Genomic DNA, 144,179 nt, shown 5'->3' with positions numbered 1-144,179 from the left:
CAGTGTCCAGCTGGAATCCATGGCTCTGGCGTCCATCTAGACCAGTGTCCATTCATAGGGGATCCATGGTCTGGGGCCCATCCAGACCACTGGCCATCCAGAGTGGGATGCATGCCTCGGGGTCTGGCAAGACCACTATCAATACAAGGTGGGAGGAATGGCTCTGGTCACCATCCGGACCAGTGTCCATCTGGACCAGTCTCCATCTGGATTCGGATCTATGACTCTGGTTGCTAACTGGAGCAGTATCCATCCAGAGTGGAATCCATGGCCCTTGCATCCATCCAGAACAGGTTCCAATTTGGATCTATGGCTCTTGTGTCCATCCAGAACTGTGTCCATCCAGAGACGGATCCATGGCTCTGGAGTCCATCCAGACCAGTATCCACCAACAGTGGGATCCATGGCTCTGCGTTCCATCTGGAGCAGTATCCATCCAGAGTCCAATCCAAGACTCTGCTGTCCATCTGGAGCAGTATCCATCCAGAGTCCAATCCAAGACTCTGCTCTCCATCCAGAACACAGTCAAGCTGGGATCCAAGGCTCTGATGTCTATCCATACCAGTGTCCATCCAGAGCGGACACCATTACTCTGGTGTGCATCTCTACCTGCGTCCATCCACAGTGGCATCCATTGCTCTGGTGTCCATCCTGACCACTGTCAATCCACTGTGGGATCCATGGCTCTGGGGTCTATTCACAGCAGCGTCCATCCAGATTGGGATCCGTGGCTCTTATGTCCATCCAAACCAGTGTCCATCCACAGTGGCATCCATGGCTCTGGTGTCCATCCACACCAGTGTCCAGCTGGAATCCATGGCTCTGGTGTCCATCCTCACCAGTGTCCAGCTGGAATCCATGGCTCTGGCGTCCATCTGGACCAGTGTCCATTCATAGGGGATCCATGGTCTGGGGCCCATCCAGACCACTGGCCATCCAGAGTGGGATGCATGCCTCGGGGTCTGGCAATACCACTATCAATACAAGGTGGGAGGAATGGCTCTGGTCACCATCCGGACCAGTGTCCATCTGGACCAGTCTCCATCTGGATTCGGATCTATGACTCTGGTTGCTAACTGGAGCAGTATCCATCCAGAGTGGAATCCATGGCCCATGCATCCATCCAGAACAGGTTCCAATTTGGATCTATGGCTCTTGTGTCCATCCAGAACTGTGTCTATCCAGAGACGGATCCATGGCTCTGGAGTCCATCCAGACCAGTATCCACCAAGAGTGGGATCCATGGCTCTGCGTTCCATCTGGAGCAGTATCCATCCAGAGTCCAATCCAAGACTGTGCTGTCCATCTGGAGCAGTATCCATCCAGAGTCCAATCCAAGACTCTGCTCTCCATCCAGAACACAGTCAAGCTGGGATCCAAGGCTCTGATGTCTATCCATACCAGTGTCCATCCACAGTGGGATCCATGGCACTGGTGTCCATCGAGACCACTGTCCAGTTGGGATCCACGGCTCTGGTGTCCATCTGGATGCGTTGCTGTGCTGTCCATTCAAACCAGGCTCCATCCACAGAGGGATGCATGGCTCTTGTGTCCATCACGAGTAGTGTGCATTCAGAGTGGGATTCATGGCTCTGGTGTCCATCCAGACCAGTGTCAAGCTGGGATCCATAGCTCTTTTGTCTATTCAGGCAAGCGTCCATCCAGAGTGGAAGCCAGGGTTCTGCTGTCTATCCAGACCAGTGTCCATCCAGAGCGGACACCATTACTCTGGTGTGCATCTCTACCTGCGTCCATCCACAGTGGCATCCATTGCTCTGGTGTCCATCCTGACCACTGTCAATCCACTGTGGGATCCATGGCTCTGGGGTCTATTCACAGCAGCGTCCATCCAGATTGGGATCCGTGGCTCTTATGTCCATCCAAACCAGTGTCCATCCACAGTGGCATCCATGGCTCTGGTGTCCATCCAGACCAGTGTCCAGCTGGAATCCATGGCTCTGGCGTCCATCTAGACCAGTGTCCATTCATAGGGGATCCATGGTCTGGGGCCCATCCAGACCACTGGCCATCCAGAGTGGGATGCATGCCTCGGGGTCTGGCAAGACCACTATCAATACAAGGTGGGAGGAATGGCTCTGGTCACCATCCGGACCAGTGTCCATCTGGACCAGTCTCCATCTGGATTCGGATCTATGACTCTGGTTGCTAACTGGAGCAGTATCCATCCAGAGTGGAATCCATGGCCCTTGCATCCATCCAGAACAGGTTCCAATTTGGATCTATGGCTCTTGTGTCCATCCAGAACTGTGTCCATCCAGAGACGGATCCATGGCTCTGGAGTCCATCCAGACCAGTATCCACCAAGAGTGGGATCCATGGCTCTGCGTTCCATCTGGAGCAGTATCCATCCAGAGTCCAATCCAAGACTCTGCTGTCCATCTGGAGCAGTATCCATCCAGAGTCCAATCCAAGACTCTGCTCTCCATCCAGAACACAGTCAAGCTGGGATCCAAGGCTCTGATGTCTATCCATACCAGTGTCCATCCAGAGCGGACACCATTACTCTGGTGTGCATCTCTACCTGCGTCCATCCACAGTGGCATCCATTGCTCTGGTGTCCATCCTGACCACTGTCAATCCACTGTGGGATCCATGGCTCTGGGGTCTATTCACAGCAGCGTCCATCCAGATTGGGATCCGTGGCTCTTATGTCCATCCAAACCAGTGTCCATCCACAGTGGCATCCATGGCTCTGGTGTCCATCCACACCAGTGTCCAGCTGGAATCCATGGCTCTGGCGTCCATCTAGACCAGTGTCCATTCATAGGGGATCCATGGTCTGGGGCCCATCCAGACCACTGGCCATCCAGAGTGGGATGCATGCCTCGGGGTCTGGCAAGACCACTATCAATACAAGGTGGGAGGAATGGCTCTGGTCACCATCCGGACCAGTGTCCATCTGGACCAGTCTCCATCTGGATTCGGATCTATGACTCTGGTTGCTAACTGGAGCAGTATCCATCCAGAGTCCAATCCAAGACTCTGCTGTCCATCTGGAGCAGTATCCATCCAGAGTCCAATCCAAGACTCTGCTCTCCATCCAGAACACAGTCAAGCTGGGATCCAAGGCTCTGATGTCTATCCATACCAGTGTCCATCCAGAGCGGACACCATTACTCTGGTGTGCATCTCTACCTGCGTCCATCCACAGTGGCATCCATTGCTCTGGTGTCCATCCTGACCACTGTCAATCCACTGTGGGATCCATGGCTCTGGGGTCTATTCACAGCAGCGTCCATCCAGATTGGGATCCGTGGCTCTTATGTCCATCCAAACCAGTGTCCATCCACAGTGGCATCCATGGCTCTGGTGTCCATCCACACCAGTGTCCAGCTGGAATCCATGGCTCTGGCGTCCATCTAGACCAGTGTCCATTCATAGGGGATCCATGGTCTGGGGCCCATCCAGACCACTGGCCATCCAGAGTGGGATGCATGCCTCGGGGTCTGGCAAGACCACTATCAATACAAGGTGGGAGGAATGGCTCTGGTCACCATCCGGACCAGTGTCCATCTGGACCAGTCTCCATCTGGATTCGGATCTATGACTCTGGTTGCTAACTGGAGCAGTATCCATCCAGAGTGGAATCCATGGCCCTTGCATCCATCCAGAACAGGTTCCAATTTGGATCTATGGCTCTTGTGTCCATCCAGAACTGTGTCCATCCAGAGACGGATCCATGGCTCTGGAGTCCATCCAGACCAGTATCCACCAAGAGTGGGATCCATGGCTCTGCGTTCCATCTGGAGCAGTATCCATCCAGAGTCCAATCCAAGACTCTGCTGTCCATCTGGAGCAGTATCCATCCAGAGTCCAATCCAAGACTCTGCTCTCCATCCAGAACACAGTCAAGCTGGGATCCAAGGCTCTGATGTCTATCCATACCAGTGTCCATCCAGAGCGGACACCATTACTCTGGTGTGCATCTCTACCTGCGTCCATCCACAGTGGCATCCATTGCTCTGGTGTCCATCCTGACCACTGTCAATCCACTGTGGGATCCATGGCTCTGGGGTCTATTCACAGCAGCGTCCATCCAGATTGGGATCCGTGGCTCTTATGTCCATCCAAACCAGTGTCCATCCACAGTGGCATCCATGGCTCTGGTGTCCATCCACACCAGTGTCCAGCTGGAATCCATGGCTCTGGCGTCCATCTAGACCAGTGTCCATTCATAGGGGATCCATGGTCTGGGGCCCATCCAGACCACTGGCCATCCAGAGTGGGATGCATGCCTCGGGGTCTGGCAAGACCACTATCAATACAAGGTGGGAGGAATGGCTCTGGTCACCATCCGGACCAGTGTCCATCTGGACCAGTCTCCATCTGGATTCGGATCTATGACTCTGGTTGCTAACTGGAGCAGTATCCATCCAGAGTGGAATCCATGGCCCATGCATCCATCCAGAAGAGGTTCCAATTTGGATCTATGGCTCTTGTGTCCATCCAGAACTGTGTCCATCCAGAGACGGATCCATGGCTCTGGAGTCCATCCAGACCAGTATCCACCAAGAGTGGGATCCATGGCTCTGCGTTCCATCTGGAGCAGTATCCATCCAGAGTCCAATCCAAGACTCTGCTGTCCATCTGGAGCAGTATCCATCCAGAGTCCAATCCAAGACTCTGCTCTCCATCCAGAACACAGTCAAGCTGGGATCCAAGGCTCTGATGTCCATCCATACCAGTGTCCATCCACAGTGGGATCCATGGCACTGGTGTCCATCGAGACCACTGTCCAGTTGGGATCCACGGCTCTGGTGTCCATCTGGATGCGTGGCTGTGCTGTCCATTCAAACCAGGCTCCATCCACAGAGGGATGCATGGCTCTTGTGTCCATCACGAGTAGTGTGCATTCAGAGTGGGATTCATGGCTCTGGTGTCCATCCAGACCAGTGTCAAGCTGGGATCCATAGCTCTTTTGTCTATTCAGGCAAGCGTCCATCCAGAGTGGAAGCCAGGGTTCTGCTGTCTATCCAGACCAGTGTCCATCCAGAGCGGACACCATTACTCTGGTGTGCATCTCTACCTGCGTCCATCCACAGTGGCATCCATTGCTCTGGTGTCCATCCTGACCACTGTCAATCCACTGTGGGATCCATGGCTCTGGGGTCTATTCACAGCAGCGTCCATCCAGATTGGGATCCGTGGCTCTTATGTCCATCCAAACCAGTGTCCATCCACAGTGGCATCCATGGCTCTGGTGTCCATCCACACCAGTGTCCAGCTGGAATCCATGGCTCTGGCGTCCATCTAGACCAGTGTCCATTCATAGGGGATCCATGGTCTGGGGCCCATCCAGACCACTGGCCATCCAGAGTGGGATGCATGCCTCGGGGTCTGGCAAGACCACTATCAATACAAGGTGGGAGGAATGGCTCTGGTCACCATCCGGACCAGTGTCCATCTGGACCAGTCTCCATCTGGATTCGGATCTATGACTCTGGTTGCTAACTGGAGCAGTATCCATCCAGAGTGGAATCCATGGCCCTTGCATCCATCCAGAACAGGTTCCAATTTGGATCTATGGCTCTTGTGTCCATCCAGAACTGTGTCCATCCAGAGACGGATCCATGGCTCTGGAGTCCATCCAGACCAGTATCCACCAACAGTGGGATCCATGGCTCTGCGTTCCAATCTGGAGCAGTATCCATCCAGAGTCCAATCCAAGACTCTGCTGTCCATCTGGAGCAGTATCCATCCAGAGTCCAATCCAAGACTCTGCTCTCCATCCAGAACACAGTCAAGCTGGGATCCAAGGCTCTGATGTCTATCCATACCAGTGTCCATCCAGAGCGGACACCATTACTCTGGTGTGCATCTCTACCTGCGTCCATCCACAGTGGCATCCATTGCTCTGGTGTCCATCCTGACCACTGTCAATCCACTGTGGGATCCATGTCTCTGGTGTCTATTCACAGCAGCGTCCATCCAGATTGGGATCCGTGGCTCTTATGTCCATCCAAACCAGTGTCCATCCACAGTGGCATCCATGGCTCTGGTGTCCATCCACACCAGTGTCCAGCTGGAATCCATGGCTCTGGCGTCCATCTAGACCAGTGTCCACCAACAGTGGGATCCATGGCTCTGCGTTCCATCTGGAGCAGTATCCATCCAGAGTCCAATCCAAGACTCTGGTGTCCATCTGGAGCAGTATCCATCCAGAGTCCAATCCAAGACTCTGCTCTCCATCCAGAACACAGTCAAGCTGGGATCCAAGGCTCTGATGTCTATCCATACCAGTGTCCATCCACTGTGGGATCCATGGCACTGGTGTCTATTCACAGCAGCGTCCATCTAGATTGGGATCCGTGGCTCTTATGTCCATCCAAACCCGTATCCATCCACAGTGGCATCCATTGCTCTGGTGTCCATCCACACCAGTTTCCAGCTGGAGTCATTGGCTCTGGCATCCATCTAGACCAGTGTCCATTGATAGGGGAGCCATGGTCTGGTGCCCATCCAGACCACTGGCCATTCAGAGTTGGATCCATGCCTCGGGGTCTGGCAAGAGTCAATACAAGGTGGGAGGAATGGCTCTGGTCACCATCTAGACCACTGTCCTTCAGCACCAGTGTCCATCTCGAGTGGAATCCATGCCTCCGGTTGCTATCTCCACAAGTGCCCATCAAGAGTGGAATCCATGGCCCTTGTATCCATCCAGACCAGGCTCCAATTTGGATCCATGGCTCGGGTGTCCATCCAGACCAGCATCCATCCAGAGACGGATCCATGGCTCTGGAGTCTATTTAGAACAGAGTAAAGCTGGGATCCAAGGCTCTGAGGTCTATCCATACCAGTGTCCATCCACAGTGGGATCCATTGCTCTGGTTTCCATCGAGACCACTGTCCACTTGAGATCTACGGCTCTGCTGTCCATCTGGGCAAGTATCCATCTGGATACGTGGCTGTGCTGTCCATTCATACTAGGCTCCATCTACAGACCCATGCATGACTCCTGTGTCCATCAAGAACAGCGTGCATCCAGAGTGGGATCCATGGCTTTGGCGTCCATCCAGATCATTATCCATCTGGAGCAGTGTCCACTTTGCATCCATGGCTATGCTGTCTATCTGTACCAGGGTCCATCCACAGTAGGATCCATGGCTCTGGTGTCCATCCAGACCACTGTGCAGTTGGGATCCACGGCTCTGGTGTCCGTCTGGATGCGTGGCTGTGCTGTCCATTCAAACCAGGCTCCATCCACAGAGGGATGCATGGCTCTTGTGTCCATCACGAGTAGTGTGCATTCAGAGTGGGATCCATGGCTCTGGTGTCCATCCAGACCAGTGTCAAGCTGGGATCCATAGCTGTTTTGTCTATTCAGGCAAGTGTCCATCCAGAGTGGAAGCCAGGGTTCTGGTGTCTATCCTGACCAGTGTCCATCCAGAGCGGACACCATTACTCTGGTGTGCATCTCTACCTGTGTCCATCCACAGTGGCACCCATTGCTCTGGTGTCCATCCTGACCACTGTCAATCCACTGTGGGATCCATGACTCTGGTGTCTATTTACAGCAGCGTCTGTCTAGATTGGGATCCGTGGCTCTTATGTCCATCCAAACCAGTATCCATCCACAGTGGCATCCATTGCTCTGGTGTCCATCCACAGCAGTGTCCAGCTGGAATCCATGGCTCTGGCATCCGTCAAGACCAGTGTCCATTCATAGGGGAGCCATGGTCTGGTGCCCATCCAGACCACTGGCCATCCAGAGTGGGATCCATGCCTCGGGGTCTGGCAAGAGTCAATACAAGGTGGGAGGAATGGCTCTGGTCACCATCTAGACCACTGTCCTTCAGCACCAGTGTCCATCTCGAGTGGAATCCATGCCTCCGGTTGCTATCTCCACAAGTGTCCATCAAGAGTGGAATCCATGGCCCTTGTATCCATCCAGACCAGGCTCCAATTTGGATCCATGGCTCGGGTGTCCATCCAGACCAGCATCCATCCAGAGACGGATCCATGGCTCTGGAGTCTATCCAGACTGGGATCCATCCAAAGTGGGATCCATGGCTCTGGTGTCCATCTGGAGCAGTATCCATCCAGAGTCCAATCCAAGACTCTGCTCTCCATCCAGAACACAGTCAAGCTGGGATCCAAGGCTCTGATGTCTATCCATACCAGTGTCCATCCACAGTGGGATCCATGGCACTGGTGTCCATCGAGACCACTGTCCAGTTGGGATCCACGGCTCTGGTGTCCATCTGGATGCGTGGCTGTGCTGTCCATTCAAACCAGGCTCCATCCACAGAGGGATGCATGGCTCTTGTGTCCATCACGAGTAGTGTGCATTCAGAGTGGGATTCATGGCTCTGGTGTCCATCCAGACGAGTGTCAAGCTGGGATCCATAGCTCTTTTGTCTATTCAGGCAAGCGTCCATCCAGAGTGGAAGCCAGGGTTCTGCTGTCTATCCAGACCAGTGTCCATCCAGAGCGGACACCATTAGTCTGGTGTGCATCTCTACCTGCGTCCATCCACAGTGGCATCCATTGCTCTGGTGTCCATCCTGACCACTGTCAATCCACTGTGGGATCCATGGCTCTGGGGTCTATTCACAGCAGCGTCCATCCAGATTGGGATCCGTGGCTCTTATGTCCATCCAAACCAGTGTCCATCCACAGTGGCATCCATGGCTCTGGTGTCCATCCACACCAGTGTCCAGCTGGAATCCATGGCTCTGGCGTCCATCTAGACCAGTGTCCATTCATAGGGGATCCATGGTCTGGGGCCCATCCAGACCACTGGCCATCCAGAGTGGGATCCATGCCTCGGGGTCTGGCAAGACCACTATCAATACAAGGTGGGAGGAATGGCTCTGGTCACCATCCGGACCAGTGTCCATCTGGACCAGTCTCCATCTGGATTCGGATCTATGACTCTGGTTGCTAACTGGAGCAGTATCCATCCAGAGTGGAATCCATGGCCCATGCATCCATCCAGAAGAGGTTCCAATTTGGATCTATGGCTCTTGTGTCCATCCAGAACTGTGTCCATCCAGAGACGGATCCATGGCTCTGGAGTCCATCCAGACCAGTATCCACCAAGAGTGGGATCCATGGCTCTGCGTTCCATCTGGAGCAGTATCCATCCAGAGTCCAATCCAAGACTCTGCTGTCCATCTGGAGCAGTATCCATCCAGAGTCCAATCCAAGACTCTGCTCTCCATCCAGAACACAGTCAAGCTGGGATCCAAGGCTCTGATGTCTATCCATACCAGTGTCCATCCACAGTGGGATCCATGGCACTGGTGTCCATCGAGACCACTGTCCAGTTGGGATCCATGGCTCTGGTGTCCATCTGGATGCGTGGCTGTGCTGTCCATTCAAACCAGGCTCCATCCACAGAGGGATGCATGGCTCTTGTGTCCATCACGAGTAGTGTGCATTCAGAGTGGGATTCATGGCTCTGGTGTCCATCCAGACCAGTGTCAAGCTGGGATCCATAGCTCTTTTGTCTATTCAGGCAAGCGTCCATCCAGGGTGGAAGCCAGGGTTCTGCTGTCTATCCAGACCAGTGTCCATCCAGAGCGGACACCATTACTCTGGTGTGCATCTCTACCTGCGTCCATCCACAGTGGCATCCATTGCTCTGGTGTCCATCCTGACCACTGTCAATCCACTGTGGGATCCATGGCTCTGGTGTCTATTCACAGCAGCGTCCATCCAGATTGGGATCCGTGGCTCTTATGTCCATCCAAACCAGTGTCCGTCCACAGTGGCATCCATGGCTCTGGTGTCCATCCAGACCAGTGTCCAGCTGGAATCCATGGCTCTGGCGTCCATCTAGACCAGTGTCCATTCATAGGGGATCCATGGTCTGGGGCCCATCCAGACCACTGGCCATCCAGAGTGGGATGCATGCCTCGGGGTCTGGCAAGACCACTATCAATACAAGGTGGGAGGAATGGCTCTGGTCACCATCCGGACCAGTGTCCATCTGGACCAGTCTCCATCTGGATTCGGATCTATGACTCTGGTTGCTAACTGGAGCAGTATCCATCCAGAGTGGAACCCATGGCCCTTGCATCCATCCAGAACAGGTTCCAATTTGGATCTATGGCTCTCGTGTCCATCCAGAACTGTGTCCATCCAGAGTCAGATCCATGGCTCTGGAGTCCATCCAGACCAGTATCCACCAAGAGTGGGATCCATGGCTCTGCGTGCCATCTGGAGCAGTATCCATCCAGAGTCCAATCCAAGACTGTGCTGTCCATCTGGAGCAGTATCCATCCAGAGTCCAATCCAAGACTCTGCTCTCCATCCAGAACACAGTCAAGCTGGGATCCAAGGCTCTGATGTCTATCCATACCAGTGTCCATCCAGAGCGGACACCATTACTCTGGTGTGCATCTCTACCTGCGTCCATCCACAGTGGCATCCATTGCTCTGGTGTCCATCCTGACCACTGTCAATCCACTGTGGGATCCATGGCTCTGGTGTCTATTCACAGCAGCGTCCATCCAGATTGGGATCCGTGGCTCTTATGTCCATCCAAACCAGTGTCCATCCACAGTGGCATCCATGGCTCTGGTGTCCATCCAGACCAGTGTCCAGCTGGAATCCATGGCTCTGGCGTCCATCTAGACCAGTGTCCATTCATAGGGGATCCATGGTCTGGGGCCCATCCAGACCACTGGCCATCCAGAGTGGGATGCATGCCTCGGGGTCTGGCAATACCACTATCAATACAAGGTGGGAGGAATGGCTCTTGTCACCATCCGGACCAGTGTCCATCTGGACCAGTCTCCATCTGGATTCAGATCTATGACTCTGGTTGCTAACTGGAGCAGTATCCATCCAGAGTGGAATCCATGGCCCATGCATCCATCCAGAACAGGTTCCAATTTGGATCTATGGCTCTTGTGTCCATCCAGAACTGTGTCCATCCAGAGACGGATCCATGGCTCTGGAGTCCATCCAGACCAGTATCCACCAAGAGTGGGATCCATGGCTCTGCGTTCCATCTGGAGCAGTATCCATCCAGAGTCCAATCCAAGACTCTGCTGTCCATCTGGAGCAGTATCCATCCAGAGTCCAATCCAAGACTCTGCTCTCCATCCAGAACACAGTCAAGCTGGGATCCAAGGCTCTGATGTCTATCCATACCAGTGTCCATCCACAGTGGGATCCATGGCACTGGTGTCCATCGAGACCACTGTCCAGTTGGGATCCACGGCTCTGGTGTCCATCTGGATGCGTTGCTGTGCTGTCCATTCAAACCAGGCTCCATCCACAGAGGGATGCATGGCTCTTGTGTCCATCACGAGTAGTGTGCATTCAGAGTGGGATTCATGGCTCTGGTGTCCATCCAGACCAGTGTCAAGCTGGGATCCATAGCTCTTTTGTCTATTCAGGCAAGCGTCCATCCAGAGTGGAAGCCAGGGTTCTGCTGTCTATCCAGACCAGTGTCCATCCAGAGCGGACACCATTACTCTGGTGTGCATCTCTACCTGCGTCCATCCACAGTGGCATCCATTGCCCTGGTGTCCATCCTGACCACTGTCAATCCACTGTGGGATCCATGGCTCTGGGGTCTATTCACAGCAGCGTCCATCCAGATTGGGATCCGTGGCTCTTATGTCCATCCAAACCAGTGTCCATCCACAGTGGCATCCATGGCTCTGGTGTCCATCCACACCAGTGTCCAGCTGGAATCCATGGCTCTGGCGTCCATCTAGACCAGTGTCCATTCATAGGGGATCCATGGTCTGGGGCCCATCCAGACCACTGGCCATCCAGAGTGGGATGCATGCCTCGGGGTCTGGCAAGACCACTATCAATACAAGGTGGGAGGAATGGCTCTGGTCACCATCCGGACCAGTGTCCATCTGGACCAGTCTCCATCTGGATTCGGATCTATGACTCTGGTTGCTAACTGGAGCAGTATCCATCCAGAGTGGAATCCATGGCCCTTGCATCCATCCAGAACAGGTTCCAATTTGGATCTATGGCTCTTGTGTCCATCCAGAACTGTGTCCATCCAGAGACGGATCCATGGCTCTGGAGTCCATCCAGACCAGTATCCACCAAGAGTGGGATCCATGGCTCTGCGTTCCATCTGGAGCAGTATCCATCCAGAGTCCAATCCAAGACTCTGCTGTCCATCTGGAGCAGTATCCATCCAGAGTCCAATCCAAGACTCTGCTCTCCATCCAGAACACAGTCAAGCTGGGATCCAAGGCTCTGATGTCTATCCATACCAGTGTCCATCCAGAGCGGACACCATTACTCTGGTGTGCATCTCTACCTGCGTCCATCCACAGTGGCATCCATTGCCCTGGTGTCCATCCTGACCACTGTCAATCCACTGTGGGATCCATGGCTCTGGGGTCTATTCACAGCAGCGTCCATCCAGATTGGGATCCGTGGCTCTTATGTCCATCCAAACCAGTGTCCATCCACAGTGGAATCCATGGCTCTGGTGTCCATCCACACCAGTGTCCAGCTGGAATCCATGGCTCTGGTGTCCATCCTCACCAGTGTCCAGCTGGAATCCATGGCTCTGGCGTCCATCTAGACCAGTGTCCATTCATAGGGGATCCATGGTCTGGGGCCCATCCAGACCACTGGCCATCCAGAGTGGGATGCATGCCTCGGGGTCTGGCAAGACCACTATCAATACAAGGTGGGAGGAATGGCTCTGGTCACCATCCGGACCAGTGTCCATCTGGACCAGTCTCCATCTGGATTCGGATCTATGACTCTGGTTGCTAACTGGAGCAGTATCCATCCAGAGTGGAATCCATGGCCCATGCATCCATCCAGAACAGGTTCCTATTTGGATCTATGGCTCTTGTGTCCATCCAGAACTGTGTCCATCCAGAGACGGATCCATGGATCTGGAGTCCATCCAGACCAGTATCCACCAAGAGTGGGATCCATGGCTCTGCGTTCCATCTGGAGCAGTATCCATCCAGAGTCCAATCCAAGACTCTGCTGTCCATCTGGAGCAGTATCCATCCAGAGTCCAATCCAAGACTCTGCTCTCCATCCAGAACACAGTCAAGCTAGGATCCAAGGCTCTGATGTCTATCCATACCAGTGTCCATCCACAGTGGGATCCATGGCACTGGTGTCCATCGAGACCACTGTCCAGTTTGGATCCACGGCTCTGGTGTCCATCTGGATGCGTTGCTGTGCTGTCCATTCAAACCAGGCTCCATCCACAGAGGGATGCATGGCTCTTGTGTCCATCACGAGTAGTGTGCATTCAGAGTGGGATTCATGGCTCTGGTGTCCATCCAGACCAGTGTCAAGCTGGGATCCATAGCTCTTTTGTCTATTCAGGCAAGCGTCCATCCAGAGTGGAAGCCAGGGTTCTGCTGTCTATCCAGACCAGTGTCCATCCAGAGCGGACACCATTACTCTGGTGTGCATCTCTACCTGCGTCCATCCACAGTGGCATCCATTGCTCTGGTGTCCATCCTGACCACTGTCAATCCACTGTGGGATCCATGGCTCTGGTGTCTATTCACAGCAGCGTCCATCCAGATTGGGATCCGTGGCTCTTATGTCCATCCAAACCAGTGTCCATCCACAGTGGCATCCATGGCTCTGGTGTCCATCCAGACCAGTGTCCAGCTGGAATCCATGGCTCTGGCGTCCATCTAGACCAGTGTCCATTCATAGGGGATCCATGGTCTGGGGCCCATCCAGACCACTGGCCATCCAGAGTGGGATGCATGCCTCGGGATCTGGCAATACCACTATCAATACAAGGTGGGAGGAATGGCTCTTGTCACCATCCGGACCAGTGTCCATCTGGACCAGTCTCCATCTGGATTCAGATCTATGACTCTGGTTGCTAACTGGAGCAGTATCCATCCAGAGTGGAATCCATGGCCCATGCATCCATCCAGAACAGGTTCCAATTTGGATCTATGGCTCTTGTGTCCATCCAGAACTGTGTCCATCCAGAGACGGATCCATGGCTCTGGAGTGCATCCAGACCAGTATCCACCAACAGTGGGATCCATGGCTCTGCGTTCCATCTGGAGCAGTATCCATCCAGAGTCCAATCCAAGACTCTGCTGTCCATCTGGAGCAGTATCCATCCAGAGTCCAATCCAAGACTCTGCTCTCCATCCAGAACACAGTCAAGCTGGGATCCAAGGCTCTGATGTCTATCCATACCAGTGTCCATCCACAGTGGGATCCATGGCACTGGTGTCCATCGAGACCACTGTCCAGTTGGGATCCACGGCTCTGGTGTCCATCTGGATGCGTTGCTGTGCTGTCCATTCAAACCAGGCTCCATCCACAGAGGGATGCATGGCTCTTGTGTCCATCACGAGTAGTGTGCATTCAGAGTGGGATTCATGGCTCTGGTGTCCATCCAGACCAGTGTCAAGCTGGGATCCATAGCTCTTTTGTCTATTCAGGCAAGCGTCCATCCAGAGTGGAAGCCAGGGTTCTGCTGTCTATCCAGACCAGTGTCCATCCAGAGCGGACACCATTACTCTGGTGTGCATCTCTACCTGCGTCCATCCACAGTGGCATCCATTGCCCTGGTGTCCATCCTGACCACTGTCAATCCACTGTGGGATCCATGGCTCTGGGGTCTATTCACAGCAGCGTCCATCCAGATTGGGATCCGTGGCTCTTATGTCCATCCAAACCAGTGTCCATCCACAGTGGCATCCATGGCTCTGGTGTCCATCCACACCAGTGTCCAGCTGGAATCCATGGCTCTGGCGTCCATCTAGACCAGTGTCCATTCATAGGGGATCCATGGTCTGGGGCCCATCCAGACCACTGGCCATCCAGAGTGGGATGCATGCCTCGGGGTCTGGCAAGACCACTATCAATACAAGGTGGGAGGAATGGCTCTGGTCACCATCCGGACCAGTGTCCATCTGGACTAGTCTCCATCTGGATTCGGATCTATGACTCTGGTTGCTAACTGGAGCAGTATCCATCCAGAGTGGAATCCATGGCCCTTGCATCCATCCAGAACAGGTTCCAATTTGGATCTATGGCTCTTGTGTCCATCCAGAACTGTGTCCATCCAGAGACGGATCCATGGCTCTGGAGTCCATCCAGACCAGTATCCACCAAGAGTGGGATCCATGGCTCTGCGTTCCATCTGGAGCAGTATCCATCCAGAGTCCAATCCAAGACTCTGCTGTCCATCTGGAGCAGTATCCATCCAGAGTCCAATCCAAGACTCTGCTCTCCATCCAGAACACAGTCAAGCTGGGATCCAAGGCTCTGATGTCTATCCATACCAGTGTCCATCCAGAGCGGACACCATTACTCTGGTGTGCATCTCTACCTGCGTCCATCCACAGTGGCATCCATTGCCCTAGTGTCCATCCTGACCACTGTCAATCCACTGTGGGATCCATGGCTCTGGTGTCTATTCACAGCAGCGTCCATCCAGATTGGGATCCGTGGCTCTTATGTCCATCCAAACCAGTGTCCATCCACAGTGGAATCCATGGCTCTGGTGTCCATCCACACCAGTGTCCAGCTGGAATCCATGGCTCTGGTGTCCATCCTCACCAGTGTCCAGCTGGAATCCATGGCTCTGGCGTCCATCTAGACCAGTGTCCATTCATAGGGGATCCATGGTCTGGGGCCCATCCAGACCACTGGCCATCCAGAGTGGGATGCATGCCTCGGGGTCTGGCAAGACCACTATCAATACAAGGTGGGAGGAATGGCTCTGGTCACCATCCGGACCAGTGTCCATCTGGACCAGTCTCCATCTGGATTCGGATCTATGACTCTGGTTGCTAACTGGAGCAGTATCCATCCAGAGTGGAATCCATGGCCCATGCATCCATCCAGAACAGGTTCCTATTTGGATCTATGGCTCTTGTGTCCATCCAGAACTGTGTCCATCCAGAGACGGATCCATGGCTCTGGAGTCCATCCAGACCAGTATCCACCAACAGTGGGATCCATGGCTCTGCGTTCCATCTGGAGCAGTATCCATCCAGAGTCCAATCCAAGACTCTGCTGTCCATCTGGAGCAGTATCCATCCAGAGTCCAATCCAAGACTCTGCTCTCCATCCAGAACACAGTCAAGCTAGGATCCAAGGCTCTGATGTCTATCCATACCAGTGTCCATCCACAGTGGGATCCATGGCACTGGTGTCCATCGAGACCACTGTCCAGTTTGGATCCACGGCTCTGGTGTCCATCTGGATGCGTTGCTGTGCTGTCCATTCAAACCAGGCTCCATCCACAGAGGGATGCATGGCTCTTGTGTCCATCACGAGTAGTGTGCATTCAGAGTGGGATTCATGGCTCTGGTGTCCATCCAGACCAGTGTCAAGCTGGGATCCATAGCTCTTTTGTCTATTCAGGCAAGCGTCCATCCAGAGTGGAAGCCAGGGTTCTGCTGTCTATCCAGACCAGTGTCCATCCAGAGCGGACACCATTACTCTGGTGTGCATCTCTACCTGCGTCCATCCACAGTGGCATCCATTGCTCTGGTGTCCATCCTGACCACTGTCAATCCACTGTGGGATCCATGGCTCTGGGGTCTATTCACAGCAGCGTCCATCCAGATTGGGATCCGTGGCTCTTATGTCCATCCAAACCAGTGTCCATCCACAGTGGCATCCATGGCTCTGGTGTCCATCCACACCAGTGTCCAGCTGGAATCCATGGCTCTGGCGTCCATCTAGACCAGTGTCCATTCATAGGGGATCCATGGTCTGGGGCCCATCCAGACCACTGGCCATCCAGAGTGGGATGCATGCCTCGGGGTCTGGCAAGACCACTATCAATACAAGGTGGGAGGAATGGCTCTGGTCACCATCCGGACCAGTGTCCATCTGGACCAGTCTCCATCTGGATTCGGATCTATGACTCTGGTTGCTAACTGGAGCAGTATCCATCCAGAGTGGAATCCATGGCCCTTGCATCCATCCAGAACAGGTTCCAATTTGGATCTATGGCTCTTGTGTCCATCCAGAACTGTGTCCATCCAGAGACGGATCCATGGCTCTGGAGTCCATCCAGACCAGTACCCACCAACAGTGGGATCCATGGCTCTGCGTTCCATCTGGAGCAGTATCCATCCAGAGTCCAATCCAAGACTCTGCTGTCCATCTGGAGCAGTATCCATCCAGAGTCCAATCCAAGACTCTGCTCTCCATCCAGAACACAGTCAAGCTGGGATCCAAGGCTCTGATGTCTATCCATACCAGTGTCCATCCAGAGCGGACACCATTACTCTGGTGTGCATCTCTACCTGCGTCCATCCACAGTGGCATCCATTGCTCTGGTGTCCATCCTGACCACTGTCAATCCACTGTGGGATCCATGGCTCTGGGGTCTATTCACAGCAGCGTCCATCCAGATTGGGATCCGTGGCTCTTATGTCCATCCAAACCAGTGTCCATCCACAGTGGCATCCATGGCTCTGGTGTCCATCCAGACCAGTGTCCAGCTGGAATCCATGGCTCTGGCGTCCATCTAGACCAGTGTCCATTCATAGGGGATCCATGGTCTGGGGCCCATCCAGACCACTGGCCATCCAGAGTGGGATGCATGCCTCGGGGTCTGGCAAGACCACTATCAATACAAGGTGGGAGGAATGGCTCTGGTCACCATCCGGACCAGTGTCCATCTGGACCAGTCTCCATCTGGATTCGGATCTATGACTCTGGTTGCTAACTGGAGCAGTATCCATCCAGAGTGGAATCCATGGCCCTTGCATCCATCCAGAACAGGTTCCAATTTGGATCTATGGCTCTTGTGTCCATCCAGAACTGTGTCCATCCAGAGACGGATCCATGGCTCTGGAGTCCATCCAGACCAGTATCCACCAAGAGTGGGATCCATGGCTCTGCGTTCCATCTGGAGCAGTATCCATCCAGAGTCCAATCCAAGACTCTGCTGTCCATCTGGAGCAGTATCCATCCAGAGTCCAATCCAAGACTCTGCTCTCCATCCAGAACACAGTCAAGCTGGGATCCAAGGCTCTGATGTCTATCCATACCAGTGTCCATCCAGAGCGGACACCATTACTCTGGTGTGCATCTCTACCTGCGTCCATCCACAGTGGCATCCATTGCTCTGGTGTCCATCCTGACCACTGTCAATCCACTGTGGGATCCATGGCTCTGGGGTCTATTCACAGCAGCGTCCATCCAGATTGGGATCCGTGGCTCTTATGTCCATCCAAACCAGTGTCCATCCACAGTGGCATCCATGGCTCTGGTGTCCATCCAGACCAGTGTCCAGCTGGAATCCATGGCTCTGGCGTCCATCTAGACCAGTGTCCATTCATAGGGGATCCATGGTCTGGGGCCCATCCAGACCACTGGCCATCCAGAGTGGGATGCATGCCTCGGGGTCTGGCAAGACCACTATCAATACAAGGTGGGAGGAATGGCTCTGGTCACCATCCGGACCAGTGTCCATCTGGACCAGTCTCCATCTGGATTCGGATCTATGACTCTGGTTGCTAACTGGAGCAGTATCCATCCAGAGTGGAATCCATGGCCCTTGCATCCATCCAGAACAGGTTCCAATTTGGATCTATGGCTCTTGTGTCCATCCAGAACTGTGTCCATCCAGAGACGGATCCATGGCTCTGGAGTCCATCCAGACCAGTATCCACCAAGAGTGGGATCCATGGCTCTGCGTTCCATCTGGAGCAGTATCCATCCAGAGTCCAATCCAAGACTCTGCTGTCCATCTGGAGCAGTATCCATCCAGAGTCCAATCCAAGACTCTGCTCTCCATCCAGAACACAGTCAAGCTGGGATCCAAGGCTCTGATGTCTATCCATACCAGTGTCCATCCACAGTGGGATCCATGGCACTGGTGTCCATCGAGACCACTGTCCAGTTGGGATCCACGGCTCTGGTGTCCATCTGGATGCGTGGCTGTGCTGTCCATTCAAACCAGGCTCCATCCACAGAGGGATGCATGGCTCTTGTGTCCATCACGAGTAGTGTGCATTCAGAGTGGGATTCATGGCTCTGGTGTCCATCCAGACCAGTGTCAAGCTGGGATCCATAGCTCTTTTGTCTATTCAGGCAAGCGTCCATCCAGAGTGGAAGCCAGTGTTCTGCTGTCTATCCTGACCAGTGTCCATCCAGAGCGGACACCATTACTCTGGTGTGCATCTCTACCTGCGTCCATCCACAGTGGCATCCATTGCTCTGGTGTCCATCCTGACCACTGTCAATCCACTGTGGGATCCATGGCTCTGGGGTCTATTCACAGCAGCGTCCATCCAGATTGGGATCCGTGGCTCTTATGTCCATCCAAACCAGTGTCCATCCACAGTGGCATCCATGGCTCTGGTGTCCATCCACACCAGTGTCCAGCTGGAATCCATGGCTCTGGCGTCCATCTAGACCAGTGTCCATTCATAGGGGATCCATGGTCTGGGGCCCATCCAGACCACTGGCCATCCAGAGTGGGATGCATGCCTCGGGGTCTGGCAAGACCACTATCAATACAAGGTGGGAGGAATGGCTCTGGTCACCATCCGGACCAGTTTCCATCTGGACCAGTCTCCATCTGGATTCGGATCTACGACTCTGGTTGCTAACTGGAGCAGTATCCATCCAGAGTGGAATCCATGGCCCTTGCATCCATCCAGAACAGGTTCCAATTTGGATCTATGGCTCTTGTGTCCATCCAGAACTGTGTCCATCCAGAGACGGATCCATGGCTCTGGAGTCCATCCAGACCAGTATCCACCAAGAGTGGGATCCATGGCTCTGCGTTCCATCTGGAGCAGTATCCATCCAGAGTCCAATCCAAGACTCTGCTGTCCATCTGGAGCAGTATCCATCCAGAGTCCAATCCAAGACTCTGCTCTCCATCCAGAACACAGTCAAGCTGGGATCCAAGGCTCTGATGTCTATCCATACCAGTGTCCATCCACAGTGGAATCCATGGCACTGGTGTCCATCGAGACCACTGTCCAGTTGGGATCCACGGCTCTGGTGTCCATCTGGATGCGTGGCTGTGCTGTCCATTCAAACCAGGCTCCATCCACAGAGGGATGCATGGCTCTTGTGTCCATCACGAGTAGTGTGCATTCAGAGTGGGATTCATGGCTCTGGTGTCCATCCAGACCAGTGTCAAGCTGGGATCCATAGCTCTTTTGTCTATTCAGGCAAGCGTCCATCCAGAGTGGAAGCCAGTGTTCTGCTGTCTATCCTGACCAGTGTCCATCCAGAGCGGACACCATTACTCTGGTGTGCATCTCTACCTGCGTCCATCCACAGTGGCATCCATTGCTCTGGTGTCCATCCTGACCACTGTCAATCCACTGTGGGATCCATGGCTCTGGGGTCTATTCACAGCAGCGTCCATCCAGATTGGGATCCGTGGCTCTTATGTCCATCCAAACCAGTGTCCATCCACAGTGGCATCCATGGCTCTGGTGTCCATCCAGACCAGTGTCCAGCTGGAATCCATGGCTCTGGCGTCCATCTAGACCAGTGTCCATTCATAGGGGATCCATGGTCTGGGGCCCATCCAGACCACTGGCCATCCAGAGTGGGATGCATGCCTCGGGGTCTGGCAAGACCACTATCAATACAAGGTGGGAGGAATGGCTCTGGTCACCATCCGGACCAGTTTCCATCTGGACCAGTCTCCATCTGGATTCGGATCTACGACTCTGGTTGCTAACTGGAGCAGTATCCATCCAGAGTGGAATCCATGGCCCTTGCATCCATCCAGAACAGGTTCCAATTTGGATCTATGGCTCTTGTGTCCATCCAGAACTGTGTCCATCCAGAGACGGATCCATGGCTCTGGAGTCCATCCAGACCAGTATCCACCAAGAGTGGGATCCATGGCTCTGCGTTCCATCTGGAGCAGTATCCATCCAGAGTCCAATCCAAGACTCTGCTGTCCATCTGGAGCAGTATCCATCCAGAGTCCAATCCAAGACTCTGCTCTCCATCCAGAACACAGTCAAGCTGGGATCCAAGGCTCTGATGTCTATCCATACCAGTGTCCATCCACAGTGGAATCCATGGCACTGGTGTCCATCGAGACCACTGTCCAGTTGGGATCCACGGCTCTGGTGTCCATCTGGATGCGTGGCTGTGCTGTCCATTCAAACCAGGCTCCATCCACAGAGGGATGCATGGCTCTTGTGTCCATCACGAGTAGTGTGCATTCAGAGTGGGATTCATGGCTCTGGTGTCCATCCAGACCAGTGTCAAGCTGGGATCCATAGCTCTTTTGTCTATTCAGGCAAGCGTCCATCCAGAGTGGAAGCCAGGGTTCTGCTGTCTATCCTGACCAGTGTCCATCCAGAGCGGACACCATTACTCTGGTGTGCATCTCTACCTGCGTCCATCCACAGTGGCATCCATTGCTCTGGTGTCCATCCTGACCACTGTCAATCCACTGTGGGATCCATGGCTCTGGGGTCTATTCACAGCAGCGTCCATCCAGATTGGGATCCGTGGCTCTTATGTCCATCCAAACCAGTGTCCATCCACAGTGGCATCCATGGCTCTGGTGTCCATCCACACCAGTGTCCAGCTGGAATCCATGGCTCTGGCGTCCATCTAGACCAGTGTCCATTCATAGGGGATCCATGGTCTGGGGCCCATCCAGACCACTGGCCATCCAGAGTGGGATGCATGCCTCGGGGTCTGGCAAGACCACTATCAATACAAGGTGGGAGGAATGGCTCTGGTCACCATCCGGACCAGTGTCCATCTGGACCAGTCTCCATCTGGATTCGGATCTCTGACTCTGGTTGCTAACTGGAGCAGTATCCATCCAGAGTGGAATCCATGGCCCTTGCATCCATCCAGAACAGGTTCCAATTTGGATCTATGGCTCTTGTGTCCATCCAGAACTGTGTCCATCCAGAGATGGATCCATGGCTCTGGAGTCCATCCAGACCAGTATCCATCAAGAGTGGGATCCATGGCTCTGCGTTCCATCTGGAGCAGTATCCATCCAGAGTCCAATCCAAGACTCTGCTGTCCATCTGGAGCAGTATCCATCCAGAGTCCAATCCAAGACTCTGCTCTCCATCCAGAACACAGTCAAGCTGGGATCCAAGGCTCTGATGTCTATCCATACCAGTGTCCATCCAGAGCGGACACCATTACTCTGGTGTGCATCTCTACCTGCGTCCATCCACAGTGGCATCCATTGCTCTGGTGTCCATCCTGACCACTGTCAATCCACTGTGGGATCCATGGCTCTGGTGTCTATTCACAGCAGCGTCCATCCAGATTGGGATCCGTGGCTCTTATGTCCATCCAAACCAGTGTCCATCCACAGTGGCATCCATGGCTCTGGTGTCCATCCTCACCAGTGTCCAGCTGGAATCCATGGCTCTGGCGTCCATCTAGACCAGTGTCCATTCATAGGGGATCCATGGTCTGGGGCCCATCCAGACCACTGGCCATCCAGAGTGGGATGCATGCCTCGGGGTCTGGCAAGACCACTATCAATACAAGGTGGGAGGAATGGCTCTGGTCACCATCCGGACCAGTGTCCATCTGGACCAGTCTCCATCTGGATTCGGATCTATGACTCTGGTTGCTAACTGGAGCAGTATCCATCCAGAGTGGAATCCATGGCCCTTGCATCCATCCAGAAGAGGTTCCAATTTGGATCTATGGCTCTTGTGTCCATCCAGAACTGTGTCCATCCAGAGACGGATCCATGGCTCTGGAGTCCATCCAGACCAGTATCCATCAAGAGTGGGATCCATGGCTCTGCGTTCCATCTGGAGCAGTATCCATCCAGAGTCCAATCCAAGACTCTGCTGTCCATCTGGAGCAGTATCCATCCAGAGTCCAATCCAAGACTCTGCTCTCCATCCAGAACACAGTCAAGCTGGGATCCAAGGCTCTGATGTCTATCCATACCAGTGTCCATCCACAGTGGGATCCATGGCACTGGTGTCCATCGAGACCACTGTCCAGTTGGGATCCACGGCTCTGGTGTCCATCTGGATGCGTGGCTGTGCTGTCCATTCAAACCAGGCTCCATCCACAGAGGGATGCATGGCTCTTGTGTCCATCACGAGTAGTGTGCATTCAGAGTGGGATTCATGGCTCTGGTGTCCATCCAGACCAGTGTCAAGCTGGGATCCATAGCTCTTTTGTCTATTCAGGCAAGCGTCCATCCAGAGTGGAAGCCAGGGTTCTGCTGTCTATCCAGACCAGTGTCCATCCAGAGCGGACACCATTAGTCTGGTGTGCATCTCTACCTGCGTCCATCCACAGTGGCATCCATTGCTCTGGTGTCCATCCTGACCACTGTCAATCCACTGTGGGATCCATGGCTCTGGGGTCTATTCACAGCAGCGTCCATCCAGATTGGGATCCGTGGCTCTTATGTCCATCCAAACCAGTGTCCATCCACAGTGGCATCCATGGCTCTGGTGTCCATCCAGACCAGTGTCCAGCTGGAATCCATGGCTCTGGCGTCCATCTAGACCAGTGTCCATTCATAGGGGATCCATGGTCTGGGGCCCATCCAGACCACTGGCCATCCAGAGTGGGATGCATGCCTCGGGGTCTGGCAAGACCACTATCAATACAAGGTGGGAGGAATGGCTCTGGTCACCATCCGGACCAGTGTCCATCTGGACCAGTCTCCATCTGGATTCGGATCTATGACTCTGGTTGCTAACTGGAGCAGTATCCATCCAGAGTGGAATCCATGGCCCTTGCATCCATCCAGAACAGGTTCCAATTTGGATCTATGGCTCTTGTGTCCATCCAGAACTGTGTCCATCCAGAGACGGATCCATGGCTCTGGAGTCCATCCAGACCAGTACCCACCAACAGTGGGATCCATGGCTCTGCGTTCCATCTGGAGCAGTATCCATCCAGAGTCCAATCCAAGACTCTGCTGTCCATCTGGAGCAGTATCCATCCAGAGTCCAATCCAAGACTCTGCTCTCCATCCAGAACACAGTCAAGCTGGGATCCAAGGCTCTGATGTCTATCCATACCAGTGTCCATCCAGAGCGGACACCATTACTCTGGTGTGCATCTCTACCTGCGTCCATCCACAGTGGCATCCATTGCTCTGGTGTCCATCCTGACCACTGTCAATCCACTGTGGGATCCATGGCTCTGGGGTCTATTCACAGCAGCGTCCATCCAGATTGGGATCCGTGGCTCTTATGTCCATCCAAACCAGTGTCCATCCACAGTGGCATCCATGGCTCTGGTGTCCATCCAGACCAGTGTCCAGCTGGAATCCATGGCTCTGGCGTCCATCTAGACCAGTGTCCATTCATAGGGGATCCATGGTCTGGGGCCCATCCAGACCACTGGCCATCCAGAGTGGGATGCATGCCTCGGGGTCTGGCAAGACCACTATCAATACAAGGTGGGAGGAATGGCTCTGGTCACCATCCGGACCAGTGTCCATCTGGACCAGTCTCCATCTGGATTCGGATCTATGACTCTGGTTGCTAACTGGAGCAGTATCCATCCAGAGTGGAATCCATGGCCCTTGCATCCATCCAGAACAGGTTCCAATTTGGATCTATGGCTCTTGTGTCCATCCAGAACTGTGTCCATCCAGAGACGGATCCATGGCTCTGGAGTCCATCCAGACCAGTATCCACCAAGAGTGGGATCCATGGCTCTGCGTTCCATCTGGAGCAGTATCCATCCAGAGTCCAATCCAAGACTCTGCTGTCCATCTGGAGCAGTATCCATCCAGAGTCCAATCCAAGACTCTGCTCTCCATCCAGAACACAGTCAAGCTGGGATCCAAGGCTCTGATGTCTATCCATACCAGTGTCCATCCAGAGCGGACACCATTACTCTGGTGTGCATCTCTACCTGCGTCCATCCACAGTGGCATCCATTGCTCTGGTGTCCATCCTGACCACTGTCAATCCACTGTGGGATCCATGGCTCTGGGGTCTATTCACAGCAGCGTCCATCCAGATTGGGATCCGTGGCTCTTATGTCCATCCAAACCAGTGTCCATCCACAGTGGCATCCATGGCTCTGGTGTCCATCCAGACCAGTGTCCAGCTGGAATCCATGGCTCTGGCGTCCATCTAGACCAGTGTCCATTCATAGGGGATCCATGGTCTGGGGCCCATCCAGACCACTGGCCATCCAGAGTGGGATGCATGCCTCGGGGTCTGGCAAGACCACTATCAATACAAGGTGGGAGGAATGGCTCTGGTCACCATCCGGACCAGTGTCCATCTGGACCAGTCTCCATCTGGATTCGGATCTATGACTCTGGTTGCTAACTGGAGCAGTATCCATCCAGAGTGGAATCCATGGCCCTTGCATCCATCCAGAACAGGTTCCAATTTGGATCTATGGCTCTTGTGTCCATCCAGAACTGTGTCCATCCAGAGACGGATCCATGGCTCTGGAGTCCATCCAGACCAGTATCCACCAAGAGTGGGATCCATGGCTCTGCGTTCCATCTGGAGCAGTATCCATCCAGAGTCCAATCCAAGACTCTGCTGTCCATCTGGAGCAGTATCCATCCAGAGTCCAATCCAAGACTCTGCTCTCCATCCAGAACACAGTCAAGCTGGGATCCAAGGCTCTGATGTCTATCCATACCAGTGTCCATCCACAGTGGGATCCATGGCACTGGTGTCCATCGAGACCACTGTCCAGTTGGGATCCACGGCTCTGGTGTCCATCTGGATGCGTGGCTGTGCTGTCCATTCAAACCAGGCTCCATCCACAGAGGGATGCATGGCTCTTGTGTCCATCACGAGTAGTGTGCATTCAGAGTGGGATTCATGGCTCTGGTGTCCATCCAGACCAGTGTCAAGCTGGGATCCATAGCTCTTTTGTCTATTCAGGCAAGCGTCCATCCAGAGTGGAAGCCAGTGTTCTGCTGTCTATCCTGACCAGTGTCCATCCAGAGCGGACACCATTACTCTGGTGTGCATCTCTACCTGCGTCCATCCACAGTGGCATCCATTGCTCTGGTGTCCATCCTGACCACTGTCAATCCACTGTGGGATCCATGGCTCTGGGGTCTATTCACAGCAGCGTCCATCCAGATTGGGATCCGTGGCTCTTATGTCCATCCAAACCAGTGTCCATCCACAGTGGCATCCATGGCTCTGGTGTCCATCCACACCAGTGTCCAGCTGGAATCCATGGCTCTGGCGTCCATCTAGACCAGTGTCCATTCATAGGGGATCCATGGTCTGGGGCCCATCCAGACCACTGGCCATCCAGAGTGGGATGCATGCCTCGGGGTCTGGCAAGACCACTATCAATACAAGGTGGGAGGAATGGCTCTGGTCACCATCCGGACCAGTTTCCATCTGGACCAGTCTCCATCTGGATTCGGATCTACGACTCTGGTTGCTAACTGGAGCAGTATCCATCCAGAGTGGAATCCATGGCCCTTGCATCCATCCAGAACAGGTTCCAATTTGGATCTATGGCTCTTGTGTCCATCCAGAACTGTGTCCATCCAGAGACGGATCCATGGCTCTGGAGTCCATCCAGACCAGTATCCACCAAGAGTGGGATCCATGGCTCTGCGTTCCATCTGGAGCAGTATCCATCCAGAGTCCAATCCAAGACTCTGCTGTCCATCTGGAGCAGTATCCATCCAGAGTCCAATCCAAGACTCTGCTCTCCATCCAGAACACAGTCAAGCTGGGATCCAAGGCTCTGATGTCTATCCATACCAGTGTCCATCCACAGTGGAATCCATGGCACTGGTGTCCATCGAGACCACTGTCCAGTTGGGATCCACGGCTCTGGTGTCCATCTGGATGCGTGGCTGTGCTGTCCATTCAAACCAGGCTCCATCCACAGAGGGATGCATGGCTCTTGTGTCCATCACGAGTAGTGTGCATTCAGAGTGGGATTCATGGCTCTGGTGTCCATCCAGACCAGTGTCAAGCTGGGATCCATAGCTCTTTTGTCTATTCAGGCAAGCGTCCATCCAGAGTGGAAGCCAGTGTTCTGCTGTCTATCCTGACCAGTGTCCATCCAGAGCGGACACCATTACTCTGGTGTGCATCTCTACCTGCGTCCATCCACAGTGGCATCCATTGCTCTGGTGTCCATCCTGACCACTGTCAATCCACTGTGGGATCCATGGCTCTGGGGTCTATTCACAGCAGCGTCCATCCAGATTGGGATCCGTGGCTCTTATGTCCATCCAAACCAGTGTCCATCCACAGTGGCATCCATGGCTCTGGTGTCCATCCAGACCAGTGTCCAGCTGGAATCCATGGCTCTGGCGTCCATCTAGACCAGTGTCCATTCATAGGGGATCCATGGTCTGGGGCCCATCCAGACCACTGGCCATCCAGAGTGGGATGCATGCCTCGGGGTCTGGCAAGACCACTATCAATACAAGGTGGGAGGAATGGCTCTGGTCACCATCCGGACCAGTTTCCATCTGGACCAGTCTCCATCTGGATTCGGATCTACGACTCTGGTTGCTAACTGGAGCAGTATCCATCCAGAGTGGAATCCATGGCCCTTGCATCCATCCAGAACAGGTTCCAATTTGGATCTATGGCTCTTGTGTCCATCCAGAACTGTGTCCATCCAGAGACGGATCCATGGCTCTGGAGTCCATCCAGACCAGTATCCACCAAGAGTGGGATCCATGGCTCTGCGTTCCATCTGGAGCAGTATCCATCCAGAGTCCAATCCAAGACTCTGCTGTCCATCTGGAGCAGTATCCATCCAGAGTCCAATCCAAGACTCTGCTCTCCATCCAGAACACAGTCAAGCTGGGATCCAAGGCTCTGATGTCTATCCATACCAGTGTCCATCCACAGTGGAATCCATGGCACTGGTGTCCATCGAGACCACTGTCCAGTTGGGATCCACGGCTCTGGTGTCCATCTGGATGCGTGGCTGTGCTGTCCATTCAAACCAGGCTCCATCCACAGAGGGATGCATGGCTCTTGTGTCCATCACGAGTAGTGTGCATTCAGAGTGGGATTCATGGCTCTGGTGTCCATCCAGACCAGTGTCAAGCCGGGATCCATAGCTGTTTTGTCTATTCAGGCAAGTGTCCATCCAGAGTGGAAGCCAGGGTTCTGCTGTCTATCCTGACCAGTGTCCATCCAGAGCGGACACCATTACTCTGGTGTGCATCTCTACCTGCGTCCATCCACAGTGGCATCCATTGCTCTGGTGTCCATCCTGACCACTGTCAATCCACTGTGGGATCCATGGCTCTGGGGTCTATTCACAGCAGCGTCCATCCAGATTGGGATCCGTGGCTCTTATGTCCATCCAAACCAGTGTCCATCCACAGTGGCATCCATGGCTCTGGTGTCCATCCACACCAGTGTCCAGCTGGAATCCATGGCTCTGGCGTCCATCTAGACCAGTGTCCATTCATAGGGGATCCATGGTCTGGGGCCCATCCAGACCACTGGCCATCCAGAGTGGGATGCATGCCTCGGGGTCTGGCAAGACCACTATCAATACAAGGTGGGAGGAATGGCTCTGGTCACCATCCGGACCAGTGTCCATCTGGACCAGTCTCCATCTGGATTCGGATCTCTGACTCTGGTTGCTAACTGGAGCAGTATCCATCCAGAGTGGAATCCATGGCCCTTGCATCCATCCAGAACAGGTTCCAATTTGGATCTATGGCTCTTGTGTCCATCCAGAACTGTGTCCATCCAGAGATGGATCCATGGCTCTGGAGTCCATCCAGACCAGTATCCATCAAGAGTGGGATCCATGGCTCTGCGTTCCATCTGGAGCAGTATCCATCCAGAGTCCAATCCAAGACTCTGCTGTCCATCTGGAGCAGTATCCATCCAGAGTCCAATCCAAGACTCTGCTCTCCATCCAGAACACAGTCAAGCTGGGATCCAAGGCTCTGATGTCTATCCATACCAGTGTCCATCCAGAGCGGACACCATTACTCTGGTGTGCATCTCTACCTGCGTCCATCCACAGTGGCATCCATTGCTCTGGTGTCCATCCTGACCACTGTCAATCCACTGTGGGATCCATGGCTCTGGTGTCTATTCACAGCAGCGTCCATCCAGATTGGGATCCGTGGCTCTTATGTCCATCCAAACCAGTGTCCATCCACAGTGGCATCCATGGCTCTGGTGTCCATCCTCACCAGTGTCCAGCTGGAATCCATGGCTCTGGCGTCCATCTAGACCAGTGTCCATTCATAGGGGATCCATGGTCTGGGGCCCATCCAGACCACTGGCCATCCAGAGTGGGATGCATGCCTCGGGGTCTGGCAAGACCACTATCAATACAAGGTGGGAGGAATGGCTCTGGTCACCATCCGGACCAGTGTCCATCTGGACCAGTCTCCATCTGGATTCGGATCTATGACTCTGGTTGCTAACTGGAGCAGTATCCATCCAGAGTGGAATCCATGGCCCTTGCATCCATCCAGAAGAGGTTCCAATTTGGATCTATGGCTCTTGTGTCCATCCAGAACTGTGTCCATCCAGAGACGGATCCATGGCTCTGGAGTCCATCCAGACCAGTATCCATCAAGAGTGGGATCCATGGCTCTGCGTTCCATCTGGAGCAGTATCCATCCAGAGTCCAATCCAAGACTCTGCTGTCCATCTGGAGCAGTATCCATCCAGAGTCCAATCCAAGACTCTGCTCTCCATCCAGAACACAGTCAAGCTGGGATCCAAGGCTCTGATGTCTATCCATACCAGTGTCCATCCACAGTGGGATCCATGGCACTGGTGTCCATCGAGACCACTGTCCAGTTGGGATCCACGGCTCTGGTGTCCATCTGGATGCGTGGCTGTGCTGTCCATTCAAACCAGGCTCCATCCACAGAGGGATGCATGGCTCTTGTGTCCATCACGAGTAGTGTGCATTCAGAGTGGGATCCATGGCTCTGGTGTCCATCCAGACCAGTGTCAAGCTGGGATCCATAGCTCTTTTGTCTATTCAGGCAAGCGTCCATCCAGAGTGGAAGCCAGGGTTCTGCTGTCTATCCTGACCAGTGTCCATCCAGAGCGGACACCATTAGTCTGGTGTGCATCTCTACCTGCGTCCATCCACAGTGGCATCCATTGCTCTGGTGTCCATCCTGACCACTGTCAATCCACTGTGGGATCCATGGCTCTGGGGTCTATTCACAGCAGCGTCCATCCAGATTGGGATCCGTGGCTCTTATGTCCATCCAAACCAGTGTCCATCCACAGTGGCATCCATGGCTCTGGTGTCCATCCACACCAGTGTCCAGCTGGAATCCATGGCTCTGGCGTCCATCTAGACCAGTGTCCATTCATAGGGGATCCATGGTCTGGGGCCCATCCAGACCACTGGCCATCCAGAGTGGGATGCATGCCTCGGGGTCTGGCAAGACCACTATCAATACAAGGTGGGAGGAATGGCTCTGGTCACCATCCGGACCAGTGTCCATCTGGACCAGTCTCCATCTGGATTCGGATCTATGACTCTGGTTGCTAACTGGAGCAGTATCCATCCAGAGTGGAATCCATGGCCCTTGCATCCATCCAGAACAGGTTCCAATTTGGATCTATGGCTCTTGTGTCCATCCAGAACTGTGTCCATCCAGAGACGGATCCATGGCTCTGGAGTCCATCCAGACCAGTATCCATCAAGAGTGGGATCCATGGCTCTGCGTTCCATCTGGAGCAGTATCCATCCAGAGTCCAATCCAAGACTCTGCTGTCCATCTGGAGCAGTATCCATCCAGAGTCCAATCCAAGACTCTGCTCTCCATCCAGAACACAGTCAAGCTGGGATCCAAGGCTCTGATGTCTATCCATACCAGTGTCCATCCAGAGCGGACACCATTACTCTGGTGTGCATCTCTACCTGCGTCCATCCACAGTGGCATCCATTGCTCTGGTGTCCATCCTGACCACTGTCAATCCACTGTGGGATCCATGGCTCTGGGGTCTATTCACAGCAGCGTCCATCCAGATTGGGATCCGTGGCTCTTATGTCCATCCAAACCAGTGTCCATCCACAGTGGCATCCATGGCTCTGGTGTCCATCCACACCAGTGTCCAGCTGGAATCCATGGCTCTGGCGTCCATCTAGACCAGTGTCCATTCATAGGGGATCCATGGTCTGGGGCCCATCCAGACCACTGGCCATCCAGAGTGGGATCCATGCCTCGGGGTCTGGCAAGACCACTATCAATACAAGGTGGGAGGAATGGCTCTGGTCACCATCCGGACCAGTGTCCATCTGGACCAGTCTCCATCTGGATTCGGATCTATGACTCTGGTTGCTAACTGGAGCAGTATCCATCCAGAGTGGAATCCATGGCCCTTGCATCCATCCAGAACAGGTTCCAATTTGGATCTATGGCTCTTGTGTCCATCCAGAACTGTGTCCATCCAGAGACGGATCCATGGCTCTGGAGTCCATCCAGACCAGTATCCACCAAGAGTGGGATCCATGGCTCTGCGTTCCATCTGGAGCAGTATCCATCCAGAGTCCAATCCAAGACTCTGCTGTCCATCTGGAGCGGTATCCATCCAGAGTCCAATCCAAGACTCTGCTCTCCATCCAGAACACAGTCAAGCTGGGATCCAAGGCTCTGATGTCTATCCATACCAGTGTCCATCCAGAGCGGACACCATTACTCTGGTGTGCATCTCTACCTGCGTCCATCCACAGTGGCATCCATTGCTCTGGTGTCCATCCTGACCACTGTCAATCCACTGTGGGATCCATGGCTCTGGTGTCTATTCACAGCAGCGTCCATCCAGATTGGGATCCGTGGCTCTTATGTCCATCCAAACCAGTGTCCATCCACAGTGGCATCCATGGCTCTGGTGTCCATCCACACCAGTGTCCAGCTGGAATCCATGGCTCTGGCATCCATCTAGACCAGTGTCCATTCATAGGGGATCCATGGTCTGGGGCCCATCCAGACCACTGGCCATCCAGAGTGGGATGCATGCCTCGGGGTCTGGCAAGACCACTATCAATACAAGGTGGGAGGAATGGCTCTGGTCACCATCCGGACCAGTGTCCATCTGGACCAGTCTCCATCTGGATTCGGATCTATGACTCTGGTTGCTAACTGGAGCAGTATCCATCCAGAATGGAATCCATGGCCCTTGCATCCATCCAGAACAGGTTCCAATTTGGATCTATGGCTCTTGTGTCCATCCAGAACTGTGTCCATCCAGAGACGGATCCATGGCTCTGGAGTCCATCCAGACCAGTATCCACCAAGAGTGGGATCCATGGCTCTGCGTTCCATCTGGAGCAGTATCCATCCAGAGTCCAATCCAAGACTCTGCTGTCCATCTGGAGCAGTATCCATCCAGAGTCCAATCCAAGACTCTGCTCTCCATCCAGAACACAGTCAAGCTGGGATCCAAGGCTCTGATGTCTATCCATACCAGTGTCCATCCACAGTGGGATCCATGGCACTGGTGTCCATCGAGACCACTGTCCAGTTGGGATCCACGGCTCTGGTGTCCATCTGGATGCGTGGCTGTGCTGTCCATTCAAACCAGGCTCCATCCACAGAGGGATGCATGGCTCTTGTGTCCATCACGAGTAGTGTGCATTCAGAGTGGGATTCATGGCTCTGGTGTCCATCCAGACCAGTGTCAAGCTGGGATCCATAGCTCTTTTGTCTATTCAGGCAAGCGTCCATCCAGAGTGGAAGCCAGGGTTCTGCTGTCTATCCAGACCAGTGTCCATCCAGAGCGGACACCATTACTCTGGCGTGCATCTCTACCTGCATCCATCCACAGTGGCATCCATTGCTCTGGTGTCCATCCTGACCACTGTCAATCCACTGTGGGATCCATGGCTCTGGGGTCTATTCACAGCAGCGTCCATCCAGATTGGGATCCGTGGCTCTTATGTCCATCCAAACCAGTGTCCATCCACAGTGGCATCCATGGCTCTGGTGTCCATCCACACCAGTGTCCAGCTGGAATCCATGGCTCTGGCGTCCATCTAGACCAGTGTCCATTCATAGGGGATCCATGGTCTGGGGCCCATCCAGACCACTGGCCATCCAGAGTGGGATGCATGCCTCGGGGTCTGGCAAGACCACTATCAATACAAGGTGGGAGGAATGGCTCTGGTCACCATCCGGACCAGTGTCCATCTGGACCAGTCTCCATCTGGATTCGGATCTATGACTCTGGTTGCTAACTGGAGCAGTATCCATCCAGAGTGGAATCCATGGCCCTTGCATCCATCCAGAACAGGTTCCAATTTGGATCTATGGCTCTTGTGTCCATCCAGAACTGTGTCCATCCAGAGACGGATCCATGGCTCTGGAGTCCATCCAGACCAGTATCCACCAACAGTGGGATCCATGGCTCTGCGTTCCATCTGGAGCAGTATCCATCCAGAGTCCAATCCAAGACTCTGCTGTCCATCTGGAGCGGTATCCATCCAGAGTCCAATCCAAGACTCTGCTCTCCATCCAGAACACAGTCAAGCTGGGATCCAAGGCTCTGATGTCTATCCATACCAGTGTCCATCCAGAGCGGACACCATTACTCTGGTGTGCATCTCTACCTGCGTCCATCCACAGTGGCATCCATTGCTCTGGTGTCCATCCTGACCACTGTCAATCCACTGTGGGATCCATGGCTCTGGTGTCTATTCACAGCAGCGTCCATCCAGATTGGGATCCGTGGCTCTTATGTCCATCCAAACCAGTGTCCATCCACAGTGGCATCCATGGCTCTGGTGTCCATCCACACCAGTGTCCAGCTGGAATCCATGGCTCTGGCATCCATCTAGACCAGTGTCCATTCATAGGGGATCCATGGTCTGGGGCCCATCCAGACCACTGGCCATCCAGAGTGGGATGCATGCCTCGGGGTCTGGCAAGACCACTATCAATACAAGGTGGGAGGAATGGCTCTGGTCACCATCCGGACCAGTGTCCATCTGGACCAGTCTCCATCTGGATTCGGATCTATGACTCTGGTTGCTAACTGGAGCAGTATCCATCCAGAGTGGAATCCATGGCCCTTGCATCCATCCAGAAGAGGTTCCAATTTGGATCTATGGCTCTTGTGTCCATCCAGAACTGTGTCCATCCAGAGACGGATCCATGGCTCTGGAGTCCATCCAGACCAGTATCCACCAAGAGTGGGATCCATGGCTCTGCGTTCCATCTGGAGCAGTATCCATCCAGAGTCCAATCCAAGACTCTGCTGTCCATCTGGAGCGGTATCCATCCAGAGTCCAATCCAAGACTCTGCTCTCCATCCAGAACACAGTCAAGCTGGGATCCAAGGCTCTGATGTCTATCCATACCAGTGTCCATCCAGAGCGGACACCATTACTCTGGTGTGCATCTCTACCTGCGTCCATCCACAGTGGCATCCATTGCTCTGGTGTCCATCCTGACCACTGTCAATCCACTGTGGGATCCATGGCTCTGGTGTCTATTCACAGCAGCGTCCATCCAGATTGGGATCCGTGGCTCTTATGTCCATCCAAACCAGTGTCCATCCACAGTGGCGTCCATGGCTCTGGTGTCCATCCTCACCAGTGTCCAGCTGGAATCCATGGCTCTGGCGTCCATCTAGACCAGTGTCCATTCATAGGGGATCCATGGTCTGGGGCCCATCCAGACCACTGGCCATCCAGAGTGGGATGCATGCCTCGGGGTCTGGCAAGACCACTATCAATACAAGGTGGGAGGAATGGCTCTGGTCACCATCCGGACCAGTGTCCATCTGGACCAGTCTCCATCTGGATTCGGATCTATGACTCTGGTTGCTAACTGGAGCAGTATCCATCCAGAGTGGAATCCATGGCCCTTGCATCCATCCAGAACAGGTTCCAATTTGGATCTATGGCTCTTGTGTCCATCCAGAACTGTGTCCATCCAGAGACGGATCCATGGCTCTGGAGTCCATCCAGACCAGTATCCACCAAGAGTGGGATCCATGGCTCTGCGTTCCATCTGGAGCAGTATCCATCCAGAGTCCAATCCAAGACTCTGCTGTCCATCTGGAGCAGTATCCATCCAGAGTCCAATCCAAGACTCTGCTCTCCATCCAGAACACAGTCAAGCTGAGATCCAAGGCTCTGATGTCTATCCATACCAGTGTCCATCCACAGTGGGATCCATGGCACTGGTGTCCATCGAGACCACTGTCCAGTTGGGATCCACGGCTCTGGTGTCCATCTGGATGCGTGGCTGTGCTGTCCATTCAAACCAGGCTCCATCCACAGAGGGATGCATGGCTCTTGTGTCCATCACGAGTAGTGTGCATTCAGAGTGGGATTCATGGCTCTGGTGTCCATCCAGACCAGTGTCAAGCTGGGATCCATAGCTCTTTTGTCTATTCAGGCAAGCGTCCATCCAGAGTGGAAGCCAGGGTTCTGCTGTCTATCCTGACCAGCGTCCATCCAGAGCAGACACCATTACTATGGTGTGCATCTCTACCTGCGTCCATCCACAGTGGCATCCATTGCTCTGGTGTCCATCCTGACCACTGTCAATCCACTGTGGGATCCATGGCTCTGGGGTCTATTCACAGCAGCGTCCATCCAGATTGGGATCCGTGGCTCTTATGTCCATCCAAACCAGTGTCCATCCACAGTGGCATCCATGGCTCTGGTGTCCATCCACACCAGTGTCCAGCTGGAATCCATGGCTCTGGCGTCCATCTAGACCAGTGTCCATTCATAGGGGATCCATGGTCTGGGGCCCATCCAGACCACTGGCCATCCAGAGTGGGATGCATGCCTCGGGGTCTGGCAAGACCACTATCAATACAAGGTGGGAGGAATGGCTCTGGTCACCATCCGGACCAGTGTCCATCTGGACCAGTCTCCATCTGGATTCGGATCTATGACTCTGGTTGCTAACTGGAGCAGTATCCATCCAGAGTGGAATCCATGGCCCTTGCATCCATCCAGAACAGGTTCCAATTTGGATCTATGGCTCTTGTGTCCATCCAGAACTGTGTCCATCCAGAGACGGATCCATGGCTCTGGAGTCCATCCAGACCAGTATCCACCAACAGTGGGATCCATGGCTCTGCGTTCCATCTGGAGCAGTATCCATCCAGAGTCCAATCCAAGACTCTGCTGTCCATCTGGAGCAGTATCCATCCAGAGTCCAATCCAAGACTCTGCTCTCCATCCAGAACACAGTCAAGCTGGGATCCAAGGCTCTGATGTCTATCCATACCAGTGTCCATCCACAGTGGGATCCATGGCACTGGTGTCCATCGAGACCACTGTCCAGTTGGGATCCACGGCTCTGGTGTCCATCTGGATGCGTGGCTGTGCTGTCCATTCAAACCAGGCTCCATCCACAGAGGGATGCATGGCTCTTGTGTCCATCACGAGTAGTGTGCATTCAGAGTGGGATTCATGGCTCTGGTGTCCATCCAGACCAGTGTCAAGCTGGGATCCATAGCTCTTTTGTCTATTCAGGCAAGCGTCCATCCAGAGTGGAAGCCAGGGTTCTGCTGTCTATCCAGACCAGTGTCCATCCAGAGCGGACACCATTAGTCTGGTGTGCATCTCTACCTGCGTCCATCCACAGTGGCATCCATTGCTCTGGTGTCCATCCTGACCACTGTCAATCCACTGTGGGATCCATGGCTCTGGGGTCTATTCACAGCAGCGTCCATCCAGATTGGGATCCGTGGCTCTTATGTCCATCCAAACCAGTGTCCATCCACAGTGGCATCCATGGCTCTGGTGTCCATCCACACCAGTGTCCAGCTGGAATCCATGGCTCTGGCGTCCATCTAGACCAGTGTCCATTCATAGGGGATCCATGGTCTGGGGCCCATCCAGACCACTGGCCATCCAGAGTGGGATGCATGCCTCGGGGTCTGGCAAGACCACTATCAATACAAGGTGGGAGGAATGGCTCTGGTCACCATCCGGACCAGTGTCCATCTGGACCAGTCTCCATCTGGATTCGGATCTATGACTCTGGTTGCTAACTGGAGCAGTATCCATCCAGAGTGGAATCCATGGCCCTTGCATCCATCCAGAACAGGTTCCAATTTGGATCTATGGCTCTTGTGTCCATCCAGAACTGTGTCCATCCAGAGACGGATCCATGGCTCTGGAGTCCATCCAGACCAGTATCCATCAAGAGTGGGATCCATGGCTCTGCGTTCCATCTGGAGCAGTATCCATCCAGAGTCCAATCCAAGACTCTGCTGTCCATCTGGAGCAGTATCCATCCAGAGTCCAATCCAAGACTCTGCTCTCCATCCAGAACACAGTCAAGCTGGGATCCAAGGCTCTGATGTCTATCCATACCAGTGTCCATCCAGAGCGGACACCATTACTCTGGTGTGCATCTCTACCTGCGTCCATCCACAGTGGCATCCATTGCTCTGGTGTCCATCCTGACCACTGTCAATCCACTGTGGGATCCATGGCTCTGGGGTCTATTCACAGCAGCGTCCATCCAGATTGGGATCCGTGGCTCTTATGTCCATCCAAACCAGTGTCCATCCACAGTGGCATCCATGGCTCTGGTGTCCATCCACACCAGTGTCCAGCTGGAATCCATGGCTCTGGCGTCCATCTAGACCAGTGTCCATTCATAGGGGATCCATGGTCTGGGGCCCATCCAGACCACTGGCCATCCAGAGTGGGATGCATGCCTCGGGGTCTGGCAAGACCACTATCAATACAAGGTGGGAGGAATGGCTCTGGTCACCATCCGGACCAGTGTCCATCTGGACCAGTCTCCATCTGGATTCGGATCTATGACTCTGGTTGCTAACTGGAGCAGTATCCATCCAGAGTGGAATCCATGGCCCTTGCATCCATCCAGAACAGGTTCCAATTTGGATCTATGGCTCTTGTGTCCATCCAGAACTGTGTCCATCCAGAGACGGATCCATGGCTCTGGAGTCCATCCAGACCAGTATCCACCAAGAGTGGGATCCATGGCTCTGCGTTCCATCTGGAGCAGTATCCATCCAGAGTCCAATCCAAGACTCTGCTGTCCATCTGGAGCAGTATCCATCCAGAGTCCAATCCAAGACTCTGCTCTCCATCCAGAACACAGTCAAGCTGGGATCCAAGGCTCTGATGTCTATCCATACCAGTGTCCATCCACAGTGGGATCCATGGCACTGGTGTCCATCGAGACCACTGTCCAGTTGGGATCCACGGCTCTGGTGTCCATCTGGATGCGTGGCTGTGCTGTCCATTCAAACCAGGCTCCATCCACAGAGGGATGCATGGCTCTTGTGTCCATCACGAGTAGTGTGCATTCAGAGTGGGATTCATGGCTCTGGTGTCCATCCAGACCAGTGTCAAGCTGGGATCCATAGCTCTTTTGTCTATTCAGGCAAGCGTCCATCCAGAGTGGAAGCCAGGGTTCTGCTGTCTATCCAGACCAGTGTCCATCCAGAGCGGACACCATTAGTCTGGTGTGCATCTCTACCTGCGTCCATCCACAGTGGCATCCATTGCTCTGGTGTCCATCCTGACCACTGTCAATCCACTGTGGGATCCATGGCTCTGGGGTCTATTCACAGCAGCGTCCATCCAGATTGGGATCCGTGGCTCTTATGTCCATCCAAACCAGTGTCCATCCACAGTGGCATCCATGGCTCTGGTGTCCATCCACACCAGTGTCCAGCTGGAATCCATGGCTCTGGCGTCCATCTAGACCAGTGTCCATTCATAGGGGATCCATGGTCTGGGGCCCATCCAGACCACTGGCCATCCAGAGTGGGATGCATGCCTCGGGGTCTGGCAAGACCACTATCAATACAAGGTGGGAGGAATGGCTCTGGTCACCATCCGGACCAGTGTCCATCTGGACCAGTCTCCATCTGGATTCGGATCTATGACTCTGGTTGCTAACTGGAGCAGTATCCATCCAGAGTGGAATCCATGGCCCTTGCATCCATCCAGAACAGGTTCCAATTTGGATCTATGGCTCTTGTGTCCATCCAGAACTGTGTCCATCCAGAGACGGATCCATGGCTCTGGAGTCCATCCAGACCAGTATCCATCAAGAGTGGGATCCATGGCTCTGCGTTCCATCTGGAGCAGTATCCATCCAGAGTCCAATCCAAGACTCTGCTGTCCATCTGGAGCAGTATCCATCCAGAGTCCAATCCAAGACTCTGCTCTCCATCCAGAACACAGTCAAGCTGGGATCCAAGGCTCTGATGTCTATCCATACCAGTGTCCATCCAGAGCGGACACCATTACTCTGGTGTGCATCTCTACCTGCGTCCATCCACAGTGGCATCCATTGCTCTGGTGTCCATCCTGACCACTGTCAATCCACTGTGGGATCCATGGCTCTGGGGTCTATTCACAGCAGCGTCCATCCAGATTGGGATCCGTGGCTCTTATGTCCATCCAAACCAGTGTCCATCCACAGTGGCATCCATGGCTCTGGTGTCCATCCACACCAGTGTCCAGCTGGAATCCATGGCTCTGGCGTCCATCTAGACCAGTGTCCATTCATAGGGGATCCATGGTCTGGGGCCCATCCAGACCACTGGCCATCCAGAGTGGGATGCATGCCTCGGGGTCTGGCAAGACCACTATCAATACAAGGTGGGAGGAATGGCTCTGGTCACCATCCGGACCAGTGTCCATCTGGACCAGTCTCCATCTGGATTCGGATCTATGACTCTGGTTGCTAACTGGAGCAGTATCCATCCAGAGTGGAATCCATGGCCCTTGCATCCATCCAGAACAGGTTCCAATTTGGATCTATGGCTCTTGTGTCCATCCAGAACTGTGTCCATCCAGAGACGGATCCATGGCTCTGGAGTCCATCCAGACCAGTATCCACCAAGAGTGGGATCCATGGCTCTGCGTTCCATCTGGAGCAGTATCCATCCAGAGTCCAATCCAAGACTCTGCTGTCCATCTGGAGCAGTATCCATCCAGAGTCCAATCCAAGACTCTGCTCTCCATCCAGAACACAGTCAAGCTGGGATCCAAGGCTCTGATGTCTATCCATACCAGTGTCCATCCACAGTGGGATCCATGGCACTGGTGTCCATCGAGACCACTGTCCAGTTGGGATCCACGGCTCTGGTGTCCATCTGGATGCGTGGCTGTGCTGTCCATTCAAACCAGGCTCCATCCACAGAGGGATGCATGGCTCATGTGTCCATCACGAGTAGTGTGCATTCAGAGTGGGATTCATGGCTCTGGTGTCCATCCAGACCAGTGTCAAGCTGGGATCCATAGCTCTTTTGTCTATTCAGGCAAGCGTCCATCCAGAGTGGAAGCCAGGGTTCTGCTGTCTATCCATACCAGTGTCCATCCAGAGCGGACACCATTACTCTGGTGTGCATCTCTACCTGCGTCCATCCACAGTGGCATCCATTGCTCTGGTGTCCATCCTGACCACTGTCAATCCACTGTGGGATCCATGGCTCTGGGGTCTATTCACAGCAGCGTCCATCCAGATTGGGATCCGTGGCTCTTATGTCCATCCAAACCAGTGTCCATCCACAGTGGCATCCATGGCTCTGGTGTCCATCCACACCAGTGTCCAGCTGGAATCCATGGCTCTGGCGTCCATCTAGACCAGTGTCCATTCATAGGGGATCCATGGTCTGGGGCCCATCCAGACCACTGGCCATCCAGAGTGGGATGCATGCCTCGGGGTCTGGCAAGACCACTATCAATACAAGGTGGGAGGAATGGCTCTGGTCACCATCCGGACCAGTGTCCATCTGGACCACTCTCCATCTGGATTCGGATCTATGACTCTGGTTGCTAACTGGAGCAGTATCCATCCAGAGTGGAATCCATGGCCCTTGCATCCATCCAGAACAGGTTCCAATTTGGATCTATGGCTCTTGTGTCCATCCAGAACTGTGTCCATCCAGAGACGGATCCATGGCTCTGGAGTCCATCCAGACCAGTATCCACCAAGAGTGGGATCCATGGCTCTGCGTTCCATCTGGAGCAGTATCCATCCAGAGTCCAATCCAAGACTCTGATGTCCATCTGGAGCAGTATCCATCCAGAGTCCAATCCAAGACTCTGCTCTCCATCCAGAACACAGTCAAGCTGGGATCCAAGGCTCTGATGTCTATCCATACCAGTGTCCATCCAGAGCGGACACCATTACTCTGGTGTGCATCTCTACCTGCGTCCATCCACAGTGGCATCCATTGCCCTGGTGTCCATCCTGACCACTGTCAATCCACTGTGGGATCCATGGCTCTGGGGTCTATTCACAGCAGCGTCCATCCAGATTGGGATCCGTGGCTCTTATGTCCATCCAAACCAGTGTCCATCCACAGTGGCATCCATGGCTCTGGTGTCCATCCACACCAGTGTCCAGCTGGAATCCATGGCTCTGGCGTCCATCTAGACCAGTGTCCATTCATAGGGGATCCATGGTCTGGGGCCCATCCAGACCACTGGCCATCCAGAGTGGGATGCATGCCTCGGGGTCTGGCAAGACCACTATCAATACAAGGTGGGAGGAATGGCTCTGGTCACCATCCGGACCAGTGTCCATCTGGACCAGTCTCCATCTGGATTCGGATCTATGACTCTGGTTGCTAACTGGAGCAGTATCCATCCAGAGTGGAATCCATGGCCCTTGCATCCATCCAGAACAGGTTCCAATTTGGATCTATGGCTCTTGTGTCCATCCAGAACTGTGTCCATCCAGAGACGGATCCATGGCTCTGGAGTCCATCCAGACCAGTATCCACCAAGAGTGGGATCCATGGCTCTGCGTTTCATCTGGAGCAGTATCCATCCAGAGTCCAATCCAAGACTCTGCTGTCCATCTGGAGCAGTATCCATCCAGAGTCCAATCCAAGACTCTGCTCTCCATCCAGAACACAGTCAAGCTGGGATCCAAGGCTCTGATGTCTATCCATACCAGTGTCCATCCACAGTGGGATCCATGGCACTGGTGTCCATCGAGACCACTGTCCAGTTGGGATCCACGGCTCTGGTGTCCATCTGGATGCGTGGCTGTGCTGTCCATTCAAACCAGGCTCCATCCACAGAGGGATGCATGGCTCATGTGTCCATCACGAGTAGTGTGCATTCAGAGTGGGATTCATGGCTCTGGTGTCCATCCAGACCAGTGTCAAGCTGGGATCCATAGCTCTTTTGTCTATTCAGGCAAGCGTCCATCCAGAGTGGAAGCCAGGGTTCTGCTGTCTATCCAGACCAGTGTCCATCCAGAGCGGACACCATTACTCTGGTGTGCATCTCTACCTGCGTCCATCCACAGTGGCATCCATTGCTCTGGTGTACATCCTGACCACTGTCAATCCACTGTGGGATCCATGGCTCTGGGGTCTATTCACAGCAGCGTCCATCCAGATTGGGATCCGTGGCTCTTATGTCCATCCAAACCAGTGTCCATCCACAGTGGCATCCATGGCTCTGGTGTCCATCCACACCAGTGTCCAGCTGGAATCCATGGCTCTGGCGTCCATCTAGACCAGTGTCCATTCATAGGGGATCCATGGTCTGGGGCCCATCCAGACCACTGGCCATCCAGAGTGGGATGCATGCCTCGGGGTCTGGCAAGACCACTATCAATACAAGGTGGGAGGAATGGCTCTGGTCACCATCCGGACCAGTGTCCATCTGGACCAGTCTCCATCTGGATTCGGATCTATGACTCTGGTTGCTAACTGGAGCAGTATCCATCCAGAGTGGAATCCATGGCCCTTGCATCCATCCAGAACAGGTTCCAATTTGGATCTATGGCTCTTGTGTCCATCCAGAACTGTGTCCATCCAGAGACGGATCCATGGCTCTGGAGTCCATCCAGACCAGTATCCACCAACAGTGGGATCCATGGCTCTGCGTTCCATCTGGAGCAGTATCCATCCAGAGTCCAATCCAAGACTCTGCTGTCCATCTGGAGCAGTATCCATCCAGAGTCCAATCCAAGACTCTGCTCTCCATCCAGAACACAGTCAAGCTGGGATCCAAGGCTCTGATGTCTATCCATACCAGTGTCCATCCAGAGCGGACACCATTACTCTGGTGTGCATCTCTACCTGCGTCCATCCACAGTGGCATCCATTGCTCTGGTGTCCATCCTGACCACTGTCAATCCACTGTGGGATCCATGGCTCTGGGGTCTATTCACAGCAGCGTCCATCCAGATTGGGATCCGTGGCTCTTATGTCCATCCAAACCAGTGTCCATCCACAGTGGCATCCATGGCTCTGGTGTCCATCCACACCAGTGTCCAGCTGGAATCCATGGCTCTGGCGTCCATCTAGACCAGTGTCCATTCATAGGGGATCCATGGTCTGGGGCCCATCCAGACCACTGGCCATCCAGAGTGGGATGCATGCCTCGGGGTCTGGCAAGACCACTATCAATACAAGGTGGGAGGAATGGCTCTGGTCACCATCCGGACCAGTGTCCATCTGGACCAGTCTCCATCTGGATTCGGATCTATGACTCTGGTTGCTAACTGGAGCAGTATCCATCCAGAGTGGAATCCATGGCCCTTGCATCCATCCAGAACAGGTTCCAATTTGGATCTATGGCTCTTGTGTCCATCCAGAACTGTGTCCATCCAGAGACGGATCCATGGCTCTGGAGTCCATCCAGACCAGTATCCACCAACAGTGGGATCCATGGCTCTGCGTTCCATCTGGAGCAGTATCCATCCAGAGTCCAATCCAAGACTCTGCTGTCCATCTGGAGCAGTATCCATCCAGAGTCCAATCCAAGACTCTGCTCTCCATCCAGAACACAGTCAAGCTGGGATCCAAGGCTCTGATGTCTATCCATACCAGTGTCCATCCACAGTGGGATCCATGGCACTGGTGTCCATCGAGACCACTGTCCAGTTGGGATCCATGGCTCTGGTGTCCATCTGGATGCGTGGCTGTGCTGTCCATTCAAACCAGGCTCCATCCACAGAGGGATGCATGGCTCTTGTGTCCATCACGAGTAGTGTGCATTCAGAGTGGGATTCATGGCTCTGGTGTCCATCCAGACCAGTGTCAAGCTGGGATCCATAGCTCTTTTGTCTATTCAGGCAAGCGTCCATCCAGAGTGGAAGCCAGGGTTCTGCTGTCTATCCAGACCAGTGTCCATCCAGAGCGGACACCATTACTCTGGTGTGCATCTCTACCTGCGTCCATCCACAGTGGCATCCATTGCTCTGGTGTCCATCCTGACCACTGTCAATCCACTGTGGGATCCATGGCTCTGGGGTCTATTCACAGCAGCGTCCATCCAGATTGGGATCCGTGGCTCTTATGTCCATCCAAACCAGTGTCCATCCACAGTGGCATCCATGGCTCTGGTGTCCATCCACACCAGTGTCCAGCTGGAATCCATGGCTCTGGCGTCCATCTAGACCAGTGTCCATTCATAGGGGATCCATGGTCTGGGGCCCATCCAGACCACTGGCCATCCAGAGTGGGATCCATGCCTCGGGGTCTGGCAAGACCACTATCAATACAAGGTGGGAGGAATGGCTCTGGTCACCATCCGGACCAGTGTCCATCTGGACCAGTCTCCATCTGGATTCGGATCTATGACTCTGGTTGCTAACTGGAGCAGTATCCATCCAGAGTGGAATCCATGGCCCTTGCATCCATCCAGAACAGGTTCCAATTTGGATCTATGGCTCTTGTGTCCATCCAGAACTGTGTCCATCCAGAGACGGATCCATGGCTCTGGAGTCCATCCAGACCAGTATCCACCAACAGTGGGATCCATGGCTCTGCGTTCCATCTGGAGCAGTATCCATCCAGAGTCCAATCCAAGACTCTGCTGTCCATCTGGAGCAGTATCCATCCAGAGTCCAATCCAAGACTCTGCTCTCCATCCAGAACACAGTCAAGCTGGGATCCAAGGCTCTGATGTCTATCCATACCAGTGTCCATCCAGAGCGGACACCATTACTCTGGTGTGCATCTCTACCTGCGTCCATCCACAGTGGCATCCATTGCTCTGGTGTCCATCCTGACCACTGTCAATCCACTGTGGGATCCATGGCTCTGGGGTCTATTCACAGCAGCGTCCATCCAGATTGGGATCCGTGGCTCTTATGTCCATCCAAACCAGTGTCCATCCACAGTGGCATCCATGGCTCTGGTGTCCATCCACACCAGTGTCCAGCTGGAATCCATGGCTCTGGCGTCCATCTAGACCAGTGTCCATTCATAGGGGATCCATGGTCTGGGGCCCATCCAGACCACTGGCCATCCAGAGTGGGATGCATGCCTCGGGGTCTGGCAAGACCACTATCAATACAAGGTGGGAGGAATGGCTCTGGTCACCATCCGGACCAGTGTCCATCTGGACCAGTCTCCATCTGGATTCGGATCTATGACTCTGGTTGCTAACTGGAGCAGTATCCATCCAGAGTGGAATCCATGGCCCTTGCATCCATCCAGAACAGGTTCCAATTTGGATCTATGGCTCTTGTGTCCATCCAGAACTGTGTCCATCCAGAGACGGATCCATGGCTCTGGAGTCCATCCAGACCAGTATCCACCAACAGTGGGATCCATGGCTCTGCGTTCCATCTGGAGCAGTATCCATCCAGAGTCCAATCCAAGACTGTGCTGTCCATCTGGAGCAGTATCCATCCAGAGTCCAATCCAAGACTCTGCTCTCCATCCAGAACACAGTCAAGCTGGGATCCAAGGCTCTGATGTCTATCCATACCAGTGTCCATCCACAGTGGGATCCATGGCACTGGTGTCCATCGAGACCACTGTCCAGTTGGGATCCATGGCTCTGGTGTCCATCTGGATGCGTGGCTGTGCTGTCCATTCAAACCAGGCTCCATCCACAGAGGGATGCATGGCTCTTGTGTCCATCACGAGTAGTGTGCATTCAGAGTGGGATTCATGGCTCTGGTGTCCATCCAGACCAGTGTCAAGCTGGGATCCATAGCTCTTTTGTCTATTCAGGCAAGCGTCCATCCAGAGTGGAAGCCAGGGTTCTGCTGTCTATCCAGACCAGTGTCCATCCAGAGCGGACACCATTACTCTGGTGTGCATCTCTACCTGCGTCCATCCACAGTGGCATCCATTGCTTTGGTGTCCATCCTGACCACTGTCAATCCACTGTGGGATCCATGGCTCTGGGGTCTATTCACAGCAGCGTCCATCCAGATTGGGATCCGTGGCTCTTATGTCCATCCAAACCAGTGTCCATCCACAGTGGCATCCATGGCTCTGGTGTCCATCCACACCAGTGTCCAGCTGGAATCCATGGCTCTGGCGTCCATCTAGACCAGTGTCCATTCATAGGGGATCCATGGTCTGGGGCCCATCCAGACCACTGGCCATCCAGAGTGGGATCCATGCCTCGGGGTCTGGCAAGACCACTATCAATACAAGGTGGGAGGAATGGCTCTGGTCACCATCCGGACCAGTGTCCATCTGGACCAGTCTCCATCTGGATTCGGATCTATGACTCTGGTTGCTAACTGGAGCAGTATCCATCCAGAGTGGAATCCATGGCCCTTGCATCCATCCAGAACAGGTTCCAATTTGGATCTATGGCTCTTGTGTCCATCCAGAACTGTGTCCATCCAGAGACGGATCCATGGCTCTGGAGTCCATCCAGACCAGTATCCACCAACAGTGGGATCCATGGCTCTGCGTTCCATCTGGAGCAGTATCCATCCAGAGTCCAATCCAAGACTCTGCTGTCCATCTGGAGCAGTATCCATCCAGAGTCCAATCCAAGACTCTGCTCTCCATCCAGAACACAGTCAAGCTGGGATCCAAGGCTCTGATGTCTATCCATACCAGTGTCCATCCAGAGCGGACACCATTACTCTGGTGTGCATCTCTACCTGCGTCCATCCACAGTGGCATCCATTGCTCTGGTGTCCATCCTGACCACTGTCAATCCACTGTGGGATCCATGGCTCTGGGGTCTATTCACAGCAGCGTCCATCCAGATTGGGATCCGTGGCTCTTATGTCCATCCAAACCAGTGTCCATCCACAGTGGCATCCATGGCTCTGGTGTCCATCCACACCAGTGTCCAGCTGGAATCCATGGCTCTGGCGTCCATCTAGACCAGTGTCCATTCATAGGGGATCCATGGTCTGGGGCCCATCCAGACCACTGGCCATCCAGAGTGGGATGCATGCCTCGGGGCCTGGCAAGACCACTATCAATACAAGGTGGGAGGAATGGCTCTGGTCACCATCCGGACCAGTGTCCATCTGGACCAGTCTCCATCTGGATTCGGATCTATGACTCTGGTTGCTAACTGGAGCAGTATCCATCCAGAGTGGAATCCATGGCCCTTGCATCCATCCAGAACAGGTTCCAATTTGGATCTATGGCTCTTGTGTCCATCCAGAACTGTGTCCATCCAGAGACGGATCCATGGCTCTGGAGTCCATCCAGACCAGTATCCACCAACAGTGGGATCCATGGCTCTGCGTTCCATCTGGAGCAGTATCCATCCAGAGTCCAATCCAAGACTCTGCTCTCCATCCAGAACACAGTCAAGCTGGGATCCAAGGCTCTGATGTCTATCCATACCAGTGTCCATCCACAGTGGGATCCATGGCACTGGTGTCCATCGAGACCACTGTCCAGTTGGGATCCACGGCTCTGGTGTCCATCTGGATGCGTGGCTGTGCTGTCCATTCAAACCAGGCTCCATCCACAGAGGGATGCATGGCTCATGTGTCCATCACGAGTAGTGTGCATTCAGAGTGGGATTCATGGCTCTGGTGTCCATCCAGACGAGTGTCAAGCTGGGATCCATAGCTCTTTTGTCTATTCAGGCAAGCGTCCATCCAGAGTGGAAGCCAGGGTTCTGCTGTCTATCCAGACCAGTGTCCATCCAGAGCGGACACCATTACTCTGGTGTGCATCTCTACCTGCGTCCATCCACAGTGGCATCCATTGCTCTGGTGTACATCCTGACCACTGTCAATCCACTGTGGGATCCATGGCTCTGGGGTCTATTCACAGCAGCGTCCATCCAGATTGGGATCCGTGGCTCTTATGTCCATCCAAACCAGTGTCCATCCACAGTGGCATCCATGGCTCTGGTGTCCATCCACACCAGTGTCCAGCTGGAATCCATGGCTCTGGCGTCCATCTAGACCAGTGTCCATTCATAGGGGATCCATGGTCTGGGGCCCATCCAGACCACTGGCCATCCAGAGTGGGATCCATGCCTCGGGGTCTGGCAAGACCACTATCAATACAAGGTGGGAGGAATGGCTCTGGTCACCATCCGGACCAGTGTCCATCTGGACCAGTCTCCATCTGGATTCGGATCTATGACTCTGGTTGCTAACTGGAGCAGTATCCATCCAGAGTGGAATCCATGGCCCTTGCATCCATCCAGAACAGGTTCCAATTTGGATCTATGGCTCTTGTGTCCATCCAGAACTGTGTCCATCCAGAGACGGATCCATGGCTCTGGAGTCCATCCAGACCAGTATCCACCAACAGTGGGATCCATGGCTCTGCGTTCCATCTGGAGCAGTATCCATCCAGAGTCCAATCCAAGACTCTGCTGTCCATCTGGAGCAGTATCCATCCAGAGTCCAATCCAAGACTCTGCTCTCCATCCAGAACACAGTCAAGCTGGGATCCAAGGCTCTGATGTCTATCCATACCAGTGTCCATCCAGAGCGGACACCATTACTCTGGTGTGCATCTCTACCTGCGTCCATCCACAGTGGCATCCATTGCTCTGGTGTCCATCCTGACCACTGTCAATCCACTGTGGGATCCATGGCTCTGGGGTCTATTCACAGCAGCGTCCATCCAGATTGGGATCCGTGGCTCTTATGTCCATCCAAACCAGTGTCCATCCACAGTGGCATCCATGGCTCTGGTGTCCATCCACACCAGTGTCCAGCTGGAATCCATGGCTCTGGCGTCCATCTAGACCAGTGTCCATTCATAGGGGATCCATGGTCTGGGGCCCATCCAGACCACTGGCCATCCAGAGTGGGATGCATGCCTCGGGGTCTGGCAAGACCACTATCAATACAAGGTGGGAGGAATGGCTCTGGTCACCATCCGGACCAGTGTCCATCTGGACCAGTCTCCATCTGGATTCGGATCTATGACTCTGGTTGCTAACTGGAGCAGTATCCATCCAGAGTGGAATCCATGGCCCTTGCATCCATCCAGAACAGGTTCCAATTTGGATCTATGGCTCTTGTGTCCATCCAGAACTGTGTCCATCCAGAGACGGATCCATGGCTCTGGAGTCCATCCAGACCAGTATCCACCAACAGTGGGATCCATGGCTCTGCGTTCCATCTGGAGCAGTATCCATCCAGAGTCCAATCCAAGACTCTGCTGTCCATCTGGAGCAGTATCCATCCAGAGTCCAATCCAAGACTCTGCTCTCCATCCAGAACACAGTCAAGCTGGGATCCAAGGCTCTGATGTCTATCCATACCAGTGTCCATCCACAGTGGGATCCATGGCACTGGTGTCCATCGAGACCACTGTCCAGTTGGGATCCATGGCTCTGGTGTCCATCTGGATGCGTGGCTGTGCTGTCCATTCAAACCAGGCTCCATCCACAGAGGGATGCATGGCTCTTGTGTCCATCACGAGTAGTGTGCATTCAGAGTGGGATTCATGGCTCTGGTGTCCATCCAGACCAGTGTCAAGCTGGGATCCATAGCTCTTTTGTCTATTCAGGCAAGCGTCCATCCAGAGTGGAAGCCAGGGTTCTGCTGTCTATCCAGACCAGTGTCCATCCAGAGCGGACACCATTACTCTGGTGTGCATCTCTACCTGCGTCCATCCACAGTGGCATCCATTGCTCTGGTGTCCATCCTGACCACTGTCAATCCACTGTGGGATCCATGGCTCTGGGGTCTATTCACAGCAGCGTCCATCCAGATTGGGATCCGTGGCTCTTATGTCCATCCAAACCAGTGTCCATCCACAGTGGCATCCATGGCTCTGGTGTCCATCCACACCAGTGTCCAGCTGGAATCCATGGCTCTGGCGTCCATCTAGACCAGTGTCCATTCATAGGGGATCCATGGTCTGGGGCCCATCCAGACCACTGGCCATCCAGAGTGGGATGCATGCCTCGGGGTCTGGCAAGACCACTATCAATACAAGGTGGGAGGAATGGCTCTGGTCACCATCCGGACCAGTGTCCATCTGGACCAGTCTCCATCTGGATTCGGATCTATGACTCTGGTTGCTAACTGGAGCAGTATCCATCCAGAGTGGAATCCATGGCCCTTGCATCCATCCAGAACAGGTTCCAATTTGGATCTATGGCTCTTGTGTCCATCCAGAACTGTGTCCATCCAGAGATGGATCCATGGCTCTGGAGTCCATCCAGACCAGTATCCACCAACAGTGGGATCCATGGCTCTGCGTTCCATCTGGAGCAGTATCCATCCAGAGTCCAATCCAAGACTCTGCTGTCCATCTGGAGCAGTATCCATCCAGAGTCCAATCCAAGACTCTGCTCTCCATCCAGAACACAGTCAAGCTGGGATCCAAGGCTCTGATGTCTATCCATACCAGTGTCCATCCAGAGCGGACACCATTACTCTGGTGTGCATCTCTACCTGCGTCCATCCACAGTGGCATCCATTGCTCTGGTGTCCATCCTGACCACTGTCAATCCACTGTGGGATCCATGGCTCTGGGGTCTATTCACAGCAGCGTCCATCCAGATTGGGATCCGTGGCTCTTATGTCCATCCAAACCAGTGTCCATCCACAGTGGCATCCATGGCTCTGGTGTCCATCCACACCAGTGTCCAGCTGGAATCCATGGCTCTGGCGTCCATCTAGACCAGTGTCCATTCATAGGGGATCCATGGTCTGGGGCCCATCCAGACCACTGGCCATCCAGAGTGGGATGCATGCCTCGGGGTCTGGCAAGACCACTATCAATACAAGGTGGGAGGAATGGCTCTGGTCACCATCCGGACCAGTGTCCATCTGGACCAGTCTCCATCTGGATTCGGATCTATGACTCTGGTTGCTAACTGGAGCAGTATCCATCCAGAGTGGAATCCATGGCCCTTGCATCCATCCAGAACAGGTTCCAATTTGGATCTATGGCTCTTGTGTCCATCCAGAACTGTGTCCATCCAGAGACGGATCCATGGCTCTGGAGTCCATCCAGACCAGTATCCACCAACAGTGGGATCCATGGCTCTGCGTTCCATCTGGAGCAGTATCCATCCAGAGTCCAATCCAAGACTCTGCTCTCCATCCAGAACACAGTCAAGCTGGGATCCAAGGCTCTGATGTCTATCCATACCAGTGTCCATCCACAGTGGGATCCATGGCACTGGTGTCCATCGAGACCACTGTCCAGTTGGGATCCACGGCTCTGGTGTCCATCTGGATGCGTGGCTGTGCTGTCCATTCAAACCAGGCTCCATCCACAGAGGGATGCATGGCTCATGTGTCCATCACGAGTAGTGTGCATTCAGAGTGGGATTCATGGCTCTGGTGTCCATCCAGACGAGTGTCAAGCTGGGATCCATAGCTCTTTTGTCTATTCAGGCAAGCGTCCATCCAGAGTGGAAGCCAGGGTTCTGCTGTCTATCCAGACCAGTGTCCATCCAGAGCGGACACCATTACTCTGGTGTGCATCTCTACCTGCGTCCATCCACAGTGGCATCCATTGCTCTGGTGTACATCCTGACCACTGTCAATCCACTGTGGGATCCATGGCTCTGGGGTCTATTCACAGCAGCGTCCATCCAGATTGGGATCCGTGGCTCTTATGTCCATCCAAACCAGTGTCCATCCACAGTGGCATCCATGGCTCTGGTGTCCATCCACACCAGTGTCCAGCTGGAATCCATGGCTCTGGCGTCCATCTAGACCAGTGTCCATTCATAGGGGATCCATGGTCTGGGGCCCATCCAGACCACTGGCCATCCAGAGTGGGATCCATGCCTCGGGGTCTGGCAAGACCACTATCAATACAAGGTGGGAGGAATGGCTCTGGTCACCATCCGGACCAGTGTCCATCTGGACCAGTCTCCATCTGGATTCGGATCTATGACTCTGGTTGCTAACTGGAGCAGTATCCATCCAGAGTGGAATCCATGGCCCTTGCATCCATCCAGAACAGGTTCCAATTTGGATCTATGGCTCTTGTGTCCATCCAGAACTGTGTCCATCCAGAGACGGATCCATGGCTCTGGAGTCCATCCAGACCAGTATCCACCAACAGTGGGATCCATGGCTCTGCGTTCCATCTGGAGCAGTATCCATCCAGAGTCCAATCCAAGACTCTGCTGTCCATCTGGAGCAGTATCCATCCAGAGTCCAATCCAAGACTCTGCTCTCCATCCAGAACACAGTCAAGCTGGGATCCAAGGCTCTGATGTCTATCCATACCAGTGTCCATCCAGAGCGGACACCATTACTCTGGTGTGCATCTCTACCTGCGTCCATCCACAGTGGCATCCATTGCTCTGGTGTCCATCCTGACCACTGTCAATCCACTGTGGGATCCATGGCTCTGGGGTCTATTCACAGCAGCGTCCATCCAGATTGGGATCCGTGGCTCTTATGTCCATCCAAACCAGTGTCCATCCACAGTGGCATCCATGGCTCTGGTGTCCATCCACACCAGTGTCCAGCTGGAATCCATGGCTCTGGCGTCCATCTAGACCAGTGTCCATTCATAGGGGATCCATGGTCTGGGGCCCATCCAGACCACTGGCCATCCAGAGTGGGATGCATGCCTCGGGGTCTGGCAAGACCACTATCAATACAAGGTGGGAGGAATGGCTCTGGTCACCATCCGGACCAGTGTCCATCTGGACCAGTCTCCATCTGGATTCGGATCTATGACTCTGGTTGCTAACTGGAGCAGTATCCATCCAGAGTGGAATCCATGGCCCTTGCATCCATCCAGAACAGGTTCCAATTTGGATCTATGGCTCTTGTGTCCATCCAGAACTGTGTCCATCCAGAGACGGATCCATGGCTCTGGAGTCCATCCAGACCAGTATCCACCAACAGTGGGATCCATGGCTCTGCGTTCCATCTGGAGCAGTATCCATCCAGAGTCCAATCCAAGACTCTGCTGTCCATCTGGAGCAGTATCCATCCAGAGTCCAATCCAAGACTCTGCTCTCCATCCAGAACACAGTCAAGCTGGGATCCAAGGCTCTGATGTCTATCCATACCAGTGTCCATCCACAGTGGGATCCATGGCACTGGTGTCCATCGAGACCACTGTCCAGTTGGGATCCATGGCTCTGGTGTCCATCTGGATGCGTGGCTGTGCTGTCCATTCAAACCAGGCTCCATCCACAGAGGGATGCATGGCTCTTGTGTCCATCACGAGTAGTGTGCATTCAGAGTGGGATTCATGGCTCTGGTGTCCATCCAGACCAGTGTCAAGCTGGGATCCATAGCTCTTTTGTCTATTCAGGCAAGCGTCCATCCAGAGTGGAAGCCAGGGTTCTGCTGTCTATCCAGACCAGTGTCCATCCAGAGCGGACACCATTACTCTGGTGTGCATCTCTACCTGCGTCCATCCACAGTGGCATCCATTGCTCTGGTGTCCATCCTGACCACTGTCAATCCACTGTGGGATCCATGGCTCTGGGGTCTATTCACAGCAGCGTCCATCCAGATTGGGATCCGTGGCTCTTATGTCCATCCAAACCAGTGTCCATCCACAGTGGCATCCATGGCTCTGGTGTCCATCCACACCAGTGTCCAGCTGGAATCCATGGCTCTGGCGTCCATCTAGACCAGTGTCCATTCATAGGGGATCCATGGTCTGGGGCCCATCCAGACCACTGGCCATCCAGAGTGGGATGCATGCCTCGGGGTCTGGCAAGACCACTATCAATACAAGGTGGGAGGAATGGCTCTGGTCACCATCCGGACCAGTGTCCATCTGGACCAGTCTCCATCTGGATTCGGATCTATGACTCTGGTTGCTAACTGGAGCAGTATCCATCCAGAGTGGAATCCATGGCCCTTGCATCCATCCAGAACAGGTTCCAATTTGGATCTATGGCTCTTGTGTCCATCCAGAACTGTGTCCATCCAGAGATGGATCCATGGCTCTGGAGTCCATCCAGACCAGTATCCACCAACAGTGGGATCCATGGCTCTGCGTTCCATCTGGAGCAGTATCCATCCAGAGTCCAATCCAAGACTCTGCTGTCCATCTGGAGCAGTATCCATCCAGAGTCCAATCCAAGACTCTGCTCTCCATCCAGAACACAGTCAAGCTGGGATCCAAGGCTCTGATGTCTATCCATACCAGTGTCCATCCACAGTGGGATCCATGGCACTGGTGTCCATCGAGACCACTGTCCAGTTGGGATCCATGGCTCTGGTGTCCATCTGGATGCGTGGCTGTGCTGTCCATTCAAACCAGGCTCCATCCACAGAGGGATGCATGGCTCTTGTGTCCATCACGAGTAGTGTGCATTCAGAGTGGGATTCATGGCTCTGGTGTCCATCCAGACGAGTGTCAAGCTGGGATCCATAGCTCTTTTGTCTATTCAGGCAAGCGTCCGTCCAGAGTGGAAGCCAGGGTTCTGCTGTCTATCCAGACCAGTGTCCATCCAGAGCGGACACCATTACTCTGGTGTGCATCTCTACCTGCGTCCATCCACAGTGGCATCCATTGCTCTGGTGTCCATCCTGACCACTGTCAATCCACTGTGGGATCCATGGCTCTGGGGTCTATTCACAGCAGCGTCCATCCAGATTGGGATCCGTGGCTCTTATGTCCATCCAAACCAGTGTCCATCCACAGTGGCATCCATGGCTCTGGTGTCCATCCACACCAGTGTCCAGCTGGAATCCATGGCTCTGGCGTCCATCTAGACCAGTGTCCATTCATAGGGGATCCATGGTCTGGGGCCCATCCAGACCACTGGCCATCCAGAGTGGGATGCATGCCTCGGGGTCTGGCAAGACCACTATCAATACAAGGTGGGAGGAATGGCTCTGGTCACCATCCGGACCAGTGTCCATCTGGACCAGTCTCCATCTGGATTCGGATCTATGACTCTGGTTGCTAACTGGAGCAGTATCCATCCAGAGTGGAATCCATGGCCCTTGCATCCATCCAGAACAGGTTCCAATTTGGATCTATGGCTCTTGTGTCCATCCAGAACTGTGTCCATCCAGAGACGGATCCATGGCTCTGGAGTCCATCCAGACCAGTATCCACCAAGAGTGGGATCCATGGCTCTGCGTTCCATCTGGAGCAGTATCCATCCAGAGTCCAATCCAAGACTCTGCTGTCCATCTGGAGCAGTATCCATCCAGAGTCCAATCCAAGACTCTGCTCTCCATCCAGAACACAGTCAAGCTGGGATCCAAGGCTCTGATGTCTATCCATACCAGTGTCCATCCACAGTGGGATCCATGGCACTGGTGTCCATCGAGACCACTGTCCAGTTGGGATCCACGGCTCTGGTGTCCATCTGGATGCGTGGCTGTGCTGTCCATTCAAACCAGGCTCCATCCACAGAGGGATGCATGGCTCTTGTGTCCATCACGAGTAGTGTGCATTCAGAGTGGGATTCATGGCTCTGGTGTCCATCCAGACCAGTGTCAAGCTGGGATCCATAGCTCTTTTGTCTATTCAGGCAAGCGTCCATCCAGAGTGGAAGCCAGGGTTCTGCTGTCTATCCAGACCAGTGTCCATCCAGAGCGGACACCATTACTCTGGTGTGCATCTCTACCTGCGTCCATCCACAGTGGCATCCATTGCTCTGGTGTCCATCCTGACCACTGTCAATCCACTGTGGGATCCATGGCTCTGGGGTCTATTCACAGCAGCGTCCATCCAGATTGGGATCCGTGGCTCTTATGTCCATCCAAACCAGTGTCCATCCACAGTGGCATCCATGGCTCTGGTGTCCATCCACACCAGTGTCCAGCTGGAATCCATGGCTCTGGCGTCCATCTAGACCAGTGTCCATTCATAGGGGATCCATGGTCTGGGGCCCATCCAGACCACTGGCCATCCAGAGTGGGATGCATGCCTCGGGGTCTGGCAAGACCACTATCAATACAAGGTGGGAGGAATGGCTCTGGTCACCATCCGGACCAGTGTCCATCTGGACCAGTCTCCATCTGGATTCGGATCTATGACTCTGGTTGCTAACTGGAGCAGTATCCATCCAGAGTGGAATCCATGGCCCTTGCATCCATCCAGAACAGGTTCCAATTTGGATCTATGGCTCTTGTGTCCATCCAGAACTGTGTCCATCCAGAGACGGATCCATGGCTCTGGAGTCCATCCAGACCAGTATCCACCAACAGTGGGATCCATGGCTCTGCGTTCCATCTGGAGCAGTATCCATCCAGAGTCCAATCCAAGACTCTGCTGTCCATCTGGAGCGGTATCCATCCAGAGTCCAATCCAAGACTCTGCTCTCCATCCAGAACACAGTCAAGCTGGGATCCAAGGCTCTGATGTCTATCCATACCAGTGTCCATCCAGAGCGGACACCATTACTCTGGTGTGCATCTCTACCTGCGTCCATCCACAGTGGCATCCATTGCCCTGGTGTCCATCCTGACCACTGTCAATCCACTGTGGGATCCATGGCTCTGGTGTCTATTCACAGCAGCGTCCATCCAGATTGGGATCCGTGGCTCTTATGTCCATCCAAACCAGTGTCCATCCACAGTGGCATCCATGGCTCTGGTGTCCATCCACACCAGTGTCCAGCTGGAATCCATGGCTCTGGCGTCCATCTAGACCAGTGTCCATTCATAGGGGATCCATGGTCTGGGGCCCATCCAGACCACTGGCCATCCAGAGTGGGATGCATGCCTCGGGGTCTGGCAAGACCACTATCAATACAAGGTGGGAGGAATGGCTCTGGTCACCATCCGGACCAGTGTCCATCTGGACCAGTCTCCATCTGGATTCGGATCTATGACTCTGGTTGCTAACTGGAGCAGTATCCATCCAGAGTGGAATCCATGGCCCTTGCATCCATCCAGAACAGGTTCCAATTTGGATCTATGGCTCTTGTGTCCATCCAGAACTGTGTCCATCCAGAGACGGATCCATGGCTCTGGAGTCCATCCAGACCAGTATCCACCAACAGTGGGATCCATGGCTCTGCGTTCCATCTGGAGCAGTATCCATCCAGAGTCCAATCCAAGACTCTGCTGTCCATCTGGAGCGGTATCCATCCAGAGTCCAATCCAAGACTCTGCTCTCCATCCAGAACACAGTCAAGCTGGGATCCAAGGCTCTGATGTCTATCCATACCAGTGTCCATCCAGAGCGGACACCATTACTCTGGTGTGCATCTCTACCTGCGTCCATCCACAGTGGCATCCATTGCCCTGGTGTCCATCCTGACCACTGTCAATCCACTGTGGGATCCATGGCTCTGGTGTCTATTCACAGCAGCGTCCATCCAGATTGGGATCCGTGGCTCTTATATCCATCCAAACCAGTGTCCATCCACAGTGGCATCCATGGCTCTGGTGTCCATCCACACCAGTGTCCAGCTGGAATCCATGGCTCTGGCGTCCATCTAGACCAGTGTCCATTCATAGGGGATCCATGGTCTGGGGCCCATCCAGACCACTGGCCATCCAGAGTGGGATGCATGCCTCGGGGTCTGGCAAGACCACTATCAATACAAGGTGGGAGGAATGGCTCTGGTCACCATCCGGACCAGTGTCCATCTGGACCAGTCTCCATCTGGATTCGGATCTATGACTCTGGTTGCTAACTGGAGCAGTATCCATCCAGAGTGGAATCCATGGCCCTTGCATCCATCCAGAACAGGTTCCAATTTGGATCTATGGCTCTTGTGTCCATCCAGAACTGTGTCCATCCAGAGACGGATCCATGGCTCTGGAGTCCATCCAGACCAGTATCCACCAACAGTGGGATCCATGGCTCTGCGTTCCATCTGGAGCAGTATCCATCCAGAGTCCAATCCAAGACTCTGCTGTCCATCTGGAGCAGTATCCATCCAGAGTCCAATCCAAGACTCTGCTCTCCATCCAGAACACAGTCAAGCTGGGATCCAAGGCTCTGATGTCTATCCATACCAGTGTCCATCCACAGTGGGATCCATGGCACTGGTGTCCATCGAGACCACTGTCCAGTTGGGATCCATGGCTCTGGTGTCCATCTGGATGCGTGGCTGTGCTGTCCATTCAAACCAGGCTCCATCCACAGAGGGATGCATGGCTCTTGTGTCCATCACGAGTAGTGTGCATTCAGAGTGGGATTCATGGCTCTGGTGTCCATCCAGACCAGTGTCAAGCTGGGATCCATAGCTCTTTTGTCTATTCAGGCAAGCGTCCATCCAGAGTGGAAGCCAGGGTTCTGCTGTCTATCCATACCAGTGTCCATCCAGAGCGGACACCATTACTCTGGTGTGCATCTCTACCTGCGTCCATCCACAGTGGCATCCATTGCTCTGGTGTCCATCCTGACCACTGTCAATCCACTGTGGGATCCATGGCTCTGGGGTCTATTCACAGCAGCGTCCATCCAGATTGGGATCCGTGGCTCTTATGTCCATCCAAACCAGTGTCCATCCACAGTGGCATCCATGGCTCTGGTGTCCATCCACACCAGTGTCCAGCTGGAATCCATGGCTCTGGCGTCCATCTAGACCAGTGTCCATTCATAGGGGATCCATGGTCTGGGGCCCATCCAGACCACTGGCCATCCAGAGTGGGATGCATGCCTCGGGGTCTGGCAAGACCACTATCAATACAAGGTGGGAGGAATGGCTCTGGTCACCATCCGGACCAGTGTCCATCTGGACCAGTCTCCATCTGGATTCGGATCTATGACTCTGGTTGCTAACTGGAGCAGTATCCATCCAGAGTGGAATCCATGGCCCTTGCATCCATCCAGAACAGGTTCCAATTTGGATCTATGGCTCTTGTGTCCATCCAGAACTGTGTCCATCCAGAGACGGATCCATGGCTCTGGAGTCCATCCAGACCAGTATCCACCAACAGTGGGATCCATGGCTCTGCGTTCCATCTGGAGCAGTATCCATCCAGAGTCCAATCCAAGACTCTGCTGTCCATCTGGAGCAGTATCCATCCAGAGTCCAATCCAAGACTCTGCTCTCCATCCAGAACACAGTCAAGCTGGGATCCAAGGCTCTGATGTCTATCCATACCAGTGTCCATCCAGAGCGGACACCATTACTCTGGTGTGCATCTCTACCTGCGTCCATCCACAGTGGCATCCATTGCTCTGGTGTCCATCCTGACCACTGTCAATCCACTGTGGGATCCATGGCTCTGGGGTCTATTCACAGCAGCGTCCATCCAGATTGGGATCCGTGGCTCTTATGTCCATCCAAACCAGTGTCCATCCACAGTGGCATCCATGGCTCTGGTGTCCATCCACACCAGTGTCCAGCTGGAATCCATGGCTCTGGCGTCCATCTAGACCAGTGTCCATTCATAGGGGATCCATGGTCTGGGGCCCATCCAGACCACTGGCCATCCAGAGTGGGATGCATGCCTCGGGGTCTGGCAAGACCACTATCAATACAAGGTGGGAGGAATGGCTCTGGTCACCATCCGGACCAGTGTCCATCTGGACCAGTCTCCATCTGGATTCGGATCTATGACTCTGGTTGCTAACTGGAGCAGTATCCATCCAGAGTGGAATCCATGGCCCTTGCATCCATCCAGAACAGGTTCCAATTTGGATCTATGGCTCTTGTGTCCATCCAGAACTGTGTCCATCCAGAGACGGATCCATGGCTCTGGAGTCCATCCAGACCAGTATCCACCAACAGTGGGATCCATGGCTCTGCGTTCCATCTGGAGCAGTATCCATCCAGAGTCCAATCCAAGACTCTGCTGTCCATCTGGAGCAGTATCCATCCAGAGTCCAATCCAAGACTCTGCTCTCCATCCAGAACACAGTCAAGCTGGGATCCAAGGCTCTGATGTCTATCCATACCAGTGTCCATCCACAGTGGGATCCATGGCACTGGTGTCCATCGAGACCACTGTCCAGTTTGGATCCACGGCTCTGGTGTCCATCTGGATGCGTGGCTGTGCTGTCCATTCAAACCAGGCTCCATCCACAGAGGGATGCATGGCTCTTGTGTCCATCACGAGTAGTGTGCATTCAGAGTGGGATTCATGGCTCTGGTGTCCATCCAGACCAGTGTCAAGCTGGGATCCATAGCTCTTTTGTCTATTCAGGCAAGCGTCCATCCAGAGTGGAAGCCAGGGTTCTGCTGTCTATCCAGACCAGTGTCCATCCAGAGCGGACACCATTACTCTGGTGTGCATCTCTACCTGCGTCCATCCACAGTGGCATCCATTGCTCTGGTGTCCATCCTGACCACTGTCAATCCACTGTGGGATCCATGGCTCTGGGGTCTATTCACAGCAGCGTCCATCCAGATTGGGATCCATGGCTCTTATGTCCATCCAAACCAGTGTCCATCCACAGTGGCATCCATGGCTCTGGTGTCCATCCACACCAGTGTCCAGCTGGAATCCATGGCTCTGGCGTCCATCTAGACCAGTGTCCATTCATAGGGGATCCATGGTCTGGGGCCCATCCAGACCACTGGCCATCCAGAGTGGGATGCATGCCTCGGGGTCTGGCAAGACCACTATCAATACAAGGTGGGAGGAATGGCTCTGGTCACCATCCGGACCAGTGTCCATCTGGACCAGTCTCCATCTGGATTCGGATCCATGACTCTGGTTGCTAACTGGAGCAGTATCCATCCAGAGTGGAATCCATGGCCCTTGCATCCATCCAGACCAGGCTCCAATTTGGATCTATGGCTCTGGTGTCCATCCAGAACTGTGTCCATCCAGGGACGGATCCATGGCTCTGGAGTCCATCCAGACCAGTATCCACCAACAGTGGGATCCATGGCTCTGCGTTCCATCTGGAGCAGTATCCATCCAGAGTGCAATCCAAGACTCTGCTGTCCATCTGGAGCAGTATCCATCCAGAGTCCAATCCAAGACTCTGCTCTCCATCCAGAACACAGTCAAGCTGGGATCCAAGGCTCTGATGTCTATCCATACCAGTGTCCATCCAGAGCGGACACCATTACTCTGGTGTGCATCTCTACCTGCGTCCATCCACAGTGGCATCCATTGCCCTGGTGTCCATCCTGACCACTGTCAATCCACTGTGGGATCCATGGCTCTGGGGTCTATTCACAGCAGCGTCCATCCAGATTGGGATCCGTGGCTCTTATGTCCATCCAAACCAGTGTCCATCCACAGTGGCATCCATGGCTCTGGTGTCCATCCACACCAGTGTCCAGCTGGAATCCATGGCTCTGGCGTCCATCTAGACCAGTGTCCATTCATAGGGGATCCATGGTCTGGGGCCCATCCAGACCACTGGCCATCCAGAGTGGGATGCATGCCTCGGGGTCTGGCAAGACCACTATCAATACAAGGTGGGAGGAATGGCTCTGGTCACCATCCGGACCAGTGTCCATCTGGACCAGTCTCCATCTGGATTCGGATCTATGACTCTGGTTGCTAACTGGAGCAGTATCCATCCAGAGTGGAATCCATGGCCCTTGCATCCATCCAGAACAGGTTCCAATTTGGATCTATGGCTCTTGTGTCCATCCAGAACTGTGTCCATCCAGAGACGGATCCATGGCTCTGGAGTCCATCCAGACCAGTATCCACCAACAGTGGGATCCATGGCTCTGCGTTCCATCTGGAGCAGTATCCATCCAGAGTCCAATCCAAGACTCTGCTGTCCATCTGGAGCAGTATCCATCCAGAGTCCAATCCAAGACTCTGCTCTCCATCCAGAACACAGTCAAGCTGGGATCCAAGGCTCTGATGTCTATCCATACCAGTGTCCATCCACAGTGGGATCCATGGCACTGGTGTCCATCGAGACCACTGTCCAGTTGGGATCCATGGCTCTGGTGTCCATCTGGATGCGTGGCTGTGCTGTCCATTCAAACCAGGCTCCATCCACAGAGGGATGCATGGCTCTTGTGTCCATCACGAGTAGTGTGCATTCAGAGTGGGATTCATGGCTCTGGTGTCCATCCAGACCAGTGTCAAGCTGGGATCCATAGCTCTTTTGTCTATTCAGGCAAGCGTCCATCCAGAGTGGAAGCCAGGGTTCTGCTGTCTATCCAGACCAGTGTCCATCCAGAGCGGACACCATTAGTCTGGTGTGCATCTCTACCTGCGTCCATCCACAGTGGCATCCATTGCTCTGGTGTCCATCCTGACCACTGTCAATCCACTGTGGGATCCATGGCTCTGGGGTCTATTCACAGCAGCGTCCATCCAGATTGGGATCCGTGGCTCTTATGTCCATCCAAACCAGTGTCCATCCACAGTGGCATCCATGGCTCTGGTGTCCATCCACACCAGTGTCCAGCTGGAATCCATGGCTCTGGCGTCCATCTAGACCAGTGTCCATTCATAGGGGATCCATGGTCTGGGGCCCATCCAGACCACTGGCCATCCAGAGTGGGATGCATGCCTCGGGGTCTGGCAAGACCACTATCAATACAAGGTGGGAGGAATGGCTCTGGTCACCATCCGGACCAGTGTCCATCTGGACCAGTCTCCATCTGGATTCGGATCTATGACTCTGGTTGCTAACTGGAGCAGTATCCATCCAGAGTGGAATCCATGGCCCTTGCATCCATCCAGAAGAGGTTCCAATTTGGATCTATGGCTCTTGTGTCCATCCAGAACTGTGTCCATCCAGAGACGGATCCATGGCTCTGGAGTCCATCCAGACCAGTATCCACCAACAGTGGGATCCATGGCTCTGCGTTCCATCTGGAGCAGTATCCATCCAGAGTCCAATCCAAGACTGTGCTGTCCATCTGGAGCAGTATCCATCCAGAGTCCAATCCAAGACTCTGCTCTCCATCCAGAACACAGTCAAGCTGGGATCCAAGGCTCTGATGTCTATCCATACCAGTGTCCATCCACAGTGGGATCCATGGCACTGGTGTCCATCGAGACCACTGTCCAGTTGGGATCCATGGCTCTGGTGTCCATCTGGATGCGTGGCTGTGCTGTCCATTCAAACCAGGCTCCATCCACAGAGGGATGCATGGCTCTTGTGTCCATCACGAGTAGTGTGCATTCAGAGTGGGATTCATGGCTCTGGTGTCCATCCAGACCAGTGTCAAGCTGGGATCCATAGCTCTTTTGTCTATTCAGGCAAGCGTCCATCCAGAGTGGAAGCCAGTGTTCTGCTGTCTATCCTGACCAGTGTCCATCCAGAGCGGACACCATTACTCTGGTATGCATCTCTACCTGCGTCCATCCACAGTGGCATCCATTGCTCTGGTGTCCATCCTGACCACTGTCAATCCACTGTGGGATCCATGGCTCTGGGGTCTATTCACAGCAGCGTCCATCCAGATTGGGATCCGTGGCTCTTATGTCCATCCAAACCAGTGTCCATCCACAGTGGCATCCATGGCTCTGGTGTCCATCCACACCAGTGTCCAGCTGGAATCCATGGCTCTGGCGTCCATCTAGACCAGTGTCCATTCATAGGGGATCCATGGTCTGGGGCCCATCCAGACCACTGGCCATCCAGAGTGGGATGCATGCCTCGGGGTCTGGCAAGACCACTATCAATACAAGGTGGGAGGAATGGCTCTGGTCACCATCCGGACCAGTGTCCATCTGGACCAGTCTCCATCTGGATTCGGATCTATGACTCTGGTTGCTAACTGGAGCAGTATCCATCCAGAGTGGAATCCATGGCCCTTGCATCCATCCAGAACAGGTTCCAATTTGGATCTATGGCTCTTGTGTCCATCCAGAACTGTGTCCATCCAGAGACGGATCCATGGCTCTGGAGTCCATCCAGACCAGTATCCACCAACAGTGGGATCCATGGCTCTGCGTTCCATCTGGAGCAGTATCCATCCAGAGTCCAATCCAAGACTCTGCTGTCCATCTGGAGCAGTATCCATCCAGAGTCCAATCCAAGACTCTGCTCTCCATCCAGAACACAGTCAAGCTGGGATCCAAGGCTCTGATGTCTATCCATACCAGTGTCCATCCACAGTGGGATCCATGGCACTGGTGTCCATCGAGACCACTGTCCAGTTGGGATCCATGGCTCTGGTGTCCATCTGGATGCGTGGCTGTGCTGTCCATTCAAACCAGGCTCCATCCACAGAGGGATGCATGGCTCTTGTGTCCATCACGAGTAGTGTGCATTCAGAGTGGGATTCATGGCTCTGGTGTCCATCCAGACCAGTGTCAAGCTGGGATCCATAGCTCTTTTGTCTATTCAGGCAAGCGTCCATCCAGAGTGGAAGCCAGGGTTCTGCTGTCTATCCATACCAGTGTCCATCCAGAGCGGACACCATTACTCTGGTGTGCATCTCTACCTGCGTCCATCCACAGTGGCATCCATTGCTCTGGTGTCCATCCTGACCACTGTCAATCCACTGTGGGATCCATGGCTCTGGTGTCTATTCACAGCAGCGTCCATCCAGATTGGGATCCGTGGCTCTTATGTCCATCCAAACCAGTGTCCATCCACAGTGGCATCCATGGCTCTGGTGTCCATCCACACCAGTGTCCAGCTGGAATCCATGGCTCTGGCGTCCATCTAGACCAGTGTCCATTCATAGGGGATCCATGGTCTGGGGCCCATCCAGACCACTGGCCATCCAGAGTGGGATGCATGCCTCGGGGTCTGGCAAGACCACTATCAATACAAGGTGGGAGGAATGGCTCTGGTCACCATCCGGACCAGTGTCCATCTGGACCAGTCTCCATCTGGATTCGGATCTATGACTCTGGTTGCTAACTGGAGCAGTATCCATCCAGAGTGGAATCCATGGCCCTTGCATCCATCCAGAACAGGTTCCAATTTGGATCTATGGCTCTTGTGTCCATCCAGAACTGTGTCCATCCAGAGACGGATCCATGGCTCTGGAGTCCATCCAGACCAGTATCCACCAACAGTGGGATCCATGGCTCTGCGTTCCATCTGGAGCAGTATCCATCCAGAGTCCAATCCAAGACTCTGCTGTCCATCTGGAGCAGTATCCATCCAGAGTCCAATCCAAGACTCTGCTCTCCATCCAGAACACAGTCAAGCTGGGATCCAAGGCTCTGATGTCTATCCATACCAGTGTCCATCCAGAGAGGACACCATTACTCTGGTGTGCATCTCTACCTGCGTCCATCCACAGTGGCATCCATTGCTCTGGTGTCCATCCTGACCACTGTCAATCCACTGTGGGATCCATGGCTCTGGGGTCTATTCACAGCAGCGTCCATCCAGATTGGGATCCGTGGCTCTTATGTCCATCCAAACCAGTGTCCATCCACAGTGGCATCCATGGCTCTGGTGTCCATCCACACCAGTGTCCAGCTGGAATCCATGGCTCTGGCGTCCATCTAGACCAGTGTCCATTCATAGGGGATCCATGGTCTGGGGCCCATCCAGACCACTGGCCATCCAGAGTGGGATGCATGCCTCGGGGTCTGGCAAGACCACTATCAATACAAGGTGGGAGGAATGGCTCTGGTCACCATCCGGACCAGTGTCCATCTGGACCAGTCTCCATCTGGATTCGGATCTATGACTCTGGTTGCTAACTGGAGCAGTATCCATCCAGAGTGGAATCCATGGCCCTTGCATCCATCCAGAACAGGTTCCAATTTGGATCTATGGCTCTTGTGTCCATCCAGAACTGTGTCCATCCAGAGACGGATCCATGGCTCTGGAGTCCATCCAGACCAGTATCCACCAACAGTGGGATCCATGGCTCTGCGTTCCATCTGGAGCAGTATCCATCCAGAGTCCAATCCAAGACTCTGCTCTCCATCCAGAACACAGTCAAGCTGGGATCCAAGGCTCTGATGTCTATCCATACCAGTGTCCATCCACAGTGGGATCCATGGCACTGGTGTCCATCGAGACCACTGTCCAGTTGGGATCCACGGCTCTGGTGTCCATCTGGATGCGTGGCTGTGCTGTCCATTCAAACCAGGCTCCATCCACAGAGGGATGCATGGCTCATGTGTCCATCACGAGTAGTGTGCATTCAGAGTGGGATTCATGGCTCTGGTGTCCATCCAGACGAGTGTCAAGCTGGGATCCATAGCTCTTTTGTCTATTCAGGCAAGCGTCCATCCAGAGTGGAAGCCAGGGTTCTGCTGTCTATCCAGACCAGTGTCCATCCAGAGCGGACACCATTACTCTGGTGTGCATCTCTACCTGCGTCCATCCACAGTGGCATCCATTGCTCTGGTGTACATCCTGACCACTGTCAATCCACTGTGGGATCCATGGCTCTGGGGTCTATTCACAGCAGCGTCCATCCAGATTGGGATCCGTGGCTCTTATGTCCATCCAAACCAGTGTCCATCCACAGTGGCATCCATGGCTCTGGTGTCCATCCACACCAGTGTCCAGCTGGAATCCATGGCTCTGGCGTCCATCTAGACCAGTGTCCATTCATAGGGGATCCATGGTCTGGGGCCCATCCAGACCACTGGCCATCCAGAGTGGGATCCATGCCTCGGGGTCTGGCAAGACCACTATCAATACAAGGTGGGAGGAATGGCTCTGGTCACCATCCGGACCAGTGTCCATCTGGACCAGTCTCCATCTGGATTCGGATCTATGACTCTGGTTGCTAACTGGAGCAGTATCCATCCAGAGTGGAATCCATGGCCCTTGCATCCATCCAGAACAGGTTCCAATTTGGATCTATGGCTCTTGTGTCCATCCAGAACTGTGTCCATCCAGAGACGGATCCATGGCTCTGGAGTCCATCCAGACCAGTATCCACCAACAGTGGGATCCATGGCTCTGCGTTCCATCTGGAGCAGTATCCATCCAGAGTCCAATCCAAGACTCTGCTGTCCATCTGGAGCAGTATCCATCCAGAGTCCAATCCAAGACTCTGCTCTCCATCCAGAACACAGTCAAGCTGGGATCCAAGGCTCTGATGTCTATCCATACCAGTGTCCATCCAGAGCGGACACCATTACTCTGGTGTGCATCTCTACCTGCGTCCATCCACAGTGGCATCCATTGCTCTGGTGTCCATCCTGACCACTGTCAATCCACTGTGGGATCCATGGCTCTGGGGTCTATTCACAGCAGCGTCCATCCAGATTGGGATCCGTGGCTCTTATGTCCATCCAAACCAGTGTCCATCCACAGTGGCATCCATGGCTCTGGTGTCCATCCACACCAGTGTCCAGCTGGAATCCATGGCTCTGGCGTCCATCTAGACCAGTGTCCATTCATAGGGGATCCATGGTCTGGGGCCCATCCAGACCACTGGCCATCCAGAGTGGGATGCATGCCTCGGGGTCTGGCAAGACCACTATCAATACAAGGTGGGAGGAATGGCTCTGGTCACCATCCGGACCAGTGTCCATCTGGACCAGTCTCCATCTGGATTCGGATCTATGACTCTGGTTGCTAACTGGAGCAGTATCCATCCAGAGTGGAATCCATGGCCCTTGCATCCATCCAGAACAGGTTCCAATTTGGATCTATGGCTCTTGTGTCCATCCAGAACTGTGTCCATCCAGAGACGGATCCATGGCTCTGGAGTCCATCCAGACCAGTATCCACCAACAGTGGGATCCATGGCTCTGCGTTCCATCTGGAGCAGTATCCATCCAGAGTCCAATCCAAGACTCTGCTGTCCATCTGGAGCAGTATCCATCCAGAGTCCAATCCAAGACTCTGCTCTCCATCCAGAACACAGTCAAGCTGGGATCCAAGGCTCTGATGTCTATCCATACCAGTGTCCATCCACAGTGGGATCCATGGCACTGGTGTCCATCGAGACCACTGTCCAGTTGGGATCCATGGCTCTGGTGTCCATCTGGATGCGTGGCTGTGCTGTCCATTCAAACCAGGCTCCATCCACAGAGGGATGCATGGCTCTTGTGTCCATCACGAGTAGTGTGCATTCAGAGTGGGATTCATGGCTCTGGTGTCCATCCAGACCAGTGTCAAGCTGGGATCCATAGCTCTTTTGTCTATTCAGGCAAGCGTCCATCCAGAGTGGAAGCCAGGGTTCTGCTGTCTATCCAGACCAGTGTCCATCCAGAGCGGACACCATTACTCTGGTGTGCATCTCTACCTGCGTCCATCCACAGTGGCATCCATTGCTCTGGTGTCCATCCTGACCACTGTCAATCCACTGTGGGATCCATGGCTCTGGGGTCTATTCACAGCAGCGTCCATCCAGATTGGGATCCGTGGCTCTTATGTCCATCCAAACCAGTGTCCATCCACAGTGGCATCCATGGCTCTGGTGTCCATCCACACCAGTGTCCAGCTGGAATCCATGGCTCTGGCGTCCATCTAGACCAGTGTCCATTCATAGGGGATCCATGGTCTGGGGCCCATCCAGACCACTGGCCATCCAGAGTGGGATGCATGCCTCGGGGTCTGGCAAGACCACTATCAATACAAGGTGGGAGGAATGGCTCTGGTCACCATCCGGACCAGTGTCCATCTGGACCAGTCTCCATCTGGATTCGGATCTATGACTCTGGTTGCTAACTGGAGCAGTATCCATCCAGAGTGGAATCCATGGCCCTTGCATCCATCCAGAACAGGTTCCAATTTGGATCTATGGCTCTTGTGTCCATCCAGAACTGTGTCCATCCAGAGACGGATCCATGGCTCTGGAGTCCATCCAGACCAGTATCCACCAACAGTGGGATCCATGGCTCTGCGTTCCATCTGGAGCAGTATCCATCCAGAGTCCAATCCAAGACTCTGCTGTCCATCTGGAGCAGTATCCATCCAGAGTCCAATCCAAGACTCTGCTCTCCATCCAGAACACAGTCAAGCTGGGATCCAAGGCTCTGATGTCTATCCATACCAGTGTCCATCCACAGTGGGATCCATGGCACTGGTGTCCATCGAGACCACTGTCCAGTTTGGATCCACGGCTCTGGTGTCCATCTGGATGCGTGGCTGTGCTGTCCATTCAAACCAGGCTCCATCCACAGAGGGATGCATGGCTCTTGTGTCCATCACGAGTAGTGTGCATTCAGAGTGGGATTCATGGCTCTGGTGTCCATCCAGACCAGTGTCAAGCTGGGATCCATAGCTCTTTTGTCTATTCAGGCAAGCGTCCATCCAGAGTGGAAGCCAGGGTTCTGCTGTCTATCCAGACCAGTGTCCATCCAGAGCGGACACCATTACTCTGGTGTGCATCTCTACCTGCGTCCATCCACAGTGGCATCCATTGCTCTGGTGTCCATCCTGACCACTGTCAATCCACTGTGGGATCCATGGCTCTGGGGTCTATTCACAGCAGCGTCCATCCAGATTGGGATCCGTGGCTCTTATGTCCATCCAAACCAGTGTCCATCCACAGTGGCATCCATGGCTCTGGTGTCCATCCACACCAGTGTCCAGCTGGAATCCATGGCTCTGGCGTCCATCTAGACCAGTGTCCATTCATAGGGGATCCATGGTCTGGGGCCCATCCAGAGCACTGGCCATCCAGAGTGGGATGCATGCCTCGGGGTCTGGCAAGACCACTATCAATACAAGGTGGGAGGAATGGCTCTGGTCACCATCCGGACCAGTGTCCATCTGGACCAGTCTCCATCTGGATTCGGATCTATGACTCTGGTTGCTAACTGGAGCAGTATCCATCCAGAGTGGAATCCATGGCCCTTGCATCCATCCAGAACAGGTTCCAATTTGGATCTATGGCTCTTGTGTCCATCCAGAACTGTGTCCATCCAGAGACGGATCCATGGCTCTGGAGTCCATCCAGACCAGTATCCACCAACAGTGGGATCCATGGCTCTGCGTTCCATCTGGAGCAGTATCCATCCAGAGTCCAATCCAAGACTCTGCTGTCCATCTGGAGCAGTATCCATCCAGAGTCCAATCCAAGACTCTGCTCTCCATCCAGAACACAGTCAAGCTGGGATCCAAGGCTCTGATGTCTATCCATACCAGTGTCCATCCAGAGCGGACACCATTACTCTGGTGTGCATCTCTACCTGCGTCCATCCACAGTGGCATCCATTGCCCTGGTGTCCATCCTGACCACTGTCAATCCACTGTGGGATCCATGGCTCTGGTGTCTATTCACAGCAGCGTCCATCCAGATTGGGATCCGTGGCTCTTATGTCCATCCAAACCAGTGTCCATCCACAGTGGCATCCATGGCTCTGGTGTCCATCCACACCAGTGTCCAGCTGGAATCCATGGCTCTGGCGTCCATCTAGACCAGTGTCCATTCATAGGGGATCCATGGTCTGGGGCCCATCCAGACCACTGGCCATCCAGAGTGGGATGCATGCCTCGGGGTCTGGCAAGACCACTATCAATACAAGGTGGGAGGAATGGCTCTGGTCACCATCCGGACCAGTGTCCATCTGGACCAGTCTCCATCTGGATTCGGATCTATGACTCTGGTTGCTAACTGGAGCAGTATCCATCCAGAGTGGAATCCATGGCCCTTGCATCCATCCAGAACAGGTTCCAATTTGGATCTATGGCTCTTGTGTCCATCCAGAACTGTGTCCATCCAGAGACGGATCCATGGCTCTGGAGTCCATCCAGACCAGTATCCACCAACAGTGGGATCCATGGCTCTGCGTTCCATCTGGAGCAGTATCCATCCAGAGTCCAATCCAAGACTCTGCTGTCCATCTGGAGCAGTATCCATCCAGAGTCCAATCCAAGACTCTGCTCTCCATCCAGAACACAGTCAAGCTGGGATCCAAGGCTCTGATGTCTATCCATACCAGTGTCCATCCACAGTGGGATCCATGGCACTGGTGTCCATCGAGACCACTGTCCAGTTGGGATCCATGGCTCTGGTGTCCATCTGGATGCGTGGCTGTGCTGTCCATTCAAACCAGGCTCCATCCACAGAGGGATGCATGGCTCTTGTGTCCATCATGAGTAGTGTGCATTCAGAGTGGGATTCATGGCTCTGGTGTCCATCCAGACCAGTGTCAAGCTGGGATCCATAGCTCTTTTGTCTATTCAGGCAAGCGTCCATCCAGAGTGGAAGCCAGGGTTCTGCTGTCTATCCATACCAGTGTCCATCCAGAGCGGACACCATTACTCTGGTGTGCATCTCTACCTGCGTCCATCCACAGTGGCATCCATTGCTTTGGTGTCCATCCTGACCACTGTCAATCCACTGTGGGATCCATGGCTCTGGGGTCTATTCACAGCAGCGTCCATCCAGATTGGGATCCGTGGCTCTTATGTCCATCCAAACCAGTGTCCATCCACAGTGGCATCCATGGCTCTGGTGTCCATCCACACCAGTGTCCAGCTGGAATCCATGGCTCTGGCGTCCATCTAGACCAGTGTCCATTCATAGGGGATCCATGGTCTGGGGCCCATCCAGACCACTGGCCATCCAGAGTGGGATGCATGCCTCGGGGTCTGGCAAGACCACTATCAATACAAGGTGGGAGGAATGGCTCTGGTCACCATCCGGACCAGTGTCCATCTGGACCAGTCTCCATCTGGATTCGGATCTATGACTCTGGTTGCTAACTGGAGCAGTATCCATCCAGAGTGGAATCCATGGCCCTTGCATCCATCCAGAACAGGTTCCAATTTGGATCTATGGCTCTTGTGTCCATCCAGAACTGTGTCCATCCAGAGACGGATCCATGGCTCTGGAGTCCATCCAGACCAGTATCCACCAAGAGTGGGATCCATGGCTCTGCGTTCCATCTGGAGCAGTATCCATCCAGAGTCCAATCCAAGACTCTGCTGTCCATCTGGAGCAGTATCCATCCAGAGTCCAATCCAAGACTCTGCTCTCCATCCAGAACACAGTCAAGCTGGGATCCAAGGCTCTGATGTCTATCCATACCAGTGTCCATCCACAGTGGGATCCATGGCACTGGTGTCCATCGAGACCACTGTCCAGTTGGGATCCACGGCTCTGGTGTCCATCTGGATGCGTGGCTGTGCTGTCCATTCAAACCAGGCTCCATCCACAGAGGGATGCATGGCTCTTGTGTCCATCACGAGTAGTGTGCATTCAGAGTGGGATTCATGGCTCTGGTGTCCATCCAGACCAGTGTCAAGCTGGGATCCATAGCTCTTTTGTCTATTCAGGCAAGCGTCCATCCAGAGTGGAAGCCAGGGTTCTGCTGTCTATCCATACCAGTGTCCATCCAGAGCGGACACCATTACTCTGGTGTGCATCTCTACCTGCGTCCATCCACAGTGGCATCCATTGCTCTGGTGTCCATCCTGACCACTGTCAATCCACTGTGGGATCCATGGCTCTGGGGTCTATTCACAGCAGCGTCCATCCAGATTGGGATCCGTGGCTCTTATGTCCATCCAAACCAGTGTCCATCCACAGTGGCATCCATGGCTCTGGTGTCCATCCACACCAGTGTCCAGCTGGAATCCATGGCTCTGGCGTCCATCTAGACCAGTGTCCATTCATAGGGGATCCATGGTCTGGGGCCCATCCAGACCACTGGCCATCCAGAGTGGGATGCATGCCTCGGGGTCTGGCAAGACCACTATCAATACAAGGTGGGAGGAATGGCTCTGGTCACCATCCGGACCAGTGTCCATCTGGACCAGTCTCCATCTGGATTCGGATCTATGACTCTGGTTGCTAACTGGAGCAGTATCCATCCAGAGTGGAATCCATGGCCCTTGCATCCATCCAGAACAGGTTCCAATTTGGATCTATGGCTCTTGTGTCCATCCAGAACTGTGTCCATCCAGAGACGGATCCATGGCTCTGGAGTCCATCCAGACCAGTATCCACCAACAGTGGGATCCATGGCTCTGCGTTCCATCTGGAGCAGTATCCATCCAGAGTCCAATCCAAGACTCTGCTGTCCATCTGGAGCGGTATCCATCCAGAGTCCAATCCAAGACTCTGCTCTCCATCCAGAACACAGTCAAGCTGGGATCCAAGGCTCTGATGTCTATCCATACCAGTGTCCATCCAGAGCGGACACCATTACTCTGGTGTGCATCTCTACCTGCGTCCATCCACAGTGGCATCCATTGCCCTGGTGTCCATCCTGACCACTGTCAATCCACTGTGGGATCCATGGCTCTGGTGTCTATTCACAGCAGCGTCCATCCAGATTGGGATCCGTGGCTCTTATGTCCATCCAAACCAGTGTCCATCCACAGTGGCATCCATGGCTCTGGTGTCCATCCACACCAGTGTCCAGCTGGAATCCATGGCTCTGGCGTCCATCTAGACCAGTGTCCATTCATAGGGGATCCATGGTCTGGGGCCCATCCAGACCACTGGCCATCCAGAGTGGGATGCATGCCTCGGGGTCTGGCAAGACCACTATCAATACAAGGTGGGAGGAATGGCTCTGGTCACCATCCGGACCAGTGTCCATCTGGACCAGTCTCCATCTGGATTCGGATCTATGACTCTGGTTGCTAACTGGAGCAGTATCCATCCAGAGTGGAATCCATGGCCCTTGCATCCATCCAGAACAGGTTCCAATTTGGATCTATGGCTCTTGTGTCCATCCAGAACTGTGTCCATCCAGAGACGGATCCATGGCTCTGGAGTCCATCCAGACCAGTATCCACCAACAGTGGGATCCATGGCTCTGCGTTCCATCTGGAGCAGTATCCATCCAGAGTCCAATCCAAGACTCTGCTGTCCATCTGGAGCGGTATCCATCCAGAGTCCAATCCAAGACTCTGCTCTCCATCCAGAACACAGTCAAGCTGGGATCCAAGGCTCTGATGTCTATCCATACCAGTGTCCATCCAGAGCGGACACCATTACTCTGGTGTGCATCTCTACCTGCGTCCATCCACAGTGGCATCCATTGCCCTGGTGTCCATCCTGACCACTGTCAATCCACTGTGGGATCCATGGCTCTGGTGTCTATTCACAGCAGCGTCCATCCAGATTGGGATCCGTGGCTCTTATATCCATCCAAACCAGTGTCCATCCACAGTGGCATCCATGGCTCTGGTGTCCATCCACACCAGTGTCCAGCTGGAATCCATGGCTCTGGCGTCCATCTAGACCAGTGTCCATTCATAGGGGATCCATGGTCTGGGGCCCATCCAGACCACTGGCCATCCAGAGTGGGATGCATGCCTCGGGGTCTGGCAAGACCACTATCAATACAAGGTGGGAGGAATGGCTCTGGTCACCATCCGGACCAGTGTCCATCTGGACCAGTCTCCATCTGGATTCGGATCTATGACTCTGGTTGCTAACTGGAGCAGTATCCATCCAGAGTGGAATCCATGGCCCTTGCATCCATCCAGAACAGGTTCCAATTTGGATCTATGGCTCTTGTGTCCATCCAGAACTGTGTCCATCCAGAGACGGATCCATGGCTCTGGAGTCCATCCAGACCAGTATCCACCAAGAGTGGGATCCATGGCTCTGCGTTCCATCTGGAGCAGTATCCATCCAGAGTCCAATCCAAGACTCTGCTGTCCATCTGGAGCAGTATCCATCCAGAGTCCAATCCAAGACTCTGCTCTCCATCCAGAACACAGTCAAGCTGGGATCCAAGGCTCTGATGTCTATCCATACCAGTGTCCATCCACAGTGGGATCCATGGCACTGGTGTCCATCGAGACCACTGTCCAGTTGGGATCCATGGCTCTGGTGTCCATCTGGATGCGTGGCTGTGCTGTCCATTCAAACCAGGCTCCATCCACAGAGGGATGCATGGCTCTTGTGTCCATCACGAGTAGTGTGCATTCAGAGTGGGATTCATGGCTCTGGTGTCCATCCAGACCAGTGTCAAGCTGGGATCCATAGCTCTTTTGTCTATTCAGGCAAGCGTCCATCCAGAGTGGAAGCCAGGGTTCTGCTGTCTATCCAGACCAGTGTCCATCCAGAGCGGACACCATTACTCTGGTGTGCATCTCTACCTGCGTCCATCCACAGTGGCATCCATTGCTCTGGTGTCCATCCTGACCACTGTCAATCCACTGTGGGATCCATGGCTCTGGGGTCTATTCACAGCAGCGTCCATCCAGATTGGGATCCGTGGCTCTTATGTCCATCCAAACCAGTGTCCATCCACAGTGGCATCCATGGCTCTGGTGTCCATCCACACCAGTGTCCAGCTGGAATCCATGGCTCTGGCGTCCATCTAGACCAGTGTCCATTCATAGGGGATCCATGGTCTGGGGCCCATCCAGACCACTGGCCATCCAGAGTGGGATGCATGCCTCGGGGTCTGGCAAGACCACTATCAATACAAGGTGGGAGGAATGGCTCTGGTCACCATCCGGACCAGTGTCCATCTGGACCAGTCTCCATCTGGATTCAGATCTATGACTCTGGTTGCTAACTGGAGCAGTATCCATCCAGAGTGGAATCCATGGCCCTTGCATCCATCCAGAACAGGTTCCAATTTGGATCTATGGCTCTTGTGTCCATCCAGAACTGTGTCCATCCAGAGACGGATCCATGGCTCTGGAGTCCATCCAGACCAGTATCCACCAACAGTGGGATCCATGGCTCTGCGTTCCATCTGGAGCAGTATCCATCCAGAGTCCAATCCAAGACTCTGCTGTCCATCTGGAGCAGTATCCATCCAGAGTCCAATCCAAGACTCTGCTCTCCATCCAGAACACAGTCAAGCTGGGATCCAAGGCTCTGATGTCTATCCATACCAGTGTCCATCCACAGTGGGATCCATGGCACTGGTGTCCATCGAGACCACTGTCCAGTTTGGATCCACGGCTCTGGTGTCCATCTGGATGCGTGGCTGTGCTGTCCATTCAAACCAGGCTCCATCCACAGAGGGATGCATGGCTCTTGTGTCCATCACGAGTAGTGTGCATTCAGAGTGGGATTCATGGCTCTGGTGTCCATCCAGACCAGTGTCAAGCTGGGATCCATAGCTCTTTTGTCTATTCAGGCAAGCGTCCATCCAGAGTGGAAGCCAGGGTTCTGCTGTCTATCCATACCAGTGTCCATCCAGAGCGGACACCATTACTCTGGTGTGCATCTCTACCTGCGTCCATCCACAGTGGCATCCATTGCTCTGGTGTCCATCCTGACCACTGTCAATCCACTGTGGGATCCATGGCTCTGGGGTCTATTCACAGCAGCGTCCATCCAGATTGGGATCCATGGCTCTTATGTCCATCCAAACCAGTGTCCATCCACAGTGGCATCCATGGCTCTGGTGTCCATCCACACCAGTGTCCAGCTGGAATCCATGGCTCTGGCGTCCATCTAGACCAGTGTCCATTCATAGGGGATCCATGGTCTGGGGCCCATCCAGACCACTGGCCATCCAGAGTGGGATGCATGCCTCGGGGTCTGGCAAGACCACTATCAATACAAGGTGGGAGGAATGGCTCTGGTCACCATCCGGACCAGTGTCCATCTGGACCAGTCTCCATCTGGATTCGGATCCATGACTCTGGTTGCTAACTGGAGCAGTATCCATCCAGAGTGGAATCCATGGCCCTTGCATCCATCCAGACCAGGCTCCAATTTGGATCTATGGCTCTGGTGTCCATCCAGAACTGTGTCCATCCAGGGACGGATCCATGGCTCTGGAGTCCATCCAGACCAGTATCCACCAACAGTGGGATCCATGGCTCTGCGTTCCATCTGGAGCAGTATCCATCCAGAGTGCAATCCAAGACTCTGCTGTCCATCTGGAGCAGTATCCATCCAGAGTCCAATCCAAGACTCTGCTCTCCATCCAGAACACAGTCAAGCTGGGATCCAAGGCTCTGATGTCTATCCATACCAGTGTCCATTCACAGTGGGATCCATGGCACTGGTGTCCATCGAGACCACTGTCCAGTTGGGATCCACGGCTCTGGTGTCCATCTGGATGCGTGGCTGTGCTGTCCATTCAAACCAGGCTCCATCCACAGAGGGATGCATGGCTCTTGTGTCCATCACGAGTAGTGTGCATTCAGAGTGGGATTCATGGCTCTGGTGTCCATCCAGACCAGTGTCAAGCTGGGATCCATAGCTCTTTTGTCTATTCAGGCAAGCGTCCATCCAGAGTGGAAGCCAGGGTTCTGCTGTCTATCCATACCAGTGTCCATCCAGAGCGGACACCATTAGTCTGGTGTGCATCTCTACCTGCGTCCATCCACAGTGGCATCCATTGCTCTGGTGTCCATCCTGACCACTGTCAATCCACTGTGGGATCCATGGCTCTGGGGTCCATTCACAGCAGCGTCCATCCAGATTGGGATCCGTGGCTCTTATGTCCATCCAAACCAGTGTCCATCCACAGTGGCATCCATGGCTCTGGTGTCCATCCACACCCGTGTCCAGCTGGAATCCATGGCTCTGGCGTCCATCTAGACCAGTGTCCATTCATAGGGGATCCATGGTCTGGGGCCCATCCAGACCACTGGCCATCCAGAGTGGGATGCATGCCTCGGGGTCTGGCAAGACCACTATCAATACAAGGTGGGAGGAATGGCTCTGGTCACCATCCGGACCAGTGTCCATCTGGACCAGTCTCCATCTGGATTCGGATCTATGACTCTGGTTGCTAACTGGAGCAGTATCCATCCAGAGTGGAATCCATGGCCCTTGCATCCATCCAGAACAGGTTCCAATTTGGATCTATGGCTCTTGTGTCCATCCAGAACTGTGTCCATCCAGAGACGGATCCATGGCTCTGGAGTCCATCCAGACCAGTATCCACCAACAGTGGGATCCATGGCTCTGCGTTCCATCTGGAGCAGTATCCATCCAGAGTCCAATCCAAGACTCTGCTGTCCATCTGGAGCAGTATCCATCCAGAGTCCAATCCAAGACTCTGCTCTCCATCCAGAACACAGTCAAGCTGGGATCCAAGGCTCTGATGTCTATCCATACCAGTGTCCATCCACAGTGGGATCCATGGCACTGGTGTCCATCGAGACCACTGTCCAGTTGGGATCCACGGCTCTGGTGTCCATCTGGATGCGTGGCTGTGCTGTCCATTCAAACCAGGCTCCATCCACAGAGGGATGCATGGCTCTTGTGTCCATCACGAGTAGTGTGCATTCAGAGTGGGATTCATGGCTCTGGTGTCCATCCAGACCAGTGTCAAGCTGGGATCCATAGCTCTTTTGTCTATTCAGGCAAGCGTCCATCCAGAGTGGAAGCCAGGGTTCTGCTGTCTATCCAGACCAGTGTCCATCCAGAGCGGACACCATTACTCTGGTGTGCATCTCTACCTGCGTCCATCCACAGTGGCATCCATTGCTCTGGTGTCCATCCTGACCACTGTCAATCCACTGTGGGATCCATGGCTCTGGGGTCTATTCACAGCAGCGTCCATCCAGATTGGGATCCGTGGCTCTTATGTCCATCCAAACCAGTGTCCATCCACAGTGGCATCCATGGCTCTGGTGTCCATCCACACCAGTGTCCAGCTGGAATCCATGGCTCTGGCGTCCATCTAGACCAGTGTCCATTCATAGGGGATCCATGGTCTGGGGCCCATCCAGACCACTGGCCATCCAGAGTGGGATGCATGCCTCGGGGTCTGGCAAGACCACTATCAATACAAGGTGGGAGGAATGGCTCTGGTCACCATCCGGACCAGTGTCCATCTGGACCAGTCTCCATCTGGATTCGGATCTATGACTCTGGTTGCTAACTGGAGCAGTATCCATCCAGAGTGGAATCCATGGCCCTTGCATCCATCCAGAACAGGTTCCAATTTGGATCTATGGCTCTTGTGTCCATCCAGAACTGTGTCCATCCAGAGACGGATCCATGGCTCTGGAGTCCATCCAGACCAGTATCCACCAACAGTGGGATCCATGGCTCTGCGTTCCATCTGGAGCAGTATCCATCCAGAGTCCAATCCAAGACTCTGCTGTCCATCTGGAGCAGTATCCATCCAGAGTCCAATCCAAGACTCTGCTCTCCATCCAGAACACAGTCAAGCTGGGATCCAAGGCTCTGATGTCTATCCATACCAGTGTCCATCCAGAGCGGACACCATTACTCTGGTGTGCATCTCTACCTGCGTCCATCCACAGTGGCATCCATTGCCCTGGTGTCCATCCTGACCACTGTCAATCCACTGTGGGATCCATGGCTCTGGGGTCTATTCACAGCAGCGTCCATCCAGATTGGGATCCGTGGCTCTTATGTCCATCCAAACCAGTGTCCATCCACAGTGGCATCCATGGCTCTGGTGTCCATCCACACCAGTGTCCAGCTGGAATCCATGGCTCTGGCGTCCATCTAGACCAGTGTCCATTCATAGGGGATCCATGGTCTGGGGCCCATCCAGACCACTGGCCATCCAGAGTGGGATGCATGCCTCGGGGTCTGGCAAGACCACTATCAATACAAGGTGGGAGGAATGGCTCTGGTCACCATCCGGACCAGTGTCCATCTGGACCAGTCTCCATCTGGATTCGGATCTATGACTCTGGTTGCTAACTGGAGCAGTATCCATCCAGAGTGGAATCCATGGCCCTTGCATCCATCCAGAACAGGTTCCAATTTGGATCTATGGCTCTTGTGTCCATCCAGAACTGTGTCCATCCAGAGACGGATCCATGGCTCTGGAGTCCATCCAGACCAGTATCCACCAACAGTGGGATCCATGGCTCTGCGTTCCATCTGGAGCAGTATCCATCCAGAGTCCAATCCAAGACTCTGCTGTCCATCTGGAGCAGTATCCATCCAGAGTCCAATCCAAGACTCTGCTCTCCATCCAGAACACAGTCAAGCTGGGATCCAAGGCTCTGATGTCTATCCATACCAGTGTCCATCCACAGTGGGATCCATGGCACTGGTGTCCATCGAGACCACTGTCCAGTTGGGATCCATGGCTCTGGTGTCCATCTGGATGCGTGGCTGTGCTGTCCATTCAAACCAGGCTCCATCCACAGAGGGATGCATGGCTCTTGTGTCCATCACGAGTAGTGTGCATTCAGAGTGGGATTCATGGCTCTGGTGTCCATCCAGACCAGTGTCAAGCTGGGATCCATAGCTCTTTTGTCTATTCAGGCAAGCGTCCATCCAGAGTGGAAGCCAGGGTTCTGCTGTCTATCCAGACCAGTGTCCATCCAGAGCGGACACCATTACTCTGGTGTGCATCTCTACCTGCGTCCATCCACAGTGGCATCCATTGCTCTGGTGTCCATCCTGACCACTGTCAATCCACTGTGGGATCCATGGCTCTGGGGTCTATTCACAGCAGCGTCCATCCAGATTGGGATCTGTGGCTCTTATGTCCATCCAAACCAGTGTCCATCCACAGTGGCATCCATGGCTCTGGTGTCCATCCACACCAGTGTCCAGCTGGAATCCATGGCTCTGGCGTCCATCTAGACCAGTGTCCATTCATAGGGGATCCATGGTCTGGGGCCCATCCAGACCACTGGCCATCCAGAGTGGGATGCATGCCTCGGGGTCTGGCAAGACCACTATCAATACAAGGTGGGAGGAATGGCTCTGGTCACCATCCGGACCAGTGTCCATCTGGACCAGTCTCCATCTGGATTCGGATCTATGACTCTGGTTGCTAACTGGAGCAGTATCCATCCAGAGTGGAATCCATGGCCCTTGCATCCATCCAGAACAGGTTCCAATTTGGATCTATGGCTCTTGTGTCCATCCAGAACTGTGTCCATCCAGAGACGGATCCATGGCTCTGGAGTCCATCCAGACCAGTATCCACCAACAGTGGGATCCATGGCTCTGCGTTCCATCTGGAGCAGTATCCATCCAGAGTCCAATCCAAGACTGTGCTGTCCATCTGGAGCAGTATCCATCCAGAGTCCAATCCAAGACTCTGCTCTCCATCCAGAACACAGTCAAGCTGGGATCCAAGGCTCTGATGTCTATCCATACCAGTGTCCATCCACAGTGGGATCCATGGCACTGGTGTCCATCGAGACCACTGTCCAGTTGGGATCCATGGCTCTGGTGTCCATCTGGATGCGTGGCTGTGCTGTCCATTCAAACCAGGCTCCATCCACAGAGGGATGCATGGCTCTTGTGTCCATCACGAGTAGTGTGCATTCAGAGTGGGATTCATGGCTCTGGTGTCCATCCAGACCAGTGTCAAGCTGGGATCCATAGCTCTTTTGTCTATTCAGGCAAGCGTCCATCCAGAGTGGAAGCCAGTGTTCTGCTGTCTATCCTGACCAGTGTCCATCCAGAGCGGACACCATTACTCTGGTATGCATCTCTACCTGCGTCCATCCACAGTGGCATCCATTGCTCTGGTGTCCATCCTGACCACTGTCAATCCACTGTGGGATCCATGGCTCTGGGGTCTATTCACAGCAGCGTCCATCCAGATTGGGATCCGTGGCTCTTATGTCCATCCAAACCAGTGTCCATCCACAGTGGCATCCATGGCTCTGGTGTCCATCCACACCAGTGTCCAGCTGGAATCCATGGCTCTGGCGTCCATCTAGACCAGTGTCCATTCATAGGGGATCCATGGTCTGGGGCCCATCCAGACCACTGGCCATCCAGAGTGGGATGCATGCCTCGGGGTCTGGCAAGACCACTATCAATACAAGGTGGGAGGAATGGCTCTGGTCACCATCCGGACCAGTGTCCATCTGGACCAGTCTCCATCTGGATTCGGATCTATGACTCTGGTTGCTAACTGGAGCAGTATCCATCCAGAGTGGAATCCATGGCCCTTGCATCCATCCAGAACAGGTTCCAATTTGGATCTATGGCTCTTGTGTCCATCCAGAACTGTGTCCATCCAGAGACGGATCCATGGCTCTGGAGTCCATCCAGACCAGTATCCACCAACAGTGGGATCCATGGCTCTGCGTTCCATCTGGAGCAGTATCCATCCAGAGTCCAATCCAAGACTCTGCTGTCCATCTGGAGCAGTATCCATCCAGAGTCCAATCCAAGACTCTGCTCTCCATCCAGAACACAGTCAAGCTGGGATCCAAGGCTCTGATGTCTATCCATACCAGTGTCCATCCACAGTGGGATCCATGGCACTGGTGTCCATCGAGACCACTGTCCAGTTGGGATCCATGGCTCTGGTGTCCATCTGGATGCGTGGCTGTGCTGTCCATTCAAACCAGGCTCCATCCACAGAGGGATGCATGGCTCTTGTGTCCATCACGAGTAGTGTGCATTCAGAGTGGGATTCATGGCTCTGGTGTCCATCCAGACCAGTGTCAAGCTGGGATCCATAGCTCTTTTGTCTATTCAGGCAAGCGTCCATCCAGAGTGGAAGCCAGGGTTCTGCTGTCTATCCATACCAGTGTCCATCCAGAGCGGACACCATTACTCTGGTGTGCATCTCTACCTGCGTCCATCCACAGTGGCATCCATTGCTCTGGTGTCCATCCTGACCACTGTCAATCCACTGTGGGATCCATGGCTCTGGTGTCTATTCACAGCAGCGTCCATCCAGATTGGGATCCGTGGCTCTTATGTCCATCCAAACCAGTGTCCATCCACAGTGGCATCCATGGCTCTGGTGTCCATCCACACCAGTGTCCAGCTGGAATCCATGGCTCTGGCGTCCATCTAGACCAGTGTCCATTCATAGGGGATCCATGGTCTGGGGCCCATCCAGACCACTGGCCATCCAGAGTGGGATGCATGCCTCGGGGTCTGGCAAGACCACTATCAATACAAGGTGGGAGGAATGGCTCTGGTCACCATCCGGACCAGTGTCCATCTGGACCAGTCTCCATCTGGATTCGGATCTATGACTCTGGTTGCTAACTGGAGCAGTATCCATCCAGAGTGGAATCCATGGCCCTTGCATCCATCCAGAACAGGTTCCAATTTGGATCTATGGCTCTTGTGTCCATCCAGAACTGTGTCCATCCAGAGACGGATCCATGGCTCTGGAGTCCATCCAGACCAGTATCCACCAACAGTGGGATCCATGGCTCTGCGTTCCATCTGGAGCAGTATCCATCCAGAGTCCAATCCAAGACTCTGCTGTCCATCTGGAGCAGTATCCATCCAGAGTCCAATCCAAGACTCTGCTCTCCATCCAGAACACAGTCAAGCTGGGATCCAAGGCTCTGATGTCTATCCATACCAGTGTCCATCCACAGTGGGATCCATGGCACTGGTGTCCATCGAGACCACTGTCCAGTTGGGATCCATGGCTCTGGTGTCCATCTGGATGCGTGGCTGTGCTGTCCATTCAAACCAGGCTCCATCCACAGAGGGATGCATGGCTCTTGTGTCCATCACGAGTAGTGTGCATTCAGAGTGGGATTCATGGCTCTGGTGTCCATCCAGACCAGTGTCAAGCTGGGATCCATAGCTCTTTTGTCTATTCAGGCAAGCGTCCATCCAGAGTGGAAGCCAGGGTTCTGCTGTCTATCCAGACCAGTGTCCATCCAGAGCGGACACCATTACTCTGGTGTGCATCTCTACCTGCGTCCATCCACAGTGGCATCCATTGCTCTGGTGTCCATCCTGACCACTGTCAATCCACTGTGGGATCCATGGCTCTGGGGTCTATTCACAGCAGCGTCCATCCAGATTGGGATCCGTGGCTCTTATGTCCATCCAAACCAGTGTCCATCCACAGTGGCATCCATGGCTCTGGTGTCCATCCACACCAGTGTCCAGCTGGAATCCATGGCTCTGGCGTCCATCTAGACCAGTGTCCATTCATAGGGGATCCATGGTCTGGGGCCCATCCAGACCACTGGCCATCCAGAGTGGGATGCATGCCTCGGGGTCTGGCAAGACCACTATCAATACAAGGTGGGAGGAATGGCTCTGGTCACCATCCGGACCAGTGTCCATCTGGACCAGTCTCCATCTGGATTCGGATCTATGACTCTGGTTGCTAACTGGAGCAGTATCCATCCAGAGTGGAATCCATGGCCCTTGCATCCATCCAGAACAGGTTCCAATTTGGATCTATGGCTCTTGTGTCCATCCAGAACTGTGTCCATCCAGAGACGGATCCATGGCTCTGGAGTCCATCCAGACCAGTATCCACCAACAGTGGGATCCATGGCTCTGCGTTCCATCTGGAGCAGTATCCATCCAGAGTCCAATCCAAGACTCTGCTGTCCATCTGGAGCAGTATCCATCCAGAGTCCAATCCAAGACTCTGCTCTCCATCCAGAACACAGTCAAGCTGGGATCCAAGGCTCTGATGTCTATCCATACCAGTGTCCATCCAGAGCGGACACCATTACTCTGGTGTGCATCTCTACCTGCGTCCATCCACAGTGGCATCCATTGCCCTGGTGTCCATCCTGACCACTGTCAATCCACTGTGGGATCCATGGCTCTGGTGTCTATTCACAGCAGCGTCCATCCAGATTGGGATCCGTGGCTCTTATGTCCATCCAAACCAGTGTCCATCCACAGTGGCATCCATGGCTCTGGTGTCCATCCACACCAGTGTCCAGCTGGAATCCATGGCTCTGGCGTCCATCTAGACCAGTGTCCATTCATAGGGGATCCATGGTCTGGGGCCCATCCAGACCACTGGCCATCCAGAGTGGGATGCATGCCTCGGGGTCTGGCAAGACCACTATCAATACAAGGTGGGAGGAATGGCTCTGGTCACCATCCGGACCAGTGTCCATCTGGACCAGTCTCCATCTGGATTCGGATCTATGACTCTGGTTGCTAACTGGAGCAGTATCCATCCAGAGTGGAATCCATGGCCCTTGCATCCATCCAGAACAGGTTCCAATTTGGATCTATGGCTCTTGTGTCCATCCAGAACTGTGTCCATCCAGAGACGGATCCATGGCTCTGGAGTCCATCCAGACCAGTATCCACCAAGAGTGGGATCCATGGCTCTGCGTTCCATCTGGAGCAGTATCCATCCAGAGTCCAATCCAAGACTCTGCTCTCCATCCAGAACACAGTCAAGCTGGGATCCAAGGCTCTGATGTCTATCCATACCAGTGTCCATCCACAGTGGGATCCATGGCACTGGTGTCCATCGAGACCACTGTCCAGTTGGGATCCATGGCTCTGGTGTCCATCTGGATGCGTGGCTGTGCTGTCCATTCAAACCAGGCTCCATCCACAGAGGGATGCATGGCTCTTGTGTCCATCACGAGTAGTGTGCATTCAGAGTGGGATTCATGGCTCTGGTGTCCATCCAGACCAGTGTCAAGCTGGGATCCATAGCTCTTTTGTCTATTCAGGCAAGCGTCCATCCAGAGTGGAAGCCAGTGTTCTGCTGTCTATCCTGACCAGTGTCCATCCAGAGCGGACACCATTACTCTGGTATGCATCTCTACCTGCGTCCATCCACAGTGGCATCCATTGCTCTGGTGTCCATCCTGACCACTGTCAATCCACTGTGGGATCCATGGCTCTGGGGTCTATTCACAGCAGCGTCCATCCAGATTGGGATCCGTGGCTCTTATGTCCATCCAAACCAGTGTCCATCCACAGTGGCATCCATGGCTCTGGTGTCCATCCACACCAGTGTCCAGCTGGAATCCATGGCTCTGGCGTCCATCTAGACCAGTGTCCATTCATAGGGGATCCATGGTCTGGGGCCCATCCAGACCACTGGCCATCCAGAGTGGGATGCATGCCTCGGGGTCTGGCAAGACCACTATCAATACAAGGTGGGAGGAATGGCTCTGGTCACCATCCGGACCAGTGTCCATCTGGACCAGTCTCCATCTGGATTCGGATCTATGACTCTGGTTGCTAACTGGAGCAGTATCCATCCAGAGTGGAATCCATGGCCCTTGCATCCATCCAGAACAGGTTCCAATTTGGATCTATGGCTCTTGTGTCCATCCAGAACTGTGTCCATCCAGAGACGGATCCATGGCTCTGGAGTCCATCCAGACCAGTATCCACCAACAGTGGGATCCATGGCTCTGCGTTCCATCTGGAGCAGTATCCATCCAGAGTCCAATCCAAGACTCTGCTGTCCATCTGGAGCAGTATCCATCCAGAGTCCAATCCAAGACTCTGCTCTCCATCCAGAACACAGTCAAGCTGGGATCCAAGGCTCTGATGTCTATCCATACCAGTGTCCATCCAGAGCGGACACCATTACTCTGGTGTGCATCTCTACCTGCGTCCATCCACAGTGGCATCCATTGCCCTGGTGTCCATCCTGACCACTGTCAATCCACTGTGGGATCCATGGCTCTGGTGTCTATTCACAGCAGCGTCCATCCAGATTGGGATCCGTGGCTCTTATGTCCATCCAAACCAGTGTCCATCCACAGTGGCATCCATGGCTCTGGTGTCCATCCACACCAGTGTCCAGCTGGAATCCATGGCTCTGGCGTCCATCTAGACCAGTGTCCATTCATAGGGGATCCATGGTCTGGGGCCCATCCAGACCACTGGCCATCCAGAGTGGGATGCATGCCTCGGGGTCTGGCAAGACCACTATCAATACAAGGTGGGAGGAATGGCTCTGGTCACCATCCGGACCAGTGTCCATCTGGACCAGTCTCCATCTGGATTCGGATCTATGACTCTGGTTGCTAACTGGAGCAGTATCCATCCAGAGTGGAATCCATGGCCCTTGCATCCATCCAGAACAGGTTCCAATTTGGATCTATGGCTCTTGTGTCCATCCAGAACTGTGTCCATCCAGAGACGGATCCATGGCTCTGGAGTCCATCCAGACCAGTATCCACCAAGAGTGGGATCCATGGCTCTGCGTTCCATCTGGAGCAGTATCCATCCAGAGTCCAATCCAAGACTCTGCTCTCCATCCAGAACACAGTCAAGCTGGGATCCAAGGCTCTGATGTCTATCCATACCAGTGTCCATCCACAGTGGGATCCATGGCACTGGTGTCCATCGAGACCACTGTCCAGTTGGGATCCATGGCTCTGGTGTCCATCTGGATGCGTGGCTGTGCTGTCCATTCAAACCAGGCTCCATCCACAGAGGGATGCATGGCTCTTGTGTCCATCACGAGTAGTGTGCATTCAGAGTGGGATTCATGGCTCTGGTGTCCATCCAGACCAGTGTCAAGCTGGGATCCATAGCTCTTTTGTCTATTCAGGCAAGCGTCCATCCAGAGTGGAAGCCAGGGTTCTGCTGTCTATCCAGACCAGTGTCCATCCAGAGCGGACACCATTACTCTGGTGTGCATCTCTACCTGCGTCCATCCACAGTGGCATCCATTGCTCTGGTGTCCATCCTGACCAGTGTCAATCCACTGTGGGATCCATGGCTCTGGTGTCTATTCACAGCAGCGTCCATCCAGATTGGGATCCGTGGCTCTTATGTCCATCCAAACCAGTGTCCATCCACAGTGGCATCCATGGCTCTGGTGTCCATCCACACCAGTGTCCAGCTGGAATCCATGGCTCTGGCGTCCATCTAGACCAGTGTCCATTCATAGGGGATCCATGGTCTGGGGCCCATCCAGACCACTGGCCATCCAGAGTGGGATGCATGCCTCGGGGTCTGGCAAGACCACTATCAATACAAGGTGGGAGGAATGGCTCTGGTCACCATCCGGACCAGTGTCCATCTGGACCAGTCTCCATCTGGATTCGGATCTATGACTCTGGTTGCTAACTGGAGCAGTATCCATCCAGAGTGGAATCCATGGCCCTTGCATCCATCCAGAACAGGTTCCAATTTGGATCTATGGCTCTTGTGTCCATCCAGAACTGTGTCCATCCAGAGACGGATCCATGGCTCTGGAGTCCATCCAGACCAGTATCCACCAACAGTGGGATCCATGGCTCTGCGTTCCATCTGGAGCAGTATCCATCCAGAGTCCAATCCAAGACTCTGGTGTCCATCTGGAGCAGTATCCATCCAGAGTCCAATCCAAGACTCTGCTCTCCATCCAGAACACAGTCAAGCTGGGATCCAAGGCTCTGATGTCTATCCATACCAGTGTCCATCCACAGTGGGATCCATGGCACTGGTGTCCATCGAGACCACTGTCCAGTTGGGATCCATGGCTCTGGTGTCCATCTGGATGCGTGGCTGTGCTGTCCATTCAAACCAGGCTCCATCCACAGAGGGATGCATGGCTCTTGTGTCCATCACGAGTAGTGTGCATTCAGAGTGGGATTCATGGCTCTGGTGTCCATCCAGACCAGTGTCAAGCTGGGATCCATAGCTCTTTTGTCTATTCAGGCAAGCGTCCATCCAGAGTGGAAGCCAGGGTTCTGCTGTCTATCCAGACCAGTGTCCATCCAGAGCGGACACCATTACTCTGGTGTGCATCTCTACCTGCGTCCATCCACAGTGGCATCCATTGCTCTGGTGTCCATCCTGACCACTGTCAATCCACTGTGGGATCCATGGCTCTGGGGTCTATTCACAGCAGCGTCCATCCAGATTGGGATCCGTGGCTCTTATGTCCATCCAAACCAGTGTCCATCCACAGTGGCATCCATGGCTCTGGTGTCCATCCACACCAGTGTCCAGCTGGAATCCATGGCTCTGGCGTCCATCTAGACCAGTGTCCATTCATAGGGGATCCATGGTCTGGGGCCCATCCAGACCACTGGCCATCCAGAGTGGGATCCATGCCTCGGGGTCTGGCAAGACCACTATCAATACAAGGTGGGAGGAATGGCTCTGGTCACCATCCGGACCAGTGTCCATCTGGACCAGTCTCCATCTGGATTCGGATCTATGACTCTGGTTGCTAACTGGAGCAGTATCCATCCAGAGTGGAATCCATGGCCCTTGCATCCATCCAGAACAGGTTCCAATTTGGATCTATGGCTCTTGTGTCCATCCAGAACTGTGTCCATCCAGAGACGGATCCATGGCTCTGGAGTCCATCCAGACCAGTATCCACCAACAGTGGGATCCATGGCTCTGCGTTCCATCTGGAGCAGTATCCATCCAGAGTCCAATCCAAGACTCTGCTGTCCATCTGGAGCAGTATCCATCCGGAGTCCAATCCAAGACTCTGCTCTCCATCCAGAACACAGTCAAGCTGGGATCCAAGGCTCTGATGTCTATCCATACCAGTGTCCATCCACAGTGTGATCCATGGCACTGGTGTCCATCGAGACCACTGTCCAGTTGGGATCCACGGCTCTGGTGTCCATCTGGATGCGTGGCTGTGCTGTCCATTCAAACCAGGCTCCATCCACAGAGGGATGCATGGCTCTTGTGTCCATCACGAGTAGTGTGCATTCAGAGTGGGATTCATGGCTCTGGTGTCCATCCAGACCAGTGTCAAGCTGGGATCCATAGCTCTTTTGTCTATTCAGGCAAGCGTCCATCCAGAGTGGAAGCCAGGGTTCTGCTGTCTATCCATACCAGTGTCCATGCAGAGCGGACACCATTACTCTGGTGTGCATCTCTACCTGCGTCCATCCACAGTGGCATCCATTGCTCTGGTGTCCATCCTGACCACTGTCAATCCACTGTGGGATCCATGGCTCTGGGGTCTATTCACAGCAGCGTCCATCCAGATTGGGATCCGTGGCTCTTATGTCCATCCAAACCAGTGTCCATCCACAGTGGCATCCATGGCTCTGGTGTCCATCCACACCAGTGTCCAGCTGGAATCCATGGCTCTGGCGTCCATCTAGACCAGTGTCCATTCATAGGGGATCCATGGTCTGGGGCCCATCCAGACCACTGGCCATCCAGAGTGGGATGCATGCCTCGGGGTCTGGCAAGACCACTATCAATACAAGGTGGGAGGAATGGCTCTGGTCACCATCCGGACCAGTGTCCATCTGGACCAGTCTCCATCTGGATTCGGATCTATGACTCTGGTTGCTAACTGGAGCAGTATCCATCCAGAGTGGAATCCATGGCCCTTGCATCCATCCAGAACAGGTTCCAATTTGGATCTATGGCTCTTGTGTCCATCCAGAACTGTGTCCATCCAGAGACGGATCCATGGCTCTGGAGTCCATCCAGACCAGTATCCACCAACAGTGGGATCCATGGCTCTGCGTTCCATCTGGAGCAGTATCCATCCAGAGTCCAATCCAAGACTGTGCTGTCCATCTGGAGCAGTATCCATCCAGAGTCCAATCCAAGACTCTGCTCTCCATCCAGAACACAGTCAAGCTGGGATCCAAGGCTCTGATGTCTATCCATACCAGTGTCCATCCAGAGCGGACACCATTACTCTGGTGTGCATCTCTACCTGCGTCCATCCACAGTGGCATCCATTGCCCTGGTGTCCATCCTGACCACTGTCAATCCACTGTGGGATCCATGGCTCTGGTGTCTATTCACAGCAGCGTCCATCCAGATTGGGATCCGTGGCTCTTATGTCCATCCAAACCAGTGTCCATCCACAGTGGCATCCATGGCTCTGGTGTCCATCCACACCAGTGTCCAGCTGGAATCCATGGCTCTGGCGTCCATCTAGACCAGTGTCCATTCATAGGGGATCCATGGTCTGGGGCCCATCCAGACCACTGGCCATCCAGAGTGGGATGCATGCCTCGGGGTCTGGCAAGACCACTATCAATACAAGGTGGGAGGAATGGCTCTGGTCACCATCCGGACCAGTGTCCATCTGGACCAGTCTCCATCTGGATTCGGATCTATGACTCTGGTTGCTAACTGGAGCAGTATCCATCCAGAGTGGAATCCATGGCCCTTGCATCCATCCAGAACAGGTTCCAATTTGGATCTATGGCTCTTGTGTCCATCCAGAACTGTGTCCATCCAGAGATGGATCCATGGCTCTGGAGTCCATCCAGACCAGTATCCACCAACAGTGGGATCCATGGCTCTGCGTTCCATCTGGAGCAGTATCCATCCAGAGTCCAATCCAAGACTCTGCTGTCCATCTGGAGCAGTATCCATCCAGAGTCCAATCCAAGACTCTGCTCTCCATCCAGAACACAGTCAAGCTGGGATCCAAGGCTCTGATGTCTATCCATACCAGTGTCCATCCAGAGCGGACACCATTACTCTGGTGTGCATCTCTACCTGCGTCCATCCACAGTGGCATCCATTGCTCTGGGTTCCATCCTGACCACTGTCAATCCACTGTGGGATCCATGGCTCTGGGGTCTATTCACAGCAGCGTCCATCCAGATTGGGATCCGTGGCTCTTATGTCCATCCAAACCAGTGTCCATCCACAGTGGCATCCATGGCTCTGGTGTCCATCCACACCAGTGTCCAGCTGGAATCCATGGCTCTGGCGTCCATCTAGACCAGTGTCCATTCATAGGGGATCCATGGTCTGGGGCCCATCCAGACCACTGGCCATCCAGAGTGGGATGCATGCCTCGGGGTCTGGCAAGACCACTATCAATACAAGGTGGGAGGAATGGCTCTGGTCACCATCCGGACCAGTGTCCATCTGGACCAGTCTCCATCTGGATTCGGATCTATGACTCTGGTTGCTAACTGGAGCAGTATCCATCCAGAGTGGAATCCATGGCCCTTGCATCCATCCAGAACAGGTTCCAATTTGGATCTATGGCTCTTGTGTCCATCCAGAACTGTGTCCATCCAGAGACGGATCCATGGCTCTGGAGTCCATCCAGACCAGTATCCACCAACAGTGGGATCCATGGCTCTGCGTTCCATCTGGAGCAGTATCCATCCAGAGTCCAATCCAAGACTCTGCTGTCCATCTGGAGCAGTATCCATCCGGAGTCCAATCCAAGACTCTGCTCTCCATCCAGAACACAGTCAAGCTGGGATCCAAGGCTCTGATGTCTATCCATACCAGTGTCCATCCACAGTGTGATCCATGGCACTGGTGTCCATCGAGACCACTGTCCAGTTGGGATCCACGGCTCTGGTGTCCATCTGGATGCGTGGCTGTGCTGTCCATTCAAACCAGGCTCCATCCACAGAGGGATGCATGGCTCTTGTGTCCATCACGAGTAGTGTGCATTCAGAGTGGGATTCATGGCTCTGGTGTCCATCCAGACCAGTGTCAAGCTGGGATCCATAGCTCTTTTGTCTATTCAGGCAAGCGTCCATCCAGAGTGGAAGCCAGGGTTCTGCTGTCTATCCATACCAGTGTCCATCCAGAGCGGACACCATTACTCTGGTGTGCATCTCTACCTGCGTCCATCCACAGTGGCATCCATTGCTCTGGTGTCCATCCTGACCACTGTCAATCCACTGTGGGATCCATGGCTCTGGGGTCTATTCACAGCAGCGTCCATCCAGATTGGGATCCGTGGCTCTTATGTCCATCCAAACCAGTGTCCATCCACAGTGGCATCCATGGCTCTGGTGTCCATCCACACCAGTGTCCAGCTGGAATCCATGGCTCTGGCGTCCATCTAGACCAGTGTCCATTCATAGGGGATCCATGGTCTGGGGCCCATCCAGACCACTGGCCATCCAGAGTGGGATGCATGCCTCGGGGTCTGGCAAGACCACTATCAATACAAGGTGGGAGGAATGGCTCTGGTCACCATCCGGACCAGTGTCCATCTGGACCAGTCTCCATCTGGATTCGGATCTATGACTCTGGTTGCTAACTGGAGCAGTATCCATCCAGAGTGGAATCCATGGCCCTTGCATCCATCCAGAACAGGTTCCAATTTGGATCTATGGCTCTTGTGTCCATCCAGAACTGTGTCCATCCAGAGACGGATCCATGGCTCTGGAGTCCATCCAGACCAGTATCCACCAACAGTGGGATCCATGGCTCTGCGTTCCATCTGGAGCAGTATCCATCCAGAGTCCAATCCAAGACTCTGCTGTCCATCTGGAGCAGTATCCATCCAGAGTCCAATCCAAGACTCTGCTCTCCATCCAGAACACAGTCAAGCTGGGATCCAAGGCTCTGATGTCTATCCATACCAGTGTCCATCCACAGTGGGATCCATGGCACTGGTGTCCATCGAGACCACTGTCCAGTTGGGATCCATGGCTCTGGTGTCCATCTGGATGCGTGGCTGTGCTGTCCATTCAAACCAGGCTCCATCCACAGAGGGATGCATGGCTCTTGTGTCCATCACGAGTAGTGTGCATTCAGAGTGGGATTCATGGCTCTGGTGTCCATCCAGACCAGTGTCAAGCTGGGATCCATAGCTCTTTTGTCTATTCAGGCAAGCGTCCATCCAGAGTGGAAGCCAGGGTTCTGCTGTCTATCCAGACCAGTGTCCATCCAGAGCGGACACCATTACTCTGGTGTGCATCTCTACCTGCGTCCATCCACAGTGGCATCCATTGCTCTGGTGTCCATCCTGACCACTGTCAATCCACTGTGGGATCCATGGCTCTGGGGTCTATTCACAGCAGCGTCCATCCAGATTGGGATCCGTGGCTCTTATGTCCATCCAAACCAGTGTCCATCCACAGTGGCATCCATGGCTCTGGTGTCCATCCACACCAGTGTCCAGCTGGAATCCATGGCTCTGGCGTCCATCTAGACCAGTGTCCATTCATAGGGGATCCATGGTCTGGGGCCCATCCAGACCACTGGCCATCCAGAGTGGGATGCATGCCTCGGGGTCTGGCAAGACCACTATCAATACAAGGTGGGAGGAATGGCTCTGGTCACCATCCGGACCAGTGTCCATCTGGACCAGTCTCCATCTGGATTCGGATCTATGACTCTGGTTGCTAACTGGAGCAGTATCCATCCAGAGTGGAATCCATGGCCCTTGCATCCATCCAGAACAGGTTCCAATTTGGATCTATGGCTCTTGTGTCCATCCAGAACTGTGTCCATCCAGAGACGGATCCATGGCTCTGGAGTCCATCCAGACCAGTATCCACCAACAGTGGGATCCATGGCTCTGCGTTCCATCTGGAGCAGTATCCATCCAGAGTCCAATCCAAGACTCTGCTGTCCATCTGGAGCAGTATCCATCCGGAGTCCAATCCAAGACTCTGCTCTCCATCCAGAACACAGTCAAGCTGGGATCCAAGGCTCTGATGTCTATCCATACCAGTGTCCATCCAGAGCGGACACCATTACTCTGGTGTGCATCTCTACCTGCGTCCATCCACAGTGGCATCCATTGCCCTGGTGTCCATCCTGACCACTGTCAATCCACTGTGGGATCCATGGCTCTGGTGTCTATTCACAGCAGCGTCCATCCAGATTGGGATCCGTGGCTCTTATGTCCATCCAAACCAGTGTCCATCCACAGTGGCATCCATGGCTCTGGTGTCCATCCACACCAGTGTCCAGCTGGAATCCATGGCTCTGGCGTCCATCTAGACCAGTGTCCATTCATAGGGGATCCATGGTCTGGGGCCCATCCAGACCACTGGCCATCCAGAGTGGGATGCATGCCTCGGGGTCTGGCAAGACCACTATCAATACAAGGTGGGAGGAATGGCTCTGGTCACCATCCGGACCAGTGTCCATCTGGACCAGTCTCCATCTGGATTCGGATCTATGACTCTGGTTGCTAACTGGAGCAGTATCCATCCAGAGTGGAATCCATGGCCCTTGCATCCATCCAGAACAGGTTCCAATTTGGATCTATGGCTCTTGTGTCCATCCAGAACTGTGTCCATCCAGAGACGGATCCATGGCTCTGGAGTCCATCCAGACCAGTATCCACCAACAGTGGGATCCATGGCTCTGCGTTCCATCTGGAGCAGTATCCATCCAGAGTCCAATCCAAGACTCTGCTGTCCATCTGGAGCAGTATCCATCCAGAGTCCAATCCAAGACTCTGCTCTCCATCCAGAACACAGTCAAGCTGGGATCCAAGGCTCTGATGTCTATCCATACCAGTGTCCATCCACAGTGGGATCCATGGCACTGGTGTCCATCGAGACCACTGTCCAGTTGGGATCCATGGCTCTGGTGTCCATCTGGATGCGTGGCTGTGCTGTCCATTCAAACCAGGCTCCATCCACAGAGGGATGCATGGCTCTTGTGTCCATCACGAGTAGTGTGCATTCAGAGTGGGATTCATGGCTCTGGTGTCCATCCAGACCAGTGTCAAGCTGGGATCCATAGCTCTTTTGTCTATTCAGGCAAGCGTCCATCCAGAGTGGAAGCCAGGGTTCTGCTGTCTATCCAGACCAGTGTCCATCCAGAGCGGACACCATTACTCTGGTGTGCATCTCTACCTGCGTCCATCCACAGTGGCATCCATTGCTCTGGTGTCCATCCTGACCACTGTCAATCCACTGTGGGATCCATGGCTCTGGGGTCTATTCACAGCAGCGTCCATCCAGATTGGGATCCGTGGCTCTTATGTCCATCCAAACCAGTGTCCATCCACAGTGGCATCCATGGCTCTGGTGTCCATCCACACCCGTGTCCAGCTGGAATCCATGGCTCTGGCGTCCATCTAGACCAGTGTCCATTCATAGGGGATCCATGGTCTGGGGCCCATCCAGACCACTGGCCATCCAGAGTGGGATGCATGCCTCGGGGTCTGGCAAGACCACTATCAATACAAGGTGGGAGGAATGGCTCTGGTCACCATCCGGACCAGTGTCCATCTGGACCAGTCTCCATCTGGATTCGGATCTATGACTCTGGTTGCTAACTGGAGCAGTATCCATCCAGAGTGGAATCCATGGCCCTTGCATCCATCCAGAACAGGTTCCAATTTGGATCTATGGCTCTTGTGTCCATCCAGAACTGTGTCCATCCAGAGACGGATCCATGGCTCTGGAGTCCATCCAGACCAGTATCCACCAACAGTGGGATCCATGGCTCTGCGTTCCATCTGGAGCAGTATCCATCCAGAGTCCAATCCAAGACTGTGCTGTCCATCTGGAGCAGTATCCATCCAGAGTCCAATCCAAGACTCTGCTCTCCATCCAGAACACAGTCAAGCTGGGATCCAAGGCTCTGATGTCTATCCATACCAGTGTCCATCCACAGTGGGATCCATGGCACTGGTGTCCATCGAGACCACTGTCCAGTTGGGATCCATGGCTCTGGTGTCCATCTGGATGCGTGGCTGTGCTGTCCATTCAAACCAGGCTCCATCCACAGAGGGATGCATGGCTCTTGTGTCCATCACGAGTAGTGTGCATTCAGAGTGGGATTCATGGCTCTGGTGTCCATCCAGACCAGTGTCAAGCTGGGATCCATAGCTCTTTTGTCTATTCAGGCAAGCGTCCATCCAGAGTGGAAGCCAGTGTTCTGCTGTCTATCCTGACCAGTGTCCATCCAGAGCGGACACCATTACTCTGGTATGCATCTCTACCTGCGTCCATCCACAGTGGCATCCATTGCTCTGGTGTCCATCCTGACCACTGTCAATCCACTGTGGGATCCATGGCTCTGGTGTCTATTCACAGCAGCGTCCATCCAGATTGGGATCCGTGGCTCTTATGTCCATCCAAACCAGTGTCCATCCACAGTGGCATCCATGGCTCTGGTGTCCATCCACACCAGTGTCCAGCTGGAATCCATGGCTCTGGCGTCCATCTAGACCAGTGTCCATTCATAGGGGATCCATGGTCTGGGGCCCATCCAGACCACTGGCCATCCAGAGTGGGATGCATGCCTCGGGGTCTTGCAAGACCACTATCAATACAAGGTGGGAGGAATGGCTCTGGTCACCATCCGGACCAGTGTCCATCTGGACCAGTCTCCATCTGGATTCGGATCTATGACTCTGGTTGCTAACTGGAGCAGTATCCATCCAGAGTGGAATCCATGGCCCTTGCATCCATCCAGAACAGGTTCCAATTTGGATCTATGGCTCTTGTGTCCATCCAGAACTGTGTCCATCCAGAGACGGATCCATGGCTCTGGAGTCCATCCAGACCAGTATCCACCAACAGTGGGATCCATGGCTCTGCGTTCCATCTGGAGCAGTATCCATCCAGAGTCCAATCCAAGACTCTGCTGTCCATCTGGAGCAGTATCCGTCCAGAGTCCAATCCAAGACTCTGCTCTCCATCCAGAACACAGTCAAGCTGGGATCCAAGGCTCTGATGTCTATCCATACCAGTGTCCATCCACAGTGGGATCCATGGCACTGGTGTCCATCGAGACCACTGTCCAGTTGGGATCCATGGCTCTGGTGTCCATCTGGATGCGTGGCTGTGCTGTCCATTCAAACCAGGCTCCATCCACAGAGGGATGCATGGCTCTTGTGTCCATCACGAGTAGTGTGCATTCAGAGTGGGATTCATGGCTCTGGTGTCCATCCAGACCAGTGTCAAGCTGGGATCCATAGCTCTTTTGTCTATTCAGGCAAGCGTCCATCCAGAGTGGAAGCCAGGGTTCTGCTGTCTATCCAGACCAGTGTCCATCCAGAGCGGACACCATTACTCTGGTGTGCATCTCTACCTGCGTCCATCCACAGTGGCATCCATTGCTCTGGTGTCCATCCTGACCACTGTCAATCCACTGTGGGATCCATGGCTCTGGGGTCTATTCACAGCAGCGTCCATCCAGATTGGGATCCGTGGCTCTTATGTCCATCCAAACCAGTGTCCATCCACAGTGGCATCCATGGCTCTGGTGTCCATCCACACCAGTGTCCAGCTGGAATCCATGGCTCTGGCGTCCATCTAGACCAGTGTCCATTCATAGGGGATCCATGGTCTGGGGCCCATCCAGACCACTGGCCATCCAGAGTGGGATGCATGCCTCGGGGTCTGGCAAGACCACTATCAATACAAGGTGGGAGGAATGGCTCTGGTCACCATCCGGACCAGTGTCCATCTGGACCAGTCTCCATCTGGATTCGGATCCATGACTCTGGTTGCTAACTGGAGCAGTATCCATCCAGAGTGGAATCCATGGCCCTTGCATCCATCCAGACCAGGCTCCAATTTGGATCTATGGCTCTGGTGTCCATCCAGAACTGTGTCCATCCAGGGACGGATCCATGGCTCTGGAGTCCATCCAGACCAGTATCCACCAACAGTGGGATCCATGGCTCTGCGTTCCATCTGGAGCAGTATCCATCCAGAGTGCAATCCAAGACTCTGCTGTCCATCTGGAGCAGTATCCATCCAGAGTCCAATCCAAGACTCTGCTCTCCATCCAGAACACAGTCAAGCTGGGATCCAAGGCTCTGATGTCTATCCATACCAGTGTCCATTCACAGTGGGATCCATGGCACTGGTGTCCATCGAGACCACTGTCCAGTTGGGATCCACGGCTCTGGTGTCCATCTGGATGCGTGGCTGTGCTGTCCATTCAAACCAGGCTCCATCCACAGAGGGATGCATGGCTCTTGTGTCCATCACGAGTAGTGTGCATTCAGAGTGGGATTCATGGCTCTGGTGTCCATCCAGACCAGTGTCAAGCTGGGATCCATAGCTCTTTTGTCTATTCAGGCAAGCGTCCATCCAGAGTGGAAGCCAGGGTTCTGCTGTCTATCCATACCAGTGTCCATCCAGAGCGGACACCATTACTCTGGTGTGCATCTCTACCTGCGTCCATCCACAGTGGCATCCATTGCTCTGGTGTCCATCCTGACCACTGTCAATCCACTGTGGGATCCATGGCTCTGGGGTCTATTCACAGCAGCGTCCATCCAGATTGGGATCCGTGGCTCTTATGTCCATCCAAACCAGTGTCCATCCACAGTGGCATCCATGGCTCTGGTGTCCATCCACACCCGTGTCCAGCTGGAATCCATGGCTCTGGCGTCCATCTAGACCAGTGTCCATTCATAGGGGATCCATGGTCTGGGGCCCATCCAGACCACTGGCCATCCAGAGTGGGATGCATGCCTCGGGGTCTGGCAAGACCACTATCAATACAAGGTGGGAGGAATGGCTCTGGTCACCATCCGGACCAGTGTCCATCTGGACCAGTCTCCATCTGGATTCGGATCTATGACTCTGGTTGCTAACTGGAGCAGTATCCATCCAGAGTGGAATCCATGGCCCTTGCATCCATCCAGAACAGGTTCCAATTTGGATCTATGGCTCTTGTGTCCATCCAGAACTGTGTCCATCCAGAGACGGATCCATGGCTCTGGAGTCCATCCAGACCAGTATCCACCAACAGTGGGATCCATGGCTCTGCGTTCCATCTGGAGCAGTATCCATCCAGAGTCCAATCCAAGACTCTGCTGTCCATCTGGAGCAGTATCCATCCGGAGTCCAATCCAAGACTCTGCTCTCCATCCAGAACACAGTCAAGCTGGGATCCAAGGCTCTGATGTCTATCCATACCAGTGTCCATCCAGAGCGGACACCATTACTCTGGTGTGCATCTCTACCTGCGTCCATCCACAGTGGCATCCATTGCCCTGGTGTCCATCCTGACCACTGTCAATCCACTGTGGGATCCATGGCTCTGGTGTCTATTCACAGCAGCGTCCATCCAGATTGGGATCCGTGGCTCTTATGTCCATCCAAACCAGTGTCCATCCACAGTGGCATCCATGGCTCTGGTGTCCATCCACACCAGTGTCCAGCTGGAATCCATGGCTCTGGCGTCCATCTAGACCAGTGTCCATTCATAGGGGATCCATGGTCTGGGGCCCATCCAGACCACTGGCCATCCAGAGTGGGATCCATGCCTCGGGGTCTGGCAAGACCACTATCAATACAAGGTGGGAGGAATGGCTCTGGTCACCATCCGGACCAGTGTCCATCTGGACCAGTCTCCATCTGGATTCGGATCTATGACTCTGGTTGCTAACTGGAGCAGTATCCATCCAGAGTGGAATCCATGGCCCTTGCATCCATCCAGAACAGGTTCCAATTTGGATCTATGGCTCTTGTGTCCATCCAGAACTGTGTCCATCCAGAGACGGATCCATGGCTCTGGAGTCCATCCAGACCAGTATCCACCAACAGTGGGATCCATGGCTCTGCGTTCCATCTGGAGCAGTATCCATCCAGAGTCCAATCCAAGACTCTGCTGTCCATCTGGAGCAGTATCCATCCAGAGTCCAATCCAAGACTCTGCTCTCCATCCAGAACACAGTCAAGCTGGGATCCAAGGCTCTGATGTCTATCCATACCAGTGTCCATCCACAGTGGGATCCATGGCACTGGTGTCCATCGAGACCACTGTCCAGTTGGGATCCATGGCTCTGGTGTCCATCTGGATGCGTGGCTGTGCTGTCCATTCAAACCAGGCTCCATCCACAGAGGGATGCATGGCTCTTGTGTCCATCACGAGTAGTGTGCATTCAGAGTGGGATTCATGGCTCTGGTGTCCATCCAGACCAGTGTCAAGCTGGGATCCATAGCTCTTTTGTCTATTCAGGCAAGCGTCCATCCAGAGTGGAAGCCAGGGTTCTGCTGTCTATCCAGACCAGTGTCCATCCAGAGCGGACACCATTACTCTGGTGTGCATCTCTACCTGCGTCCATCCACAGTGGCATCCATTGCTCTGGTGTCCATCCTGACCACTGTCAATCCACTGTGGGATCCATGGCTCTGGGGTCTATTCACAGCAGCGTCCATCCAGATTGGGATCCGTGGCTCTTATGTCCATCCAAACCAGTGTCCATCCACAGTGGCATCCATGGCTCTGGTGTCCATCCACACCAGTGTCCAGCTGGAATCCATGGCTCTGGCGTCCATCTAGACCAGTGTCCATTCATAGGGGATCCATGGTCTGGGGCCCATCCAGACCACTGGCCATCCAGAGTGGGATGCATGCCTCGGGGTCTGGCAAGACCACTATCAATACAAGGTGGGAGGAATGGCTCTGGTCACCATCCGGACCAGTGTCCATCTGGACCAGTCTCCATCTGGATTCGGATCTATGACTCTGGTTGCTAACTGGAGCAGTATCCATCCAGAGTGGAATCCATGGCCCTTGCATCCATCCAGAACAGGTTCCAATTTGGATCTATGGCTCTTGTGTCCATCCAGAACTGTGTCCATCCAGAGACGGATCCATGGCTCTGGAGTCCATCCAGACCAGTATCCACCAACAGTGGGATCCATGGCTCTGCGTTCCATCTGGAGCAGTATCCATCCAGAGTCCAATCCAAGACTGTGCTGTCCATCTGGAGCAGTATCCATCCAGAGTCCAATCCAAGACTCTGCTCTCCATCCAGAACACAGTCAAGCTGGGATCCAAGGCTCTGATGTCTATCCATACCAGTGTCCATCCACAGTGGGATCCATGGCACTGGTGTCCATCGAGACCACTGTCCAGTTGGGATCCATGGCTCTGGTGTCCATCTGGATGCGTGGCTGTGCTGTCCATTCAAACCAGGCTCCATCCACAGAGGGATGCATGGCTCTTGTGTCCATCACGAGTAGTGTGCATTCAGAGTGGGATTCATGGCTCTGGTGTCCATCCAGACCAGTGTCAAGCTGGGATCCATAGCTCTTTTGTCTATTCAGGCAAGCGTCCATCCAGAGTGGAAGCCAGTGTTCTGCTGTCTATCCTGACCAGTGTCCATCCAGAGCGGACACCATTACTCTGGTATGCATCTCTACCTGCGTCCATCCACAGTGGCATCCATTGCTCTGGTGTCCATCCTGACCACTGTCAATCCACTGTGGGATCCATGGCTCTGGGGTCTATTCACAGCAGCGTCCATCCAGATTGGGATCCGTGGCTCTTATGTCCATCCAAACCAGTGTCCATCCACAGTGGCATCCATGGCTCTGGTGTCCATCCACACCAGTGTCCAGCTGGAATCCATGGCTCTGGCGTCCATCTAGACCAGTGTCCATTCATAGGGGATCCATGGTCTGGGGCCCATCCAGACCACTGGCCATCCAGAGTGGGATGCATGCCTCGGGGTCTGGCAAGACCACTATCAATACAAGGTGGGAGGAATGGCTCTGGTCACCATCCGGACCAGTGTCCATCTGGACCAGTCTCCATCTGGATTCGGATCCATGACTCTGGTTGCTAACTGGAGCAGTATCCATCCAGAGTGGAATCCATGGCCCTTGCATCCATCCAGACCAGGCTCCAATTTGGATCTATGGCTCTGGTGTCCATCCAGAACTGTGTCCATCCAGGGACGGATCCATGGCTCTGGAGTCCATCCAGACCAGTATCCACCAACAGTGGGATCCATGGCTCTGCGTTCCATCTGGAGCAGTATCCATCCAGAGTCCAATCCAAGACTCTGCTGTCCATCTGGAGCAGTATCCATCCAGAGTCCAATCCAAGACTCTGCTCTCCATCCAGAACACAGTCAAGCTGGGATCCAAGGCTCTGATGTCTATCCATACCAGTGTCCATTCACAGTGGGATCCATGGCACTGGTGTCCATCGAGACCACTGTCCAGTTGGGATCCACGGCTCTGGTGTCCATCTGGATGCGTGGCTGTGCTGTCCATTCAAACCAGGCTCCATCCACAGAGGGATGCATGGCTCTTGTGTCCATCACGAGTAGTGTGCATTCAGAGTGGGATTCATGGCTCTGGTGTCCATCCAGACCAGTGTCAAGCTGGGATCCATAGCTCTTTTGTCTATTCAGGCAAGCGTCCATCCAGAGTGGAAGCCAGGGTTCTGCTGTCTATCCATACCAGTGTCCATCCAGAGCGGACACCATTACTCTGGTGTGCATCTCTACCTGCGTCCATCCACAGTGGCATCCATTGCTCTGGTGTCCATCCTGACCACTGTCAATCCACTGTGGGATCCATGGCTCTGGGGTCCATTCACAGCAGCGTCCATCCAGATTGGGATCCGTGGCTCTTATGTCCATCCAAACCAGTGTCCATCCACAGTGGCATCCATGGCTCTGGTGTCCATCCACACCCGTGTCCAGCTGGAATCCATGGCTCTGGCGTCCATCTAGACCAGTGTCCATTCATAGGGGATCCATGGTCTGGGGCCCATCCAGACCACTGGCCATCCAGAGTGGGATGCATGCCTCGGGGTCTGGCAAGACCACTATCAATACAAGGTGGGAGGAATGGCTCTGGTCACCATCCGGACCAGTGTCCATCTGGACCAGTCTCCATCTGGATTCGGATCTATGACTCTGGTTGCTAACTGGAGCAGTATCCATCCAGAGTGGAATCCATGGCCCTTGCATCCATCCAGAACAGGTTCCAATTTGGATCTATGGCTCTTGTGTCCATCCAGAACTGTGTCCATCCAGAGACGGATCCATGGCTCTGGAGTCCATCCAGACCAGTATCCACCAACAGTGGGATCCATGGCTCTGCGTTCCATCTGGAGCAGTATCCATCCAGAGTCCAATCCAAGACTCTGCTGTCCATCTGGAGCAGTATCCATCCGGAGTCCAATCCAAGACTCTGCTCTCCATCCAGAACACAGTCAAGCTGGGATCCAAGGCTCTGATGTCTATCCATACCAGTGTCCATCCAGAGCGGACACCATTACTCTGGTGTGCATCTCTACCTGCGTCCATCCACAGTGGCATCCATTGCCCTGGTGTCCATCCTGACCACTGTCAATCCACTGTGGGATCCATGGCTCTGGTGTCTATTCACAGCAGCGTCCATCCAGATTGGGATCCGTGGCTCTTATGTCCATCCAAACCAGTGTCCATCCACAGTGGCATCCATGGCTCTGGTGTCCATCCACACCAGTGTCCAGCTGGAATCCATGGCTCTGGCGTCCATCTAGACCAGTGTCCATTCATAGGGGATCCATGGTCTGGGGCCCATCCAGACCACTGGCCATCCAGAGTGGGATGCATGCCTCGGGGTCTGGCAAGACCACTATCAATACAAGGTGGGAGGAATGGCTCTGGTCACCATCCGGACCAGTGTCCATCTGGACCAGTCTCCATCTGGATTCGGATCTATGACTCTGGTTGCTAACTGGAGCAGTATCCATCCAGAGTGGAATCCATGGCCCTTGCATCCATCCAGAACAGGTTCCAATTTGGATCTATGGCTCTTGTGTCCATCCAGAACTGTGTCCATCCAGAGACGGATCCATGGCTCTGGAGTCCATCCAGACCAGTATCCACCAACAGTGGGATCCATGGCTCTGCGTTCCATCTGGAGCAGTATCCATCCAGAGTCCAATCCAAGACTCTGCTGTCCATCTGGAGCAGTATCCATCCAGAGTCCAATCCAAGACTCTGCTCTCCATCCAGAACACAGTCAAGCTGGGATCCAAGGCTCTGATGTCTATCCATACCAGTGTCCATCCACAGTGGGATCCATGGCACTGGTGTCCATCGAGACCACTGTCCAGTTGGGATCCATGGCTCTGGTGTCCATCTGGATGCGTGGCTGTGCTGTCCATTCAAACCAGGCTCCATCCACAGAGGGATGCATGGCTCTTGTGTCCATCACGAGTAGTGTGCATTCAGAGTGGGATTCATGGCTCTGGTGTCCATCCAGACCAGTGTCAAGCTGGGATCCATAGCTCTTTTGTCTATTCAGGCAAGCGTCCATCCAGAGTGGAAGCCAGGGTTCTGCTGTCTATCCAGACCAGTGTCCATCCAGAGCGGACACCATTACTCTGGTGTGCATCTCTACCTGCGTCCATCCACAGTGGCATCCATTGCTCTGGTGTCCATCCTGACCACTGTCAATCCACTGTGGGATCCATGGCTCTGGGGTCTATTCACAGCAGCGTCCATCCAGATTGGGATCCGTGGCTCTTATGTCCATCCAAACCAGTGTCCATCCACAGTGGCATCCATGGCTCTGGTGTCCATCCACACCAGTGTCCAGCTGGAATCCATGGCTCTGGCGTCCATCTAGACCAGTGTCCATTCATAGGGGATCCATGGTCTGGGGCCCATCCAGACCACTGGCCATCCAGAGTGGGATCCATGCCTCGGGGTCTGGCAAGACCACTATCAATACAAGGTGGGAGGAATGGCTCTGGTCACCATCCGGACCAGTGTCCATCTGGACCAGTCTCCATCTGGATTCGGATCTATGACTCTGGTTGCTAACTGGAGCAGTATCCATCCAGAGTGGAATCCATGGCCCTTGCATCCATCCAGAACAGGTTCCAATTTGGATCTATGGCTCTTGTGTCCATCCAGAACTGTGTCCATCCAGAGACGGATCCATGGCTCTGGAGTCCATCCAGACCAGTATCCACCAACAGTGGGATCCATGGCTCTGCGTTCCATCTGGAGCAGTATCCATCCAGAGTCCAATCCAAGACTGTGCTGTCCATCTGGAGCAGTATCCATCCAGAGTCCAATCCAAGACTCTGCTCTCCATCCAGAACACAGTCAAGCTGGGATCCAAGGCTCTGATGTCTATCCATACCAGTGTCCATCCACAGTGGGATCCATGGCACTGGTGTCCATCGAGACCACTGTCCAGTTGGGATCCATGGCTCTGGTGTCCATCTGGATGCGTGGCTGTGCTGTCCATTCAAACCAGGCTCCATCCACAGAGGGATGCATGGCTCTTGTGTCCATCACGAGTAGTGTGCATTCAGAGTGGGATTCATGGCTCTGGTGTCCATCCAGACCAGTGTCAAGCTGGGATCCATAGCTCTTTTGTCTATTCAGGCAAGCGTCCATCCAGAGTGGAAGCCAGTGTTCTGCTGTCTATCCTGACCAGTGTCCATCCAGAGCGGACACCATTACTCTGGTATGCATCTCTACCTGCGTCCATCCACAGTGGCATCCATTGCTCTGGTGTCCATCCTGACCACTGTCAATCCACTGTGGGATCCATGGCTCTGGTGTCTATTCACAGCAGCGTCCATCCAGATTGGGATCCGTGGCTCTTATGTCCATCCAAACCAGTGTCCATCCACAGTGGCATCCATGGCTCTGGTGTCCATCCACACCAGTGTCCAGCTGGAATCCATGGCTCTGGCGTCCATCTAGACCAGTGTCCATTCATAGGGGATCCATGGTCTGGGGCCCATCCAGACCACTGGCCATCCAGAGTGGGATGCATGCCTCGGGGTCTGGCAAGACCACTATCAATACAAGGTGGGAGGAATGGCTCTGGTCACCATCCGGACCAGTGTCCATCTGGACCAGTCTCCATCTGGATTCGGATCTATGACTCTGGTTGCTAACTGGAGCAGTATCCATCCAGAGTGGAATCCATGGCCCTTGCATCCATCCAGAACAGGTTCCAATTTGGATCTATGGCTCTTGTGTCCATCCAGAACTGTGTCCATCCAGAGACGGATCCATGGCTCTGGAGTCCATCCAGACCAGTATCCACCAACAGTGGGATCCATGGCTCTGCGTTCCATCTGGAGCAGTATCCATCCAGAGTCCAATCCAAGACTCTGCTGTCCATCTGGAGCAGTATCCATCCAGAGTCCAATCCAAGACTCTGCTCTCCATCCAGAACACAGTCAAGCTGGGATCCAAGGCTCTGATGTCTATCCATACCAGTGTCCATCCAGAGCGGACACCATTACTCTGGTGTGCATCTCTACCTGCGTCCATCCACAGTGGCATCCATTGCCCTGGTGTCCATCCTGACCACTGTCAATCCACTGTGGGATCCATGGCTCTGGTGTCTATTCACAGCAGCGTCCATCCAGATTGGGATCCGTGGCTCTTATGTCCATCCAAACCAGTGTCCATCCACAGTGGCATCCATGGCTCTGGTGTCCATCCACACCAGTGTCCAGCTGGAATCCATGGCTCTGGCGTCCATCTAGACCAGTGTCCATTCATAGGGGATCCATGGTCTGGGGCCCATCCAGACCACTGGCCATCCAGAGTGGGATGCATGCCTCGGGGTCTGGCAAGACCACTATCAATACAAGGTGGGAGGAATGGCTCTGGTCACCATCCGGACCAGTGTCCATCTGGACCAGTCTCCATCTGGATTCGGATCTATGACTCTGGTTGCTAACTGGAGCAGTATCCATCCAGAGTGGAATCCATGGCCCTTGCATCCATCCAGAACAGGTTCCAATTTGGATCTATGGCTCTTGTGTCCATCCAGAACTGTGTCCATCCAGAGACGGATCCATGGCTCTGGAGTCCATCCAGACCAGTATCCACCAACAGTGGGATCCATGGCTCTGCGTTCCATCTGGAGCAGTATCCATCCAGAGTCCAATCCAAGACTCTGCTGTCCATCTGGAGCAGTATCCATCCAGAGTCCAATCCAAGACTCTGCTCTCCATCCAGAACACAGTCAAGCTGGGATCCAAGGCTCTGATGTCTATCCATACCAGTGTCCATCCACAGTGGGATCCATGGCACTGGTGTCCATCGAGACCACTGTCCAGTTGGGATCCATGGCTCTGGTGTCCATCTGGATGCGTGGCTGTGCTGTCCATTCAAACCAGGCTCCATCCACAGAGGGATGCATGGCTCTTGTGTCCATCACGAGTAGTGTGCATTCAGAGTGGGATTCATGGCTCTGGTGTCCATCCAGACCAGTGTCAAGCTGGGATCCATAGCTCTTTTGTCTATTCAGGCAAGCGTCCATCCAGAGTGGAAGCCAGGCTTCTGCTGTCTATCCAGACCAGTGTCCATCCAGAGCGGACACCATTACTCTGGTGTGCATCTCTACCTGCGTCCATCCACAGTGGCATCCATTGCTCTGGTGTCCATCCTGACCACTGTCAATCCACTGTGGGATCCATGGCTCTGGGGTCTATTCACAGCAGCGTCCATCCAGATTGGGATCCGTGGCTCTTATGTCCATCCAAACCAGTGTCCATCCACAGTGGCATCCATGGCTCTGGTGTCCATCCACACCAGTGTCCAGCTGGAATCCATGGCTCTGGCGTCCATCTAGACCAGTGTCCATTCATAGGGGATCCATGGTCTGGGGCCCATCCAGACCACTGGCCATCCAGAGTGGGATGCATGCCTCGGGGTCTGGCAAGACCACTATCAATACAAGGTGGGAGGAATGGCTCTGGTCACCATCCGGACCAGTGTCCATCTGGACCAGTCTCCATCTGGATTCGGATCTATGACTCTGGTTGCTAACTGGAGCAGTATCCATCCAGAGTGGAATCCATGGCCCTTGCATCCATCCAGAACAGGTTCCAATTTGGATCTATGGCTCTTGTGTCCATCCAGAACTGTGTCCATCCAGAGACGGATCCATGGCTCTGGAGTCCATCCAGACCAGTATCCACCAACAGTGGGATCCATGGCTCTGCGTTCCATCTGGAGCAGTATCCATCCAGAGTCCAATCCAAGACTCTGCTGTCCATCTGGAGCAGTATCCATCCAGAGTCCAATCCAAGACTCTGCTCTCCATCCAGAACACAGTCAAGCTGGGATCCAAGGCTCTGATGTCTATCCATACCAGTGTCCATCCACAGTGGGATCCATGGCACTGGTGTCCATCGAGACCACTGTCCAGTTGGGATCCATGGCTCTGGTGTCCATCTGGATGCGTGGCTGTGCTGTCCATTCAAACCAGGCTCCATCCACAGAGGGATGCATGGCTCTTGTGTCCATCACGAGTAGTGTGCATTCAGAGTGGGATTCATGGCTCTGGTGTCCATCCAGACCAGTGTCAAGCTGGGATCCATAGCTCTTTTGTCTATTCAGGCAAGCGTCCATCCAGAGTGGAAGCCAGGGTTCTGCTGTCTATCCAGACCAGTGTCCATCCAGAGCGGACACCATTACTCTGGTGTGCATCTCTACCTGCGTCCATCCACAGTGGCATCCATTGCTCTGGTGTCCATCCTGACCACTGTCAATCCACTGTGGGATCCATGGCTCTGGGGTCTATTCACAGCAGCGTCCATCCAGATTGGGATCCGTGGCTCTTATGTCCATCCAAACCAGTGTCCATCCACAGTGGCATCCATGGCTCTGGTGTCCATCCACACCAGTGTCCAGCTGGAATCCATGGCTCTGGCGTCCATCTAGACCAGTGTCCATTCATAGGGGATCCATGGTCTGGGGCCCATCCAGACCACTGGCCATCCAGAGTGGGATGCATGCCTCGGGGTCTGGCAAGACCACTATCAATACAAGGTGGGAGGAATGGCTCTGGTCACCATCCGGACCAGTGTCCATCTGGACCAGTCTCCATCTGGATTCGGATCTATGACTCTGGTTGCTAACTGGAGCAGTATCCATCCAGAGTGGAATCCATGGCCCTTGCATCCATCCAGAACAGGTTCCAATTTGGATCTATGGCTCTTGTGTCCATCCAGAACTGTGTCCATCCAGAGACGGATCCATGGCTCTGGAGTCCATCCAGACCAGTATCCACCAACAGTGGGATCCATGGCTCTGCGTTCCATCTGGAGCAGTATCCATCCAGAGTCCAATCCAAGACTGTGCTGTCCATCTGGAGCAGTATCCATCCAGAGTCCAATCCAAGACTCTGCTCTCCATCCAGAACACAGTCAAGCTGGGATCCAAGGCTCTGATGTCTATCCATACCAGTGTCCATCCACAGTGGGATCCATGGCACTGGTGTCCATCGAGACCACTGTCCAGTTGGGATCCATGGCTCTGGTGTCCATCTGGATGCGTGGCTGTGCTGTCCATTCAAACCAGGCTCCATCCACAGAGGGATGCATGGCTCTTGTGTCCATCACGAGTAGTGTGCATTCAGAGTGGGATTCATGGCTCTGGTGTCCATCCAGACCAGTGTCAAGCTGGGATCCATAGCTCTTTTGTCTATTCAGGCAAGCGTCCATCCAGAGTGGAAGCCAGGGTTCTGCTGTCTATCCAGACCAGTGTCCATCCAGAGCGGACACCATTACTCTGGTGTGCATCTCTACCTGCGTCCATCCACAGTGGCATCCATTGCTCTGGTGTCCATCCTGACCACTGTCAATCCACTGTGGGATCCATGGCTCTGGGGTCTATTCACAGCAGCGTCCATCCAGATTGGGATCCGTGGCTCTTATGTCCATCCAAACCAGTGTCCATCCACAGTGGCATCCATGGCTCTGGTGTCCATCCACACCAGTGTCCAGCTGGAATCCATGGCTCTGGCGTCCATCTAGACCAGTGTCCATTCATAGGGGATCCATGGTCTGGGGCCCATCCAGACCACTGGCCATCCAGAGTGGGATGCATGCCTCGGGGTCTGGCAAGACCACTATCAATACAAGGTGGGAGGAATGGCTCTGGTCACCATCCGGACCAGTGTCCATCTGGACCAGTCTCCATCTGGATTCGGATCTATGACTCTGGTTGCTAACTGGAGCAGTATCCATCCAGAGTGGAATCCATGGCCCTTGCATCCATCCAGAACAGGTTCCAATTTGGATCTATGGCTCTTGTGTCCATCCAGAACTGTGTCCATCCAGAGACGGATCCATGGCTCTGGAGTCCATCCAGACCAGTATCCACCAACAGTGGGATCCATGGCTCTGCGTTCCATCTGGAGCAGTATCCATCCAGAGTCCAATCCAAGACTGTGCTGTCCATCTGGAGCAGTATCCATCCAGAGTCCAATCCAAGACTCTGCTCTCCATCCAGAACACAGTCAAGCTGGGATCCAAGGCTCTGATGTCTATCCATACCAGTGTCCATCCACAGTGGGATCCATGGCACTGGTGTCCATCGAGACCACTGTCCAGTTGGGATCCATGGCTCTGGTGTCCATCTGGATGCGTGGCTGTGCTGTCCATTCAAACCAGGCTCCATCCACAGAGGGATGCATGGCTCTTGTGTCCATCACGAGTAGTGTGCATTCAGAGTGGGATTCATGGCTCTGGTGTCCATCCAGACCAGTGTCAAGCTGGGATCCATAGCTCTTTTGTCTATTCAGGCAAGCGTCCATCCAGAGTGGAAGCCAGGGTTCTGCTGTCTATCCTGACCAGTGTCCATCCAGAGCGGACACCATTACTCTGGTATGCATCTCTACCTGCGTCCATCCACAGTGGCATCCATTGCTCTGGTGTCCATCCTGACCACTGTCAATCCACTGTGGGATCCATGGCTCTGGTGTCTATTCACAGCAGCGTCCATCCAGATTGGGATCTGTGGCTCTTATGTCCATCCAAACCAGTGTCCATCCACAGTGGCATCCATGGCTCTGGTGTCCATCCACACCAGTGTCCAGCTGGAATCCATGGCTCTGGTGTCCATCTAGACCAGTGTCCATTCATAGGGGATCCATGGTCTGGGGCCCATCCAGACCACTGGCCATCCAGAGTGGGATGCATGCCTCGGGGTCTGGCAAGACCACTATCAATACAAGGTGGGAGGAATGGCTCTGGTCACCATCCGGACCAGTGTCCATCTGGACCAGTCTCCATCTGGATTCGGATCTATGACTCTGGTTGCTAACTGGAGCAGTATCCATCCAGAGTGGAATCCATGGCCCTTGCATCCATCCAGAACAGGTTCCAATTTGGATCTATGGCTCTTGTGTCCATCCAGAACTGTGTCCATCCAGAGACGGATCCATGGCTCTGGAGTCCATCCAGACCAGTATCCACCAACAGTGGGATCCATGGCTCTGCGTTCCATCTGGAGCAGTATCCATCCAGAGTCCAATCCAAGACTCTGCTGTCCATCTGGAGCAGTATCCATCCGGAGTCCAATCCAAGACTCTGCTCTCCATCCAGAACACAGTCAAGCTGGGATCCAAGGCTCTGATGTCTATCCATACCAGTGTCCATCCAGAGCGGACACCATTACTCTGGTGTGCATCTCTACCTGCGTCCATCCACAGTGGCATCCATTGCCCTGGTGTCCATCCTGACCACTGTCAATCCACTGTGGGATCCATGGCTCTGGGGTCTATTCACAGCAGCGTCCATCCAGATTGGGATCCGTGGCTCTTATGTCCATCCAAACCAGTGTCCATCCACAGTGGCATCCATGGCTCTGGTGTCCATCCACACCAGTGTCCAGCTGGAATCCATGGCTCTGGCGTCCATCTAGACCAGTGTCCATTCATAGGGGATCCATGGTCTGGGGCCCATCCAGACCACTGGCCATCCAGAGTGGGATGCATGCCTCGGGGTCTGGCAAGACCACTATCAATACAAGGTGGGAGGAATGGCTCTGGTCACCATCCGGACCAGTGTCCATCTGGACCAGTCTCCATCTGGATTCGGATCTATGACTCTGGTTGCTAACTGGAGCAGTATCCATCCAGAGTGGAATCCATGGCCCTTGCATCCATCCAGAACAGGTTCCAATTTGGATCTATGGCTCTTGTGTCCATCCAGAACTGTGTCCATCCAGAGACGGATCCATGGCTCTGGAGTCCATCCAGACCAGTATCCACCAACAGTGGGATCCATGGCTCTGCGTTCCATCTGGAGCAGTATCCATCCAGAGTCCAATCCAAGACTCTGCTGTCCATCTGGAGCAGTATCCATCCAGAGTCCAATCCAAGACTCTGCTCTCCATCCAGAACACAGTCAAGCTGGGATCCAAGGCTCTGATGTCTATCCATACCAGTGTCCATCCACAGTGGGATCCATGGCACTGGTGTCCATCGAGACCACTGTCCAGTTGGGATCCATGGCTCTGGTGTCCATCTGGATGCGTGGCTGTGCTGTCCATTCAAACCAGGCTCCATCCACAGAGGGATGCATGGCTCTTGTGTCCATCACGAGTAGTGTGCATTCAGAGTGGGATTCATGGCTCTGGTGTCCATCCAGACCAGTGTCAAGCTGGGATCCATAGCTCTTTTGTCTATTCAGGCAAGCGTCCATCCAGAGTGGAAGCCAGGGTTCTGCTGTCTATCCAGACCAGTGTCCATCCAGAGCGGACACCATTACTCTGGTGTGCATCTCTACCTGCGTCCATCCACAGTGGCATCCATTGCTCTGGTGTCCATCCTGACCACTGTCAATCCACTGTGGGATCCATGGCTCTGGGGTCTATTCACAGCAGCGTCCATCCAGATTGGGATCCGTGGCTCTTATGTCCATCCAAACCAGTGTCCATCCACAGTGGCATCCATGGCTCTGGTGTCCATCCACACCAGTGTCCAGCTGGAATCCATGGCTCTGGCGTCCATCTAGACCAGTGTCCATTCATAGGGGATCCATGGTCTGGGGCCCATCCAGACCACTGGCCATCCAGAGTGGGATCCATGCCTCGGGGTCTGGCAAGACCACTATCAATACAAGGTGGGAGGAATGGCTCTGGTCACCATCCGGACCAGTGTCCATCTGGACCAGTCTCCATCTGGATTCGGATCTATGACTCTGGTTGCTAACTGGAGCAGTATCCATCCAGAGTGGAATCCATGGCCCTTGCATCCATCCAGAACAGGTTCCAATTTGGATCTATGGCTCTTGTGTCCATCCAGAACTGTGTCCATCCAGAGACGGATCCATGGCTCTGGAGTCCATCCAGACCAGTATCCACCAACAGTGGGATCCATGGCTCTGCGTTCCATCTGGAGCAGTATCCATCCAGAGTCCAATCCAAGACTCTGCTGTCCATCTGGAGCAGTATCCATCCAGAGTCCAATCCAAGACTCTGCTCTCCATCCAGAACACAGTCAAGCTGGGATCCAAGGCTCTGATGTCTATCCATACCAGTGTCCATCCACAGTGGGATCCATGGCACTGGTGTCCATCGAGACCACTGTCCAGTTGGGATCCATGGCTCTGGTGTCCATCTGGATGCGTGGCTGTGCTGTCCATTCAAACCAGGCTCCATCCACAGAGGGATGCATGGCTCTTGTGTCCATCACGAGTAGTGTGCATTCAGAGTGGGATTCATGGCTCTGGTGTCCATCCAGACCAGTGTCAAGCTGGGATCCATAGCTCTTTTGTCTATTCAGGCAAGCGTCCATCCAGAGTGGAAGCCAGGGTTCTGCTGTCTATCCAGACCAGTGTCCATCCAGAGCGGACACCATTACTCTGGTGTGCATCTCTACCTGCGTCCATCCACAGTGGCATCCATTGCTCTGGTGTCCATCCTGACCACTGTCAATCCACTGTGGGATCCATGGCTCTGGTGTCTATTCACAGCAGCGTCCATCCAGATTGGGATCCGTGGCTCTTATGTCCATCCAAACCAGTGTCCATCCACAGTGGCATCCATGGCTCTGGTGTCCATCCACACCAGTGTCCAGCTGGAATCCATGGCTCTGGCGTCCATCTAGACCAGTGTCCATTCATAGGGGATCCATGGTCTGGGGCCCATCCAGACCACTGGCCATCCAGAGTGGGATGCATGCCTCGGGGTCTGGCAAGACCACTATCAATACAAGGTGGGAGGAATGGCTCTGGTCACCATCCGGACCAGTGTCCATCTGGACCAGTCTCCATCTGGATTCGGATCCATGACTCTGGTTGCTAACTGGAGCAGTATCCATCCAGAGTGGAATCCATGGCCCTTGCATCCATCCAGACCAGGCTCCAATTTGGATCTATGGCTCTGGTGTCCATCCAGAACTGTGTCCATCCAGGGACGGATCCATGGCTCTGGAGTCCATCCAGACCAGTATCCACCAACAGTGGGATCCATGGCTCTGCGTTCCATCTGGAGCAGTATCCATCCAGAGTCCAATCCAAGACTCTGCTGTCCATCTGGAGCAGTATCCATCCAGAGTCCAATCCAAGACTCTGCTCTCCATCCAGAACACAGTCAAGCTGGGATCCAAGGCTCTGATGTCTATCCATACCAGTGTCCATTCACAGTGGGATCCATGGCACTGGTGTCCATCGAGACCACTGTCCAGTTGGGATCCACGGCTCTGGTGTCCATCTGGATGCGTGGCTGTGCTGTCCATTCAAACCAGGCTCCATCCACAGAGGGATGCATGGCTCTTGTGTCCATCACGAGTAGTGTGCATTCAGAGTGGGATTCATGGCTCTGGTGTCCATCCAGACCAGTGTCAAGCTGGGATCCATAGCTCTTTTGTCTATTCAGGCAAGCGTCCATCCAGAGTGGAAGCCAGGGTTCTGCTGTCTATCCATACCAGTGTCCATCCAGAGCGGACACCATTACTCTGGTGTGCATCTCTACCTGCGTCCATCCACAGTGGCATCCATTGCTCTGGTGTCCATCCTGACCACTGTCAATCCACTGTGGGATCCATGGCTCTGGGGTCCATTCACAGCAGCGTCCATCCAGATTGGGATCCGTGGCTCTTATGTCCATCCAAACCAGTGTCCATCCACAGTGGCATCCATGGCTCTGGTGTCCATCCACACCCGTGTCCAGCTGGAATCCATGGCTCTGGCGTCCATCTAGACCAGTGTCCATTCATAGGGGATCCATGGTCTGGGGCCCATCCAGACCACTGGCCATCCAGAGTGGGATGCATGCCTCGGGGTCTGGCAAGACCACTATCAATACAAGGTGGGAGGAATGGCTCTGGTCACCATCCGGACCAGTGTCCATCTGGACCAGTCTCCATCTGGATTCGGATCTATGACTCTGGTTGCTAACTGGAGCAGTATCCATCCAGAGTGGAATCCATGGCCCTTGCATCCATCCAGAACAGGTTCCAATTTGGATCTATGGCTCTTGTGTCCATCCAGAACTGTGTCCATCCAGAGACGGATCCATGGCTCTGGAGTCCATCCAGACCAGTATCCACCAACAGTGGGATCCATGGCTCTGCGTTCCATCTGGAGCAGTATCCATCCAGAGTCCAATCCAAGACTCTGCTGTCCATCTGGAGCAGTATCCATCCAGAGTCCAATCCAAGACTCTGCTCTCCATCCAGAACACAGTCAAGCTGGGATCCAAGGCTCTGATGTCTATCCATACCAGTGTCCATCCAGAGCGGACACCATTACTCTGGTGTGCATCTCTACCTGCGTCCATCCACAGTGGCATCCATTGCCCTGGTGTCCATCCTGACCACTGTCAATCCACTGTGGGATCCATGGCTCTGGTGTCTATTCACAGCAGCGTCCATCCAGATTGGGATCCGTGGCTCTTATGTCCATCCAAACCAGTGTCCATCCACAGTGGCATCCATGGCTCTGGTGTCCATCCACACCAGTGTCCAGCTGGAATCCATGGCTCTGGCGTCCATCTAGACCAGTGTCCATTCATAGGGGATCCATGGTCTGGGGCCCATCCAGACCACTGGCCATCCAGAGTGGGATGCATGCCTCGGGGTCTGGCAAGATCACTATCAATACAAGGTGGGAGGAATGGCTCTGGTCACCATCCGGACCAGTGTCCATCTGGACCAGTCTCCATCTGGATTCGGATCTATGACTCCGGTTGCTAACTGGAGCAGTATCCATCCAGAGTGGAATCCATGGCCCTTGCATCCATCCAGAACAGGTTCCAATTTGGATCTATGGCTCTTGTGTCCATCCAGAACTGTGTCCATCCAGAGACGGATCCATGGCTCTGGAGTCCATCCAGACCAGTATCCACCAACAGTGGGATCCATGGCTCTGCGTTCCATCTGGAGCAGTATCCATCCAGAGTCCAATCCAAGACTCTGCTGTCCATCTGGAGCAGTATCCATCCAGAGTCCAATCCAAGACTCTGCTCTCCATCCAGAACACAGTCAAGCTGGGATCCAAGGCTCTGATGTCTATCCATACCAGTGTCCATCCACAGTGGGATCCATGGCACTGGTGTCCATCGAGACCACTGTCCAGTTGGGATCCATGGCTCTGGTGTCCATCTGGATGCGTGGCTGTGCTGTCCATTCAAACCAGGCTCCATCCACAGAGGGATGCATGGCTCTTGTGTCCATCACGAGTAGTGTGCATTCAGAGTGGGATTCATGGCTCTGGTGTCCATCCAGACCAGTGTCAAGCTGGGATCCATAGCTCTTTTGTCTATTCAGGCAAGCGTCCATCCAGAGTGGAAGCCAGGGTTCTGCTGTCTATCCAGACCAGTGTCCATCCAGAGCGGACACCATTACTCTGGTGTGCATCTCTACCTGCGTCCATCCACAGTGGCATCCATTGCCCTGGTGTCCATCCTGACCACTGTCAATCCACTGTGGGATCCATGGCTCTGGTGTCTATTCACAGCAGCGTCCATCCAGATTGGGATCCGTGGCTCTTATGTCCATCCAAACCAGTGTCCATCCACAGTGGCATCCATGGCTCTGGTGTCCATCCACACCAGTGTCCAGCTGGAATCCATGGCTCTGGCGTCCATCTAGACCAGTGTCCATTCATAGGGGATCCATGGTCTGGGGCCCATCCAGACCACTGGCCATCCAGAGTGGGATGCATGCCTCGGGGTCTGGCAAGATCACTATCAATACAAGGTGGGAGGAATGGCTCTGGTCACCATCCGGACCAGTGTCCATCTGGACCAGTCTCCATCTGGATTCGGATCTATGACTCCGGTTGCTAACTGGAGCAGTATCCATCCAGAGTGGAATCCATGGCCCTTGCATCCATCCAGAACAGGTTCCAATTTGGATCTATGGCTCTTGTGTCCATCCAGAACTGTGTCCATCCAGAGACGGATCCATGGCTCTGGAGTCCATCCAGACCAGTATCCACCAACAGTGGGATCCATGGCTCTGCGTTCCATCTGGAGCAGTATCCATCCAGAGTCCAATCCAAGACTCTGCTGTCCATCTGGAGCAGTATCCATCCAGAGTCCAATCCAAGACTCTGCTCTCCATCCAGAACACAGTCAAGCTGGGATCCAAGGCTCTGATGTCTATCCATACCAGTGTCCATCCACAGTGGGATCCATGGCACTGGTGTCCATCGAGACCACTGTCCAGTTGGGATCCATGGCTCTGGTGTCCATCTGGATGCGTGGCTGTGCTGTCCATTCAAACCAGGCTCCATCCACAGAGGGATGCATGGCTCTTGTGTCCATCACGAGTAGTGTGCATTCAGAGTGGGATTCATGGCTCTGGTGTCCATCCAGACCAGTGTCAAGCTGGGATCCATAGCTCTTTTGTCTATTCAGGCAAGCGTCCATCCAGAGTGGAAGCCAGGGTTCTGCTGTCTATCCAGACCAGTGTCCATCCAGAGCGGACACCATTACTCTGGTGTGCATCTCTACCTGCGTCCATCCACAGTGGCATCCATTGCTCTGGTGTCCATCCTGACCACTGTCAATCCACTGTGGGATCCATGGCTCTGGGGTCTATTCACAGCAGCGTCCATCCAGATTGGGATCCGTGGCTCTTATGTCCATCCAAACCAGTGTCCATCCACAGTGGCATCCATGGCTCTGGTGTCCATCCACACCAGTGTCCAGCTGGAATCCATGGCTCTGGCGTCCATCTAGACCAGTGTCCATTCATAGGGGATCCATGGTCTGGGGCCCATCCAGACCACTGGCCATCCAGAGTGGGATGCATGCCTCGGGGTCTGGCAAGACCACTATCAATACAAGGTGGGAGGAATGGCTCTGGTCACCATCCGGACCAGTGTCCATCTGGACCAGTCTCCATCTGGATTCGGATCTATGACTCTGGTTGCTAACTGGAGCAGTATCCATCCAGAGTGGAATCCATGGCCCTTGCATCCATCCAGAACAGGTTCCAATTTGGATCTATGGCTCTTGTGTCCATCCAGAACTGTGTCCATCCAGAGACGGATCCATGGCTCTGGAGTCCATCCAGACCAGTATCCACCAACAGTGGGATCCATGGCTCTGCGTTCCATCTGGAGCAGTATCCATCCAGAGTCCAATCCAAGACTCTGCTGTCCATCTGGAGCAGTATCCATCCAGAGTCCAATCCAAGACTCTGCTCTCCATCCAGAACACAGTCAAGCTGGGATCCAAGGCTCTGATGTCTATCCATACCAGTGTCCATCCACAGTGGGATCCATGGCACTGGTGTCCATCGAGACCACTGTCCAGTTGGGATCCATGGCTCTGGTGTCCATCTGGATGCGTGGCTGTGCTGTCCATTCAAACCAGGCTCCATCCACAGAGGGATGCATGGCTCTTGTGTCCATCACGAGTAGTGTGCATTCAGAGTGGGATTCATGGCTCTGGTGTCCATCCAGACCAGTGTCAAGCTGGGATCCATAGCTCTTTTGTCTATTCAGGCAAGCGTCCATCCAGAGTGGAAGCCAGGGTTCTGCTGTCTATCCAGACCAGTGTCCATCCAGAGCGGACACCATTACTCTGGTGTGCATCTCTACCTGCGTCCATCCACAGTGGCATCCATTGCTCTGGTGTCCATCCTGACCACTGTCAATCCACTGTGGGATCCATGGCTCTGGGGTCTATTCACAGCAGCGTCCATCCAGATTGGGATCCGTGGCTCTTATGTCCATCCAAACCAGTGTCCATCCACAGTGGCATCCATGGCTCTGGTGTCCATCCACACCAGTGTCCAGCTGGAATCCATGGCTCTGGCGTCCATCTAGACCAGTGTCCATTCATAGGGGATCCATGGTCTGGGGCCCATCCAGACCACTGGCCATCCAGAGTGGGATGCATGCCTCGGGGTCTGGCAAGACCACTATCAATACAAGGTGGGAGGAATGGCTCTGGTCACCATCCGGACCAGTGTCCATCTGGACCAGTCTCCATCTGGATTCGGATCTATGACTCTGGTTGCTAACTGGAGCAGTATCCATCCAGAGTGGAATCCATGGCCCTTGCATCCATCCAGAACAGGTTCCAATTTGGATCTATGGCTCTTGTGTCCATCCAGAACTGTGTCCATCCAGAGACGGATCCATGGCTCTGGAGTCCATCCAGACCAGTATCCACCAACAGTGGGATCCATGGCTCTGCGTTCCATCTGGAGCAGTATCCATCCAGAGTCCAATCCAAGACTCTGCTGTCCATCTGGAGCAGTATCCATCCAGAGTCCAATCCAAGACTCTGCTCTCCATCCAGAACACAGTCAAGCTGGGATCCAAGGCTCTGATGTCTATCCATACCAGTGTCCATCCACAGTGGGATCCATGGCACTGGTGTCCATCGAGACCACTGTCCAGTTGGGATCCATGGCTCTGGTGTCCATCTGGATGCGTGGCTGTGCTGTCCATTCAAACCAGGCTCCATCCACAGAGGGATGCATGGCTCTTGTGTCCATCACGAGTAGTGTGCATTCAGAGTGGGATTCATGGCTCTGGTGTCCATCCAGACCAGTGTCAAGCTGGGATCCATAGCTCTTTTGTCTATTCAGGCAAGCGTCCATCCAGAGTGGAAGCCAGGGTTCTGCTGTCTATCCAGACCAGTGTCCATCCAGAGCGGACACCATTACTCTGGTGTGCATCTCTACCTGCGTCCATCCACAGTGGCATCCATTGCTCTGGTGTCCATCCTGACCACTGTCAATCCACTGTGGGATCCATGGCTCTGGTGTCTATTCACAGCAGCGTCCATCCAGATTGGGATCCGTGGCTCTTATGTCCATCCAAACCAGTGTCCATCCACAGTGGCATCCATGGCTCTGGTGTCCATCCACACCAGTGTCCAGCTGGAATCCATGGCTCTGGCGTCCATCTAGACCAGTGTCCATTCATAGGGGATCCATGGTCTGGGGCCCATCCAGACCACTGGCCATCCAGAGTGGGATGCATGCCTCGGGGTCTGGCAAGACCACTATCAATACAAGGTGGGAGGAATGGCTCTGGTCACCATCCGGACCAGTGTCCATCTGGACCAGTCTCCATCTGGATTCGGATCTATGACTCTGGTTGCTAACTGGAGCAGTATCCATCCAGAGTGGAATCCATGGCCCTTGCATCCATCCAGAACAGGTTCCAATTTGGATCTATGGCTCTTGTGTCCATCCAGAACTGTGTCCATCCAGAGACGGATCCATGGCTCTGGAGTCCATCCAGACCAGTATCCACCAACAGTGGGATCCATGGCTCTGCGTTCCATCTGGAGCAGTATCCATCCAGAGTCCAATCCAAGACTGTGCTGTCCATCTGGAGCAGTATCCATCCAGAGTCCAATCCAAGACTCTGCTCTCCATCCAGAACACAGTCAAGCTGGGATCCAAGGCTCTGATGTCTATCCATACCAGTGTCCATCCACAGTGGGATCCATGGCACTGGTGTCCATCGAGACCACTGTCCAGTTGGGATCCATGGCTCTGGTGTCCATCTGGATGCGTGGCTGTGCTGTCCATTCAAACCAGGCTCCATCCACAGAGGGATGCATGGCTCTTGTGTCCATCACGAGTAGTGTGCATTCAGAGTGGGATTCATGGCTCTGGTGTCCATCCAGACCAGTGTCAAGCTGGGATCCATAGCTCTTTTGTCTATTCAGGCAAGCGTCCATCCAGAGTGGAAGCCAGGGTTCTGCTGTCTATCCTGACCAGTGTCCATCCAGAGCGGACACCATTACTCTGGTATGCATCTCTACCTGCGTCCATCCACAGTGGCATCCATTGCTCTGGTGTCCATCCTGACCACTGTCAATCCACTGTGGGATCCATGGCTCTGGTGTCTATTCACAGCAGCGTCCATCCAGATTGGGATCTGTGGCTCTTATGTCCATCCAAACCAGTGTCCATCCACAGTGGCATCCATGGCTCTGGTGTCCATCCACACCAGTGTCCAGCTGGAATCCATGGCTCTGGCGTCCATCTAGACCAGTGTCCATTCATAGGGGATCCATGGTCTGGGGCCCATCCAGACCACTGGCCATCCAGAGTGGGATGCATGCCTCGGGGTCTGGCAAGACCACTATCAATACAAGGTGGGAGGAATGGCTCTGGTCACCATCCGGACCAGTGTCCATCTGGACCAGTCTCCATCTGGATTCGGATCTATGACTCTGGTTGCTAACTGGAGCAGTATCCATCCAGAGTGGAATCCATGGCCCTTGCATCCATCCAGAACAGGTTCCAATTTGGATCTATGGCTCTTGTGTCCATCCAGAACTGTGTCCATCCAGAGACGGATCCATGGCTCTGGAGTCCATCCAGACCAGTATCCACCAACAGTGGGATCCATGGCTCTGCGTTCCATCTGGAGCAGTATCCATCCAGAGTCCAATCCAAGACTCTGCTGTCCATCTGGAGCAGTATCCATCCGGAGTCCAATCCAAGACTCTGCTCTCCATCCAGAACACAGTCAAGCTGGGATCCAAGGCTCTGATGTCTATCCATACCAGTGTCCATCCAGAGCGGACACCATTACTCTGGTGTGCATCTCTACCTGCGTCCATCCACAGTGGCATCCATTGCCCTGGTGTCCATCCTGACCACTGTCAATCCACTGTGGGATCCATGGCTCTGGTGTCTATTCACAGCAGCGTCCATCCAGATTGGGATCCGTGGCTCTTATGTCCATCCAAACCAGTGTCCATCCACAGTGGCATCCATGGCTCTGGTGTCCATCCACACCAGTGTCCAGCTGGAATCCATGGCTCTGGCGTCCATCTAGACCAGTGTCCATTCATAGGGGATCCATGGTCTGGGGCCCATCCAGACCACTGGCCATCCAGAGTGGGATGCATGCCTCGGGGTCTGGCAAGACCACTATCAATACAAGGTGGGAGGAATGGCTCTGGTCACCATCCGGACCAGTGTCCATCTGGACCAGTCTCCATCTGGATTCGGATCTATGACTCTGGTTGCTAACTGGAGCAGTATCCATCCAGAGTGGAATCCATGGCCCTTGCATCCATCCAGAACAGGTTCCAATTTGGATCTATGGCTCTTGTGTCCATCCAGAACTGTGTCCATCCAGAGACGGATCCATGGCTCTGGAGTCCATCCAGACCAGTATCCACCAACAGTGGGATCCATGGCTCTGCGTTCCATCTGGAGCAGTATCCATCCAGAGTCCAATCCAAGACTCTGCTGTCCATCTGGAGCAGTATCCATCCAGAGTCCAATCCAAGACTCTGCTCTCCATCCAGAACACAGTCAAGCTGGGATCCAAGGCTCTGATGTCTATCCATACCAGTGTCCATCCACAGTGGGATCCATGGCACTGGTGTCCATCGAGACCACTGTCCAGTTGGGATCCATGGCTCTGGTGTCCATCTGGATGCGTGGCTGTGCTGTCCATTCAAACCAGGCTCCATCCACAGAGGGATGCATGGCTCTTGTGTCCATCACGAGTAGTGTGCATTCAGAGTGGGATTCATGGCTCTGGTGTCCATCCAGACCAGTGTCAAGCTGGGATCCATAGCTCTTTTGTCTATTCAGGCAAGCGTCCATCCAGAGTGGAAGCCAGGGTTCTGCTGTCTATCCAGACCAGTGTCCATCCAGAGCGGACACCATTACTCTGGTGTGCATCTCTACCTGCGTCCATCCACAGTGGCATCCATTGCTCTGGTGTCCATCCTGACCACTGTCAATCCACTGTGGGATCCATGGCTCTGGGGTCTATTCACAGCAGCGTCCATCCAGATTGGGATCCGTGGCTCTTATGTCCATCCAAACCAGTGTCCATCCACAGTGGCATCCATGGCTCTGGTGTCCATCCACACCAGTGTCCAGCTGGAATCCATGGCTCTGGCGTCCATCTAGACCAGTGTCCATTCATAGGGGATCCATGGTCTGGGGCCCATCCAGACCACTGGCCATCCAGAGTGGGATGCATGCCTCGGGGTCTGGCAAGACCACTATCAATACAAGGTGGGAGGAATGGCTCTGGTCACCATCCGGACCAGTGTCCATCTGGACCAGTCTCCATCTGGATTCGGATCTATGACTCTGGTTGCTAACTGGAGCAGTATCCATCCAGAGTGGAATCCATGGCCCTTGCATCCATCCAGAACAGGTTCCAATTTGGATCTATGGCTCTTGTGTCCATCCAGAACTGTGTCCATCCAGAGACGGATCCATGGCTCTGGAGTCCATCCAGACCAGTATCCACCAACAGTGGGATCCATGGCTCTGCGTTCCATCTGGAGCAGTATCCATCCAGAGTCCAATCCAAGACTCTGCTGTCCATCTGGAGCAGTATCCATCCAGAGTCCAATCCAAGACTCTGCTCTCCATCCAGAACACAGTCAAGCTGGGATCCAAGGCTCTGATGTCTATCCATACCAGTGTCCATCCACAGTGGGATCCATGGCACTGGTGTCCATCGAGACCACTGTCCAGTTGGGATCCATGGCTCTGGTGTCCATCTGGATGCGTGGCTGTGCTGTCCATTCAAACCAGGCTCCATCCACAGAGGGATGCATGGCTCTTGTGTCCATCACGAGTAGTGTGCATTCAGAGTGGGATTCATGGCTCTGGTGTCCATCCAGACCAGTGTCAAGCTGGGATCCATAGCTCTTTTGTCTATTCAGGCAAGCGTCCATCCAGAGTGGAAGCCAGGGTTCTGCTGTCTATCCAGACCAGTGTCCATCCAGAGCGGACACCATTACTCTGGTGTGCATCTCTACCTGCGTCCATCCACAGTGGCATCCATTGCTCTGGTGTCCATCCTGACCACTGTCAATCCACTGTGGGATCCATGGCTCTGGGGTCTATTCACAGCAGCGTCCATCCAGATTGGGATCCGTGGCTCTTATGTCCATCCAAACCAGTGTCCATCCACAGTGGCATCCATGGCTCTGGTGTCCATCCACACCAGTGTCCAGCTGGAATCCATGGCTCTGGCGTCCATCTAGACCAGTGTCCATTCATAGGGGATCCATGGTCTGGGGCCCATCCAGACCACTGGCCATCCAGAGTGGGATGCATGCCTCGGGGTCTGGCAAGACCACTATCAATACAAGGTGGGAGGAATGGCTCTGGTCACCATCCGGACCAGTGTCCATCTGGACCAGTCTCCATCTGGATTCGGATCTATGACTCTGGTTGCTAACTGGAGCAGTATCCATCCAGAGTGGAATCCATGGCCCTTGCATCCATCCAGAACAGGTTCCAATTTGGATCTATGGCTCTTGTGTCCATCCAGAACTGTGTCCATCCAGAGACGGATCCATGGCTCTGGAGTCCATCCAGACCAGTATCCACCAACAGTGGGATCCATGGCTCTGCGTTCCATCTGGAGCAGTATCCATCCAGAGTCCAATCCAAGACTCTGCTGTCCATCTGGAGCAGTATCCATCCAGAGTCCAATCCAAGACTCTGCTCTCCATCCAGAACACAGTCAAGCTGGGATCCAAGTCTCTGATGTCTATCCATACCAGTGTCCATCCACAGTGGGATCCATGGCACTGGTGTCCATCGAGACCACTGTCCAGTTGGGATCCATGGCTCTGGTGTCCATCTGGATGCGTGGCTGTGCTGTCCATTCAAACCAGGCTCCATCCACAGAGGGATGCATGGCTCTTGTGTCCATCACGAGTAGTGTGCATTCAGAGTGGGATTCATGGCTCTGGTGTCCATCCAGACCAGTGTCAAGCTGGGATCCATAGCTCTTTTGTCTATTCAGGCAAGCGTCCATCCAGAGTGGAAGCCAGGGTTCTGCTGTCTATCCAGACCAGTGTCCATCCAGAGCGGACACCATTACTCTGGTGTGCATCTCTACCTGCGTCCATCCACAGTGGCATCCATTGCTCTGGTGTCCATCCTGACCACTGTCAATCCACTGTGGGATCCATGGCTCTGGGGTCTATTCACAGCAGCGTCCATCCAGATTGGGATCCGTGGCTCTTATGTCCATCCAAACCAGTGTCCATCCACAGTGGCATCCATGGCTCTGGTGTCCATCCACACCAGTGTCCAGCTGGAATCCATGGCTCTGGCGTCCATCTAGACCAGTGTCCATTCATAGGGGATCCATGGTCTGGGGCCCATCCAGACCACTGGCCATCCAGAGTGGGATGCATGCCTCGGGGTCTGGCAAGACCACTATCAATACAAGGTGGGAGGAATGGCTCTGGTCACCATCCGGACCAGTGTCCATCTGGACCAGTCTCCATCTGGATTCGGATCTATGACTCTGGTTGCTAACTGGAGCAGTATCCATCCAGAGTGGAATCCATGGCCCTTGCATCCATCCAGAACAGGTTCCAATTTGGATCTATGGCTCTTGTGTCCATCCAGAACTGTGTCCATCCAGAGACGGATCCATGGCTCTGGAGTCCATCCAGACCAGTATCCACCAACAGTGGGATCCATGGCTCTGCGTTCCATCTGGAGCAGTATCCATCCAGAGTCCAATCCAAGACTCTGCTGTCCATCTGGAGCAGTATCCATCCAGAGTCCAATCCAAGACTCTGCTCTCCATCCAGAACACAGTCAAGCTGGGATCCAAGGCTCTGATGTCTATCCATACCAGTGTCCATCCAGAGCGGACACCATTACTCTGGTGTGCATCTCTACCTGCGTCCATCCACAGTGGCATCCATTGCCCTGGTGTCCATCCTGACCACTGTCAATCCACTGTGGGATCCATGGCTCTGGTGTCTATTCACAGCAGCGTCCATCCAGATTGGGATCCGTGGCTCTTATGTCCATCCAAACCAGTGTCCATCCACAGTGGCATCCATGGCTCTGGTGTCCATCCACACCAGTGTCCAGCTGGAATCCATGGCTCTGGCGTCCATCTAGACCAGTGTCCATTCATAGGGGATCCATGGTCTGGGGCCCATCCAGACCACTGGCCATCCAGAGTGGGATGCATGCCTCGGGGTCTGGCAAGATCACTATCAATACAAGGTGGGAGGAATGGCTCTGGTCACCATCCGGACCAGTGTCCATCTGGACCAGTCTCCATCTGGATTCGGATCTATGACTCCGGTTGCTAACTGGAGCAGTATCCATCCAGAGTGGAATCCATGGCCCTTGCATCCATCCAGAACAGGTTCCAATTTGGATCTATGGCTCTTGTGTCCATCCAGAACTGTGTCCATCCAGAGACGGATCCATGGCTCTGGAGTCCATCCAGACCAGTATCCACCAACAGTGGGATCCATGGCTCTGCGTTCCATCTGGAGCAGTATCCATCCAGAGTCCAATCCAAGACTCTGCTGTCCATCTGGAGCAGTATCCATCCAGAGTCCAATCCAAGACTCTGCTCTCCATCCAGAACACAGTCAAGCTGGGATCCAAGGCTCTGATGTCTATCCATACCAGTGTCCATCCACAGTGGGATCCATGGCACTGGTGTCCATCGAGACCACTGTCCAGTTGGGATCCATGGCTCTGGTGTCCATCTGGATGCGTGGCTGTGCTGTCCATTCAAACCAGGCTCCATCCACAGAGGGATGCATGGCTCTTGTGTCCATCACGAGTAGTGTGCATTCAGAGTGGGATTCATGGCTCTGGTGTCCATCCAGACCAGTGTCAAGCTGGGATCCATAGCTCTTTTGTCTATTCAGGCAAGCGTCCATCCAGAGTGGAAGCCAGGGTTCTGCTGTCTATCCAGACCAGTGTCCATCCAGAGCGGACACCATTACTCTGGTGTGCATCTCTACCTGCGTCCATCCACAGTGGCATCCATTGCCCTGGTGTCCATCCTGACCACTGTCAATCCACTGTGGGATCCATGGCTCTGGTGTCTATTCACAGCAGCGTCCATCCAGATTGGGATCCGTGGCTCTTATGTCCATCCAAACCAGTGTCCATCCACAGTGGCATCCATGGCTCTGGTGTCCATCCACACCAGTGTCCAGCTGGAATCCATGGCTCTGGCGTCCATCTAGACCAGTGTCCATTCATAGGGGATCCATGGTCTGGGGCCCATCCAGACCACTGGCCATCCAGAGTGGGATGCATGCCTCGGGGTCTGGCAAGATCACTATCAATACAAGGTGGGAGGAATGGCTCTGGTCACCATCCGGACCAGTGTCCATCTGGACCAGTCTCCATCTGGATTCGGATCTATGACTCCGGTTGCTAACTGGAGCAGTATCCATCCAGAGTGGAATCCATGGCCCTTGCATCCATCCAGAACAGGTTCCAATTTGGATCTATGGCTCTTGTGTCCATCCAGAACTGTGTCCATCCAGAGACGGATCCATGGCTCTGGAGTCCATCCAGACCAGTATCCACCAACAGTGGGATCCATGGCTCTGCGTTCCATCTGGAGCAGTATCCATCCAGAGTCCAATCCAAGACTCTGCTGTCCATCTGGAGCAGTATCCATCCAGAGTCCAATCCAAGACTCTGCTCTCCATCCAGAACACAGTCAAGCTGGGATCCAAGGCTCTGATGTCTATCCATACCAGTGTCCATCCACAGTGGGATCCATGGCACTGGTGTCCATCGAGACCACTGTCCAGTTGGGATCCATGGCTCTGGTGTCCATCTGGATGCGTGGCTGTGCTGTCCATTCAAACCAGGCTCCATCCACAGAGGGATGCATGGCTCTTGTGTCCATCACGAGTAGTGTGCATTCAGAGTGGGATTCATGGCTCTGGTGTCCATCCAGACCAGTGTCAAGCTGGGATCCATAGCTCTTTTGTCTATTCAGGCAAGCGTCCATCCAGAGTGGAAGCCAGGGTTCTGCTGTCTATCCAGACCAGTGTCCATCCAGAGCGGACACCATTACTCTGGTGTGCATCTCTACCTGCGTCCATCCACAGTGGCATCCATTGCTCTGGTGTCCATCCTGACCACTGTCAATCCACTGTGGGATCCATGGCTCTGGGGTCTATTCACAGCAGCGTCCATCCAGATTGGGATCCGTGGCTCTTATGTCCATCCAAACCAGTGTCCATCCACAGTGGCATCCATGGCTCTGGTGTCCATCCACACCAGTGTCCAGCTGGAATCCATGGCTCTGGCGTCCATCTAGACCAGTGTCCATTCATAGGGGATCCATGGTCTGGGGCCCATCCAGACCACTGGCCATCCAGAGTGGGATGCATGCCTCGGGGTCTGGCAAGACCACTATCAATACAAGGTGGGAGGAATGGCTCTGGTCACCATCCGGACCAGTGTCCATCTGGACCAGTCTCCATCTGGATTCGGATCTATGACTCTGGTTGCTAACTGGAGCAGTATCCATCCAGAGTGGAATCCATGGCCCTTGCATCCATCCAGAACAGGTTCCAATTTGGATCTATGGCTCTTGTGTCCATCCAGAACTGTGTCCATCCAGAGACGGATCCATGGCTCTGGAGTCCATCCAGACCAGTATCCACCAACAGTGGGATCCATGGCTCTGCGTTCCATCTGGAGCAGTATCCATCCAGAGTCCAATCCAAGACTCTGCTGTCCATCTGGAGCAGTATCCATCCAGAGTCCAATCCAAGACTCTGCTCTCCATCCAGAACACAGTCAAGCTGGGATCCAAGGCTCTGATGTCTATCCATACCAGTGTCCATCCACAGTGGGATCCATGGCACTGGTGTCCATCGAGACCACTGTCCAGTTGGGATCCATGGCTCTGGTGTCCATCTGGATGCGTGGCTGTGCTGTCCATTCAAACCAGGCTCCATCCACAGAGGGATGCATGGCTCTTGTGTCCATCACGAGTAGTGTGCATTCAGAGTGGGATTCATGGCTCTGGTGTCCATCCAGACCAGTGTCAAGCTGGGATCCATAGCTCTTTTGTCTATTCAGGCAAGCGTCCATCCAGAGTGGAAGCCAGGGTTCTGCTGTCTATCCAGACCAGTGTCCATCCAGAGCGGACACCATTACTCTGGTGTGCATCTCTACCTGCGTCCATCCACAGTGGCATCCATTGCTCTGGTGTCCATCCTGACCACTGTCAATCCACTGTGGGATCCATGGCTCTGGGGTCTATTCACAGCAGCGTCCATCCAGATTGGGATCCGTGGCTCTTATGTCCATCCAAACCAGTGTCCATCCACAGTGGCATCCATGGCTCTGGTGTCCATCCACACCAGTGTCCAGCTGGAATCCATGGCTCTGGCGTCCATCTAGACCAGTGTCCATTCATAGGGGATCCATGGTCTGGGGCCCATCCAGACCACTGGCCATCCAGAGTGGGATGCATGCCTCGGGGTCTGGCAAGACCACTATCAATACAAGGTGGGAGGAATGGCTCTGGTCACCATCCGGACCAGTGTCCATCTGGACCAGTCTCCATCTGGATTCGGATCTATGACTCTGGTTGCTAACTGGAGCAGTATCCATCCAGAGTGGAATCCATGGCCCTTGCATCCATCCAGAACAGGTTCCAATTTGGATCTATGGCTCTTGTGTCCATCCAGAACTGTGTCCATCCAGAGACGGATCCATGGCTCTGGAGTCCATCCAGACCAGTATCCACCAACAGTGGGATCCATGGCTCTGCGTTCCATCTGGAGCAGTATCCATCCAGAGTCCAATCCAAGACTCTGCTGTCCATCTGGAGCAGTATCCATCCAGAGTCCAATCCAAGACTCTGCTCTCCATCCAGAACACAGTCAAGCTGGGATCCAAGGCTCTGATGTCTATCCATACCAGTGTCCATCCACAGTGGGATCCATGGCACTGGTGTCCATCGAGACCACTGTCCAGTTGGGATCCATGGCTCTGGTGTCCATCTGGATGCGTGGCTGTGCTGTCCATTCAAACCAGGCTCCATCCACAGAGGGATGCATGGCTCTTGTGTCCATCACGAGTAGTGTGCATTCAGAGTGGGATTCATGGCTCTGGTGTCCATCCAGACCAGTGTCAAGCTGGGATCCATAGCTCTTTTGTCTATTCAGGCAAGCGTCCATCCAGAGTGGAAGCCAGGGTTCTGCTGTCTATCCAGACCAGTGTCCATCCAGAGCGGACACCATTACTCTGGTGTGCATCTCTACCTGCGTCCATCCACAGTGGCATCCATTGCTCTGGTGTCCATCCTGACCACTGTCAATCCACTGTGGGATCCATGGCTCTGGGGTCTATTCACAGCAGCGTCCATCCAGATTGGGATCCGTGGCTCTTATGTCCATCCAAACCAGTGTCCATCCACAGTGGCATCCATGGCTCTGGTGTCCATCCACACCAGTGTCCAGCTGGAATCCATGGCTCTGGCGTCCATCTAGACCAGTGTCCATTCATAGGGGATCCATGGTCTGGGGCCCATCCAGACCACTGGCCATCCAGAGTGGGATGCATGCCTCGGGGTCTGGCAAGACCACTATCAATACAAGGTGGGAGGAATGGCTCTGGTCACCATCCGGACCAGTGTCCATCTGGACCAGTCTCCATCTGGATTCGGATCTATGACTCTGGTTGCTAACTGGAGCAGTATCCATCCAGAGTGGAATCCATGGCCCTTGCATCCATCCAGAACAGGTTCCAATTTGGATCTATGGCTCTTGTGTCCATCCAGAACTGTGTCCATCCAGAGACGGATCCATGGCTCTGGAGTCCATCCAGACCAGTATCCACCAACAGTGGGATCCATGGCTCTGCGTTCCATCTGGAGCAGTATCCATCCAGAGTCCAATCCAAGACTGTGCTGTCCATCTGGAGCAGTATCCATCCAGAGTCCAATCCAAGACTCTGCTCTCCATCCAGAACACAGTCAAGCTGGGATCCAAGGCTCTGATGTCTATCCATACCAGTGTCCATCCACAGTGGGATCCATGGCACTGGTGTCCATCGAGACCACTGTCCAGTTGGGATCCATGGCTCTGGTGTCCATCTGGATGCGTGGCTGTGCTGTCCATTCAAACCAGGCTCCATCCACAGAGGGATGCATGGCTCTTGTGTCCATCACGAGTAGTGTGCATTCAGAGTGGGATTCATGGCTCTGGTGTCCATCCAGACCAGTGTCAAGCTGGGATCCATAGCTCTTTTGTCTATTCAGGCAAGCGTCCATCCAGAGTGGAAGCCAGGGTTCTGCTGTCTATCCTGACCAGTGTCCATCCAGAGCGGACACCATTACTCTGGTATGCATCTCTACCTGCGTCCATCCACAGTGGCATCCATTGCTCTGGTGTCCATCCTGACCACTGTCAATCCACTGTGGGATCCATGGCTCTGGTGTCTATTCACAGCAGCGTCCATCCAGATTGGGATCTGTGGCTCTTATGTCCATCCAAACCAGTGTCCATCCACAGTGGCATCCATGGCTCTGGTGTCCATCCACACCAGTGTCCAGCTGGAATCCATGGCTCTGGCGTCCATCTAGACCAGTGTCCATTCATAGGGGATCCATGGTCTGGGGCCCATCCAGACCACTGGCCATCCAGAGTGGGATGCATGCCTCGGGGTCTGGCAAGACCACTATCAATACAAGGTGGGAGGAATGGCTCTGGTCACCATCCGGACCAGTGTCCATCTGGACCAGTCTCCATCTGGATTCGGATCTATGACTCTGGTTGCTAACTGGAGCAGTATCCATCCAGAGTGGAATCCATGGCCCTTGCATCCATCCAGAACAGGTTCCAATTTGGATCTATGGCTCTTGTGTCCATCCAGAACTGTGTCCATCCAGAGACGGATCCATGGCTCTGGAGTCCATCCAGACCAGTATCCACCAACAGTGGGATCCATGGCTCTGCGTTCCATCTGGAGCAGTATCCATCCAGAGTCCAATCCAAGACTCTGCTGTCCATCTGGAGCAGTATCCATCCGGAGTCCAATCCAAGACTCTGCTCTCCATCCAGAACACAGTCAAGCTGGGATCCAAGGCTCTGATGTCTATCCATACCAGTGTCCATCCAGAGCGGACACCATTACTCTGGTGTGCATCTCTACCTGCGTCCATCCACAGTGGCATCCATTGCCCTGGTGTCCATCCTGACCACTGTCAATCCACTGTGGGATCCATGGCTCTGGTGTCTATTCACAGCAGCGTCCATCCAGATTGGGATCCGTGGCTCTTATGTCCATCCAAACCAGTGTCCATCCACAGTGGCATCCATGGCTCTGGTGTCCATCCACACCAGTGTCCAGCTGGAATCCATGGCTCTGGCGTCCATCTAGACCAGTGTCCATTCATAGGGGATCCATGGTCTGGGGCCCATCCAGACCACTGGCCATCCAGAGTGGGATGCATGCCTCGGGGTCTGGCAAGACCACTATCAATACAAGGTGGGAGGAATGGCTCTGGTCACCATCCGGACCAGTGTCCATCTGGACCAGTCTCCATCTGGATTCGGATCTATGACTCTGGTTGCTAACTGGAGCAGTATCCATCCAGAGTGGAATCCATGGCCCTTGCATCCATCCAGAACAGGTTCCAATTTGGATCTATGGCTCTTGTGTCCATCCAGAACTGTGTCCATCCAGAGACGGATCCATGGCTCTGGAGTCCATCCAGACCAGTATCCACCAACAGTGGGATCCATGGCTCTGCGTTCCATCTGGAGCAGTATCCATCCAGAGTCCAATCCAAGACTCTGCTGTCCATCTGGAGCAGTATCCATCCAGAGTCCAATCCAAGACTCTGCTCTCCATCCAGAACACAGTCAAGCTGGGATCCAAGGCTCTGATGTCTATCCATACCAGTGTCCATCCACAGTGGGATCCATGGCACTGGTGTCCATCGAGACCACTGTCCAGTTGGGATCCATGGCTCTGGTGTCCATCTGGATGCGTGGCTGTGCTGTCCATTCAAACCAGGCTCCATCCACAGAGGGATGCATGGCTCTTGTGTCCATCACGAGTAGTGTGCATTCAGAGTGGGATTCATGGCTCTGGTGTCCATCCAGACCAGTGTCAAGCTGGGATCCATAGCTCTTTTGTCTATTCAGGCAAGCGTCCATCCAGAGTGGAAGCCAGGGTTCTGCTGTCTATCCAGACCAGTGTCCATCCAGAGCGGACACCATTACTCTGGTGTGCATCTCTACCTGCGTCCATCCACAGTGGCATCCATTGCTCTGGTGTCCATCCTGACCACTGTCAATCCACTGTGGGATCCATGGCTCTGGGGTCTATTCACAGCAGCGTCCATCCAGATTGGGATCCGTGGCTCTTATGTCCATCCAAACCAGTGTCCATCCACAGTGGCATCCATGGCTCTGGTGTCCATCCACACCAGTGTCCAGCTGGAATCCATGGCTCTGGCGTCCATCTAGACCAGTGTCCATTCATAGGGGATCCATGGTCTGGGGCCCATCCAGACCACTGGCCATCCAGAGTGGGATGCATGCCTCGGGGTCTGGCAAGACCACTATCAATACAAGGTGGGAGGAATGGCTCTGGTCACCATCCGGACCAGTGTCCATCTGGACCAGTCTCCATCTGGATTCGGATCTATGACTCTGGTTGCTAACTGGAGCAGTATCCATCCAGAGTGGAATCCATGGCCCTTGCATCCATCCAGAACAGGTTCCAATTTGGATCTATGGCTCTTGTGTCCATCCAGAACTGTGTCCATCCAGAGACGGATCCATGGCTCTGGAGTCCATCCAGACCAGTATCCACCAACAGTGGGATCCATGGCTCTGCGTTCCATCTGGAGCAGTATCCATCCAGAGTCCAATCCAAGACTCTGCTGTCCATCTGGAGCAGTATCCATCCAGAGTCCAATCCAAGACTCTGCTCTCCATCCAGAACACAGTCAAGCTGGGATCCAAGGCTCTGATGTCTATCCATACCAGTGTCCATCCACAGTGGGATCCATGGCACTGGTGTCCATCGAGACCACTGTCCAGTTGGGATCCATGGCTCTGGTGTCCATCTGGATGCGTGGCTGTGCTGTCCATTCAAACCAGGCTCCATCCACAGAGGGATGCATGGCTCTTGTGTCCATCACGAGTAGTGTGCATTCAGAGTGGGATTCATGGCTCTGGTGTCCATCCAGACCAGTGTCAAGCTGGGATCCATAGCTCTTTTGTCTATTCAGGCAAGCGTCCATCCAGAGTGGAAGCCAGGGTTCTGCTGTCTATCCAGACCAGTGTCCATCCAGAGCGGACACCATTACTCTGGTGTGCATCTCTACCTGCGTCCATCCACAGTGGCATCCATTGCTCTGGTGTCCATCCTGACCACTGTCAATCCACTGTGGGATCCATGGCTCTGGGGTCTATTCACAGCAGCGTCCATCCAGATTGGGATCCGTGGCTCTTATGTCCATCCAAACCAGTGTCCATCCACAGTGGCATCCATGGCTCTGGTGTCCATCCACACCAGTGTCCAGCTGGAATCCATGGCTCTGGCGTCCATCTAGACCAGTGTCCATTCATAGGGGATCCATGGTCTGGGGCCCATCCAGACCACTGGCCATCCAGAGTGGGATGCATGCCTCGGGGTCTGGCAAGACCACTATCAATACAAGGTGGGAGGAATGGCTCTGGTCACCATCCGGACCAGTGTCCATCTGGACCAGTCTCCATCTGGATTCGGATCTATGACTCTGGTTGCTAACTGGAGCAGTATCCATCCAGAGTGGAATCCATGGCCCTTGCATCCATCCAGAACAGGTTCCAATTTGGATCTATGGCTCTTGTGTCCATCCAGAACTGTGTCCATCCAGAGACGGATCCATGGCTCTGGAGTCCATCCAGACCAGTATCCACCAACAGTGGGATCCATGGCTCTGCGTTCCATCTGGAGCAGTATCCATCCAGAGTCCAATCCAAGACTCTGCTGTCCATCTGGAGCAGTATCCATCCAGAGTCCAATCCAAGACTCTGCTCTCCATCCAGAACACAGTCAAGCTGGGATCCAAGTCTCTGATGTCTATCCATACCAGTGTCCATCCACAGTGGGATCCATGGCACTGGTGTCCATCGAGACCACTGTCCAGTTGGGATCCATGGCTCTGGTGTCCATCTGGATGCGTGGCTGTGCTGTCCATTCAAACCAGGCTCCATCCACAGAGGGATGCATGGCTCTTGTGTCCATCACGAGTAGTGTGCATTCAGAGTGGGATTCATGGCTCTGGTGTCCATCCAGACCAGTGTCAAGCTGGGATCCATAGCTCTTTTGTCTATTCAGGCAAGCGTCCATCCAGAGTGGAAGCCAGGGTTCTGCTGTCTATCCAGACCAGTGTCCATCCAGAGCGGACACCATTACTCTGGTGTGCATCTCTACCTGCGTCCATCCACAGTGGCATCCATTGCTCTGGTGTCCATCCTGACCACTGTCAATCCACTGTGGGATCCATGGCTCTGGGGTCTATTCACAGCAGCGTCCATCCAGATTGGGATCCGTGGCTCTTATGTCCATCCAAACCAGTGTCCATCCACAGTGGCATCCATGGCTCTGGTGTCCATCCACACCAGTGTCCAGCTGGAATCCATGGCTCTGGCGTCCATCTAGACCAGTGTCCATTCATAGGGGATCCATGGTCTGGGGCCCATCCAGACCACTGGCCATCCAGAGTGGGATGCATGCCTCGGGGTCTGGCAAGACCACTATCAATACAAGGTGGGAGGAATGGCTCTGGTCACCATCCGGACCAGTGTCCATCTGGACCAGTCTCCATCTGGATTCGGATCCATGACTCTGGTTGCTAACTGGAGCAGTATCCATCCAGAGTGGAATCCATGGCCCTTGCATCCATCCAGACCAGGCTCCAATTTGGATCTATGGCTCTGGTGTCCATCCAGAACTGTGTCCATCCAGGGACGGATCCATGGCTCTGGAGTCCATCCAGACCAGTATCCACCAACAGTGGGATCCATGGCTCTGCGTTCCATCTGGAGCAGTATCCATCCAGAGTCCAATCCAAGACTCTGCTGTCCATCTGGAGCAGTATCCATCCAGAGTCCAATCCAAGACTCTGCTCTCCATCCAGAACACAGTCAAGCTGGGATCCAAGGCTCTGATGTCTATCCATACCAGTGTCCATTCACAGTGGGATCCATGGCACTGGTGTCCATCGAGACCACTGTCCAGTTGGGATCCACGGCTCTGGTGTCCATCTGGATGCGTGGCTGTGCTGTCCATTCAAACCAGGCTCCATCCACAGAGGGATGCATGGCTCTTGTGTCCATCACGAGTAGTGTGCATTCAGAGTGGGATTCATGGCTCTGGTGTCCATCCAGACCAGTGTCAAGCTGGGATCCATAGCTCTTTTGTCTATTCAGGCAAGCGTCCATCCAGAGTGGAAGCCAGGGTTCTGCTGTCTATCCAGACCAGTGTCCATCCAGAGCGGACACCATTACTCTGGTGTGCATCTCTACCTGCGTCCATCCACAGTGGCATCCATTGCTCTGGTGTCCATCCTGACCACTGTCAATCCACTGTGGGATCCATGGCTCTGGGGTCCATTCACAGCAGCGTCCATCCAGATTGGGATCCGTGGCTCTTATGTCCATCCAAACCAGTGTCCATCCACAGTGGCATCCATGGCTCTGGTGTCCATCCACACCCGTGTCCAGCTGGAATCCATGGCTCTGGCGTCCATCTAGACCAGTGTCCATTCATAGGGGATCCATGGTCTGGGGCCCATCCAGACCACTGGCCATCCAGAGTGGGATGCATGCCTCGGGGTCTGGCAAGACCACTATCAATACAAGGTGGGAGGAATGGCTCTGGTCACCATCCGGACCAGTGTCCATCTGGACCAGTCTCCATCTGGATTCGGATCTATGACTCTGGTTGCTAACTGGAGCAGTATCCATCCAGAGTGGAATCCATGGCCCTTGCATCCATCCAGAACAGGTTCCAATTTGGATCTATGGCTCTTGTGTCCATCCAGAACTGTGTCCATCCAGAGACGGATCCATGGCTCTGGAGTCCATCCAGACCAGTATCCACCAACAGTGGGATCCATGGCTCTGCGTTCCATCTGGAGCAGTATCCATCCAGAGTCCAATCCAAGACTCTGCTGTCCATCTGGAGCAGTATCCATCCAGAGTCCAATCCAAGACTCTGCTCTCCATCCAGAACACAGTCAAGCTGGGATCCAAGTCTCTGATGTCTATCCATACCAGTGTCCATCCACAGTGGGATCCATGGCACTGGTGTCCATCGAGACCACTGTCCAGTTGGGATCCATGGCTCTGGTGTCCATCTGGATGCGTGGCTGTGCTGTCCATTCAAACCAGGCTCCATCCACAGAGGGATGCATGGCTCTTGTGTCCATCACGAGTAGTGTGCATTCAGAGTGGGATTCATGGCTCTGGTGTCCATCCAGACCAGTGTCAAGCTGGGATCCATAGCTCTTTTGTCTATTCAGGCAAGCGTCCATCCAGAGTGGAAGCCAGGGTTCTGCTGTCTATCCAGACCAGTGTCCATCCAGAGCGGACACCATTACTCTGGTGTGCATCTCTACCTGCGTCCATCCACAGTGGCATCCATTGCTCTGGTGTCCATCCTGACCACTGTCAATCCACTGTGGGATCCATGGCTCTGGGGTCTATTCACAGCAGCGTCCATCCAGATTGGGATCCGTGGCTCTTATGTCCATCCAAACCAGTGTCCATCCACAGTGGCATCCATGGCTCTGGTGTCCATCCACACCAGTGTCCAGCTGGAATCCATGGCTCTGGCGTCCATCTAGACCAGTGTCCATTCATAGGGGATCCATGGTCTGGGGCCCATCCAGACCACTGGCCATCCAGAGTGGGATGCATGCCTCGGGGTCTGGCAAGACCACTATCAATACAAGGTGGGAGGAATGGCTCTGGTCACCATCCGGACCAGTGTCCATCTGGACCAGTCTCCATCTGGATTCGGATCCATGACTCTGGTTGCTAACTGGAGCAGTATCCATCCAGAGTGGAATCCATGGCCCTTGCATCCATCCAGACCAGGCTCCAATTTGGATCTATGGCTCTGGTGTCCATCCAGAACTGTGTCCATCCAGGGACGGATCCATGGCTCTGGAGTCCATCCAGACCAGTATCCACCAACAGTGGGATCCATGGCTCTGCGTTCCATCTGGAGCAGTATCCATCCAGAGTGCAATCCAAGACTCTGCTGTCCATCTGGAGCAGTATCCATCCAGAGTCCAATCCAAGACTCTGCTCTCCATCCAGAACACAGTCAAGCTGGGATCCAAGGCTCTGATGTCTATCCATACCAGTGTCCATTCACAGTGGGATCCATGGCACTGGTGTCCATCGAGACCACTGTCCAGTTGGGATCCACGGCTCTGGTGTCCATCTGGATGCGTGGCTGTGCTGTCCATTCAAACCAGGCTCCATCCACAGAGGGATGCATGGCTCTTGTGTCCATCACGAGTAGTGTGCATTCAGAGTGGGATTCATGGCTCTGGTGTCCATCCAGACCAGTGTCAAGCTGGGATCCATAGCTCTTTTGTCTATTCAGGCAAGCGTCCATCCAGAGTGGAAGCCAGGGTTCTGCTGTCTATCCATACCAGTGTCCATCCAGAGCGGACACCATTACTCTGGTGTGCATCTCTACCTGCGTCCATCCACAGTGGCATCCATTGCTCTGGTGTCCATCCTGACCACTGTCAATCCACTGTGGGATCCATGGCTCTGGGGTCCATTCACAGCAGCGTCCATCCAGATTGGGATCCGTGGCTCTTATGTCCATCCAAACCAGTGTCCATCCACAGTGGCATCCATGGCTCTGGTGTCCATCCACACCCGTGTCCAGCTGGAATCCATGGCTCTGGCGTCCATCTAGACCAGTGTCCATTCATAGGGGATCCATGGTCTGGGGCCCATCCAGACCACTGGCCATCCAGAGTGGGATGCATGCCTCGGGGTCTGGCAAGACCACTATCAATACAAGGTGGGAGGAATGGCTCTGGTCACCATCCGGACCAGTGTCCATCTGGACCAGTCTCCATCTGGATTCGGATCTATGACTCTGGTTGCTAACTGGAGCAGTATCCATCCAGAGTGGAATCCATGGCCCTTGCATCCATCCAGAACAGGTTCCAATTTGGATCTATGGCTCTTGTGTCCATCCAGAACTGTGTCCATCCAGAGACGGATCCATGGCTCTGGAGTCCATCCAGACCAGTATCCACCAACAGTGGGATCCATGGCTCTGCGTTCCATCTGGAGCAGTATCCATCCAGAGTCCAATCCAAGACTCTGCTGTCCATCTGGAGCAGTATCCATCCGGAGTCCAATCCAAGACTCTGCTCTCCATCCAGAACACAGTCAAGCTGGGATCCAAGGCTCTGATGTCTATCCATACCAGTGTCCATCCAGAGCGGACACCATTACTCTGGTGTGCATCTCTACCTGCGTCCATCCACAGTGGCATCCATTGCCCTGGTGTCCATCCTGACCACTGTCAATCCACTGTGGGATCCATGGCTCTGGTGTCTATTCACAGCAGCGTCCATCCAGATTGGGATCCGTGGCTCTTATGTCCATCCAAACCAGTGTCCATCCACAGTGGCATCCATGGCTCTGGTGTCCATCCACACCAGTGTCCAGCTGGAATCCATGGCTCTGGCGTCCATCTAGACCAGTGTCCATTCATAGGGGATCCATGGTCTGGGGCCCATCCAGACCACTGGCCATCCAGAGTGGGATGCATGCCTCGGGGTCTGGCAAGACCACTATCAATACAAGGTGGGAGGAATGGCTCTGGTCACCATCCGGACCAGTGTCCATCTGGACCAGTCTCCATCTGGATTCGGATCTATGACTCTGGTTGCTAACTGGAGCAGTATCCATCCAGAGTGGAATCCATGGCCCTTGCATCCATCCAGAACAGGTTCCAATTTGGATCTATGGCTCTTGTGTCCATCCAGAACTGTGTCCATCCAGAGACGGATCCATGGCTCTGGAGTCCATCCAGACCAGTATCCACCAACAGTGGGATCCATGGCTCTGCGTTCCATCTGGAGCAGTATCCATCCAGAGTCCAATCCAAGACTCTGCTGTCCATCTGGAGCAGTATCCATCCAGAGTCCAATCCAAGACTCTGCTCTCCATCCAGAACACAGTCAAGCTGGGATCCAAGGCTCTGATGTCTATCCATACCAGTGTCCATCCACAGTGGGATCCATGGCACTGGTGTCCATCGAGACCACTGTCCAGTTGGGATCCATGGCTCTGGTGTCCATCTGGATGCGTGGCTGTGCTGTCCATTCAAACCAGGCTCCATCCACAGAGGGATGCATGGCTCTTGTGTCCATCACGAGTAGTGTGCATTCAGAGTGGGATTCATGGCTCTGGTGTCCATCCAGACCAGTGTCAAGCTGGGATCCATAGCTCTTTTGTCTATTCAGGCAAGCGTCCATCCAGAGTGGAAGCCAGGGTTCTGCTGTCTATCCAGACCAGTGTCCATCCAGAGCGGACACCATTACTCTGGTGTGCATCTCTACCTGCGTCCATCCACAGTGGCATCCATTGCTCTGGTGTCCATCCTGACCACTGTCAATCCACTGTGGGATCCATGGCTCTGGGGTCTATTCACAGCAGCGTCCATCCAGATTGGGATCCGTGGCTCTTATGTCCATCCAAACCAGTGTCCATCCACAGTGGCATCCATGGCTCTGGTGTCCATCCACACCAGTGTCCAGCTGGAATCCATGGCTCTGGCGTCCATCTAGACCAGTGTCCATTCATAGGGGATCCATGGTCTGGGGCCCATCCAGACCACTGGCCATCCAGAGTGGGATGCATGCCTCGGGGTCTGGCAAGACCACTATCAATACAAGGTGGGAGGAATGGCTCTGGTCACCATCCGGACCAGTGTCCATCTGGACCAGTCTCCATCTGGATTCGGATCTATGACTCTGGTTGCTAACTGGAGCAGTATCCATCCAGAGTGGAATCCATGGCCCTTGCATCCATCCAGAACAGGTTCCAATTTGGATCTATGGCTCTTGTGTCCATCCAGAACTGTGTCCATCCAGAGACGGATCCATGGCTCTGGAGTCCATCCAGACCAGTATCCACCAACAGTGGGATCCATGGCTCTGCGTTCCATCTGGAGCAGTATCCATCCAGAGTCCAATCCAAGACTCTGCTGTCCATCTGGAGCAGTATCCATCCAGAGTCCAATCCAAGACTCTGCTCTCCATCCAGAACACAGTCAAGCTGGGATCCAAGGCTCTGATGTCTATCCATACCAGTGTCCATCCACAGTGGGATCCATGGCACTGGTGTCCATCGAGACCACTGTCCAGTTGGGATCCATGGCTCTGGTGTCCATCTGGATGCGTGGCTGTGCTGTCCATTCAAACCAGGCTCCATCCACAGAGGGATGCATGGCTCTTGTGTCCATCACGAGTAGTGTGCATTCAGAGTGGGATTCATGGCTCTGGTGTCCATCCAGACCAGTGTCAAGCTGGGATCCATAGCTCTTTTGTCTATTCAGGCAAGCGTCCATCCAGAGTGGAAGCCAGGGTTCTGCTGTCTATCCAGACCAGTGTCCATCCAGAGCGGACACCATTACTCTGGTGTGCATCTCTACCTGCGTCCATCCACAGTGGCATCCATTGCTCTGGTGTCCATCCTGACCACTGTCAATCCACTGTGGGATCCATGGCTCTGGGGTCTATTCACAGCAGCGTCCATCCAGATTGGGATCCGTGGCTCTTATGTCCATCCAAACCAGTGTCCATCCACAGTGGCATCCATGGCTCTGGTGTCCATCCACACCAGTGTCCAGCTGGAATCCATGGCTCTGGCGTCCATCTAGACCAGTGTCCATTCATAGGGGATCCATGGTCTGGGGCCCATCCAGACCACTGGCCATCCAGAGTGGGATGCATGCCTCGGGGTCTGGCAAGACCACTATCAATACAAGGTGGGAGGAATGGCTCTGGTCACCATCCGGACCAGTGTCCATCTGGACCAGTCTCCATCTGGATTCGGATCTATGACTCTGGTTGCTAACTGGAGCAGTATCCATCCAGAGTGGAATCCATGGCCCTTGCATCCATCCAGAACAGGTTCCAATTTGGATCTATGGCTCTTGTGTCCATCCAGAACTGTGTCCATCCAGAGACGGATCCATGGCTCTGGAGTCCATCCAGACCAGTATCCACCAACAGTGGGATCCATGGCTCTGCGTTCCATCTGGAGCAGTATCCATCCAGAGTCCAATCCAAGACTCTGCTGTCCATCTGGAGCAGTATCCATCCAGAGTCCAATCCAAGACTCTGCTCTCCATCCAGAACACAGTCAAGCTGGGATCCAAGTCTCTGATGTCTATCCATACCAGTGTCCATCCACAGTGGGATCCATGGCACTGGTGTCCATCGAGACCACTGTCCAGTTGGGATCCATGGCTCTGGTGTCCATCTGGATGCGTGGCTGTGCTGTCCATTCAAACCAGGCTCCATCCACAGAGGGATGCATGGCTCTTGTGTCCATCACGAGTAGTGTGCATTCAGAGTGGGATTCATGGCTCTGGTGTCCATCCAGACCAGTGTCAAGCTGGGATCCATAGCTCTTTTGTCTATTCAGGCAAGCGTCCATCCAGAGTGGAAGCCAGGGTTCTGCTGTCTATCCAGACCAGTGTCCATCCAGAGCGGACACCATTACTCTGGTGTGCATCTCTACCTGCGTCCATCCACAGTGGCATCCATTGCTCTGGTGTCCATCCTGACCACTGTCAATCCACTGTGGGATCCATGGCTCTGGGGTCTATTCACAGCAGCGTCCATCCAGATTGGGATCCGTGGCTCTTATGTCCATCCAAACCAGTGTCCATCCACAGTGGCATCCATGGCTCTGGTGTCCATCCACACCAGTGTCCAGCTGGAATCCATGGCTCTGGCGTCCATCTAGACCAGTGTCCATTCATAGGGGATCCATGGTCTGGGGCCCATCCAGACCACTGGCCATCCAGAGTGGGATGCATGCCTCGGGGTCTGGCAAGACCACTATCAATACAAGGTGGGAGGAATGGCTCTGGTCACCATCCGGACCAGTGTCCATCTGGACCAGTCTCCATCTGGATTCGGATCCATGACTCTGGTTGCTAACTGGAGCAGTATCCATCCAGAGTGGAATCCATGGCCCTTGCATCCATCCAGACCAGGCTCCAATTTGGATCTATGGCTCTGGTGTCCATCCAGAACTGTGTCCATCCAGGGACGGATCCATGGCTCTGGAGTCCATCCAGACCAGTATCCACCAACAGTGGGATCCATGGCTCTGCGTTCCATCTGGAGCAGTATCCATCCAGAGTGCAATCCAAGACTCTGCTGTCCATCTGGAGCAGTATCCATCCAGAGTCCAATCCAAGACTCTGCTCTCCATCCAGAACACAGTCAAGCTGGGATCCAAGGCTCTGATGTCTATCCATACCAGTGTCCATTCACAGTGGGATCCATGGCACTGGTGTCCATCGAGACCACTGTCCAGTTGGGATCCACGGCTCTGGTGTCCATCTGGATGCGTGGCTGTGCTGTCCATTCAAACCAGGCTCCATCCACAGAGGGATGCATGGCTCTTGTGTCCATCACGAGTAGTGTGCATTCAGAGTGGGATTCATGGCTCTGGTGTCCATCCAGACCAGTGTCAAGCTGGGATCCATAGCTCTTTTGTCTATTCAGGCAAGCGTCCATCCAGAGTGGAAGCCAGGGTTCTGCTGTCTATCCAGACCAGTGTCCATCCAGAGCGGACACCATTACTCTGGTGTGCATCTCTACCTGCGTCCATCCACAGTGGCATCCATTGCTCTGGTGTCCATCCTGACCACTGTCAATCCACTGTGGGATCCATGGCTCTGGGGTCCATTCACAGCAGCGTCCATCCAGATTGGGATCCGTGGCTCTTATGTCCATCCAAACCAGTGTCCATCCACAGTGGCATCCATGGCTCTGGTGTCCATCCACACCCGTGTCCAGCTGGAATCCATGGCTCTGGCGTCCATCTAGACCAGTGTCCATTCATAGGGGATCCATGGTCTGGGGCCCATCCAGACCACTGGCCATCCAGAGTGGGATGCATGCCTCGGGGTCTGGCAAGACCACTATCAATACAAGGTGGGAGGAATGGCTCTGGTCACCATCCGGACCAGTGTCCATCTGGACCAGTCTCCATCTGGATTCGGATCTATGACTCTGGTTGCTAACTGGAGCAGTATCCATCCAGAGTGGAATCCATGGCCCTTGCATCCATCCAGAACAGGTTCCAATTTGGATCTATGGCTCTTGTGTCCATCCAGAACTGTGTCCATCCAGAGACGGATCCATGGCTCTGGAGTCCATCCAGACCAGTATCCACCAACAGTGGGATCCATGGCTCTGCGTTCCATCTGGAGCAGTATCCATCCAGAGTCCAATCCAAGACTCTGCTGTCCATCTGGAGCAGTATCCATCCGGAGTCCAATCCAAGACTCTGCTCTCCATCCAGAACACAGTCAAGCTGGGAT

The sequence above is a fragment of the Chamaea fasciata genome, unplaced genomic scaffold (genome assembly GCF_029207755.1).
Source record: "Chamaea fasciata isolate MVZ Bird 193981 ecotype frontalis unplaced genomic scaffold, bChaFas1.0.hap1 SCAF_43, whole genome shotgun sequence".
In the NCBI taxonomy this organism is placed as follows: domain Eukaryota; kingdom Metazoa; phylum Chordata; class Aves; order Passeriformes; family Sylviidae; genus Chamaea; species Chamaea fasciata.
This window is presented reverse-complemented; position numbering follows the sequence as displayed.